At 38.3% G+C, this 139313-nt stretch overlaps 16 protein-coding genes and 4 non-coding genes across 28 annotated transcripts in view; 8 read left to right on the forward strand and 12 right to left on the reverse strand.

Annotated features, from left to right (window-relative positions):
- csnk2b (casein kinase 2, beta polypeptide) overlaps positions 1-6387 on the forward strand; it is a 9163-nt gene extending 2776 nt beyond the window's left edge. For both annotated transcript variants that reach the window (XM_029442822.1, XM_029442821.1), the window contains exons 5-7: positions 1005-1080; positions 1738-1927; positions 3696-6387. In XM_029442822.1, coding sequence (XP_029298682.1) covers positions 1005-1080; positions 1738-1927; positions 3696-3786 — 357 coding nt within the window. In that variant the 3' untranslated portion in view covers positions 3787-6387. The remainder of the gene's footprint in view (positions 1-1004; positions 1081-1737; positions 1928-3695) is intronic.
- A 5466-nt stretch (positions 6388-11853) lies between these two features.
- Positions 11854-20642, forward strand: LOC115015481 (sperm acrosome membrane-associated protein 4-like). Its single transcript, XM_029442829.1, has 3 exons — positions 11854-12011; positions 17974-18084; positions 19391-20642. The coding sequence occupies exons 1-3, from the start codon at positions 11960-11962 to the stop codon at positions 19615-19617; spliced, it is 390 nt and encodes a 129-aa protein (XP_029298689.1). The 5' UTR covers positions 11854-11959; the 3' UTR covers positions 19618-20642.
- Positions 20643-21461: 819 nt separating this feature from the next.
- Positions 21462-23606, forward strand: LOC115015480 (sperm acrosome membrane-associated protein 4-like). Its single transcript, XM_029442828.1, has 3 exons — positions 21462-21588; positions 22479-22589; positions 23018-23606. Exons 1-3 carry the CDS (start codon positions 21537-21539, stop codon positions 23251-23253), a joined length of 399 nt encoding a protein of 132 aa, XP_029298688.1. The 5' UTR covers positions 21462-21536; the 3' UTR covers positions 23254-23606.
- Positions 23607-24686: 1080 nt separating this feature from the next.
- LOC115015485 (urokinase plasminogen activator surface receptor-like) lies at positions 24687-27257 on the forward strand. The gene is made up of 3 exons (XM_029442831.1): positions 24687-24803; positions 25727-25837; positions 26781-27257. Exons 1-3 carry the CDS (start codon positions 24752-24754, stop codon positions 26993-26995), a joined length of 378 nt encoding a protein of 125 aa, XP_029298691.1. The 5' UTR covers positions 24687-24751; the 3' UTR covers positions 26996-27257.
- Positions 27258-31824: 4567 nt separating this feature from the next.
- On the forward strand, positions 31825-34383 carry LOC115015484 (sperm acrosome membrane-associated protein 4-like). Its single transcript, XM_029442830.1, has 3 exons — positions 31825-31925; positions 32838-32948; positions 34143-34383. Exons 1-3 carry the CDS (start codon positions 31874-31876, stop codon positions 34364-34366), a joined length of 387 nt encoding a protein of 128 aa, XP_029298690.1. The 5' UTR covers positions 31825-31873; the 3' UTR covers positions 34367-34383.
- A 4733-nt stretch (positions 34384-39116) lies between these two features.
- Positions 39117-48134, forward strand: clic1 (chloride intracellular channel 1). 2 transcript variants are annotated; one of them, XM_029442817.1, is made up of 7 exons: positions 39117-39639; positions 39884-39949; positions 41494-41603; positions 41942-42067; positions 42966-43072; positions 44430-44611; positions 44753-48134. In XM_029442817.1, the coding sequence occupies exons 2-7, from the start codon at positions 39908-39910 to the stop codon at positions 44912-44914; spliced, it is 729 nt and encodes a 242-aa protein (XP_029298677.1). In that variant the 5' UTR covers positions 39117-39639; positions 39884-39907; the 3' UTR covers positions 44915-48134. The 2 variants fall into 2 exon arrangements, with proteins under 2 accessions (XP_029298677.1, XP_029298678.1); XM_029442818.1 differs by having other exon boundaries at positions 39572-39643.
- Positions 47823-57782, reverse strand: LOC115016041 (prostate stem cell antigen-like). The gene is made up of 4 exons (XM_029443708.1): positions 57750-57782; positions 55567-55588; positions 51292-51411; positions 47823-49540 (listed from the first exon to the last, which is right to left on the reverse strand). The coding sequence occupies exons 1-4, from the start codon at positions 57780-57782 to the stop codon at positions 49329-49331; spliced, it is 387 nt and encodes a 128-aa protein (XP_029299568.1). The 3' UTR covers positions 47823-49328.
- Positions 57020-64902, forward strand: ddah2 (DDAH family member 2, ADMA-independent). Its single transcript, XM_029442815.1, has 6 exons — positions 57020-57150; positions 58078-58654; positions 59415-59603; positions 61667-61786; positions 62870-63013; positions 64150-64902. Exons 2-6 carry the CDS (start codon positions 58355-58357, stop codon positions 64267-64269), a joined length of 873 nt encoding a protein of 290 aa, XP_029298675.1. The 5' UTR covers positions 57020-57150; positions 58078-58354; the 3' UTR covers positions 64270-64902.
- On the reverse strand, positions 62823-78734 carry ppt2b (palmitoyl-protein thioesterase 2b). 2 transcript variants are annotated; one of them, XR_003832994.1, is made up of 9 exons: positions 78253-78734; positions 75752-75905; positions 74811-74906; positions 74111-74218; positions 73888-73971; positions 73149-73233; positions 72465-72519; positions 71503-71719; positions 62823-62859 (listed from the first exon to the last, which is right to left on the reverse strand). XR_003832994.1 is itself a non-coding variant. In XM_029442807.1 (8 exons), the coding sequence occupies exons 1-8, from the start codon at positions 78439-78441 to the stop codon at positions 71576-71578; spliced, it is 915 nt and encodes a 304-aa protein (XP_029298667.1). In that variant the 5' UTR covers positions 78442-78734; the 3' UTR covers positions 69716-71575. The 2 variants fall into 2 exon arrangements, 1 of the variants encoding a protein (XP_029298667.1); XM_029442807.1 differs by lacking the exon at positions 62823-62859 and having other exon boundaries at positions 69716-71719.
- On the reverse strand, positions 64987-69141 carry rps5 (ribosomal protein S5). Its single transcript, XM_029442824.1, has 6 exons — positions 69020-69141; positions 67934-68037; positions 67410-67619; positions 66040-66168; positions 65291-65389; positions 64987-65091 (listed from the first exon to the last, which is right to left on the reverse strand). Coding segments are annotated over exons 1-6 (612 nt in total). The 5' UTR covers positions 69021-69141; the 3' UTR covers positions 64987-65022.
- On the reverse strand, positions 65462-65593 carry LOC115016292 (small nucleolar RNA SNORA3/SNORA45 family). The gene has a single exon (XR_003833117.1). It is a non-coding gene; the product is annotated as a small nucleolar RNA SNORA3/SNORA45 family (small nucleolar RNA).
- On the reverse strand, positions 66366-66497 carry LOC115016293 (small nucleolar RNA SNORA3/SNORA45 family). The gene has a single exon (XR_003833118.1). It is a non-coding gene; the product is annotated as a small nucleolar RNA SNORA3/SNORA45 family (small nucleolar RNA).
- Positions 67705-67836, reverse strand: LOC115016294 (small nucleolar RNA SNORA3/SNORA45 family). The gene has a single exon (XR_003833120.1). It is a non-coding gene; the product is annotated as a small nucleolar RNA SNORA3/SNORA45 family (small nucleolar RNA).
- A 143-nt stretch (positions 78735-78877) lies between the features above and the next one.
- Positions 78878-92387, reverse strand: cratb (carnitine O-acetyltransferase b). The gene is made up of 15 exons (XM_029442789.1): positions 91967-92387; positions 90679-90900; positions 89865-89983; positions 89341-89394; positions 87088-87253; positions 85510-85684; positions 84974-85064; positions 84040-84127; positions 83840-83940; positions 83094-83213; positions 82581-82703; positions 81738-81873; positions 81550-81612; positions 81332-81469; positions 78878-80094 (listed from the first exon to the last, which is right to left on the reverse strand). The coding sequence occupies exons 1-15, from the start codon at positions 92015-92017 to the stop codon at positions 79891-79893; spliced, it is 1851 nt and encodes a 616-aa protein (XP_029298649.1). The 5' UTR covers positions 92018-92387; the 3' UTR covers positions 78878-79890.
- A 12978-nt stretch (positions 92388-105365) lies between these two features.
- On the reverse strand, positions 105366-109839 carry nrm (nurim). Its single transcript, XM_029442816.1, has 4 exons — positions 109674-109839; positions 107777-107970; positions 107449-107625; positions 105366-106616 (listed from the first exon to the last, which is right to left on the reverse strand). Exons 1-4 carry the CDS (start codon positions 109822-109824, stop codon positions 106314-106316), a joined length of 825 nt encoding a protein of 274 aa, XP_029298676.1. The 5' UTR covers positions 109825-109839; the 3' UTR covers positions 105366-106313.
- trnak-cuu (transfer RNA lysine (anticodon CUU)) lies at positions 109352-109424 on the reverse strand. The gene has a single exon. It is a non-coding gene; the product is annotated as a tRNA-Lys (tRNA).
- Positions 109840-114900: 5061 nt separating the features above from the next.
- On the reverse strand, positions 114901-117082 carry limd1b (LIM domains containing 1b). Its single transcript, XM_029443709.1, has 6 exons — positions 116957-117082; positions 116146-116247; positions 115824-115891; positions 115638-115700; positions 115158-115288; positions 114901-114997 (listed from the first exon to the last, which is right to left on the reverse strand). The coding sequence occupies exons 1-6, from the start codon at positions 116988-116990 to the stop codon at positions 114901-114903; spliced, it is 495 nt and encodes a 164-aa protein (XP_029299569.1). The 5' UTR covers positions 116991-117082.
- Positions 117083-119609: 2527 nt separating this feature from the next.
- cdcp1b (CUB domain containing protein 1b) lies at positions 119610-134199 on the forward strand. 2 transcript variants are annotated; one of them, XM_029442783.1, is made up of 14 exons: positions 119610-119769; positions 119907-119994; positions 122174-122392; positions 123366-123704; positions 124803-125018; positions 125480-125821; positions 126497-126712; positions 127265-127621; positions 128410-128769; positions 129180-129377; positions 130281-130637; positions 131527-131883; positions 131992-132073; positions 132983-134199. In XM_029442783.1, exons 2-14 carry the CDS (start codon positions 119931-119933, stop codon positions 133488-133490), a joined length of 3615 nt encoding a protein of 1204 aa, XP_029298643.1. In that variant the 5' UTR covers positions 119610-119769; positions 119907-119930; the 3' UTR covers positions 133491-134199. The 2 variants fall into 2 exon arrangements, with proteins under 2 accessions (XP_029298643.1, XP_029298644.1); XM_029442784.1 differs by lacking the exon at positions 119610-119769 and having other exon boundaries at positions 119779-119994.
- A 499-nt stretch (positions 134200-134698) lies between these two features.
- On the reverse strand, positions 134699-137525 carry LOC115015478 (tetranectin-like). Its single transcript, XM_029442826.1, has 3 exons — positions 137429-137525; positions 137116-137214; positions 134699-135739 (listed from the first exon to the last, which is right to left on the reverse strand). The coding sequence occupies exons 1-3, from the start codon at positions 137523-137525 to the stop codon at positions 135333-135335; spliced, it is 603 nt and encodes a 200-aa protein (XP_029298686.1). The 3' UTR covers positions 134699-135332.
- Positions 137526-138602: 1077 nt separating this feature from the next.
- The window catches only part of exosc7 (exosome component 7), a 4735-nt gene continuing 4024 nt past the window's right edge, over positions 138603-139313 (reverse strand). For all 5 annotated transcript variants that reach the window (XM_029442811.1, XM_029442812.1, XM_029442814.1 and 2 more), the window contains exons 6-8: positions 139133-139256; positions 138886-139041; positions 138603-138774 (exon numbers count right to left, since the gene is read on the reverse strand). In XM_029442811.1, coding sequence (XP_029298671.1) covers positions 138670-138774; positions 138886-139041; positions 139133-139256 — 385 coding nt within the window. In that variant the 3' untranslated portion in view covers positions 138603-138669. The remainder of the gene's footprint in view (positions 138775-138885; positions 139042-139132; positions 139257-139313) is intronic.

Below are 139313 nucleotides of genomic sequence, written 5' to 3' on the forward strand. Positions count from 1 at the left end.
AGCTTCATTCATAATGTTGACATTCAAAATCTAAGTCAACATTGACAACATTGCTGTGCAGTTTTTTTTTTTTTTGCATGTGTATTCATTCTGTTTAAACCCCATATTTCTGTTGGCTACACTAATATTGTTAGTATTATACTATTTGTCATAACATTCCAGTGGTGGCTGCGTAGGATTGTTTCAACTTGTTTGATCCAAACAAGATGGATGTAATCATCTCCAAAAAGCACAACAGGTTTTTATTGACCTAAATATTCGGCTTTAATCCATATTTGTTGGCGTTTAGCCTTTCAAAAACAACGTTTTCAATTCGGTCCAAAAACAGTTTTGACGGGGCGGTCTAACAACAATGCACCTAAATTACATTTATATAACATAACATTTTGAGGGTGATAAGATCATAAAATACGGATATACGACAGACATTAAAAGTTCAATTTGAAAACCTCAACAGAAGCTTTAATGTAAAAGAAAAGAAAAAGAAAGACATTCAGTACAGCCCAGGCCTTGTAATGCTTTAATTATTTTCCCAAAAGTATTTGTGTTCGCATTCTTTAATTCACTTTTAGAGCGACAATAGACAGGTTTGTTTATTCTCAATACTGAATAGACAAATCCGCTTGAAAAGTAAATCAAACAATTTACAGCTAAATACAATTCTGTGTCTTCAAACTGGATGTGGACAAACTAACAGGACTAACTAGTGCAGTCAAAACGACACTTACAAAAACCTCTGGAGCAGGAGGCCATCTTTACTGTAGTCTCGTTAAACTTTCCCCTGGTGCATTTTTCCAGGTTTATTTATTTATTTTATTATATTTCTAAATAAAGTGCAGAAGATGGACAGAGTTTTGCCAAATAGATAAAGAGATGTAAATATTGACCCCCTAAATTGCAGCCTTTTGTAAGCTCCCTTTTTAAAAGAGTGACAGTAAATGACACATTTTTGCTGCCTTTTATTATTTGCAGTATATTATAATATCCTGTTTTATACCTTGCAGCTGGAGAAGTATCAACAGGGAGATTTTGGCTATTGCCCTCGGGTCTATTGTGAGAATCAGCCTATGCTTCCTATTGGTGAGTAAAATTATCAGTTCTTAAATACGATACATCTATGTATGGCTGATGACTATGAAAATGTTGGGGTTTATATGATGGTGTCATGCTTTGAATAAGGTCTTTAATCACCACTGTCGCCTTCTTCCTCTTTACTCACAATTATACGTTTGTGTGTTTGTGTGTTTGTTTTTGCATTTTATTCATGATGCCCTTTAACCACTTAGTCAGTAATTATTTTTTCAGTCAATTTTCAATATTGTCCTGTATTTTGTTACTTTTATCAGCAGATAAGGACGAGACACTGCAGGATATAACATTGTGTTTTCATGCACTAGTCAATTTTGTTTTGACTACTTGTATTCACATGTACTTGGTGGAAAGTAACATCGAAAACGCACTTAGGTGTTTATTTTATTGACTTTGTCTATTTGCGTTTGTAGACTTCTCCTAAATTCACCAAAACTATTAGATAATGCCTTATTTGCATATTTAAATATAATATTCAGAAAACTTGAATCCAAATCTTAATTTACATGGATGTGATGATAAAATGGATGAAAATACCAGGAAGGAACTAGGAAGTATCTGTACTATACTAGCAGCGTCCCAGTGCCGTCTCTATCTTGGATATAGTAGATATGTACTCTATTCCCTCCCTTTGACCTTCCTCCACAGGTCTGTCAGACATCCCAGGAGAGGCCATGGTGAAGCTGTACTGTCCTAAATGTATGGACGTATACACGCCAAAGTCCTCCAGGCACCACCACACAGATGGAGCATATTTTGGCACTGGCTTCCCCCACATGCTCTTCATGGTTCACCCTGAGTACAGGCCCAAGAGGCCCGCCAACCAGTTTGTCCCGAGGTTAGTACGGCAGGTCGCTGTGTTGCACTGTTGCAGTAATTTATCTGCACTCTGACCAATCAGTGCATGTTTTGGAGCACGCTGTGTAACGGTTCTCACCATTTGAGATATACTCTTAGTACTAGGGCTGTAGCGAATACTTCAGAGCTTCATTCATAGCGTTGACATTTGAAAAACATTAATTTTTTTACTTAGTCGGCACGGGGATTCAACTCAGCGGTTCAGAGACGGCTGCTCAGTGTGGGAGGATCCTCTCCCCGGTTCTTGCTGGCCCTCGCCAGATTACTTTTCAGCACTTTTTTATTACTGAATAATGTCCTAAAACCCGGTATTTCTGCGTTGTTGCCGATAAAGATTAAGGCTACACTATTCTTTTTAGTATTATACTCTTTGTAGAAATAGATTCCAGTGGTAGCTGCATAGAATTGTTTCCGACTCGTGTGACCCAAACGCTTCTAATAACTCCAGGAAATGTCAATGGCATTTACTACCTGATAGCCAACAGGGATTTGGAAAATTATTATAATTTATTAAAGTACAAAACATACTATTAATATGCTCTCTTCAAAGCCACCAGACTCCATTGACAGAAATGGTTATTTTGCCTTGCTGATCATTGTAGAATACAGAAACAAAATAACATTCAGCGAGCGAGATGTTAAAATATGCCGGTTCTACGCGCTTGTCCCGCGCTGCCTATCTCCCATTGCTGTTTGTTTGTGCTACTGGGTTAGCTTGCTGAAAGAGTCTGTCGGTGAGCACTGAATACAATGTTTCAACATGGAAAAACAAATGAGAATCAAATTTCTATTTATATTTCACTTGTCAAAAAAAACACAGTTTACTTCTACCGGCCAAGCAGTAGTGTCGACCTCTAGATTCTCTATGAATTGATTCAATATTTAGTCTAGAAAGTATCAGAAAATAGTGAAAAATACCCATCAAAAAATGCCAAAGGGCTTGATATCAAATTAATCAACTAATTGTTTAAGCTCTAAAGAGTTTGCTATACGTGATGCCACAAAGTAATTTGAGCAAATGTGGTATAAAATTCAGCAGATTTCTGATCACTTTAGGACACTTGAGTCTATTTATTCCAACATTTTCTATTTCATTCTGTGACGTCTGTCTCACATGAACAGTCCGGGTGGTGTGATGGAAAAACATTGAGAGCTAATATGTAACTGCGCTCTCCCTATAAAGCAAATAGTAAACTGATCACAATGTACACAGCCCCATTCATTTCAGTGCCCTTATTTGTTTTGTAATCTATAGATCATATTATTTGAAGTTAATATTTGTAGCTTTTGTGCCACACCTGGACCCTATTTTCCTTCCAATGTGTTTGTCTAAATGACTAAAGGGATAATCATTTTGGAAAATGGTATTAAGTGAGAGTGTTGCAGCCGCTCTTATCCAATGTACGTCCACTGCAATGGCTTGTTCTTGCCACTGTGTCTGACAACATTAAGGATAGGATCCCACAAAGAAATACAATTATATTTTTTATCTTTCGCTTGATCGGGCCTTTTTAAATATTCAGCGATGCCATTGAAAATCTTTTAGATAACACTAAGCTACGATTTCTGTACAAATACGCAAACAACTCTGACAACACCAGCACTCCTCTCGTACTGTCACTCATGTTTAAACTGTGTCTTCTGGCAACAAGTCATATGACACATAACACAATACTGAATTTACCCTTTAACTAACCTAAACACCGGCCAGAAGAAATGCTCACATGTTTACTTTCTTCTTTCTCCAGGCTGTACGGGTTCAAGATCCACCCCATGGCCTACCAGCTGCAGCTGCAAGCCGCCTCCAGCTTCAAGAGCCCCGTCAAGGCCATCCGCTAGAGCGTCCTGGACAAAGGAGGAGGAGGAAGATTCGTAGAGAGAGAAGACAGGAAAGAATTATCAGAAGAGGAGGGGTCACCTGCATTTAACAAAGCTTTTCAGGTGCCCCCTCCCCACCCTGAAGACTGTATTATTTTGGTTTAGATTAGGGCAAAAAGTGTAAAGATCTGAGTGTGAGCGAGAAATAAAAACGCACAGCCATGATCATAATTACAAACAAACACATGCACTCATACATGCATAAATACATAAACGCATCCACACACTTGGGATTCCATGCACGTACCTTACCAAACTCATCAGTGCCAAAAACAGGAGGGTGAGGTATGAGGAAGCTGAACGATACAGGGGCTTATATAATCAGTGGGTGGCATTACTGGGAAGTTTTCCCCGTAGAAAGGTTTTTACGTCCAGGGCTGTTACGGAAAGCTGAAGAAAAGTGCAACGGCTGAGTCAGCGTTCGCCTCTGGCTCTGCATTTGTTCTGTATTTGGCACAGTTTGGTAAAGGGTGGTGGTAAACCCTCCCTATTAGCCCCCGACTGCATGTACATTCAGGCTGGCACTCGCAGAGACAGTTTGGACAGTGGGTGTTTTTCTGTATCACTCGTTCGTAAGAATTTGGTTTGTCTGATGTTTTGTGATGTTGCACAAAACTTTCTGTTAAATTTGCCTTAAGATTCAGAAAAAACACCCAGATTGTTTGTTGTTTGTTTTTCTTCAAGAGGCACGAGCAACAATTAATTTTCTTCTTTCTGCTGTTAGAGAAGGTAAAGTAGAAATAGATTAAATTAACAAGAATTTCCGAATCGTTCAGACAATTGTAATCAGCCTGTGTCATTTCTCCAGCTGTCTGTGCGCGTGTCAAACAACTGTCTGTATTGGTACCGAAGTGAAAATATAACCTGTGCTACATTTTTCTGAGACATGCCCCCTCCTGCAGCAGCTGCGTTTGTATTGTCACCCCTCTTCCCTCATAGCTTCTTCTCCCTTAAAAAAAAGTTTAACAGTTTGGGAAATATCCGCATTTGCTTTCTGGCGGAGAGTAGATTAGACTGTTAACGTTAATGTGAAGGGGAGCCTATCTATCATAGAAATAGTATGATTCATTCCATTTCTGTGGTATCTATGTTCCCCAGGTCAATGACCTCTTAATAAGACACGAGACAGTTTTATGTTCTCGGCAATGGTTTTCGGTTGGTCAAATAGTCACTGTATATTTTCCTGGGTGTTGAAATCACCCACCTACAGCTTGTAGCCTACTGATGTTATTCTCCTTAATATGCCCTGAAAGTTGTGGGCAGGACAGTTTTCTTGATTTTATACGTTGATATCTACAAAGTGGCTGAACAGATTTTTAACCTTTAGAGGCCAGTTAGCTTAGCATAAAGATCGGTAATGGGGGAAATGGCTAGCTCTGTCCGAAAGTAACAAAATCCTCCTACCAGCACATCTAAAGCTCACTAGCGAGTTAGATATTGTTTGTTCATTTGTATAAAAACAAAGTTTAAAAAAAACATTTTGCATTTTTACAGGCCGGGAGCTATGCAGCAATTGGCAGTTGCTTGGCAACCAGTATTTCAGCACAAAACCACCAGTAATACTACGAGTTGTTTTTACAGTTGAATGAAATGTGTTTTAATAGCTGCTGGTAGTAGCTAAAGATGCACCAATTAACCCATAATATCGGGTTTGTTAATCGGTACAAAAACTAATGTTAAAACGACCATTCGCGTTTATGAGCCGACTGGTAGTTGCTAGGCAACCAGTGTTAATGCTCCCTGCCAAGAAATAGTCTGACCCGTGACAGATGCTAATTATTTGTAACCTTTTTTTTTTATGTATTTAACAAACGAGATATATAATGTATGGTTTATTAAAGCCAATGTGAATATCTGATCAAGTATCTCCTAAATAGAAAAAGAAACATTTCGAGAGTTAGTCATGACTTTTTTTCATCACAAGACTAAGATGTATCTTATTTTTTTGTCTTTTACTGGCGGAAAGAGGATTCCATAACAATGTTTTATTAGTGAGCTTTAGAGATGTCGACAGGTGGATTTTATTAACGTTGGGCAGGGCTAGCTTCTCCAGTGTTTGTGCTAAGGTAAAGTAACCGGCTGCTGGTGGAAGCTTTGTATTTAATTTAATGTCCGCCTTCTCATCTAACTCTCTACCTGAAAGTGAATATTTCCCAAAATGTCAAACTATCCCTGTGAAGATCGAGTAGGAGACCCGGAGAAAGAGGAATTTAGACAATCTGAATCCTTCAACTCACTCCACCACTGCACTGATCCCACTGGTGTCTCTCCACAGCACAGTCTCATTATTTATGTTCAGGTTTAGAGACAGACCGACCACCAGCCGCTTTTTTTTGTTTTGTTTCTGAAGCAGTGGGGCAGATACTCAGCTGCCCTTTCTTCACTCCCTGCCCTCTTTACGTTTGTGTGACTGGAATAGATTGTTTTTGGATTTCATGATACAAGAGAAACGGGATTTATGTGTCCAGATTTTAACTAATGTTTGTCCGTGTTGTCTTTCTGCTACTGTGGAAGGGTGAGCAGGATTCAGAATTCTCAATAAACTTCTATTTTCTTTTCATACTCTTTTGTACTTCATTTTCTTTGCACTCCTGCCTCGTAGTATCAATGCAGTAGCTTTATTTTCCTACACTTAAATATTTAGTATAACGCAGGGACCATAAAACACAACTGTACCTGCATTCTTGGTGTTTGTGTGTAAGCTTGTAGGAAGAATTCCCGTGGTGGTACAAGGAATGATGGTTGTCTGGATTCTGGGTGTGGTTGTTGCGGTGACATTTCACATGACTGAGTAACAGCATTAGTGGGAAAACATGGATACACAAATAACAAACGCCATCTAACTGCATTAACTATATCATAGGATATCAGGCTTTTAAAATTATTTTTTAATTAACTTTTGCATGTAATTTATCCTTTTGGTATATGAAAAAAGTCAATGTAAAATACAAAAAAAGAAAATACATCTTTAAAATACCCTGCCCCTATATTCAGTTCAAGCCACATGGCCATGGCTACATATGACTCATAAAAACAGTTTTCCCCCTGTGCAAGGCAACTGTCTTTGGCAGGGTGAGTTGTCTTCATGTGGCCGTGCCCTGTCAGTTTTTCCAGAGGGAAAAGAGTAGGAGGTTCCTTCATGACTCAGGATAACCTCAAACCACCACTCAGGACCTGCCCTTCTCTTCCCTTTTCTTTGGGCAACTAACTTTGTGATGAGGAATCCCCCATTTTTGTAGCTGGTGAGTGTCTCCAGACTTTATATGAGAGCAGACCATCTTCCTCTAATAGTCTCCTGCATGATGAAAGCCGTCTGTGTGTTAGGCTGGAAACAAAACCCCAAATGTGGCAGGAAAACAGCTCTGAGAGTGTTTGCAGACTAATAATCTTATCAGTTCAGATGCTCTCACTGCAGTCATCTGAATTGTTCAGCCTCTACTTTGCCACACCCAGAGGCCATATTGCTCCATTTACCTCACGCATATTTCCCCTTTTTTTTTTGGGATGCCTCTTTACAGCAGATACGGAAACATGTAAGCCACACCTGCAAAAATATACTCTAACAAACACATATTGTTGCGAGGAAATATGTTTTTTTGTGCTTTTACTGTCCACATGTGACACATTAGTCTGTGCTGAGCAAGCTGGCAAGAATGTTACAAATTCTGGTGGAGATTCATTGAAGCTCCAACTTGACAGGACAAGTTGAAGTTGATATATAGCAGCCATTTTGGAATATTTGCCTCATACTATGCCAATAAAAAGTAAATTGGAAGTTTGAAGCAAAGAGCGGCTTTTGTTTTGACACTGATCAAAGGAAAAGACAATTTAATGTCAATAGTTAAAACACACATTGATCTAAATGAATGAAAAGTGTGAAATACTTGTTGTAAAAGTATACACCTCCTCCAGGTCAGTATTTAGGAGATGCATCTTTGGCAACAGTTCCAGGATTAGTTTTGCAAATCTGGATGCTGCAATTTCCCCACATTAGTCTTTGCAAAACTGGTGCAGCTCTGTTGGTTGCAAGTTAAATAGGAATCATGAGTGAACAGCGTCTTGTACCGTCTATTCTGTATTTGGTGTTTAGTTTAATGTATTCATTGCAGATTAGTTTAGATTATAAATGCTGTGTTGTGTGGTTTAGGTTTATACTAAATACTTGTTCCCATACATTAAACAAGTAATTACATTAAATTAATTCTTGACTGGGTTGATATTTGGACTCGGCCACTCCAGGACATTAATATTGTTTTTTTAAGGCTGTTCCTGGGTAGCTTTGAGTTTGTGCTCCGGCTCAATGTCTTTCTGGAAAACAAAACTTCTCCCAATTGGCACGTTTCTTGCAAACTGCCTCATGTTTTTCTCCAGGCCGTCTCTGTATTTACCCTCACAACAAACTTTCCACAGCCTGTGGTAGAGAATCATCCTCACTGCATGATGCTGGATGATGTGCAGTGTTTGCTCAAAAAGCTTCTTCCAGCTGATGTCAGAGTCTCCCAAGTGCCTTCTGGCAAACTGTAGAACATACGTCACGTGACTTTTAGCCATAGCAGCGTGACGGTTTTTCGGTTAGTTGTTCCACCACTGAAATATCTCAACAACCATTAAATGCATTGCAATGAAATTTGGTACAGACATTCAGGATCCCCAGAGGATGAATCCTACAGACTTTGGTGACCTCCTGACTTTGCCTCTAGTGCCACCAAGATGTTTACATGTGGTTTTGATAGAAATATCTCTACAACTGGTGAATGGATTGTCATGAAAGTTAGTACATAGTAAATGTATCCAATATTTGATGACCAAATACCTGCTAAACTAATGACATTCCCATCAGCCTTTGTGCTTATTAGCAAATAGTCTCTTGCCTACAACTCTTGACTTGTCTCTTTATCTAGATCACTTTGTACAGATCTCCACTTTGACATAGGCACTACACTAATATTTAAATGTTCTTGCTTTTGTTCCTCGTCGTCTTCTTCCCCACAGTTTGGATTTTCATGTTGACTTCAGCTGTCATTGCTGTTAGTGATGTAATCGGGCTTAGTTGGGCCGGCTCTTCCCACACGCCCTCTTTCCATGTGACAAGAGTTGAGAAACTCTGAGGATCTGTGGGCAAAACAATAGAGGCATTTCACCGGGCCCAAACAGCCTCCCTCTCAGCAAAGTATTTCAAAATGATGACTCTAAAGATCTTATTTCAGAACCGTTTCCCCCGCCAGCAGTAAACCACATCATTCCCCTTTTTAAAGTCACATGCAGAGATAATCATTAAACAACAACAAACATGGCCACCATCCACAAACACCAGTCCTTTTGTGACCGGTGTGGACAAACTGAAAATGTCAATAATTTCTTCACCCGTGACTCAACTCGTCAGTCATTTATTAAATACTTTTGTGTTCTCTCCCCAAAGATGTTTGCAAACACTCAGAGACAAACAGAGACAGAAAAATGCTTGGGGACAAACTCTGGGCGAGACCATACTTGCTTATGTGAGTAAATCAACTCTTCCAACATCCTCCTTGGAAGGCAGTGAGGTGCATCTCCTTTATACAGCTCAGCATGAGAGGAACGACCTGCAGAAACCTTCCTTCCTCAGTTTGGTCTTCATAAAAAAAAAACTAACTTGGACGATTGTTACAAACATTAAGAGTTGTTTTACCAAGCCATTTAAACACATTATTGGTTCTCCCGTAGACATACAGTATTCAAATACCTGTTATTTCCACAGGCTATGTACACGGCAAACACGTCTGTTTACTCCTTTCTAACTATTAGCTACCTAACTTGAGTCCTGGCCCCAATTCTCAGTTACAAAGCAAATTTACATATGACATATAAACACAAAACATTAACACAATTACAGAATTCTCCCACACTGTAACTTCCCTTACACATACATTTTGACTCCTCTTCTATAACCGAAAGCAGAACAAAAATCCATACTGAAATGTGTGTGTGCAACTTCAATGTCACACACACGAACAGCCTCATTTCAGAGAGAACATTTTCAATATTTCCCCTGACAAAATCAACGTTTTTCTACAAGATGTTTGTTGTGGCTTTGTTTCATTGAGGTTGGTTTCCCTTAAAGATATCATAGTAGTGTCTGCAGTATTGTTCAGAATTGACATTTCTTTTTTGCAAGATGATTCATTTATGTTACATTTCAAGATCTTGCTTTTACATAGAGCTTTTATGTTTTTCATGATCACATTAGTTATACAGTGTGGGAACTTTGACTTTCACACAGTTTTCTGCTTTGAATTTGTAGTTAGATGTTCCCAAAAGCATTTGTGCACACTTTGAAATGTTTTTCATGTAACAAGATACATTTAAGTCTATACTGTATGATATGGCCATTTGAGCGTCCATCCTGCTGCTGTGGAGTAGATCGATAGATACTTTATTCATCCCGAGGGAAATTTAGGCATCCAGTAGCTTAAAAGACATTATACATTTATTAACATTACACCCCCGCCCCCCTTCCCTCCATTAAACAGTAATTTTTACAAATTTACAAAAAACAGACCGTTATAAATAATTACAAATGTTGGAATCCCCCGGCCATCACTGAGAGGAGTTGTATAGTCTTATGGCCAGGGGGACAAGAGAGTTATTGAGGGCTACAACTAAAGATTATTTTCATTATTGATTAACCTGTCGTTAAGACAACCCTGTCATGCCCTGTCATGTCCTGTCAAGTGTCTACTGTGTCATAATAAACTTCATTTCTTAACAAATCTTCTCTTTAAGACTGACCAGTTTAAATTTAAACGTCACTGACCTGACACACACACACACATACACACACACACACACACACACACACACACACACACACTTTATTTTTCATTGTTTAACCTTTTGATTTATCAGGATTTTAGAGGGCACGATAGATTAAGATACTGTTTGTGGTTTGTTCACTGAGTTACTTTGAGCAAGAGGTGCGGTGGATAACTACAAAGTAGCTGCCGCTTTTATCTGAGAACCAGGCTTTTGATTAAGATTAGTTTATAGAATTCAAACTCCAATTTACGTAAAAGTACAGAGGTAGGCCTTTTTTAAATTTGCGGTCTAAGGCCAAAAAGTTTGGAAACCACTGGGTTGGAAATGTATTATTTGTTTTGTAAGTAAAATCTTAAATATTAACTAGCTGTCAATAGGAAGTAGTGGCATAAAAAGTGCAATATTTGTTTCTGAAATGAAGTAGATGAATAAAGTATAGAACTTGAATAAATGTAGTGGCTTAAAAGGTCATAAAACAACATGTAAATCACTTTTCAGCACCACCAAAACCCTTTCAATCCATTATAGTAATGACACATGAGGGGTTAAATATTTCTCGTCAGCAATGTATGACAAGCAGACTCTCTGGCTGCTACTTTAATGTTTGACTCACACACCGATGGCTCAATTTGATCATAACGCGATTGCTTTCATATCAGATGATAGATGATCAGATCAGATGATGAGGTGGAGCTGCCTCAAGACATGGAGAGTGAGGCAGAGAGAACATAACATACCTGCTGCACATAAGTTGCAGCAGGTATGTTATGTGCAGTAGTCAGGTGATTTTGATTAGTTGACAATGAGAAGAAGACTTCTACGTGATAAGAAGTGAATACAGTTTGAATAAAATAAAACGTTGAATTAAAGAATTATAAATAAAGTAGGCTACACTAATAATGATACAACTAACGTGATTTAGATATGACTCCAGCTTATCAGCATTGATAATGTCATGTGATAAGTCTATGGTGATTTTTTATCACCATAGACCCTAAATGTTTGTAGAAATGCAGGAAATGGGAGTCAGATCGAGAAAAGATTTCTGTTTTGTGTCTCCCCCCACACACACACACACACACTTCTCAACCCAAAGTTACACCCTTACCCCTACCTGTGAGTCACACAGGTGGAAGAGCTTGAAAAAAAACACTGGGTTGATTTCCCAGACGACCTCCTCTGATTGGATAACGGTGACGTTGGGATGGGAGGTGGAAGATTATAAATAGCTGGAAAAAAGTTAGTCGCTTGATCAAAAACTTATAACGGTCTGACTCCTCACAGACAGGCAAGTCTCTCCTGAGAAACGAGTTCGCAACTTTACCCTCCTTTTTACAAGATGAACACAATTATTCTCCAGCTTTTTGCAGTCGGATTCTGCTTTGCCGTCGGTAAGTAAAAATACCCTAAATAAATGATGATTTCGCCCTTTCATTTAAAATGCAATGTTTTCTATCATTTTGAAACTGAAAACTTTCCTCTAAAGCAGAACCGAACAGACTTGTGTTTCAGAGAGACATTTAAATATTCCCCCGGACAAAAGCAACGTTATTGTACATAACGTTTGGTGTGGCTGTTTTTATTGAGGTTTGTTTCCCTGAGAACTATTAGTTTTCTGCGCGGTATTGTTGCGTTAAGAAGTGACTCATTTTTCCAAGTTGTAGATGATAAGCGTATGTTACATTTACATATTTTACTTCTACATTGACCTTTTTATGTTTTGACGCAGTAGTTATGACTGGGTGTGTTCACCCTACAAGTTCACCTCACTTTAGAGGCCGGGCCCAACACAAGATGTGTGCACCTTTGCGACAAATGGCCATATGCTACTGTGATCTGACACTAAATGTGTTTTGGTCATTGTCATATCATGATGTAGCCTACTATCTTTTCCTGGTTTGGTATGGTGTGTTTTAGTTGAATGGAGAACTGTTATAAAATATGAGAACCGTTTTTAAATAGTTTGCTTAAAGTAACGGACAAACTGTTGATCCTGTTTGCTTAAAGTAACGGACAACTATGGACAGACAGAATAAGTTACAGATTCTCGCACAAAGTAGCTACAGAGGTTTCCTGTTTTTACCCTCAGTGCACATCCCAGGCTTTAGTTTAATGGTGTTGCAGATTAGGGTGAGGCATCCTGTTTGTGGTAGGAAGATGTTCTTTTTTGTTTTTTTTCCAGAAGTTATAAAAAGACTGAATCATGCCCCAACCTGCCAGCCATTGTATGATAAATTCCTCACCTTGTAAGAGTTGAGGCTTTGCCCAAGTCTCAAATTCCACTTCAACAGAGCGTCTATAGACTGGGTGCACTATAATGGCCATTTGTTCTTCTACTATTGTGTTTTGAGGCTATTTAAGTCTATTTTTCATCTTCTGGATCCCTGAAGCTTTGTTGTTTCAGTCTCCTATTTCAAACCACACCCTTTCTAGGGAACTATATTCACATTTTGGTAGCTTGGTTATACTACAGGGAAGGGTGTAACTTTGGTTTGAGAAGTGGGGGGGGGGACACACCGCCAGAATAATGTTTTCAACGTGAATCCCATTTACTGCATTTCTCCAAATATTTAGGAACTATGGTAATACATTCTGCCAGAAAGAATGGTACTAAAATGGGTATGAGAAAAAGTTCTTACTTTCTGAATTGTTTAATATAGGGACCGATTGCAAGACTGGAGAGAATCATTTTTACAAAGTCAAACATGTTCACAATTAATGTTTTGTGTGTGACTCAAATAAAAATGAGATTTAATTTCCACTTTGTTTTTTTGTTTGTTTTATTTATGGTCTTATAACTATTGATACAAAATACACAGCTGATAAGCTGGAGCCCTATCTAAATCACGTTGGTTGTATCATTATTAGTGTTGCCTATGTTATTTATAATTCTTTAATTTTACTTGTCACGTAGAAGTCTTCCTCTCATTGTCAAAAAATCACCTGACTACTGCACATAATATACCTGCTGGAACTTATGTGCAGCAGGTATGTTATGTTCTCTCTGCCTCACTCTCCATGTCTTGAGGCAGCTCCACCTCATCTGATCTGATCATCTATCATCTGATATGAAAGCAATGGCTTTATGATCATATTGAGCCATTGGTGTGCGAGTCAAACATTGCTGACGAGAAATATTTAACCCCTCTTGTCATTACTAGGAAGCACTTCAGAAATTTGGTGAGTAACTGCCATGTCCTCCCTGTCCCTGTGGAAATTACGCACATGCTTCCAGGTGATAGCTTTGACCTTTTTTAGCTTCCGAATCTTTTACTTAAATAGATGTTTATGACAGAAGAGTGATTCACTAATGCAGATAATTGCATACTGAGATGACCAGGAGGGATGCATATATGGGTGCGTTTGTACCCTGGGGAGAAGCCGATGATAACAGATAGCAGTCTTGTTGATTTTTGAAGCAAACGTGTTACAGGCTACTGAGTTTCCCCAAGCACCAGCTGACCAGGAAAACAGACAAACATACTTGGCTACTTTTGAATCCAGAGGTCAGTACATTTGTCAAGTTGGGAGGAAAAGTCTAGAGACTGTTGACCAACTTTTGTATAACCTTTTTTTTTAATTAGGGTTTACATAAGAAATCATTTTTGGATGTCTGCATTGTGATCTTTAAGTATATTTACACAAGACCCACCCATGTGTTTTTAGCTTTACCTATTTGTGAGGTTGACGATTGTCCCAATACCAGCAGACGCTTTGAAGGCAGTCTGTATAATTATCCTCACATTACTTTGAATAAACTTGTTTGCATATCACCTTAGGACATTCTGTCTTTTAACTTTGTGTGCACAGTGAGATGGTGTTGTAACATGACTCGCATTGTGAGTTTAATTTCAGTCTTATTGCTGTTCAGTTTTTACTTCCCAGTTGTTCTCTGCCATAGACTCTTTGTTCCCCACAGTGAGTTGAGACAGAATAATGCAAAGCTTTTTAAAACAATTATTTTATTGGACCTAAAAATTGTGATGTTTCTGCTGTTGGAAGGATTGAGTCTTGTTGTGGAGTTAATGATTACATGCGGATGCTACAAAAAACACTCAACTAGAAACAAACTAAGATATTTTCCAACAAGGATGCCCTCAGGTGGAAATATTGGGTACTGACTCCTCCCAAAGCACTGATCACTGTACGAGGAAGAGGCCACGCCTAAGACTCGAGCAACCACACCAGACCTGTAATCACTTATTTTCTTGTTCCTTTTTAGTATTAGATTTTACAGGACTTTACTGTTTTAAACACAGCCACTGTTAGTTGATTTGTTGTTTGTCCTCTCGGTCACTCTGTGTTTTGGGTTCCTCCTGCTGTAGAATCTGAAGGGCTGACGCTCCATGGTGTGTGGTTTTAGTGACACAACAGTAGAGGGCAGTATACGGCTGACACTGCACATTGACGATGATAAATGATGTGCCACACCTCAGTTCAAACTGGCTAGTTGTTAACAAATTGGATTACAAAGGTATAGTTTCTCAATACCTGGAGATTTTTCAAAGGTAGAGTGCAGTATCTGAATTGTCAGGTATTATGTGTCGTTTTTTTTAAAGTAAAATCAGCTGGAAAACTTCAAACTTATTTTTTTCAATGAACTACTGAAACTTCCTTTTGTATGAACTTACTTAAATATTGATGTTATTATATTTGTTTTTGCAGAAGGTGGTTTGTATGAGGTACTTATCCAGTAAGTGTATTACCTACAGTACATGGCGGTCAGCACGCCCAGAGAACAGACAGGAGTACAGACTCTGAAGCTAAGCAATGTACTGCTGTGGACGAAGGCAACATAAAAAATGATTTTAGCCACCTAAAGGAAAAGCCCAGCTAAAAAACACCCATCAGTTTAAGTGTACACTATATTTAGAATATTTTCACAGCTTCACCTTGCAAACCAGTCACACAATAATAGACAAATAATTGAGGCAGTGGTAGACCAGCCACATGACTGTTTATAAGGTGTGTCCTTTCCTGTCCACCTGTAACAAGGGTGTGGTGGTGGGAGGGAAGTGTTGTAACTGTGCTCCACATGAGTTTCCCGGAACCTTAAGAAATACGTTCTTTGATTAACTCAGGCAGCAGGGACAAGTAATATTCCTCTTGACTAATAAATCCTGCAAATAAGTAGTGATTTTTCTCACCTGCCAAATCTCCTCTGCCCATCGTTTCTTGTTTTTAATAGGTGCATGCTTTCCTTGAGCTTTGTCCCAGAACCTGCGCTTTGAGTAAACATGCTGTCGTGTAGAGAATCTGTTGCAATCAAGGGGCGTGAAGGTGCAGCCAATTATATGTTGAGAAACTTCTGCTGCAGTGAACAGTCTGCTGTAATTGAACATCACTAAGCTTTGATGTTATGCAACTTAACCTCCAGAATGACTCACTGTCATCGCCGCAATGAAGATATTTGTGAATAAATGTGTGTTGTGTTTATGGATCAGATGACTCAATAAGTCGCAGGATCAGGTCAGACTGGATTTCAGGCGACAACATGTTTGTCAGCATTGCCGAGCGATGAAGTATTGCGAGGTGTGACAATTTAATTTTCAGTGACAACAAAAAAAAAGTAGAATTATTCCTGACATTTTACTATATTGCTGTTTAGTAAAGCTGTAAACAAGGCAGTCAGATTTTTGTATTGCATATTTCTGAAGGTTTTGTGTCTCCCAGATGAAGAAAGCAGTTTTATCTCACAACAGAATATCATTTTAATTGTATCTGCGAGATCATGTATTAGTGAGAGCAATAGGGGATGATGTCAGGATTGTATTTTAAAAGTTTCTAAAATATCAGCGCTACTCGGGTGTAACCAAAACCAGCTGGATAAGGCTGTTTGTGTAAAGAAGGCATGGCCTAATCTTATCAGATTATGGTTGAAGTCACACAGGATTATATGGGATTAATTTTGTCACACGAATACATCGCTGACATATTCTATTTGTTTAAAACATGTTTTAAGTAAAACCCTAATGTTTGTGGTTGAGTCTTGGTTTCTAACTTTCCAGGCTTGCTGTGTACTTTCAGGATGATTCAAGTCATGGGATACTGACTTTAAAACTGGAGCAACAGGTTCCAAACAATAGATTTAACTGGAGCTCACTCGAGTATATTCCCCTCCCGGCAGTGCGTCACAGTTTCAGCCTTACAATGGTAAGGCCATTTAGGCCGCTCATCAAAGCTTTGTGCGTCACAAAAGACCGCATTGAGTTAGTTGCCTTAAATCTATACAATGAATAAAGACCAAACTTATAATAAAAGAAATCTAAGTAGCAGAGGCCATAGATACTGACTTGATAGAGATACTTTACCTAATATGGGTCAAAAACACAAAACCCTGGATATTTTATTGCCCATAATGCATCTAAATGTCTTTGTTTGTCCCGGCATTCCTGGTAAAAGCCTTCAGTATTTATATTTTTTTATTAGCTTTTTTTGGAACATAAAGAATAGCCACACTGCCATATAATTAAATAATGAAGAGGTGCGGTCATATTAACAAACAGGCAGTTGCGCATGGCTTGTTTCAAATCTGTGCCTCACATTCGTCACTACATGTCGCTCTGTAAACCCCCACTTCTTTCAAGTGAGCTCATCTCTGGGAGCTGGATTGGAACATTTGAGTTTACAACAATGACCTTTTTAGAACATTATCTGTAAAACAGGTTTTTGTTCTGCAAACTAATGATTTGCGTTCACAGGGTGCTATTGTCTGTAGTCTGCTGTCATTTTCTGTCTGGAAACTAACCACAGCTGTTAAACTGATTTTGTCTGAGGGTTTTTAATTAATTTGTTTTAGAGATTCAAGAAACTCAATACTAAGACCCTCAAAAAAGCACTACAAAAATAATATTTGTTGAAAAACTGACTACTAATAAAGCATTTCCCTCCCACTGTTGGGTTTGGAATAATTAGTTGACTAATCAAATAATGGGTCGACAGATAAATAGAATACAGTAGTAGTACATGACTATGTAAGTAAATATTAAGTTAAACAGTTTCCGGTAAAGTTTTTTGAGTTGAGACTGAATCAGGTGCTCCCAGGATCTTGTATGACCTTGGCCACAAAAACCTAAAACTACAGGTCAAAGGTCACACTTTTGTCTTGTCAATGATCACTGACTATCATTATCTCATAATAAAGACCCTTATTTTAAATGCCAAACTGCACAATCTGAGTGGATGGTAAACGGTCTCAGCAAAGGCCTTCATTTCAGACAAACGGATGTTTTTTTAATGATCCATTTTCTTCACATCCTAATTTTAGCCTGTTGCCTTTTGTGTAACCAATTTACTCTAATGCTACTGTTCTTCTACCTCCTTTCTCATCTCCGTCTTTCTTCCAACTCTCAGTTCAAGCCCTGCAGTGCTACAAATGCAGCATCGGCGTAGGGGATCTGTGCATAACTTCTAAAACCACATGTGACGCCGGAGAACAATGCTACAGTGGTGTGGGACAAGCAGGTAAGGAGCTCCGAAGTAAATCTCACCAGACGCCATTCTCCTAAAGGACGGTCGTCATCACTCGCATGATGCCACGTCAGTTGCATTCTCTGCAAATGTGAAACTATTTTCATCCAACGTTTGGGGCTTTTTGAGGATTTTTGTTTTGCCAGAACGATTGCAAGATTATTCAATTGGTGGATCAACAGAATATTTTGGTGCCTCAGGGAGTACTTGTACAGTTGACAGGAAGTACAAGGAAAGATTGAGAAATAGCTGAACTTATCAAATCAGGAATATACAATAGCCAGTAATCTGCCAATCAATCTGTTATAACACCTTCATAATAATAATAAATTGTATTTGTAAAGCGCCTTTCAAAGCTAAAAGCAATCTCAAGGTGCTAACACCTTCAACATCAGTTCCAATTTGTATTCACCCAAAATTAATTGTTTTCATGTGACAAACTGGAATTATGTGCCCAGAAAATCTTCTCTACTGTCCTTTAGTAGAAGGGTTCAAAGTACAAATTATTACAGAAACTTTTAACCCAGATTAATTAAAATAATCTGTTTCAGCTCTAGACAAACTGCTTTTGTGCCTTTATGGTCGGTATATCAGGTGTTACAGATCTGCCTCTTGGCATTACAAAGACACTTGAATAAATATCTGATTATGACTATTTATGTTCTTACAATAGATAGAATAAAGTATACAAAGGATGTTTCAATCTCTCTTAACTTATCTTGACTATTGACAAAATGTATCTTAAGTTTCAAGAGGCCAATGCAGAGTAAGTACTGTATATCGAGCTGTGGCGTGAAAACATTGCATATCCAAAATGTCAATTTTAAAATAACTTTTGAAAACCATTGTTTCAAGATTCATACTTTGCATATTTTTCGTGTACCAACCACATTCTTTATATCAAAGCTAACCATTTTGTAAACTATGCTGTAGACTTTGTTTTCTGTCCCAGACAGCCGTCTGGTTCCTTTAATTTCTATACTGTTAGCTTGAGTTGTGAAATTCATTGTAGTGAACATAAATTCTTCATTAATGTTATGTCAATGATAATGTAACTTTATATACCTAACACAGTTCAGCTGCTAACTGATTTTACAACTTTTCCTAATAGAAACCAATAGTAGTGAAAATAAATATAAAAAAACAAGTCAGTCAGATAGAGCCAATGAGACGATATAAAAGAAAAATATACTCCAAACAATGTTGAGAATTTGGTGTTAAATAGTTTTTCATTTTTGACCCATTTGGATTTATGGCCTAGTTTGACCTATGACCTATAAAGTTTGATGTCCCTCCACAGCCGGCTTCATTGATGTCAAGAAGAAGGGCTGTCTAGCTGTGGCGCTGTGCAACCGCACCGGAGAAGTGAACTTCCCCGAAACCACCAACACCACCATCTACACCATGACCAAGACGTGCTGCAACACTGACCTGTGCAATGCAGCGCCCGGTCTGCCCGGGACCTCCGGGCTGAGCCTGGCCCTCGCCACCATCACTGCTCTGTTTGTTGCAAACATCATGGTTTGACTGAAAACACAGCGGCTGACACAAAGTACACACACACGCATGAAACGTAAACTACATATTGTACACACCAGCACTACAAGTTTTTGATTATATTCTTAGACGTAAGATTTTTCTCCACATGGGTCATGTGTTTACTATTCTTATGGTATATTGTACATCACGCAAACGTTGATATCGGTTTGAATGAGATTCCCTCTTTTGTGCTTATATTCTTAGATTAATCGGTAAATGTCCTCGTCCTCATTTCAATAAAAGAGATATTAAAAAGTTAGTTTATAGAAAATGTAAAGTGTAACACAAAACAACGTGCAATTAACTTGAGTGAGTCACGTAAAGTTTAGACAAATCACAGGTTAAGCATTTAAATGTGACTACATTATTTTTCTAGGTTAAATAGTGCCATTAAAGGAATAGTCCAACAGTCTTAAAGAATATGAATAATCACGTTTCACAAATTGTTGGACTATAACTTTATTTTACTTTTGACCAATTCATTGTCATGTCTCAAATGTATAGATTTAAAAGCTTCTATGAACATTTCTATTCACTTCATTGATTGCCATTTGTTGGCTTTATTAATGTGTAGCTAACATAATGTAAATCATCTCTTGGCTTATGGCTGGGTATGTCTGTGAAAATATTTCTTTTTGTTTAGCCGGTTCTTTTATTTTGACACACGGCTTAATCAATTCTGTGTTAAAAAGTTGTGTCAAATCCACAATGCACATTACTCATCAACTAAAAGATTATGTTTATCTTGCTAGTTTTAAGTGTGTGTGTGTGTGTGTGTGTGTGTGTGTGTGTATATATGGGGAGAATGTGATTTTAAATCTAATAATTAGCAGATATTAACATTTATTCGAGATTGTTGGCCGGTATTTAGAAATCCTCTATTTAACAGAAATCATTAAAGTTGAATTTCTGAAACAACACTTTTAGTGTATGTTTGGAATGTTTTTTGCGAAATTGGTTATGTACAAAAATTGAAGATTTGCAATAAATATCCGAACTGGGGGAAAAAACAATTCATGCGTGTCTGGTGTGATTTTGGTTTCTTCTTTCTAAATGGCACCCTGGTTCATTCCCACATCCCAGAAGAAGCAGTAACCCTGCAGGACTGACTGCTTCTTCATGTTTCAATGCCTACAATGGAGACAGCTGCTCCTGGTATGAAGATCTTTATCTGACCGGATTTCAGATATTTTTGGTATGGAGAAATGTAAAGTTAAAAACCAAGCAAAGTTACTAACAAACTAAGTGCTTTTAATCCTAAATTGTTAGTAAATAACCCAAGTACGATGTTTTTAAAAAGAAATGGCCTCTCGTGAAGCATTTATTGAGTCAGTGCAGTCTGGCCTTTGGGATTCCGAGGCTTTAATAGTATAAAGGTTTGAAGATACTCACGAGAAAACAAACTAAAAACCAACACCTTCAGTTTTATATCACAAACTTTAATGTTTACTCCCCATATTTTGTCTTCAGTAGACAGATTCAATAAAGTAAACAACAATATGCTTTTGAGCTGAAACAATTGCTCAGAAATTTCAGTCGTTGAAGCTAAAACGCCAACTATTCTCTGGTTTCAGCTTCTCAAAGGAGACTGTTTGATGCTTTTAAATTTGAAACTTGTAGTTTATCTGCTGAAAGATTCTGTCACTTGAATGACCGGCTCGGGCAGTTTGTAGAGCTCAAGGTAGTCCATACCTTTTCTATGCAATCAGCTGTCACATTCCTTCAGTGACTCTTCCCTTAAGTTGACTGACCTGAAAAACCTTCTTGTCCCCTCCCCGACCAAACTGTATAAATATCTGGCCTCACCAAACGGGCTCATCAGTTTTGCTACACACCATAGCATCCAAACACCCGAGTGGAAGGATTTTCTTTTTGTCTTCGAGCGGGAACCAAACAAACTCATCAAGATGGCAAGGCTCGTACTTGGAATCATTGCAGTTGTTGCATCTTTCATGCTGGGTAAGTTTGAACAATTATTTATTATCACAAAGTTATTACTGGAAAGAAAGATGTCAAACAAAGAATAGTAAAACAAATCTTAAACATTCTGGCTTGTGTTGGTAGACGACAAAGGCAAGAAGAGAAAAAAAAGAAGCTTTTAGCCTTATATAATTTTAACAAATGTTCTTACTATTGTTTTATCACTAAAAGGAGACATCGCATATGAAATCAGCTTTTTCTACACAAATCGCAATAATTTACCCAAAGCAATGCGTGTATGGTAATTTGTTTTGGTAAACAAATGTATATTTAAACTTAAACTAATGTCACTTGATGTATTTTTTAAAAGGAACACATTTCAACATTCTCTGAAAGTACTTTTTAAAGTGGACGGTTCATCCAAATTATATATATAGCCTAAAATAAAATCTTACTCAGCCCTGGTGGTATCAGGCCATGCAGATCATTTCAGTTTTTGAATTGAATTTTGTATGTGCACAAACAATTAATTGCACAGCTGATCACCTGATATTTAACATGACTATGAAGATTCAAATCATTGTTGAAATTGGCGTGATGCTTTCCTGATATGGGATATGTCATTGCACCACAGCACAGGGTGTGGTCATCACACATGACCCCAAAACAATGTTAGCTGAACTGGAAAAATACATCAATGACGCTAATATCTGTAGTCAAAAGGTATTAATAAAAGTAAAAACAAAAATAATTATTTGAAAACAAGTATAATATGGGTACATTTAGGTCTTAGAAAGGTCTTCACATATTTCCGTCTAAAACATTCATCTGTTTTGAGCTCATTTTTGATGACTGCTGTGGAAATCCTACATACTCAACAGTTTTTTGTTTTGTTTTTTATAACTTCTGTGCTTTCATTTGTGTTTCAGCGGATTCCCTGATCTGTAACAAATGCTCCTATGGTCTGGTGGGCTTCTGCCTTAGCAACTCTGAAATTAACTGTACGACCAACACCAGCAGATGCTTTACTGGAAAAGTTTGTAAGTCAATGATCTAAACCTCACACCCTTTCCCTTCAAACATTACGTAACACAGGCATGATTAAACTAAAATCACTCCCTAATAGATCAACAAGCACACCCAGTGTTCCCAGCTGCCAAACCAGTCTGACCGGATATTCATGTTTATTTTCATACTGATTCAATGTAGTAATTCCTTCATTTATTTCTTAGTGAATATAGTGTATTAAATCATGTATGTAAAGACTAGAAATGTAACTTACATACTTATTTACAATACCTGCATGCTAGTTTAAAAGTAGCGCCATGCAGTGCAGTAAAAAGTAATGTAATGAAATATAAACACTCAAATAAGTATCAGTACCTCAAAACTGTATTTGATCAAATGTACAAAGTTAATTTCCACCTCTTTAACTCTTATTAATCCAACACATCCCCTTTCTCCTCAGCCTTCACATCACTGAGCAGTATAGGCTTCAACACCCAGGGGTGCATCGAGTCCACTGGCTGCACCGACACCACCAACTCCACCCTGATAGGACTCTCATACCAGTCCACAATCACCTGTTGCTCAACAGACAAGTGCAACCCCACCACGGTCAGCGGCGCCCCATCCAATAAGATGACCTTCACCGCCGCCATTGGTGTCGCCGTCCTGGCCTCCATGTTGGGAAGCATCTTGTAGTATGATGCAAAGCCAGAAAAACAGCTGCAGCCAGCTACTCGTGAAATCCATATGTATTACGATAAATCACACCAAGCGGGGTTTTTACATGACCCAAATCTTTCTCTAAAATAAACTCTTTGGATAAGACTGTGACAGTCTGTATGCTCATATTCTGTGATATAAAACCCAAAAACTAAGGCATCCACATCATGGAAGTTTATCAATGGGATGTTTCAAGGAAACATTGAGCTCGTAAATCTTTAAAGATGTTGTTATGTTTTCTTTATTAGTTTTATTTAATCATCTTTTTAACTACTTTGTGTCTTACTGGACATTGATATGAAAATAAAGAAAATGATCTGTTTGCTCTATCACTTGCTCTTATTTTAACTTCATCCATCCATTTATATCAGATCGCTGACACCCGGCCATTCACGTTCATCTTCACACCTGTTTTAACATCATACAGTACACAATACTAGTTTAGTAACTCTTTCAATATTCTACTCCATTGATTCCCAAAAAGTACCCCCTTAATGGTTGAAATGGGTAAAATAATAGTTGAGCGTAGTCAGCTTCAAATAATTAACAGTAAAAGTAATGAATAGACAGATTTCCCTAAAGCTAAAGCTTCCCTAAATTGAAAGCTTAATTATAGACAGGGTGTAAAATGAATTGTACTGTAGTAGATCATAAAATATGGGGTATGCAATTAATCTGCATATGCACCAGTTCAAAATACGATTCTTTGAGCCCCACATGCGCCCGAACACATGATCCCCAGACATACGCCTGGTGGAGATAACAAATATCCTTTTTATAATTCAGGTGTTGAATGTCCAGTTAAAAATCCATTCGAGAGGGATGAGGAGCTGTGAACCACTTCTCTACTCTGAAGGACTTTACCAGTTTCAAATCTTTATTTATTTTTTTGACTGGTGACATCAGCCATCTTCTTTGACGTGGTCTGCAGCAGCATCTTGCCTGCTGACAGGAAGAGACTGAACAGACTGGTAACGAAGGCCGACTTTGTCCTGGGATGCCCCCTCGGTCCACTGGAGGTGTTGGGACAAAAGAGGGTGAACACTCACAATTCAGTCGTTCATTCGTTCATGTGCGATGTCACACCCTGTGTGTCATCATATGTCATATGTGCAATAATTTGAATTCAAGTTTCCGTCTTTCCACTTCCACTATAGTTTCTGTTTTTTAACTGTTCACTTATTTATTATACTTTTGTACTTCCTCTTGTTGTTGCACTGTCCCTTTTGCTGCTGTAACACTGCACATGTCCCCATTGTGGGACTAATAAAGGATTCTGTTATCTTCATTCCTGTTCCTGGAATGTGTCACCCCTTACAAACTTTCTTATCACTACTGTTGATGCGTATTACTGATAACTCCCCCATGTATAAAGACCGTGACTCTTTGTTCCTCAAAACTAAATCCCACAGCTTCTGAACAAGTAAGATCTTAAGAACTTAGAGGCGGACATCTCACATCAAAGAACATCACGATGAACAGATATCTGTGGAGCTGTGCAGCATTATTGACTCTGTTTGTTACAGGTAGGAGGTTTTGTTGATGGAAAGCAAAAATCTTTAACTTTGTGTTTGGGCTCAGACGAGGATCAATAAGGCTTTGAGCTTGTGAAATCCTGTTCAGAAATCATTTCAAAGCTGGGACAAAAAAGATATTCTCAGAACTGAAAATGTTTTGCATACATTCACAAACTAGAATTTCTTATGCAGACTTATTCATTTTTTTAATTAACTTTGTTTATTGATTTTTTATACACAAATTGACAGCAGTGATAAAGCAGTTGTGGGTGACAGCGCCATGTTATAGGAGTATGATAGTGATTTGGGCAGATTTGTGTTGTCAGAGCAGGATGAGCTGTAATTGAGTTAAATGAATTTAAAATGAGTGATGTTATTTATTGTGTTTGTAACACAGTGCAGGATATATGACGTTGAAGCAAGGTGTATGAAATGCTTCACCAAAATTGTTAAATGTTCTCACATACTTCTAGTAAAGTAGCAAATCGACCCTTATTTCCACTTACCAGAAACTGACACGGCATTTCTATTATTACAGGATTTGAAAAAACACACTGTAAAGCATTTTATCTGGAAATACAAGCTGCTGTAAAATGTACATTGTCAACATTTTGATCACCACAAACAAAAAATCCATTCACCTCTAATGTATCCAGGTAGAAGCCGAAATCTCAGATATCTCTAAATGTACGTCAAAGTCATACACATGTATCCTGGATTGAATTGAGATAACACAAGTGTTCACCTTGAGAGGTTATGAAACCAACTCTTGATGTGTAATCTGTGATAACAGCAGGTGCTTGTTTGATAAAGGTGGGACTGAATGGAGTCAGATATTTGTGGAGGATTAATTTAATAGATTTCCTTCAGTGTACAACAAAAGACAAAAACATTCCTCTTTACAGTTTCCTGTTCACTTGTTGTCTCCACAGTTGAGTCCCTTTCCTGCTACACCTGTGATGAGGGGATCCTCGGCTACTGCCTCGTCCAGGAGGCTGTAAATTGCACCAAAACTCAGGACAAATGCTACGTTGCAGTTGCCAGTAAGATGAATAGCTGAATGACTCATTAATCTTTTTGCACAAAACACCCAGTAACTCACTGATGACTCAACACCCGCTGATACCACAGAGGTCATGACCACAGCTACATAACAACAGGGAACAAAAATGTAGTGAATTCTTTATTTTTAAATGTTTTATTTTTTCTCTGCTGGGATTTATAAATGAATAAACATGTGTTATCTGTGACACTGCCAAAAGCTGCTGAGCCTCAAGGAATTTGAAGATTTTTGGTTTTCAGTTGAGAGTTTTAACTTCCCAACGTGCTTTGAATACTCAGTCGGATTTTGACTCCATGGCAGGGCTGTAAACTGGATTTTTGGAGTCACAAAACCAAATTCACATCCCTAAAGTTAACTTTTTAATCATTAATCTGATGGTTCCATTATATTTTCTGTTAATTTAATCTCCCAGTTTCAAAGCCTTCTCCGCCCTGCCAGGGTTGTAATTGTGGTGGAAGAAATATTTAATATACATTTAGCCAAATGGTTTCCAAACATTTCACAAGGATGAATCTACATGATGTAGGCACGTACCATTTTTAGATATTTTGCATGTGAAAACAAAATTGAAATAACTTACATAATGAATGAATTCACATTGACACGTATGTTTTTTGTGTTCCTTTTTTTAAATTTAAGAAATACAGTTAGGCTACGGTAATAACAATTATAAAATTAAACAATATGAATGAATAAATAAATAAATGGGGTAACCGTTAAGAAAATGAATTGATTAAATGGATGAGAGATAAATGTATTGATACTTATGTATATATGTAATAAAAAACAAAGAAATGTAACAATATTAAATGTTAAAACCCCCATGTAAACTCCTCTTCAGGTCGTTAAAACACTTAAATTCCAATAAGTTATTAATCAGCTTAAAGAATCACATCAAAGTTTCTCTTGTTTCCTTCCTCCAGAGTTTTCTTCGGACCTGCTCGATATCCATGAACGAGGCTGCACAAACAGCTCCGGCTGTGATAACAGTCGTGGGAGCATTCTGAATGTGAACTACACCATCAGCAGGACCTGCTGCAACAGCACCCTCTGTAACACAGCGGCCGGTCCAGAGCTGCCGCTCACTGCAGCTCTGGCTGCTTCTCTGCTGGCAGTTTGGAGCCAGTGGGGCCTTTAAAGACGACTATAGCCGGAAGAAAAAGCGTTGCTGCACATTTTAATTGAAAAATTCCATCTTTTTTGTTCTGTAATTTCTGTGTCCACAGGATATATCATGGAGGGATACTGGCTGCATAACTCTTCACAGCATCCTGTGAGGATACAGTTGTTACTGTAATATACATTAGTATCTCTTCACTGTATCAGGACTTAATTTCTATCTATGTATTTCTCATTTTTAACACCTCATTAATGTCATTTTAAAACCTTTACCTGCATGATACCCCTGTACTGGCTAGACTTTGTTTAATTTATTATATGCTAAAGGCAACTCAATCCCAATACTGATTATTGCAACAATAAATCCTTTCCATTTATGTTTTCTGTGTTTATTTGGAACAAAACCTATTAAATGATTCGTATGATGCAAAAACACAGCGGTATAATGGTGGCAGCCTGGTATTGAACTCCCGACCTTCTAGTATTTTGTTTTGGAAGGCGTACCACTAGACCACTAGGTCATCACCACCTCTATTCTATTCTACACTTCTAAGTGTACCTATGAAGTTAGATTCATATTTTGTGAATATGATCATATGCCATCCTTCTTTAGTTCTATGAAGGGAGTCTCCTCATTGCTTTAACAAAGAATCCCAATATTTGTTGAAGAATTATTGGCTGAAGCTTTGTTCTCTAATGAGATCTAAATTCACAAAGATTAAAACAGAAACAAATACACATGTGCAGATAAATGTGTACACACAGACACACACAGACACAGACACACACACACACACACACACACACACACACACACACACATACACACACACACACACACACACACACACACACACACACACACACACACACAAAGGCAACAATGAGCCATGGTCATCTCTTCTCTTTTTGTTTCCCACGTGAATAGAATTCCCTCTTGTCAAACAAACAAGCTTTTTAGACAATATATTAGCGATTGACGAATGAAAATCAATGTCAACATTATTCTATTTTCTATATCCAGAGACCGATCAAAGCCCCTGATAGCAAACCTTTGATATAAAAGCAGATGAGCAGACCTGCTGTTGGATCATTTAGCGTCTCTTTTGCATTGAGATCTTCTCCGTGCTGATAACTTCTCAATAAAACTCAACTTTGTGTTAAAGGCAAGATGAAAAAGTTCATCTGGATCTGTGCAGCATTGATGGCTGTGTTTGTTACAGGTAAGAGCACCAAACAGGCACTCTTGTATTTTTTGTGTTGACAAAGATTATCTCTAGTATCTCTGTTATCTCTATTCTTTAACACGATCATTTAAACATTCATTTAAGATATGAATGGGATATACCGGGTTAAATAAATGTTTAAAAAACAAAAAATAAATGAATAACATCAGAGTTGACCACTTTGAATGATTATTGTTAAAAACTAATGGTATTACACATTTATATGTCACTGAAAATGACTTACAGTTTAAAGATTTCATCTCAAATTGTTGCACGTTCAGATCTTAATGATGCCATTTCAATTTGTTGATACTTTCCTTACTGCAACCATGTCTCCTCAATTTATATATTTCATATGTTTTACTTTTTTTTCTCTATTTAAATCCAGTTTCTGATGTAATCACAAACACTTTTTGGACACTTTTCTGTCCTCCCAAGAAGAACAACAGCAACAGCAGATCATTGTCATATGTCGTACTAAAGAGTATGGACAAACTATGTATTTTGCCATTTCATTTGGAGGACTTGTTTTTTAAATACTCAAAAGATTGTACAGAGTTTGGTTGGTGACTGGTCATAAAATGTCTTTGTGTCGGTGGTTTTCTGCTGTCGCATGACCTAAAATCCAAACTACGACCTGAGGCTTAAAACCCATAAATAACTGGAAACTCCTATGATGCTCATACAGCCAGTGACGGAAATCTTTCTTTCACCCTTTTCTATTTATTCCTTTGAGGTTGTTGTTAAAGTTTATTGTCATTAATGTATTATTATCAAAATGACAATATCAAATTATTCATACAGTTATCTGTGGCCATGTACGTCATGCACAAGCAAACAATGACTCCTAATCCACTCACAGCTAATCTAATCACTTCCTTACTCTGACATGGAAACACATTCTATTCCCTAAATGTGTACTTTTATCAAGCTTGAGAAAATTAGACTACTGCTAAAGGCTCTATAAAAACGTTTGACAAAATTAGGAAACCTCTAATTGTTTTATGTCCAGGAGCTTGGTTCGGGTGGGTGGGCAGTGGAGGTCGGGGGAGATGGAGTCAAACTGCTACATTTGCAGTTGAAAGAATAATATGTTATTGCAATATGTTTAAAATTGCAACATCGTATTGTGATTCAAATATTGTAATAATTTGGTATCGTGGGGCCTCTGGTGAGGTGGGCTGTACGCTTCTTCTAAGTGTTAGAAAATGAATGAAATAATGAAAATATATAAAAAGTGTTGCTAGACTTCTGACTGTTTGAATAAAATATTTGCAGTCATTTTCATTTTACTTTGGATTCTGATTAAATTACCTGTGACTATCACGCAAATAAAACATATCCAAACAAAGCCATAACAGAAAGTATAAAACATTGACTAAGTTACTAAAAGCACGTTGATTTTGTACCACTAAAGACCGTTGAATTGATATTTCTGATTATGATGACGACTGAGTGAAAAAAAAAGATTTATATGATGATCACAAAAAATAAAGTTAGTACCATCTCCGTCCCTTTATCTCTTTCTCTGCGGACCACAGGTGAGTCTCTGATCTGTAACACCTGCAGAGCGGGCTTCGCAGGTAAATGTCTGTTCAGCTCCACCGAGAACTGCAATGACTCTCTGGCCAACTGCTACTCAGGAAAACTTGGTGAGTAACACTTCAGTGCTCATCTGATGTCCTCTTGACTCTCTTGGGCTGGTGAGCTAATGTGAAGTTGAAAGGCCCTGACAGCCACTTATCACATTTTTGAGTCAAGTAGCTGAATCATAGTCAGCTGGTTTTGTGTGTGACTCATGAATACGGTTTAGAAACGAAGACTTGAATTGGATTATACAAGCACTTGAATGTTCCAACCACAAAGAGTATCTTTGACAAGTAAAATAAAGTAAAAGTGAAATATATCTTTTACAAGTTTACTCGGAGAAAACAAAAATGTAATTTAGTGTCACTTACTTATTTACAGGAATAGCTCCACATTCAGCAAATTATGCTTGTTCACTTTTTCTTGACGAGAGTTAGAAGAGAAGATAGAAACCATTATAATATTTAGGATCATCTTACTCTTAGAAAGATAGTAACAGTATAGTTCCCAAAATGTCGGACTATACCTTTATAAATTGACATCATGCTTTGTAAAATAGTCCTCACTACATGTCACATGTATTGTATTTGTATTAAAATGGGCTGAAACATGTTGAGCAGAAGTACAATTCACTACTGAGCACTTAATGGCAAGTGAAAAATGTAATATAGTGTTACTTCTTTAACTTTGAGTGTTTATGTTTAATGTCTGCTGCTCCTTTAACACTCTGTACTTTCAGCCACTGTTGATGTTTCTATGGCACGACTCAGCACAAAACATGCCAAACCCAAAGCAAACAGGATTAAGCCTCTAATGTCACACGCAGACATGGAACGTTAATATCAGGGCAATTTAGTTAGACTAGTACGCATAGATATACACATGAGATCTTAGTAACTAAGTACGTTTTTGAGGTACTTAATCTTTACTTTAGTATTTTCATTTTCTGCTACTTTTTACTTTTACTCTACCACATGAGCTTTTTAGTCCACTATGTTTACTTGGCAGCTTTATTTACCACTACTCTGCAGATTACAATTTTATTTACAAAACACGGGATCAATGTACAACAAAAAGCTATGTTATAAATAAAACTACCCAGAATAAAAAGTAGGTCAAATGAGCTCCACCTCTTTTGAAGACAATATCAAAATGCTACTTACATATTGATGCAACACTAATAACAATCTACTAGATGATTTACTAATCTACTCTGAAAGTGGCCAGATTGTTGGTTTCTACTTTTGATACCATAAGTAGAGTCACATGAGTGATAGTGTACCAATACTTTTTTAATTTCAATGTACAAATGTTCAACAACACCCTCTGATGGTCTTGTCTTCCTTCAGCCTTCAACATCAGTCGGTTTATGACCCTGCAGACTCGAGGCTGCATAACCTCGTCTCTCTGCAACCAAACTGAATCCGGGTCCCTCCTGACTGCCGGATACACGGTCACCAGGACCTGCTGCAGCACAGACCGCTGTAATGGAGCCACATCCATCCAGATCCCTCTCCAAGCTGCGTTGGGCGTCGCCCTGATGGCCGTTTGGAGCACCTGGAGCCTTTAAAAGAAACACAAGACACCTTATTAATGACTGGGTGTTGTCTTTAGAGTAGCTGTAATTGACAAACTAGATTGACTTTGGACACACTCCTTTATTGTGATACTCCCATTGTTATAGCCTCTATGCTTGTACTGTAATAACATATTGTGCAATCCATGTCACAGTCTCTTCAACATTTAAAGAAACATCTTCTACCACCACAAAGGAATCTTTTACCTGCATGAGACCCATTACTTCATGTTTATAATGAAAGTAAAAAATAAAAGTTGTTCATGCTTAAATGTATCGATTGAGTTTTTCCTCCAGACTGTGAAAGTTTGAGTTCCTCCAGAAGTGAACAAACACTTCCTCTTCACGCAGCAGGAACAAAGAACCTGATTAACCTCATTCTTGCACTTTTTCCTCTTCAGTGAGTCTTGATCTGATCTTGTCGTTACCTTCCCACAAGCTTAAAAGACTAAAGTAGGTATTCAGCCCGCTAAGTGCATTTTTAAACAAATCCGTTGACCCAAGAAGGATGAATAACATTTGGAAAGCAGCGGTTGTCCTGAGTGCCTTCATCGCAGCAGGTAAGTTTAGAATAAGTGGAAGATTTATGAGAAAAAACTGCCTTTATTCACTATCATTTGGGTAATAATAATGTATTTTATGTCATCTTTTAATCTGACCTCTGTACCAACCATCATCTAACATTAGAATTGGATGACAACTGTAGTCAAAAGAAATGGTTTTCACTGTGGCTCATTACTCGGGACAAACAAAGATAAAAAGGAGTGAAATTATTTGCCGTTCATGATCAGGTCTCTAGATTACACTGCACTGCAGCTTAATGACATTCAGTATATATATATTATATATATATGTATATATATATAATATATATATATTATATATGTATATATATACGTATATATATATGTATATATACATATATATGTATAATATATATGTATAATATATATATATATATATATATATATATATATATATATATATATATATATATATATATATATATATATATATATATATATATATATATATATAGTATAATATATATAATATAAGTCAAAATAAAGAGAGAGATTCCTGAATTTGAATGAGTACCTGTTCAAGATGTTATGGCAGTAAAGAAAGAGAAATAAAGGCATATTAGTTTATTTATCGGCCTAAAATACAACAATTCATACACTCTCTAGAAATGAAAAGATGTGAAACAATAATTGGACGAGTATTGAGCCGTGGAGAACTCCCTAGGTCAAATCTTGCCAAAGCATTTTAAAACTGACACCAGAATCATCACCATAAAAGATCAACAAAGCTCAGATCTGAAAGAACAAGGAAGAATAAACCCAAAACTAGCAAACATTTCCTCATACTGTTGGAGTCTGAATAGATAAGAAAACATCCAAACTATGTTATTGAGTGAGTTACTGTACTGTGAATCTGAGTATCACATGTTTTCTTCTTTCCTTGAACAGCACAATGCCTGACCTGTCGTCGGTGCCCTGTTGGTATATTTGGGACGTGTCTGTTCGGAAGCGACATCCAATGCAACAATTCTACTGAGAGCTGCTTCCGTGGAGAAGCACGTAAGGAAAACACTTTACAACACTCTGAATATACAATGAAAACACAGCAAGGGTTGCAATCTAAATATAATAATAAAACAAAACATAATTAGATTACCAACTCAGGTAAATTAGCATCAAAATCACGACTAATACATGACTAATAGGTTAATGGAACTGTAGATGTTAACAAAAACAGAGGTTTAACTTAAATCACATGAACATCTACAGTTTTAATGGCAATTGAGCAAACTCAGTCTGCTTATGAGGACCATGAGATACAATCAACAAAAAATTACCTTGACGTGAGATTGGAAAAATTATCCCATGACATCATGAATAATTGTTCATCTGAAAACATTTTCCAAAAGTCTAGAGCATGAACAAATATTAAAAAGTCAAACCCCTCTGTAGTGAGGTTTTATTCTACCCATGATGCTTATTCTGGCTGTAATGGTAACCTTTTATCTTGTCTTATTCTTCATATGCTCATCTAAGATTTGCCCTACTTACAGCGATTGAGACCAGAGTACACTCTAGTCATGTCACCTTGAAATTCTTGTATCTCTTGTATCAGCTAGATGTGCGTAGTTGCACAGCTGATTGTCTGTAAACATTGAGACCCTGTTGGTGACTATATAGTCTAATTGTATTCTCTGTTCGTTGAGCTTCATGGTAGACCGTTTGAACGTCACAATAGACCGCTTGACACTCTGTTTTGTTGTTCCATTCCTGCAGGGATAAAGAGCTCACTTCTTTAATCAAGTGTCTTTATTTCAGTATAATAGATTCACTTCTCACAACCCTTGGTTTAGTTTGTAAGTTTGTTAGCACCCAGTAGACCTCCACCATGGCCGTTTCCATCAGTGAAAATAATGCATGTTATAATAATTCGGATTAGCTTGAAGATTTAATGAGACTTTTGGAGCTAATGCTAGCTACTAAAAGTGTTGGACACGCTGCATTTTATTTTCCACGGATTTGTGCTGTAAATCGAGCCTTAATGTTTTCTCAGGAGATGGCAACCCCGAGGCAGATAGACCTTAGTGAAAGTGAGGTTTACAGGGAGCCAATCTGATGGTGTTATTATAACATTGTGCAATCACCATTTACTTCATAATGATAAATTAGAGCAAATAATGTGTCTATTGCCACTTAAATTAGTAGATTTCTCATTTACATTTGCTGACATCCTTTTCTTTCCCCTTCTCCCAGAGTTCAATGCGACAGGGTCGTTGACCCTGCACATCCGCGGCTGCCTGGACTCAGACCTGTGTGAGAAGACGCTGACTGGCAACATACTGAGTGCTGGTTACACCAGCAGTTTCCAGTGCTGTACAACAAGTCTGTGTAACGGTGCCACGTCTGTGCAGCTCTCTCTGACTGCGGCTCTCTCTGCTGCCATACTGGCCTCTCTGTGGGGCTTATGGGAGTTGTAGTTTGTAGCCCCGTTCTCTTTATACATCCATGGATCTGCCTCTGTTGGAGTGGATGTGTTCACTGTTTGCATTAATTATGTTATGATATGATCATTATAAATCAGAATACTTTACTATTTACTATAACTTTTTACAATGTACTAAAGAGATAATTTAAAACCCCATGAAGCATCAATAAAAATAATCATAAAAATGTTTTTCTGACTTGTGTCATCATCATAAAATACAGATTTAGTGTCATAGCTCGCATTGAAGACAATCGATTGAGGCCATTTTTGGACTTTCCTTTTATTATAGTACAGCCAAAGAAAGTAAAAAAGAGTGTTATGGTCTGGTATGTCAGGTTTTAACCACCAAATGTGATGCATTTAATTGCTGCAGTTAGCAATATTTGGAAAATATATTTTTTAGCTCTTCCATCAATGCTCTCGAATATTTATCTGTGTGTTGGGTTTATTCTAACCATTATTTCTAGTGTCTGAAAAAAACATCTTGTAGTTACCTTCCATTTGAATTCCCTCCATGTTACCCTGTATTTTTTAATTGTCTTTTGTGGGTTTTGGTTGTAGAAAGTCTTTTTAACAAAAATATGTTATTTTGAATGAAAGGTAATGTCAGGGAGAACAAAACTCTCGTACCATTGAAAGGGAAATAAAAGAAATATCCAGTCATTGGTAAAATAAACTAGAAGCTTAGCCTCAAACTGTGTGCAGATTTAAATACTGTATGTATAGGTTCCTGTTTAAGTATCAAGTGCACAATAACAATTTGGAGTAACCAGGTGATCTGGTCTTCTTCAAACTTCACAATAGAAATAAAAGGTTAGTCTCGTGTTAGCACTGTTGGAATTCAGCTGAACATACTATTGACTGAACAATCACAGTTTAAATCTCTTCAATCTGACCGCTGATAGACCAACATATTTAGAGCCCATTTGCACTGTTACAGGTCACTTGTGCTTTTCTGGTCTGGAAAACAAATTCAAAACCTTATGCCAAGCAGTGGGGACTAAGTGGAAGTTTTAGTCAGTTAAGTCTTCTTCTTTGAGGGCTTAAACTATTTTAAAAAGAATACATTTGGTGTCTGAATTATACAGTTTGTATCCCTGCTAAAGTAGCCATTGTTGACGGAAAGAAGAAACATATAAACATATGATAACAGCTGATTCCAAACTTTTAAAAGGTATATATTCTTTGGGGGGCAGTTTGGTGATTTTAGTAACCTTGAGGGATTTCACAAAGCTGCAGATTCCAGTAAGTTAGACTTTTATATATACATTTATATAAATGCAATTACTTTAAGTCCAATAATAATAATAATAATAAATGTGTAAATAATTCCGTATTTCTCCACCAGAATCAAATTCCTGGCAGCGTGAAGAGAGCTTTGGAAAAACTTTACTACAAAAAATATGACTAGTGGGCACGATGAGCGGTTTTTGTTCACAGACATCAAAACAGGTTTGTGTGCACTTGTAAGGAGTTTCGGTGTTGTGACATGTTGTCAACACTTTCCAGCTACAGTCTACCGGTACAATGCACTATTGTTTTCACCGCCTCTTATTTAATTAATCCTGTTTGACTGCCCTACCTGCAAGTAGTTTCAACCAAGGATGCCCTCAAGTGCCCTGAACCAGGCAGAATACAAAGACACAAACACACCATGACTTGATTATCTACAGCTTCTGCAGTAAGCTTGACATAATATATTCAATGTTTTTGAAATGAGAGGGAAAAAAGTCAGAATCAGTATTATCAGTCAGTGCTTTGGTCCATTTTGTAAAAAGAAAAAAAAGGTTTAATGAAATCTTAATTAAAGGAGGTAAAAAGAATGACATGTTGTACTACCTTAACATTTGCAAGTGTCTTCATCAATTCAAGTGTTAATTGTAAAAATAAATGTAGAAAATAAATAATCAATCAACATATCAGTATTATATCATTATAAATAATATGTACTATTAAAATAAGCGTGTCAGTCGCACAGTTTAGATATCAATTATCTCAAAGTTTAAAATCTGTTTAACTGGCTTGCTTAGATTCTTTGCCATAATATATTTGCACCAATGTATTGTTTGTCCTCTGAGAGCAGCAAGCAAAGTAAAGCTCCATATCTCCCTCTGTTGGCTCTTTACTATACTGCAGTATACGCTGTACAGAAGTGTGTTGAATTTTAAACTAAATATTTATGTATATCTTGTTTACATAATGGCTCCCGTCAGTATCCAACAAAGTCAAGTTGATTGTTTGAGACATATTATACATTTTGAGGAGAAAGACCTCCAGATAGATAGAAGGAAATAATAATATCTATCTATCTATCATCCCCATTACCTTCAAAACTGCAGCTGTCACCCCAATCCTCAAAAAACCTGGTCTGGATCCCTCAATAACTACCGCTCAATCTCCAACCTCCCTTTCCTATCAAAATCACCTCTTTGACCCTCCAGTCTGGTTTTCGTCCCCACCACAGCGCAGAAACTGCTCTCCTAAAAGTACTCAACGACCTCCTCACCTCTGTTGACACCGGTTCTCTCAACATCCTCATCCTCCTTTACCTGAGTGCAGCCTTTGATACCGTGAGCCACAACATTCTGCTCACCCAACTCAAGGACATCGGTATCGAAGGTCAGCACTCAGGTGGCTCCAGTCATATCTTTCAAACAGATCCCACTTCATCTCCCTCCACAACCACTCCTCTGCCACAGCCTCAGTCACCCAAGGCGTTCCCCAAAGATCAGTGCTTGGCCCCCTCCTCTTCATCATCTACATCCTCCCCCTTGGTCAGATACACCACCATTTCAACCTGGACTTTCACTGCTATGCTAATGATACCCAGAAATATCTCAGCACCAAATCCCCCTCCCAGATCGACTCCTGCCTGTCCACAATAAAAATCTGGATGCAAGAAAACTTTCTTAAATTCTTAAACAGCAATAAAACCAAACTCCTCCTCATTAGCTCCAAATCCACCCTCAGCAAAATCACCAACCTGTCATGGCACCACTGTTTCCCCCTCCACTCAGGTAGACAACCTTGGCGTGATCCTTGACCCCATCCTCTCCCTTGAGCCTCACATCTGCCAAATCGTGTGGCAGCCCCCAGGCTCTGGAACTCCCTCCTCATAGATCTCCGCAAAACAGAGTCCTTTACACTGTTCCAGTCCCGCCTTAAAACCCATCTCTTCTCCTCGGTCTACTCATAGCATCCCCCCGAACAATCCATGTCTGTTGATCGTCTTTGTTTGTCCCACTCCCCCACCTTATATTATTGTAAAGCGACTTTGAGTTCTAGAAAAGCGCTGTGGAAATTCGATTTATTATTATTATATTATTATTAAAAATGTCTGTAATCATTTGTAGTCATTCATTTTAGTACCTTTTGTGAGCTGTTTTGCCATTACAGAATTAAAAAAAGATACAACCGTCTCATCTTCACCTCCAGATGAACATTATATTTTAGTATTTAAGATATTGATTGACTCATGTACGTTTGTTATAGAGGACTGATGGAAGTGCCTGAATGGGGTGTTGTGAAGATATACTGTATATCATTGTTGAGGTTGTATAGATGTCAGATGTTTAGTACACATTGCAGATATGGAACAGAAAACCAGTCAGTATCTGGAGCGACCACATCAGAGTGCAACACATCTCCTTCGCATAGAGTCGATCAGGTTGATGTTTGTGGAATGTTGGTCCACTCCTCTTCAATGGCTGTGTGAAGTTGCTGGATATTGGCAGGAACTGGAACACGCTGTCGTATACGCCGATCCAAAGCATCCCAAACATGCTCAATGGGTGACATGTCTGGTGAGCATGCAGTCCATGCAAGAACTGGGATGTTTTCAGCTTCCAGGACTTGTGTACAGATGAAACATGGGGCCGTGCATCATCATGCTGCAACATGAGGTGATGGTGGTGGATGAATGACACAACAATGGGCCTCAGGATCTCGTCACAGTATCTCTGTGCATTCAAAATGCCATCAATAAAATGCACCTGTGGTCGTTCTCCATAACATATGCCTGCCCATACCATAACCCCACCACCACCATGGGCCACTCGATTCACAACGTTGACATCAGCAAACCCGCTCATCCACATGACGCCATACAGGCTGTCTGCCATCTGCTCTGTACAGTGAAAACCGGGATTCATCCGTGAAGAGAACACCTCTCCAAAGTGCCAGACGCCATCAAGGGTGAGCATTTGAGTCGGTTACAACGACAAACTGCAGTCACGTCAAGACCCCGGTGAGGATGACGAGCATGCAGATGAGCTTCCCTGAGACGGTTTCTGACAGTTTGTGCAGAAACTCTTTGGTTATGCAAACCGATTGTTGCATCAGCTGTCCGGGTGGCTGGTCTCAGATGATCTTGCAGGTGAAGATGCCGGATGTGGAGGTCCTCAGCTGGTGTGGTTACACGTTGTCTGCAGTTGTGGGGCCCGTTGGATGTCAAATTCTCAGAAACGCCTTTGGAGACGGCTTATGGTAGAGAAATTAACATTGAATTCATGGGCAACAGCTCCGGTGGACATTCCTGCAGTCAGCATGCCAATTGCACACTCCCTCAAAACTTCTGACATCTAGGCATCGTGCTGTGTGATAAAACTGCACATTTTTTAGAGTGGCCTTTAATTGTGACCAGCCTAAGGCACACCTGTGCAATAATCATGCTGTCTAATTAGCATCTTGATATGCCACACCTGTGAGGTGGATGGATTATCTTGCAAAAGGAGAAGTGCTCACTAACACAGATTTAACCAAATTTATGAACAATATTTGAGAGAAATAGGCATTTTGCGTTCATAGAAAATGTCTTAGATCTTTGATTTCAGCTCATGAAAAATGGGAGCAAAAACGAAAGTGTTGCGTTTATATTTTTGGTCAGTGTAATTCTCTCTATCACCCTGCAAAGCAGCCCTCTTCTTTTTCTTCGTGTCGGACTTCATAGCCACTCGGCGCTTTTTGTACTGCCGGTCTTGAACGCCTCTTTATTTGCAGAAAGCTCAGCCCGTCATGCAGCAGCAGGAAATGGAGGAGCTGAGATGATGACGAGTGCGTCGCTGCAGCAGAGAGAGAGAGAGAGAGAGAGAGAGAGAGAGAGAGAGAGAGAGAGAGAGAGAGAGAGAGAGAGAGAGAGAGAGAGAGAGAGAGAGAGAGAGAGAGAGAGAGAGAGAGAGAGAGAGAGAGAGAGAGAGAGGCAGCAGAACTGGGAGGGGAAACCACCAGCAGGCAGCGACAGGCGACAGCGACAACTTTAAACACTTTGTAGGTAACCCCTGCAGACTTAAAATGAGCTACAATTTGATATTTTCAACTCTAAACTAGCTCAAGTTAGTTTGTGTGGCGTTCACGGTGTTTGTGTAGCTGCTACAACGTTTTAGTTTGTTATTGACTGACTGGGGTTTGTGGCGGAAGATGGGCTTGGCTGCCCAAGTTTTTGTTTCTCGTTTAGGAAATGTAACTTACTGCTTTATTTTTAACCACTTGTGTCTGTTTCTGTTTTATAAAGGGTCTCGTGCATCAACAGCTGAAGATGAGCGACGCGAATCAGCCCAAAGTTGAACTTTTTGTGAAGGTAAGTGATTGACTGAAGCCCCCCAAAGAAAACGGAAAGTGTAGACACGGTGACAATATGTGACATTGATTTATTTAACGGGTTTAAAGCTGCAGATACGGTATGCTTAAGTTATCTTATCATTTCATCAGCATTCTCAGTACTTGTTATTACAAGGTGATAGCATATCTCACACTGCCCGTATCTGTAGACATAAAGTCACCTTGCACGTTTTAAATCACATTACAGTATGTGTGTTATAATATTCATGTACATTAGACACCTGTTGACTCACCGGGATAATCTAATTAAATGCACTTTAACCCATTGGGCAGGCGACTTTCATCTATATTTAGGTAGTATGTCAGGCAGGCTAATCTCATTTTCTTTGAGCCAAAAACTCTGAATACACCAAATATGGCTTCCCCTCATGTTCTCACACAAATTCAAATAATGATTCCTCTGTGTGAACGTGTGCACCACCCTCTACTTGTTTCCTTTATGGGTAAGAGATGCGGTTGTAACTTCTCTAAATCTGGTTTCTAGTCAGCTTCTTCAATGACCATGATACCCTGAATAACAGAAAGTAACGTTTACTGTTTTACAATAAATGTAGCTTTATACTGTTCAGGCCACATTACAAACCCTTAATCGGATATAGATTGACTGAACATAAAATATGTCTTCCTGCAGCTACACAGGAAGCTGTATGATCATTTCCTGTGCAGCTTACAAGCTCGATGTGAATACAGGAATGAGTTATGTTGCTTCTAAGGGAGCAACAATTATTATTTTCATCATCAATTATTTTCGATTTTAATATTTAGTCCCTGAAATGGTCTGAAAATGCTCAGTGTGTTGTCTTTTTTAAATTGCTTTTTTTGTCCAAAGCAAAAATCTAAAACCAAAGAATCAGTTTACAATGTTATAAAACAAAGAAAAGCAGTAACGCTTGTCATGTTTGCGTGAAAAATGATAAATCAATTATTCAAATAGTTCCAGACTAATTTGTCTGTCAACTAAATGTTTCAGTTATCATTTAGTCTACATGATGTAAGATATTTAATCTTGCTGTTATATAGAGCTGAAGAGATAAGTTGAAGAGTCGATAGACTGAAAATTAATTTAACAATTTTTTACAATCAATTGATTTTAAGTCTAACAAACATTACTTTGTTCCAGCTTATCAATCATGAGGATTTTGTGCTTTTCTTTATCCTATGTGATAATAAACTTTATTACATTACAGACTGTTTAATGGGAAAAACAAGACAAGCGCTATACAAGTATAATTTATTATTATTATTATTATTATTATTATTATTATTAAAAACTTCAAGTTAGGCTTTAGGTAATAGTGATTTCTAATGTTTACAGACCAAATAATGAATCAATAAACATAGAAAATATTTGGAGGATTATTTGTTAATGGCTAATTGTTAGTTGCAGCTCTACTATCATATCAGACAGAAGAAAGCAGCAAATAATGTCATAAGACTTGTAAGCACGTATGAAAAGATGTATAATATAAAATGGTGAACATTTTCTCTGTTTTTGTGTCCCAGGCTGGGAGCGATGGTCAGAGCATCGGCAACTGTCCCTTCTCCCAGCGTCTCTTCATGGTGCTGTGGCTGAAAGGAGTCACCTTCGATGTTACCACAGTGGATATGAAGAGGTGAACACACTGTGTGCGTGTGCGTGCGTGTGTGTGCGTTGCGGGTTTCTATTGGCACAACAGTGGAATGTCCTTCTACTGTTTTTAATGTAAAGCAACAAGCGAGCGTTTCATTCAGATATTGAGTGTTAAAAGACATAAGGCTCTGGCTTTGATTCTCGTGACATCTGGAGAAGTCTTGAGGTTCAAACATCAGTCATTTTCTGTGGTTTCATGTTTTCCTTTCCTTTTCCCCCAATCTCTCTCCTTTTTTAGCTTAACCCTCCATGTCTTCTGCTGGATGTCTGTCTCTTTTGTTTTTGACAGTTTTTTATTTTTATTTCTGTCCACCTTTGCAGGAAGCCAGACATCTTGAAGGATCTGGCTCCAGGTGCCCAGCCTCCCTTCCTGTTGTACGGCAGCGATGTGAAAACGGACACCAACAAGATCGAGGAGTTCCTGGAGGAAAATCTCTGCCCTCCAAAGTAATCACTCCATACATCTGATTTACAAATGTTTTATTTTGCTCTTTTGAGAGCTGAAACAGTGAGTCGCTTCTCCATTGTGAGGAACGGCTGCTTTTCTTTGAATTATGTGATTGTAAATTGAATATCTTTGGATTTTGTCAGATAAAATAAATATTTTAAGTAGAGCTGCAACGATTAGTTACGGACATTTTTTCTTGGGTAATTACAGTTTTTAAAAAATAACAACTATCTGGAGGTCTTTCTCCTCAAAATAAATAATACATCTCAAACAGTCAACTTGACTTTGTTGGATACTGCTGGGAGCCATTATGTAATCAAGATATACATAAATATTTAGTTTAAAATTCAACACTTCTGTAAAGAACCAACTCTGTCAAATGCTGTTTTCAGCCTCTCAAACATGGAGATTTCCTGCTTTTGAATATCTTTTAGGTTTTGGACCGACAAAACAAGACGTCTAAAGACATCACCTTGGACTTGGATAAAATCGGATGAACATTTTTCACAATTTTCTGACATTTTATAGAACAAACGATTAATCTAGAAAATAATTTGTATTAAAAAATAAGATAAGGATAAAGAAAATAATCGTCAATTGCAGTCCTAATTTTAAGATATCAACTTGGGCTTTAAAAAATGTTTAAAGAAATGTTTCACTATTTTGACATTTGAAAATATTTTTTTTTTAGACCAAACAATAAATGAATTGAAAATAATCGTTCGTTGCAGCACTAGTTGTTTTGCTTGCCTCCTACTTTGACTTCTTTTACATTTGTGTGTCATCCTGTACAACCCTTCTTTGTCTCAACATTTAATGCACATGTATTTCATGTGAGTCAATGTTTATAATGTGGTGATCGTGCGTGAATCATCATCGATCTCTCTGTCTGTTTAGGTATCCCCGTCTGGCTGCTCGTAACCCAGAGTCCAACACAGCAGGCATGGATGTTTTCTCCAAATTCTCGGCTTACGTCAAGAACTCAAACCCTCAGGCCAACGAAAGTAAGTAGATCTGATACATCATACTTCTGATGTTTAAGTGAGTCTTTGCATCAGAATAAAACTTCATTCAGAATTTTACATTTCTAATGGACCCGGTTTTATTTTCAGTGGTATTTTCTGCTGAGCTCCAAAACCAGCAGGGAGCGTCCGAGTTAATAACATTACTGTCTGAGCGTTTCTGTCTCAGTGCAAACACGCTCACTGAATGATAATGAGCAGGTACCGGGTTGTGGCACACAACAAAAATTAAACACCAACAGCAGATTACTCTAATGGCTTGGGTGAAAAGAAAGAAAGGAGATGTGAGTTGGTTGACTCAGTAAATTTAACTCAGGATAATCATACTTTCTGTCTACACACCTGTTGATCTTCAGCTAATGCCGGATTTGCTAGCTTGATGCTACCGGCAGTTACTCACCAAGTTGCTGAAGTGCCTCCTAATGTTTCTCGTCAGCAATGTATGACAAGCAGACTCTCTGGCTGCTACTTTAATGTTTGACTCACACACCGATGGCTCAATTTGATCATAAAGCCACTGCTTTCATATCAGATGATAGATGATCAGATCAGATGATGAGGTGGAGCTGCCTCAAGACATGGAGAGTGAGGCAGAGAGAACATAACATACCTGCTGCACATAAGTTCCAGCAGGTATATTATGTGCAGTAGTCAGGTGATTTTGATTTGTTGACAATGAGAGGAAGACTTCTACGTGATAAGAAGTGAATACAGTTTGAATAAAAAACTAAGTAGAGTTATAAATAAAGTAGGCTACACTAATAATGATACAGCCAACATGATTTAGATATGGCTCCAGCTTATCAGCATTGTTTTGCCTGTGTATTTTGTGTCAATAGTTACAGGACTATAAATAAAAGAAGAAAAAAAACAAAGTGGAAATTAAATCTCATATTTTTATTTGAATTACACACAAAACATTAATTGTGAACATGTTTGACTTTATAAAATGATTCTCTCCAGTCTTGCTATCGGCCCCTATATTAAACAATTCAGAAAGTAAGAACTTTTTCTTATACATATTTCTTTCTGGCAGAACTTATCATTAAGGCCAACTTAATTATTTATTGGATTTCTTTTATCACCATAGTCTCTAAATGTTTGTATAAATGCAGGAAATGGGAGTCAGATCGAGAACACTTTTCTGTCAGGTGATCTCACTGTCGTTGGGTGAAACTGTGTGTTTATTGTATGTACCCGCTTCTTTCTTTAACTTGAAATGTACTCTCTTATTTCAGTCATTTAAACAAAAGAAATTAATTCATGCATTTCATTGTTTCTAAACGCCCCCTTCGGCTTTGATTTAACGATGTATTTGAATATTTTCTGCGTGTGTCAGCTCTAGAGAAAGGCCTGCTGAAGGCTCTGAAGAAGCTGGACGACTATCTCGGCTCCCCACTTCCTGACGAGATCGACGAGAATAGCACCGAAGAGCTCACTTCCTCGTCCCGCCCCTTCCTGGACGGCCAAGAGCTTACTCTGGCTGACTGCAACTTGCTGCCTAAGCTCCACATCGTGAAGGTAATCTTCTGCTTAAAGCTGTGCAGCTTGGGGCCTGGGAGGACTAGATTATCATTTTAAATCCAAGTTTTTGGTCTGGCTTGTGACCAGCGTGTTTTGCTGATTGCTTCTCTCTAAGTCTCTTTCTAAATCTCTCACCAGGTGGTGTGTTTAAAATACCGAAACTTCAGCGTCCCTCAGTCCTTGACAAACCTCTGGAGGTACCTGAACGCAGCGTACGCCAGAGAAGAGTTTGCCTCCACCTGCCCGATCGACGAGGAGATCCACATCGCCTACTCCTCTGTAGTTAAAGCTCTCAAGTAGGAGCCCAACAGGATGCACAAGTCATGAATACACCAGCACAAAAACGCACATTTACTCACCTGCACACACTCACCTGCACACACTCACCTGCACACACACTCTGCAAGCAACTTGGTCGATCTTTTTCTCTAGAAGCGTTCATTGCATCCATATAGTCATTTTAAAAGCTTTAAAAGTTGATGCATTACCACGCGTCCTTTTTCTTAAACTATTGAAAGTTTTGTGAATTAAGGGAAAGAATTTCTAGACATTGGTCATCGGATCCATATATTTTGTGCAAAAATAGAAAAAGACTTTTGATATTTATTTTACTAAAAGTTAGTAAATATGCTACGTTACGCTGTCTGCATGTGTGTCCGCAGTTGAGTAACTGTTTCACGCGCCACTTGCCTCGAGACCGCGCGAAGGTCGTATGCGTGCGTATACATTGTCAGTTTTGTAATCGACCTTGATTTGTGTCTCGAACTATGTTGTTTGGTCCTTGAATTTTAGGGAGTTTGGCCTGGAAAGTATTTGAATTTGATGTTTAAGAAGGTGTGGGAACCTTGTTGATACCATCTTGTTATAACGGTAATCAATTATCTGGTTTACTATTGTCAAACTATACTCTTAGGTTTGCTTCAGGGGTGTTTATTCGTTTAGTTTCCCTGATTTTTGTTTGCCACGCGGATCAGTTTACATCCGGAGGGAAACGAGGAAGCACAGGAGGCAGATAAGTTGACGTAAAAACAAACTTAAAAATATTTACCTCCTTTATGAAATTAATGAATGAACGAACGATCGATCGTGTTGCTTGCAGGCTCGCTCTCTCTCGTACACACACACTTAGAACTACAGCCTTGCTTGTGTACAGTTCCACCATCAGTAGAGACACGCTGTTAAGTTGTTTCTTCTCTTCTTGGCGACGTTTTCGACAGTATATCTTTGTATTTTGTGGCGGGGAGAATTCAACAGACACAAAGCTGCCTACCAGATCAAAGTTTCACTAGTACCTTGTAAGCCTCACACAAGCTGATTCAACTCTTTATTTTCAGTCTTGGTATTAAGGAAGTGTTTTTTATTTTGAAGGTTACAACCATGCTTACCAGCGTCAGCTCACCTGCCAAAGTGTCTTGCGGTTTGTCTGTAATCACAGATTCTTCACATTGACTTTATTACAAATTCAAATCGACAGTTTCTTATTCTTCACCTCGGAGAGGAAGTGGGGTGCTTTTCCTCGGCGGCCGGCAGACCAGTTCTCGCTTTAGGGAAGCAGAGCTGAAAACAGTTAGAGACAGGATGCAATTTCAATAGACTCGGGCTTCCCCTTTCTGCGCTCCCACAGCAGGCGTGATGGATTATTCCAGATTACCGAGCTTGTTTGTGATCCGCTGTCGGGGCCCTTTGCCAACAGTTTATTTTGTCATACGCGAGGGAGATCAGGTTGTGAGTGTATCGAAGAGGCTGTGTATGAAGAAGTTAACTGCTAACTGCTAAAAGGCTACATTAACAGCACTTGTACTGCCTCCTCGGGTCGCTCACTGTTCTGCCACATGTTTCTCATTAGTGGGGAAAAAGAAGTTAGATGTACACATGCACAATGTTTAAAATTAAAATCACACTTGCAGTTCTAGATTGCCGTCCATTATTAATTTAAGGATAAGGTTGGCAGTATTCTACGTCTCTTATTGTCAACAAATCCCGTATGAATATATGAATTATCCGACCCTGTGTGTGGAACTCAAGCACATTCATTCAAAATGTGTCACAAACGTATACATTTCCTTCATGCAAAGTAGTTTCCTAACGCTGCAGGGCTCTGTAGTTTTTAGCAAACGTCACTCAAACAGTAGTAAATGGTGTATTTGTTAGAGTATTTTTACCTGTGGATTAATGCACATTGTGTTTTAATGGGTATTTAAAAGAGAAGAAATCTCTTTCAACAGATATCTGCACATGAATGCGGACAAGATTTTGGTATTGAAAGCGTTCTGGTTTCTGTTTGTAGTCCGAGAACTGTTGAACAATCACGTTTGGCTCCACCGGAACCCCAGAAATATTAGTAATAAAATAACATGTCACCCAGTGCAACGATGAGGATCATTCGTTTCTAGCTCTAGGGATGGATTTTGTCGGTTCATGTGATTTGTTGACAAATTAGAAACGTTTAAATATCACCTATCCTTAAATTAAAAACCTTGTATACTTTGTGATTGCAGGCTGTCACTTAACCGCCATGTGTCGCCAGTAGGATTAATCCACTCTTAAATTTGCTAGTCTGAAATAACTAGTAAAAGTGACTTGAAATTGAAGCGCTGGGAAGAACTGGAAACCATAACGACACGCCTTGTCCGACTGTCGCGGCAGCTTGTGTAGACTATTTAATTAATGGCAAATATACAAATGAACAATTACAGAGGCTATTTGCAATTAAAACTTCATTTATACAGTAGGTTTGTTCTGAGCTCAAGATGGCCTAATTATGCGTCATGTCTCTCGGAAAAGGGTGAAACTCTTAAAAAATTTAAAATGGACCCAAGTGCAATTCAAGCCGATTTGAAAAGACTATCCTGTACACAGACGGTGATTATCTTAAACGTCCAGTGAGCAGAGTTGGTTACTTTTCTACATGGTTTTAAATGCATCTTACCTTGAGGTGTAATGCAAGACAAGTGTTGATCAAAGAGATTAAGCTGTATATTTTATATTGACTGAACTGTTGTGAAATTTATACAAAAACTGGGACAACGTTTTAAAGGGATTCTGTCTGAATATTTTCAGCGCCGATGTATTTTAGTGTGGAAGAGTTTTTAACTTCTTACTGTCGGACTTGATTCACTTTCAGGGACCATTTAACTTGATGTATTCATTAAAATGTCACTTTCTTTAGTTTGTTTTCACTTCACTGTTTTTAACTTCTTTTTTTATCTTCATGACATGTGTTCTTTTTGTTTTGAGACTCGTATTGTGCTTTTTACTTTGTTTCCCACCCCTATGCCTTCCCCTACAAATATTTTAACCTTTTTATTTTGTACTTTTTCATGTCAGGTAGTCAAAAGCAGTTGCACTTAAAAGTCCACAGGATCCAAACAGTGGTGTGGACACTAAACCAGTAGATTCAAATAATCGATGAAGACAATCAAACTAGTAACACATCTGAAATGTATTTTGTACTTCGAAGCCCTTTACAAAGACACGTTTATTAATATCCCAATAAAGAAATATCTTGATAATAAATCAAGCAGTGACGGATGTGTGTTTTTTTTTACTTTTTAGCCATTCTGTAGGGGAACGACATGAAGACATACAACCTCACTAGTCCGTACAAGCGGTACGCGCAAAGCTTGATTGTAAACATGCTGTCAGTGCGGTAATTAAAGAATGTATACATACACAGAAAATACATATCAAATGGAGCACAAATAAGAAGGAATCTCTTCATTAGTTATTTAAAGTTTTACTAGTTTCAGTATTGGGTCAGACAAAACTAAGAATATCGTCTAAAATTGAAACGGTATGTACGTATTTTGAGTTTCAAACTTTAACATCCATTTAGGCAGTTTGTCTCGTTTGACATGGAAATGTGGACGTTCAAATTTCCACTTTTTTTTTTTTTCTTTTTAAGACTTCTGGTCCATCTTGTTGTGAAAGTTCAAAGCAGTCTCATTTCAATTTAGAAATGAAATGAGACTAAACGAATAGTTGAACTTTAATCTGAAAGTCTGGAACATCTATTTGTTGAAGATCGTGTAATATAAGATCAAAATAACCAGAACAGCCGTTTGATGAGGTGAGAATGTTTAGTCAGCTGCTGTTTCCAAAGTCAAGTATGAACTATTAACCAACTGTTTGAATAGACAAGAAGTCTTCAAAGTGCCCAGAAAGCTTTTTAAATGTGATCATCTGAACTGAGCAAATTCTTATCTCCTGATGAAGACCATGTGATATATGAAAGTTCCAGAACCACAACTAAATAGACTTCGCCTTGAGATTGTCTTAACAGTTTATATTTTAAGTTATGTTTTTTATTTTTTGACAATATATTGTGATATTGCATATTTGTAATTGTTTTTGTAAGCTACTTCACATTGTCATATTTTGTATTTTAAAAAATGTAGTCTTTATTTTGAGCCTTTTTAAAAAGATAAATGGATACTATGGGTAGGAAAATGTCAGATAATATGAGTGCACCATACGACATGTTCCCTGGTAAAGTTGGAGCTCATTAAATTACTATATACTGCTGGGTAGTGACTTATAATAATGCAACTTAATGTATTAGTTTATATTTTAAGTTGGCGTCCAAAATGTAGTGGAGTTAATGTATAAAGAAAAATGGATATACTCAAGTAAAGTACAAGTACCTCAAAACTTTGAGTAAATGTGCTTAGTTACATTCCACCACTGAGTGTCGTCATGTCCAGGTCACTGACGTTCAGGCCAGCAGCAGAGAGAGCGCAGGCAGCAGGCAGAGAGCTGCTCCTCCCCAGCTGAGGGCAGCAAAGGACGCTGCCCCGTTACACAGGTCTGTGTCGCAGCAGACGTTGGTGTAGTTGAAGTAGAGGCCAGACGCGTATTTCTGTCCACTCACTCCACACTGGGCCAGGACTGCACAGCTTTTCTCGTACATCGTCACTTGTAGAGAGCCTGCAAGAGAAAAGAGGAGGAGTTTGTGCGTGTTGGTGCATGCAGTGATGATGGGGGGGGGGGGGTCATACAAATCTATGGAGGCAAAGAAAATGTCACAACAATTTTAAATAGAGGGGAATACCTTTCTGGAAATGGCAAAACAAAGTTAAGGTTGTATAATATCACTAAACATGTTTCTAGCAAGTGTCTTCAAGTCTGTTTATAGTGCGTCTATTGTAGTTATTCAACTTTAAAAGTTTGTATTATTTAGTCAAGTTAAACCAAGTTTTTCATTCATGTTTGGAAGTAGATAAATTCTGTATTTTCTGCAGAAAGAACCGCCAAGAAAAATTAATTTTTGTGACTTGAAAAAAATAGTTTTAGATCATAAAATAAGCACTGGAATATATTTATTTGAATATTGGAAATAAAAAAAAAATATATATACATATGTATAACTAAATTACACATTAAATGACGCTTTAAATGACCTATTGAGAAACAAACAGGGGGATTCAAAAGTCAAATCAGAGGGATGGTTTGCAAAGTTAAGTATTTTGATGCCTTTTAAGTGATTACATTTGAATAAGGTATTTACAGTGGTTGATTTTACGATTAAAATGGTCTGGTTATACTGTTAAAAAAATACATTATTGTCTCAATTTGTCACAACATTGATGCTGATCAAAAAATAATGATAAGAGAGTGTGAGTGTTTTATTCTGTATTTCTTATCTCAGTCATTTACACCCCAAAAGCTTCGGTAGCATTAAATTATTTCTGGGTCAGGCTTTGGAGGAATGAGGAGGCAACAAATGGGAAGTGCACACTATTGAAACTAATGTCCCACAGAGCACTCGCAATGAAATCTGCCAGAGCAAGTAACAAATAATGGGGGGATTTATCCTCTGATGAGACACAGTGAATGTTTCGCCGCACCCACGGAGCACAGAGAGCTATTTTTAAAGATAATTTGATGGCATCACAGGCATAGTGAGCTTACAACCGGCTGGATGAGAAACGGTGCCGAGATCTGATCCATTGAGTCACTGCTTTGTCTCGTTTTGTTTTTACACTTGTCGAGTCGCGACAGGATCAGGTCTGAGAGAAGGCCCCGAAAACCAATCACAATTTATATTTTAGTATCCATAGCAGCAATACAGATGGTGAATATTTGGCTCCATATTTTATTTTGGCCCTGAAAGAGGATAGTTTACTAAGTTTTCAGGATAATTAACTTAAGTTTTTGTTTGTTCAGTCTTTGTTGTAGATTTGAGAGTTTTCATGGTTTTGCTCAGCAGAGTTATCCAGATAACTGTAAACCTGCCTCTCAGAACTGGCCACACAGGATTTCAAATAAAACCGAGAATATGAGATTTAAATGCAACTTTAAGAGCATTTGGTTTATACTGTGAGAGCAGTACGGATACAGTTTCTAGACAGTTCTTTGGGTGTTGGTGAACGCTCTTAAATTAAAGATGATAGTCAGCACTTACAGCCACGGTTTCTCTTCAAATCCAAAACTGTCCTAATATACTGTATATATACAGACTGCACTGTGCAGTTCCAGACAATGCTTGTGACCATCCTGTCCTAGATTCTCTGAAAATAATCTCTCACACACACACAGAGAGAGAGAGAGAGAGAGAGAGAGAGAGAGAGAGAGAGAGAGAGAGAGAGAGAGAGAGAGAGAGAGAGAGAGAGAGAGAGAGAGAGAGAGAGAGAGAGAGAGAGAGAGAGAGAGAGAAGAGAGAGAGATCTGGATCTCACCCCGTCTTCCTGTAGCAGTACTGGACAGGCAGCGCTGCCCAGTTGGACACTCCTGAGGAAACTTAAAGCAGTCCAGAGGAGAGATGGCCGGGAATACACAGGTGTAACAGCTCAAACAGGCTGAAGCAAACATAAAAACATATTTAAAAACTTACTTTGAGCCTGTGGAAATAGTGACATCGATTGTTTCTTTATACACAGACACCAATTTATCATTGATAAACTAATATTGACGAATATATCCGCTGGACGATTTATCAGTAGGGCAACAGATTCTGCGAAATGGGAAAAATGCCACAGTGGGATCTTTGAGTGATCCTAAAATGATTTCAGTTTCATTTAGTTACATTTCAGCAGGAGTAAATCCTTATAAATGATAAAATATATTTTTCAAAAGTTTTTGGATAAGACAAACAACCTTTGTTATCATTTGTGATAAAAATGATTTTGTCTTAAGTTTTAGGCTGGCATATTAGCGCCATTGTAGGTAAAGAAATATCTACATATATATTATGGAGCTGGGAGTTAGGGTGTAATATTCTGAGAAAAAAGATTCCAAGATTAAATTTGTAAATTTACAAACGAGATTAAAGTCACAGTTTTCTTAGAAAATGTTTTTTTCAAGGAAACATCGCTTCACTTTGCAAGTTTGAATCAACTTCATCACACCCCAGACGCTGCCTTTTAAAAATATATATATATTTAAAAGGATCCCCATTAGATAGTGTTCTGAATCTGATCCTTGCCGTGTATTATGCCTGTAGTGGATGAACTAATTAAATTATCCTTTGTAATCTGATTTAGCAATAAGGAAATACTTGTGATTCTGGCCCAGAATCATCGTATTATCATAAGCATCTGGACTCTGAAGACACATTGCTGTGAATAAACTAAATACTGATTTGCATGATGTGATAGCTTTGTGCATCAGGAACTAAAACTTGCAAAGTGAAGCGTTGTGGTTCCTGGAAGAAAACAACACTGTTGTTTTTTTTATAAGACTTTTAATCTCAGAAAGAGATTAAGAAGGTTTTGCTCTTAAATGAACCACTTCTATCTCACAGAATATCAGCATTTTTTACTTGTTTATGAATTTAATCTTTGAATTTTTTTGTTTTTTCCCTGAATATTACCCCTCTTCCCTGGCTCCCTAAGTGTTTCATAATCTTAGCACATTTGCACATTGAATGATGTTTACCTCAAGAAAAAATTAAAATGACATATTTCAGTAGTATGTCACTTAAAACACACTTTTCAATAAATCAAACAGTGTAATAATCTTATAACAGTTTAACTTGTAACTACATACCTGCCAAAGGTAGACAACAAAGAAGTATAATCCCAAATTGTGAACACGACATGATGCTTCCAGTGAGAAGTCCTCAAATTGTTTTCAGTTGACTTTTCAAGCACGTCCAAAAATCCCTTCCTGGGACGTCACAGCCCTCTTATCAAACTAACTGCTGATCCGATACGTCCCACAACGCATTCCTAAATTTAATTTCTCTTTGATTTTGGAGCCCAAACTCACAACATCTGTTTTTTTCTTCCGTTTTTCTCCCGATATATTTTATATTAAGCTGGTTGAGAGTTATTTCTCTTTATGTCACTCTTGTTCTTATCCTCTCTCTTCTGTCTTGCCCATGTTACTCGGGCAGTCAGTGTCTCCTCCCTAAAACTTCTAATTTCATTTGGAGTAGTAATTTTGATAAACTGACCTCTGACCTCGAACAAAAGGAGGTTAAGCAAAAATGACACTAAAGTCGAGTCCACAGTAATATTTTAGGGAATTTGGGGTTTTTAATAACACAAAGTGTTAATATGCTATGATGACACACCTAAGGCTGATTCTGATATTTGACTAAATAACTCCCTCGTTGGAAAGTAAAGATGTTCTATCCATGAAAAAAAAGAAGTACTGAATAAGCAGTTTTATTTACACTTGAAAGAACTGAGAATTATATTGATTTACAGGCATAAACTTTCAATGAAAAAGGCCCAAAGCATGTTGATATAAAATCACATTACATGTAAAAAGACTGTATTATAGTTTTATTTCTTATGTTTTTCTGCTGCATTTGTGTTTAGAAATAGCGAAACAATATCTCTTCAATCCTTGAACTGTTTTATGATGTATGCTTTCGGGTTGTCCATTCATCCCATTCTGGTTAACGCAATATCTCAGGAATGCCTCAAATCGAGCACAAACGTCCACTTGGAATCCAGAATGAACTGATTAGAATTTGGGGGTCAAAGGTCAAGGTCACCATGACCTCACAAAACACATTTTTTGCCACAACTCAATAATTAACACGCTAACTATGACTATTACTCACAGAAATGAAATAGGATAAAATAACAAAGTGATGACATTTTTGACAGACATAGATTTAAACTGTAACTTGACTGGCCGGTGAAGGCATACAGCCGTGAGGCGGTGCTTGTAATTCAACTCAATTTTCTTGTATTTCTGATAGCTTTATACTTCTAATTGAAAAATTGATGAATGAGACTTTTAGCTTGGTTAAGGACCGTTTTAAAAGGTGCTAAACAAAGACAAAAATGAACACAGAAATTCAGCAAGAATGATTTATTATTAAAAATGAACCTAAACTTCATGGGTTAAAACACTGTTTAGAACATAATATAGAGAGATACATTTTATTTATTTATTTAACTGTTCAATAAAGGGATTGTTTGAAACATGTATAGAGTTTGGTTGGTGCTGGTGTGGAATTTTCTCATGATCTGAGATTTTCTCTGATTGGCTACAGCCTTGTTCTCATTGATCTTGGAAGAAATACCATCTTTATTTCAGTTAGGGTTAATAAGAAATAAGAAATAAGAAAATAAGACATTAGGGGTTTATGTGTTGTGTGTGAGAATGCAGCTAGAAAGCTGCTAAAACGTAAGAAGAGACAGACAACACTGAAGTCAGCACAGTGAAGAAAGGGTCAGCATCTTAGAAAGAGAAAGAAACACATAGAGAGAGAAAGTCAGCGTGACGGAGTCAGTGAGTTGAAGAGCGAGGCAGTTTAACTGAATTATCCTTTAGGGCGTAATAGGAGACATGAGGGCAGCATGCAGGACGGTCTGCTGACAGCAGTCTTGTGATGGAGTGAGCCAACCAGGCTCAGACTGAATAAGCTGTTTACCAGTTGATTAATTACACAGCAGACTCCTGCTAGGTTCAGGGAAACAGAATTTACAAAACATTTTCATTTATTTCTCTTGTAGTTCAGGTTAGTTTTTAAAAATCTATATGTTGTATGCCGAAATGATCAGCGGGCCACGACAAGTCATGAATGTACTTTAAGCATTTATGACTTGCCATGCTCTTTAGAGTGTGTGTGTGTGTGTGTGTGTGTGTGTGTGTGTGTGTGTGTGTGTGTGTGTGTGTGTGTGTTTGATTATAAAGCAATTGATTTTTAAATAAAGTTTGGTTTGCACATCTGTCCATTTATTCTCATAATGTGCCGTTGACTTTGGACTGACTTTCTAAAGGACTCCTAAAAAATGAAACCTTAAATCAGTTCACGACTGTTAGATAAGAGTGTTTTACCTCCATACTCAGTACTACCTGTTTGTAGGTGGGGATGCAACTAACAATTATTTCATTGTTGATTAATCTGTTGATTATTTTTTGATTAATTGATTAGTCTATAAAACTCCAATAACGTCTATCATTGTTTCCCAAAGCTCAAGTGGATGTCCTCAAATGAATTGTTTTCTCCACAACTGTTTTAGCTCTATTTGTAGGTTTACATCAATGCATTTAAAACTAAGTGTTATTAAAATAAAGCTGTAGTTGCAAGGTCCTAACTGCACAATAAGTGAAAAAAATACAATAACTTAAACTGCAGATTAAGGATCAATTTCCTCACTGAGTTTATATTTGAGTGGAAAACTGGGTCTCAACTGGTGTGACTTCATATCCTTCAGCACACACAAGTGTTAGTTATTGCCTCTATGACCTTATCCTAAACAAATGATGTCCATTTAGATGCTGTATTAGAATACATGGGGTGCTGAGGACAAACGTTTTACACATTTTAAATTGTAGGTGCATGGAGGAGACTGTTTACAGACAGTGTGGTAAACCTGCTGGTGCTATTTTTGACTGATGTTTTGTGTGGTGGCTGAAGGATCTCAGTGGACAGATGGTGTTCTTTAATCCTGTCTGCGCCCTCTACCTCCCATCCATTCCCCATCCGCGATTACATCAACCTCACATTTCCTGTCTCTTTTTCTTCCTCCGTGTACAGAAATACTCACAGATAATTTGTCTTACTTTCTTCTTTCATCACCGAGTTGCCTCGATATCCCTGATGAACAACCCCTGGCTGTAGTAACTCGATCTAGTCAAGAGAAGGGAATATTGTGCAGCTTTAAGAGTCAAAAATGTGTTTATGCATGTTTACATCACTGCTGTACAAACCTCGAAATATCATTTTATATATATATATCATAATATCATACCAAATTTCAACAAAGAAAAGTTTGATTACTGGAGTATTAAATGTAAACATGATTCACAAGACTGCTGTTAAAATACAAAGCTTTCTTTTGTGTCTGATGAGGTTGACTTGTTTATCCAAAAATCTCAACTGTGTCCAACATAATTTGACCCACATTTCATGAAAAAACAGATTATTTTTTTGTCTTGTCACAGACAAAAAACAGACAACAACAATAACTCATAAGTCATATACGTATTTAATCTATGATGATTTTGATCAGAAGGAGATCAGAAAATAAATCAACTGTGAACTTCAGAAATTTAATATAGCCATTTATAAATAATAAATAAAAATAAAACAGTGGGAGAGGTGGGAAGAATAATTTGATTCAGCAGACAAGTCAATTTGCATTAAAAAATGCAGGCAGTATCTGCTGATACGGTAGACTATCTGACTTTACATAAACAATTCGCCAGGATTAAGGGGAGAATATTAAATAGGAGTCCTTAATCCTAGAAAATCTCATTGAAATATTCAAATCTGTCATTAATTCAGTGTCTCAATACAGGAAAGGGTGTCAGAGTTGGTTTATATATGTGGCCAAAATAGGGATTTCATCAGTGGAGCTAATGTTGATGTTAAATGTATTTTATAATATTTTTGTCACGATAAAATCACAGTGTAGTAGTATTAACCTCAGAATTAAAGTTTAATTCTGATTGTCTTAACGAAGATGTTAATGATCTTGGAGATAGCCTACTATGGAGTAGCCTATCTACTTTAAACTTTAACACTTATGATAAAGTTTACTAACCCACGCTATCGTTTTTGTACTCACCGTTATTGATTACTGTAACGTGTAGCTACATTCAACATTATTGACAGCCAATATTCAACAGCTGCTGTGGAGTCTCAAATCAACGCTGATTGAATCCGGACCCGGACAGGACGTGTGGGGGATGGGGGGTGCTGGATGGAAGGGAGGGAGAGATGCTGCGTCAAGCGCAACTTAAACACGTAAAGAAGACCGGAAGTCGAGTGATTTGGCTTTTGAGAAATAAGAGCATAACGGTCCCTAAGAAGACTTCGCAATTAACTGCTTTGTTTTTTGGGTTGACCAGCATTGTGTTTGAGCTGTATTGCATTAGCGACGTCTATTTATAGTATTTTGTTATGATGATGATATTATTAACTAGATATTCAATATTACAACCTTGTAGGCGTCTTATTTTGAAATTTGTTACCGGAACTGTGCATATTCACAGTTGTCTCTTGACATGACATGTAGTTAGTCTGCAGAGAAAGACAACGGGAGAATAACGGGAACTGGGTCGGTTTGGAAATTAAATCAAACAGAGCGAAACGCGCCCGAGCGTGGAAGCTGCGACACTCAACAGAGGTAAGATACAAGTCTACATCTGTATTTGTTATTTGCGAACTTCTGGGAGTGTTAGTGATAGTTTACTCGTTAGAAAGATGTGTAACATCATCAGAAGTATTTGTGAAGGAGCAGTGAACTGCTGGGCGGTGCACTCCTGCAGCCAAACACTCAAGATGTTTTGTTCTGGGCTGAGGTTCATGTTCATTTTTACAGCTGGATAACCCAGGACTGCGCAGTCAATAAGATTGATTTTGTTACATTGTCAAAACAAAAAAAGAGTGTACTAAATATGGCAAATTATATCAAGAAGAATACTGTTGTTACACAAGGTATCACGTCTCATTAGTAGGTAACACAGGTTCCAAAACACTTCATTTAAGCACTCTTAACTGTAATTTGATAGCCTAAATTTACAAGTAAGTATTCATAAACTGCTCTATGTGCTGCCCTTTTTAATGAAAAATTCAAATTAATATCAAAGTCCAGCACTTGTTGCATAAGTTATGCAGCAGATTTAGGAAACATCCTGTGTGGAAGTCCCTTTCTGCAGCCTCACAGTGGGCGACTGCTGTGAGTTACAGGGAAGATGATGAAAGGGCAATTGTCCCAAATCTAACCCACTGCCCAAACTTTGAAAGGCTTTGCGGCATATTGCAGGCATAGTGAAAAATCTTTCCTTGTAATCTAACCTTGGACAATGCTCCTTGTGTCTATGTTCAACTTTGCTATCTCTGCATGTTATTTCAGCTGCCCTTGAATGTTTTACCGGTGATGATGACTCCTACAAATTAACTATTACAAATACAAAGTGAATTTTAATCTCCAGAATAGCTTTGTAGATATTTACTTTTGTGGCCCTGAAATGTTTGTTTCTCTAACAAGATGGGACACAAACATTTGTTTCATTGTATCTGGCCTTAATGTGTTCCTCTTCCTCTGTGTTAGGCTGAGATCTTCTGCTTCCACTTCCTGGCATCTACAGATGGACGAGTAGCCGGTGGAGTATTGGAATCAGACGAGGCAGAGAGAGAGGGATGAAGATGCTCTCCATGTTCCTCCTGGACCATTGCATTAGCTCACTTTAAAGTGTACCTGGTTTTCTTTTCAAGACCAGACTGAGGAATAGTTGCTAACACTTTTTATTACCTCTTGCTTGACTTTGAGCAGAGCAAACTTATTGGCATCTTTGTAATTACTTGTGGTTATTAAGTTTATTTAAATCATGGCAAACATGTGCCCATATGGCCGCTTCACCCACGCCGTGGTGCGGGGCATCCCAGAGACCTTTGGGAAGGCGGTGGGAGACGGTCATGAGAACGGGGAGACCTCGGTGGACTTGGCCAAAGCTCAGCGTCAATTCGGCTGCCTGACGGGAGCCCTGAGGCAGAAGGTGGGCCTGCAGCTGATCGAGATCCCACCCGACCTTGAGCTGCCAGAAAGCTGGAGGATAGAGGATGTGGCTGTCATCCAGGGAGACACAGTGCTCATCACCAGGCCCTTCAAACAGCAGAGGCGCAGCGAGGTAAAACACAGTGGAGAACAAAATTGGCTTTTCTGCCCCCTAATCCTCTGATTATGCACGTAATCTCTCTTTGTGAGATAAAGGGCAGTAGCCATCATTTCAGTTCATATCAGTATGGTATGAGAAAGAACTTGCAGAAGATGTTTCACTTGTTTTAAGATGGCATTTAGTTGTATTTTAAGTTTCATTATTGTCACATGGTCAAATAACAAGAATCTTTCTTCAAATTAATTTGGCATCTTAATTGACTTATATTTTAGATGTCAGAGATTCACTTTAACACTTTGTTTTAGGGCTCTGAGATTTCCAATTATTTCTGTATTTCTGTTATTTCTATTTTTGTAATAATTGTACATGTCCAATAATACTTTATTTTACATGTCTGTAATATTTTAACACAATTCACTGGATTTTTTTGTTGTTCTAATTGTAGACAAAATAAGAATTTACTTGAAAGAACGACTCCATGAAAACATTAATTCATTGTTTATTTGTTTACTTGTTTGCTGTTGGCAAAATTCAAATTTTTCAATTTGCAGCTCACCTCCTTTGCCAAGACTAAAAACATTATGTGCATGCTTTGGAACTTGTTAGGCAGGAATGTTAAGTATGTTGGATAGTACACACTGTAATAAAAGTACATGGAAGACTATGTTCTTCCAGAGAAACATGCATACACAGTCAAACTCTCATGCAGAATTAAGTTTAGCCTGAATGTGTTGTTTTCTTTCTTTAATTCCTTCTCTTTTCTTACTCGCAGGTGGAGGCAGTGAGGAAGGTGGTGTCAGAGCTGAACCTGACCGTAGTGGAGATGGGGGCCGAGGAGGGGGACTCTGGAGGAGCCACGCTGGAGGGCAGCGACGTCCTCTTCACCGGGAGGGAGTTCTTTGTCGGCATCTCCTCCCACACCAACCACAGAGGGGCGGAGGTGCTGGCAGACACGTTCAGGGTAAGAGGCATGGACAGAAGATGTAGCGGTGACTGACTCTCTAGGTGAAGCAATAAAGAGTACTTTTTCAAACAGTTTTTTGCTTGGTGCCTTTAGTCATGAATGCAAGAGTCTGAGGGTGTTAAAATGGGATCATTTATTTCAGAGAAACTTTTCGAAAACCTCAGCCAATAAATAAAATAAAAGATTTTCAGCCAGTGCAACAAAGATGCTCTTCGTGCCAAGATGCTTGTTAGAAAACCATCACATCTGCCAAAGTGAGCAGGTGGCCGTTTGCTGTGTGGCATTTGGGGAATTAGAGTCTATAAACGGTGATGAATGAGGTCGTTCCTTTGGCCAAATAATGGAGACCACACAGTGGAGCCCCTTAGGCTCGACACGACCCACCCATTAATATTGATCCTCAACTTCTCCTAAGTGCATTTTTACGCACTTCTGCTTCTCCTAAAACACACACACTTTGCCTCTACTCATGTTAATTGTGTGTGTTGCGTAGTGTGTGTGTGATTGTGTCTGGTATGAATTACTTTAGGTGGGAGATGCATGTGGTCACAATGGAGGATGAAAGAGGAATACCAGCAGAGCATTCATATCCACTGTATCGTGTTTATAAAACTGTTAGAGTAGCATTTTGCATGCTTCGCAATTGTCTTTCATAAAATTCAATATCTTACAAGTTTACAAGCTTTTTACATATTTTTAGCCACGTATATGTTATTGTAATAATAGCACTACGTGATACAGTGGGGACAGTACAGCCTCAGCTTGATTCAATCTTTGTATTTTGAGCCTTTGATGGCAATGCTGGTCGGTCAGTCCACCACTTTGTTCCAAAAGCTATTAACTATTTGATGGATTGCCATGAAATTTGATAGACATTCATGGCGCCCAGAGGAGGAATCCCACTGACTTTAGTGATCATGTGACTCTCTAGCGCTACCATGAGGTTGACGTTCGTGTTTTTTAGTGAAATGTTTTAACCAAGTGGCCACCCCCTGGCCTGAAAAGTGACGCCAATTTTTTCTAATATCCAGCAGGGGGCGACTCCACTGGTTGCAAAACGAAGTCCGATTGTATAGATAGAAGTCTATGAGAAAATGACCCTACTTCTAACTGGATTTATTAACTGAGTAAACATTTTCCTGAGGAGTTTATGGTCTCAATCGCTAGTTTCAAGTGTTTTTCAATACAGCATGATGTTATATGATGTAATGATAAATGATGGTCCCATTTAGAGTACAATAGACAATAAAGCAGCTTTTGCATAAATCAATACCTACTATACTTTGACCTTTTTATGACAGTTTTAATGTCAAACTATACTATGACTTTTTTTTAACACATACTATACTATCACATTCTTTATGGCATTTATGTGTGACCTACTGATGTTTGAGCGACACACAGAAGCAGCTTAATGACACAGAAACATTATTTTGTGCCAATTAGGATTACAGACTGTCTGGTAATGTTGTACAGCAGCTGCTGCCTGCTTGTGGTAATAACAATCACCATATACTGTGGAAGCTCAAATATGTTGAAATAAATATGACAATTTTCATATCAAAATCATCCCTACTATTTAATGGGTTCTGTGTTTCCATCAAATATTATTCTTGAAAAAATGGAAACATCAGCAAAAACTTTAGACCATCGGACAAAACACTGTTACAGATCGGTCTGGCAGCTACTTAAAACAGGGTGTGGTCGTTACACAGCAGGCTTTACAGAGTATGTTTCTCTTGTCTTTATCATGAATTACTGTAAGTGCATTAAGCCCTACGAGAGGACTATTCAGACCAAGAGGTGGCCACTGCATCACTGCCTCTGATCCGGCACAGGAAACTCCAGAATCACACAGCGGGCTGCTTTTGTGTAAAGCTACAAGTTGTAAAGTTTGACATTTGAATAGAGGTTATTAGCTTTTCCTGCTATAATAGAGAGCCTGCTGTGAAAAAGGTCTCTTACCACAAGAGCTAGATGAGGGAACTTGTCTCTTCTGTTGTCATAAAGACTTGGAGGGACAGTGTGTGAATTAAACCTTTCAACCTCCATCTGTTCAGGACTTCGCTGTGTCCACCGTCCCCGTCTGTGGTGGAGCCCGACTGAGAAATATCTGCTCCATGGGAGGTCCAGACACAATCATCATTAGCAACAGTGAGGGGGCCAAGAAGACACTCCGGGTAAGTGTTTGTATATGTGTGTTTAAGTACTGTTAATAAAACTATACATTATCTTTAAAGAAATATTTTGACATTTCATTTTGGGGAATACATTTATTTTTACATTTTTACTGAGACTAGACTGACCAATTAGTTTTATTGACAATTAAATGATGCTCAATTTACAGTGCATTTGCAAAATGTTAGGCACATAAACATATCCATTTGTGCGTGAAATATGCATTTAAAAGAAAGAAAAATACACATAAGCATACAGAAGCTCGCAAATGTATTTGTTGAAAAAGAAGGTAATTATAAACATAATAATGATACCGACTTAAATATTCAAGTAAAATAGTGATAATGACATATATGACACTTTAACGATCATTAACATAACCTATAGTAAAAGGAAACATGAAATAAAATCACAAAGTAAATAAACACACATAGAAAGTTTTTTATTAAACCCAATAAAATGAAAAAGAAATGTGCACACTTAAGTCAGATACACATGTGTATTAATATGCACATAAGAGTGAACAGGTGGAAATACAACATCTAAACCAGTCATGATTTAAGGTGAACCAAAGTGGTGAACTATTCCTTTAACCTTAAACTCATTTGGTCAGTCTCTATGCAGAATCACCAACACTTCACCAGCTAATATGTCACTTTAAAATGTAAAACAAAAACAGAATATATAAAGATTTGAGGGTGATTTTAATAATATAATATATTCCTTTAATGATACTGATACTGACTCATTATTCAAAATGATATGCAGTTAATAAGATATTATAAAATCTAGTTCTAGCTAGGACCTAAGATCTCTTTCCAGTCAGCCTTATTATCTATCATACATAGTGTGTGTTTCCCTTCTCTCTGTCCTAATGTAACCTGCACACATCATTATTTCCTAACGGCTGAGGTCATATTAATAACATCACTAATGCTGCATCTGAGTCTGTGCAATGCTGGGAGTGATCTGCTGCAATATGTCTGTGTGTGTGTGTGTGTGTGTGTGTGTGTGTGTGTGTGTGTGTGTGTGTGTGTGTGTGTGTGTGTGTGTGTGTGTGTGTGTGTGTGTGTGTTTGTCTCCAGATGATGGAACAGCTGACTGATCACCACTATGAAGTGCTCACTGTTCCAGAGGACTCGGCAGCAAACTGCATCTACATCAAAGGGCCGTCTAAACTGGACTTCCTGCTCCACCGGCCTGCAGAGGAATGTCCTGACAGTGTCTCTGTGAGTACAGCTGAGGATTTAGTTTTTTATTGCAGGCCTCAGGTCCAAAAAGAGCCTCATCTTTGTTCAATTTAAAGCTGGGCGAGGCAGTATATTTTTGGCGTCATTGTGCAGAAACTCTAACCTTTCAGCATATTGTAATTCAAGTGAGAGAAAACTTCTGCACATCCTCTTGGCTCTGTTTCCAGGCTTTAAAATATTTAGTCACGATGACATACTTTGGCCAACCACTACTACTATTGACTGTTCTACAAAAGCAGACGCCCGTGCACGCCCCTTCAGATGGTTAAAGCCTGATGCAACGGAAGAATATCCTTCAAGAAAAGTTACTGCTTACGCAAAGTAACCCCAAAAAGGAAGAGGGACTCATCAAAAAGAGAGTCTGACAATAAAGTGTCAGAGATTGAGAGAAAATGTTAATAGCCGAGACTTCTGCTCACGGCTGCGATTAGTATGTTTTAGCTTTTTCACAAAAACTGCCTGGGGTGTCATTTTTGCCCAATGTCAAAAAATAAACTGCCTCCCCAAGCTTTAAGGCAGCATTATTTAATTTAGTCTTTGGCAATTTAATGTTGTACTACCCTAAAGCTTATATAATATTAAAATTATTAAGCACATGACAAACATTACAAAAAGGCAATAAATCATATTTCAGAAGCGACCTTTGGCATTTTCACCTGAAAAATTACTGAGTGTCAAATTTTATACTCTTGATTTGTGACGAATAATAATCTGTAAAGTAACTAAAGATGTCATAATTGTAGCCTAGTACAAAGTACTATGAAAAGAAACCACTCAAGCTAAGTACCTCAAATTTGTGCTTGATTAGTTATTGAGTAAACGTACGTATTCCACCACTGTAAACTCAGTAATTTACTTACAGGACAGGTGGGAATCTCTAGTGGATTAATATTAAATAAATACTTTGCTTCAGGCAAATGTGTGTAAAGGGAGGCTCAAACCTGGAGGCGAGATGATTATGTTCCTGGTGCTTTAGTTTTTTCTTGCAGTTTGCATGATTAGTTTCTCAAATTAACTTATTTAATGACATATTACACAAAGAACATATCCAGTCTACATTCGGTCGCTAGTCACTTTCATTAGCAATTAAGTTGTTCCCTCCCTCCTCTCTGCAGGCCTTCCAGAAGCTGCAGGACTACACCCTCCTGCCAACAGCCTGCAGTGAGGCCTCCAAACTGGGAGCGTCTCTGTCCTCGCTCTGCCTCCTCATCAACAGAAAACACACTTACTTCTGAAAACACATCAGTATTACCAGTACACATGTTCACGGTGGGGTGAAGGGTCCACGTCAAACACTTTCCACAGATTAAGATTCTTGTCTATTTCTAGGGGAAAACACTGACTCACAGCATCTGTATGAGAATGTGATCCAACTAACATCTGCTAACGGCCTTACTGTAAACTGAATCTCGGCACCACTGCCCCCCCTGCTGTTCAGTGCGCTGTTTCCTCACAACTATCCATGAAACCACTCAATTAAACTAATTTCACCAGTTTTAACTTGGTACCACTGAGCTGTCCAGATCATGTGAAAAGAAAGACGATGTTGGTACAAAGTTTAAAACGTTCATACCAGCCCAACTATGAAGGAAAATCAGTTTCCCAGTGGCCTGGATAAGCAGCATAAAATTGACACTTATCCAACACGGCTTTTGACACGCAAAATATTTTCTTGTCAACTCAACTTTACACATTCAGTGCTTTTTAATATTGCAGGTACCAGTTATGTCTACAGATTTGACAATATATCTATTTCAATACTGCTCCAGTATTTGTAGCTGCTAATAGAATTTTTTTTTTTTTTTAAATGGTTTTAGCTTTCTTGTGTGAATTTGTAGTGATTCCAATAAAATTCATCTGACTGACCACTTCTATTGTAAATGTTGTTCACTTTCCAAGAACTGAAATGTGTATAGACGTGCATAAAAAGAAAAAATGACTCAACATCAACAGAAATTTCTTCGAATTTATTGGTAGAAAGAACATGTTTAACGGTTGGACTTGGCAACTCTCTCCAACTCGTCCTTCTTCTTGATGGCGTAGGAGTTAGATGAACCCTGAAATTAGGCGAAATTGACAGTTTAATTATAAAACAGGACCAGAATTCGACTGTTAAGGTAATGTTTCAACACCACAAAAAGCCAATACATAAGCATCAGCAGGGTACAATAGTAATTATACTGTGTTATCTGTATCAGTTATTCTACATTGCACTTTGAATCAGAATGATCTCGCTACAAGTGGATAACCCGTTACCTTAGCGGCATTGATCAGCTCATCAGCCAGACACTCTGCGATGGTCTTGATGTTCCTGAAGGCGGCTTCTCTTGCTCCTGTGCACAGCAGCCAGATGGCCTGCAGGACGAGAGAGCAGGACATTAGCGGCTGACAAATCAACTTTGGTGGAATAAACACTGGCCGGCAGTGTAATGTATCTGAGTTGGTGATTGACTGGGCCACAACAGACTACAGCCAATGAATAAGCAAAGACATTTCCTCTGCGAGCACTCTAGCACACCAGGACAATGGGATGTATCCAGGCGTGACTCTAGCCTCGCTTGATGCACAAAATACAAATTACGGCAAATGAGAATAAAGTAGTAAGAAAAGACGGTCTACAAACGCTTTAACTGCACTTCTTGGTAGATTTAAGACCGTATTTGACATCAGAGTACAAATAGTTTGTCGTTTATAATGTAAATAAAGTTTTAAAACCCAACAGTTAACATGTATGTTACATTCTGACTGTATGCTATTATGTTGCCAAATAATTGTAGCTAGGTGCCAAAGAGTATAGACGCAAAGAGATTACAATGTCATTTTTGGACAGCTGTCGGTAGATGACGGTAGCAAAGAAACAACCACCTAGCTTCCCCTTATTAACAATGGAAATCATTTTCCCTCGGTGGTGATATTTTTGAAGACTGAAAAATTATGAATTCATATTTAAAGCAAAGATTAGCCTTTAAGTAAAACAATGTTTTTTAATATAAATGAGCGTTTACTTGGTTGACTCTGCGGAGGGGCGACACGTCCACAGCCTGCCTCCTGACGGTGCCAGCACGACCGATACGGGTGGAGTCCTCACGGGGTCCGCTGTTGATGATGGCGTTCACCAAGACCTGGAGGGGATTCTGGGGACAAAATTTCGAAGTAGTTTTAGGACATTTTAATTACTGAATACAAATTGAAACCAGACCGGTGCAGATAATCTTCTCGATGCTGTGTTATGCCAACAGCAATATTTCTAAATAATGGCCTGCAGGACGAGAGCGCAGGACATTAGCGGCTGACAATTTAACTTTGGTGTAATAGACACTGACCGGCAGTGTAATGTATCTGAGTTGGTGATTGACTGGGCCACAACAGACTACAGCCAATGAATAAGCAAAGACATTTCCTCTGCGAGCACTCTAGCACACCAGGACAATGGGATGTATCCAGGCGTGACTCTAGCCTCGCTTGATGCACAAAATACAAATTACAGCAAATGAGAATAAAGTAGTTTACAGTAAGAAAAAAAGCATGAAAAGGAATATTTAATGGTGAAAAACTCATTTCTAGACAAAGACTGTCTACAAACGCTTTAACTGAACTTTTTAGTAGATTTCAGACCATATTTGATATTAGAGTACAAATAGTTTGTCGTTTATAATGTAAATAAAGTTTTAAAACCCAACGGTTAACATGTATGTTACATTCTGACCATATGCTATTATGTCGCCAAATAATTGTAGCTAGGTAACAAAGAGATTACAATGTGCTCCGGGCTGTAATACATTTTGCGTCTCACTTCAGACAGTGGCCTGTGTTTGTTACGTGCACTATAACTACGATTAAAATTTTTTGTTTTGGGAATTCAAACATGTCTAATATACAATATATAAAAACTGGTGAAAAAGATAACACCGGTCCCAGTACAATAACTGGTATTCGCGGTATTCTACAGACTTGTTTGGTACAGCTAGTCGTCATATAAAGAGTCACACAATGATCAAACTAATATATTTTCAATGAAAATCATGCAGCATGATTATTCCCTCCCATTTTTAGAATTGCAATGAGTCAAAAATAAATCACAATTACATATTTTTCAAAATTGTTTAGCCCACTGTAAATGGGTAACAAAGTGGCTTCAGACCGAGCGACACAACACTATTCCAGCCAGGACATGGGAAAGGCCATGCATATACAAAGAGAAAGGATAAGGAAATCTGGTACATGCTGACCTTCAATTGCAATGAAAACATGTCCCTTAGTATCAGTCAGAGATGTTAATCCTGTTTAGTTCACCGTTTGCTGTACATCTTATAATTGATTGCTGCCTTCCAAAGATCACCTTGACCTGCCTCATCGTGCCGCACACACTACATACCTCTCCAGTCAGCAGGTGGATGATCTCGAAGGCGTGCTTAACAATGCGCACGGTCATCAGCTTCTTGCCGTTGTTGCGGCCGTGCATCATCATGGAGTTGGTCAGACGCTCTACAATGGGGCACTGGGCCTTACGGAAACGCTTGGCGGCATAACGTCCTCCTGAGTGCGGCAGGTACTTGGCGTACTTCTCTTTCACAGCAATGTAATCCTGTAGTGTACATGGATGATTTAAGCATCATGGTTTATGCTAAAAGATTTTTAATGCAAAATTATTTACATACAGCCTGTATGAAGAATGTGCCTGAGTTGGTGATTGACTGGGCCACAACAGACTACAGACAATGAATAAGCAAAGACATTTCCTCTACGAGCACTCTAGCACACCAGGACAATGGGATATATCCAGGCGTGACTCTAGCCTCGTTTAATGCAAACAATCATCTAATAAAGATAAAGCTGCTTTTTGTAACAAATGAAGATCGAAGCAATATGTTGTGGTAAAATGTGCCACTTGCCGCTTACCTGCAGGGAGATGTCATTGATCTGGACATCGTCAGTGCTCCACTTGCCAAAGAGTTTGATCTCTGGAGACTCAGCCACAGCTGGGGCAGTCTCCCACTCAGTCACTGAGGATAAATAAAAAAGATTGACAATTCATGCCACGGAAACAACACATCAAAATTCAGACAGAATTTTCCACCCAAACATTTAAACATAGGACTGGGAAATTAAACGTTCACATCAGGTTGACATGCATCTCTTTATATAAACTAACATTGTAAGATTGATGAGGTCCATCTTCATAATTATAAATTGATAAAGAACAATGTGAGAAGGTAGTTTTGAGTACAGTTCAGGAAATTATCCGTTCAACGTTTTATGTCAAGAAAACGGTTTTCCTCACAAATTTGAAGGTGTATCGAGGAGTACACCATCAGTAGGCTATTAGCTGTGGGTGGGTGACTCCAACATGTTGATCAAGGGAAACAGTGAACATTTGACTTAGGGAAACGTTGTCCCTTTAGACTCATAACTAACATTACGTTGCAAAACTCTTATCCTTTTCATGCCAACATACCCGGGGTTACATGCATCCCATTAAACGAATACCTAAATATTTCGTCTTAGCACAGATCACTTGAAATAAATGGTAATATGTAATATAGGTAAAAACACAGCAACACTTTCACAGCAGGGCCCGAATTGAAGCCTGCTTCTCCAAAGTTAACGTAACGTTTGCTCACAAGCTTGCGAATATTTAAAATATGGCGACATTTTAAAGTAATACACAGAGGTGGTATTTACGGCGGCATATACTGTGCAAGTATAGGATCGCAACATTTAGAAATAAAGTGTTGATTGTGAGATCTATCGAGGTGGCTGATAATCATGCCGCATCCACATGTGCTAATAAGCTAGCCACAAGCTAACGCTCTGCGCCGTTGTGCTCGTAGGGAAACTATTATTGCAAATAAAGCAACATAACAGCAAAATGTAGATGTTTTGTTCATATTTCTCGGACAACGGGAGTAAGTACCGCTCCTAGATATTAGATAATAATGTTTTAAAAGACATATGAAGAGAGCAAAAGGAGAATTTTTCACTCACTTGTGTCAGCCGTTCTGTACCACACTTCTCTGAGACGGAAAAGGGCCTTTTCGAGGCGCCGCGTGCAGATATCCGGTGAGCTGGTGGGTTTCTTCCGGTCCGCAAAGCATGCAGGGAATTGTATTCTTCTTTTGTTTCAAAGAATGCAACGAGCAATAAAGCTATGAATACTTCTCAAATAATCGAAAAAATACAAAATAAGTTGTAAAATATGTTTACATTTCCCTCGCACAGTTCAAAGTCTACTGTACTTCTTTTTGTTTTACATTTTAAAATAAAGAAATGTTTGATATTATTGTTTCAAGTGTAAATATAAGGTGTTAACAGGATCATTTCTTTAATAGCCTATATTTCTCTATACCATGTATTGTAATTTTTGTGTTTTAGTTTTACAAAGTGAAGGTGATGGATGGCACTGATGAAGATGGAAACTGAAAACAAATCTTTTATTTTTTGCTTTAGTTAGTTTGTTTTCATGTTCTTAAAACGTTCTATCCTACAGGTCTTATAGCAGACAATCTTATCCAGAGCGACTTACAGTGAACTAACTATAGGGACAGTCTCCCTGGAGCAACTCAGGTGCCTTGTAGCCCTAGTATTAAACTCATGACCTTCTGGTATTCTTTTTGAAAGCCATACCACTATACCACTGACTAGACAAGGACCTTCCGTTGTAATAAATAAAGACAAAAAATAAATGTTTAAAATGGTCTTTTATTGAGGAATTGACAACATTTTACACATTTTCATTTGCGGCCCAAATACTGTAGAAATTGTAAGACAGAGTCAAAATAGCAGTTTCAGTTTGAGTTTTTAAAAGACTGTCCATAACCACATTTACAGTTTTTATAGCAAGAAAACTGAACTCAGAGAAGACCTCCCTTAAATCCATAGTTTATGCAGTTAGGTTAATTAACTTGTACAAGCATACACAAGACAAAAGATGCAACAATATTAAAATAATACAGTAAATCTAAAAACTTTATAACTGTTCATAATTTCCCTTCTTTTTATCTGGTTAAACATTGTGCAATGCAGACTTTATTCAATACTTCCTGTTTTTTCACACAATAGACATTTATTTCCATTCTGTTTCTTATTTTCAGAAACATTTATAAAGTACATAAACATCCAATAAAATGCAACAGTTAGGAGAAATCCCTTTTCCAACAAACAGACAAACATGAAGTTTAAACGCCTGAGATATCTAAACGTGATGGGAGGTAAAGAGCGCCATGTACAATAGTTTAGTGGACAAGTAAACACTAATATAGCACTGCCCCTCTCCGGCCACTCTTCATCCACCCCTCATTACTTTGAGCACCATCACTAAAGGCAGTGTGTTGTAGCACTTTGGTATGGGACATAAAACACTGAGGCATGACAGGAAAATGTAAGGCTTAATCTATAAAATCTCTAAAGCACTGCATGATAATGATAAGTAACATGATATTCACGGTCAGATCTAAACACTAAAATAATGGAGGAATAAAAATATATAAATTACTGCATCACAAGATGAGCAGTGAGTCTGTACATGTAGACAAGATGACAGAACGTCGCTCAGGCACTGTTGTGTTGTGTGTTGTGTGTTGTTTTGAGGTATGTGTACCAAACACACACAGACATACACATAGATATATATACTGTATGTATGTGGGCTCGCTTTTATAAAAATTAAAAGGGGCACTCCACCAATTTTGTGCACATGAAGAGCAGTCTTGAAGGGCTACTTAGCCTGTGAAGACAGTAACAATTTCCCTCAACCATTGCTACATTGATTTTTGACCTTTCTCTTTTTAATCCGTCTTCTACAAGTGTCTTTAATTTGCTGGAATGCAATTCTAAAATCCTTTAATGTCTGTTTTGATTTACTGTTGCAGACTGTAATAACATAACTGTTAGTTAAACTGTTACCGAGTTTATGGGAGCCTTTATATTGGTTGCTTCTGACAGTTTGTGCCTTGTTATCTTTTGATAAAATACCTTCAGCACACAGAGATTTGCTGGATTTGTTTGACAGCAGCAGCACCTTTTAAAACTAATGATTAGAAGGAGCAGTTTGACATCTTGAGACATACACTTATTAGATTTCTTGGCAAGAGTTAAATAAGAAGATCAATATCACTCTTATGTCTGTGCAATACATATTAACATACAGTCAGCAGGTATCTTAGCTTAAAGAATGGAAACAGATAGCATGGCTCCGTCCAAAGGTAGCCTACCATCATCGCTAAAGCTCACTAATTTAGATTCCAGGTTTGTTTAATCTGTTAGCCGTTTTCCTCGGTTTCCAGGCTTTATGCTAAAATATGCTAACGCGCTGCTGGCTGTAAATTCATATAGATCGTCAGGATTCCCACGCCTTTTTAAACGTCAGGTTCAAGGACTTTTCAGGCCCAATTCCCTCAAATTCAAGGACCCAACAGGGCATAGTTTGATTTACAGATTTAAAAAACTTTAAAAGTTTATAAAACTGCATGGTGTGTGTGTGTGTGTGTGTGTGTGTGTGTGTGTGTGTGTGTGTGTGTGTGTGTGCTGTAAAAATGTTTTGTTCTACACCAACCACTTCTCAATGCACGTGTGGAACACCGTCTCATTCGAGTGCCAAAACACGTGTTCGACGCCGGGAACAGAACAGATGATCAGATCTCCACGAGCCGCCAGCGTCTTCAGACCGAAAACATCCCTTAAATACACCTGAAATAGGAAAAAAGGTTTCTTAAAGTTTCACCCTTTTTTACACTTTCAAACTGGGTATATTATCCAAGGCAATACACAACTGAAGAGTGAATGAATGCTTTGGGATGGAAACATCCAGTTATCAGACATGAATGTGAGATGTTTCAGCTCACGACAAAGAGCTTCATTAGTGAGGTAAAACCTTTATTTTGTATGGTTCATTTATTATGTTCATTTAGGGAAAAGTATTCCTGATGTATAAGGAAAGATGGTTGATTGGTACAAGCCTAAATTCTAAAAATAGAATTGAACAGTCACATATATATTAGCTATATAAACATGCACTGCTCATGCTGAAGGGAAAAAGTTCAGATTGTTATGTGATTTCGGTGAGATTGAAGCTACAGTCCATTTCATGTTTTATTGCTCTTGATGTGATGATTTAAGGGCAAGTCTTTTTAATAAAATGAAACGATCATTTCGGATGGCTTCGTCTGGTTGGACGATTATAACAAACGTTTGGACAGAAGATTTTTGTTTGTAATGGAACATTATATGTATGTATCTGTGCTGGTCTGATAAATATTGTTTCACCACTGCAATGCTATTTTAGATGTCTGAAAAGTATACGTGTGCTTGTGTATGACACAATAAATAATGGAAACAATCTAAAATACCATAAAAGTATAATTACCTCAAAGGGCATAAGAATAAACTGAAAAGTGTGTTATTTATGTGTGTCAGTTGTATAACCTTTACTCACATCTTGGTGCTGCATCTCAACAACCGTCTCGTTGTCGTCAAAGAATCCAAACTGACTGAAAACCATGAGAAAAACAGAAAGATAATAATGTGTGAGCATCACATGAGAGTCATCTGATCAGCCACAGTCACAAAAGCTAATCCTTCAAAGCAGTGTAATATGTGAACTGAGAATAGAAAGTATCACATGACACCGGAAATAAATTACAATATTAAAAAGGTGAAAACACAGTGTGTCTGAATCCAAGTGAACTGGAAAAAAAGAATCCCACAATTTTAGCAGAGGAAAGTAATCTTAAATGTTTTGTCTTTTATCAGGGGTTCAGAAGTGCATGAATAATACTCGACTAAATGAATCAACTCTGGTGTTTCAGAGGCATTTTAGCCTGAGGGTCAGTTTCATGTAACTGTCTGCCTCAAGTGTATAAGGTAGAAAAATGTTAAAGCATTTAAATAAACACCCCAACTTTACAATCAAAATGCAAAATGTCCAAAAACGTACTCTGTATTGATTCTTTCCAACAAAGTCTCATCTCTCATGTGTTCACATGTGCAATGTGTCAAATATTACTGTAAAATTGTTTTGTCTAGAAAATGGATTTTTACATAAAATCCAATAGCAGATGAAAAAAATCACAAACATGATGATATTTGAGATAAAATGTACACGAGAGGTAGAACTCACCTCGACTGCCAGGGAGTGATGACTCCATCGTCTGGTCCTCCGATCAACACCAGCTTCTTTATTTTGAGAAAGTTCTTCTTCCACTCTAAGATTGAGAGATAAAAATAATTACACTTGATTAGGTATAACTGTACAATCTATAGCGATCCAGTAACATAGCCCTGCCATCAAACTGTGAGTTAATGTATGTCCTGGATATATAGCTTTTCTTTTAGGTCCCCTCCTTAAGTTTTTTCTTTTTCATTAAAAAAGTTTTTTAATCTGTTGATCAACCTCATACGTTATCATACATTTTTTATAACCAAATGTAATAAAAGGGTTACAATGTTAAAACTTATATCTCCAAAGTTTTTACAATTTATAGACATACACGACTTTATTACTGCCTGCTGTTTACATAAGTCAGAACCTTTTGTAATTAATAATGATGAGCTGTGTGTGTATTCTTAGTATCTTTCATTATACTGTGATGAGTTTGCCTGATATATCGTGTTTACTGTAAATAGTCTCGATGCATTTGTGCACCTTTATTTGTACCATACATGACTAAATAAAAACAAAATGCTTATTTTAGGAAATATTTTTCCAACACAAGCAGAAGAACCTTCTCCAACTTATTGATATTTCTTTATAGGCATAAGGTCAAAGTCACTGTTGCATCAGAGAGATAACAAATACTCACTGATAGTTACATTCATTAAACTAATGGATTAGTTTTACCCACAAGGAATATGCTGACCTGTTGAATTTGGATTGGATCGCTCGCTGTTGAGCAGAGCCAAATAATCACTGCTGTTTACGTACAAGTCTCTGTGGTGGGGGTCTGGAGGAGGACAAACAAGCAATATTAATGAAGCGTTCTTATATTCAATCACATGTCTTTGAATGTGATATGATCTCAAGGAAAACAGAACACTTAATATCTCATTTTTGACAAGATAAGGAATATAAATTATTCTCACCATTCCAGTAGTTGCAGATGGAGATCCTCTGACCTACTGACGTGTAGCAGAGGTGGAAGAGATTGGACTTCATAAACTGTGGGAAGAGGTACCTCAAGTAGTCCGTGTCTGAAGAGACAAAGAGCAATAACTGATTTTTTGGCTACTTAAGGACAGCGGAAACAAGTTGAGAGCACGACATTGACATATCATCACCTTTTAAGTTGATATAGATTAGCAAACAGTTTCTGATTTACACATCCAGCAGTTAGGGAGCAACTTCTTAAAAATGAATTTAGGTCTAATATTCTCTCTTTTAGTTTTGTTTTTGGTCTCCACCAGCTCCTGAGGGAAATATTTGACCCTTTAGCTGCTAAATGCTCCACAATGTTCACCAGCTAGTTTCTAACTGCGTCTGTCTGCTGAGCAGATAATGTAAATACGTTTTTAGAGCTTTTTCGCTAAAAACAGCTGCTTGATGCAGCCGAAAACAAGTGTTGACAGTGAACCAAAACAGAAAAGTTATGGGCTGGACATCTGAAGCATGAGCTGAACTCCCTATGAAGCTCTGTTAAGCCGAGAGATCTGCAGACTCAAGTGATAATTCTCCGTAGGTTCTTCACTACGAGCGACCCTTTTTATGTTATCACTTTTTTAAAAACATATCGATTATAGATGCTTTAAACATAATCATGTGTTCAGCCTTTGAAGTTGAACCCACCTCCATATTGCCCGGCCTGAGGCGAGGACAGAGAGATGAAAGATTGGACATTGTGGTCAGAGAGAGTGGAAAGGATTCCTCTGCAAACCAGCCCGCCTGTGAAAATATCAACAAAAACAATATTTTTCAGTCTTTAGTCCATCTTGGGGAAGTGTGTGGTTCACAGCTTCACCACATATTATAATTTCTCCTTTATCAGAGGTGTATCAATGGACTAACACAGAAAGATGATCCCTTGCTGTCTGCGTGTGTTGCTGTTGGAAAAATGCAACTTATTGATGCTTTAAGTAGAACATTTGAGGATAACTAATTTCTTAACCCACACCGATGCATGCAGTAATTACATTCAGGGCTGCAACTAATGATCATTTTCATTATAGATTAATCTGCTTATTTTCTCGATTCAATTTTAATTGTGTGGTCAATAAAATGTCAGGAAGCAGTCAAAAGTGCAGGTACAGGTAACATCTTCATATGTAAAAAATATATACATTTCTTTTATCTAAATAAATGTTTTAAATCCGATGATTAACAAATATAAAACTGAGATATATGTGTGTATATGATTTTGGTATATATAATAATATATTTATTAAATATATATTTTATAGAATATATATATTTTATAGAATATATATATATATATATATATATATATATATATATATATATATATTTTATAGAATATATATATATATAGTATAAATTCGCTCTGGTTTGTCACTAATTCAAAAGTAATTACTTGTTATTGCTTATTTATTACTTTTTACATGTGTATTTGAGTATTTGTGTAAATAAAACAGAGAGTCCTGTAAAGCCCCATCTTTGAAATAAAAGGGTGACAGTTACAACTGAGATCACCAAGACTATTTTATAATCTTAAGCAAATACCATATTTAATTATCTTTTTCACGTGCACACTCACTCTCACACTCACAGACCTTGAGAGTAGCAAATAAAATGGACCCCGTCTTCTGCATTTTGCATTATTGGGTAAATAGCTGACTTGAATCCCTCCACCTGCTTCCACATGGGCTGCAGGCTGGCACTTCTGTCAAACAAGTCGATGACGGTAACATTTGTTCCAGGATGAGACTGTAGAAGAGAGAATTAGAAAGTTACACTACATTAACAGGGTGTTTGTAGGAAGGGTCCGAGATTAAGTAATTCATCATAATTTAGCGTGAAGCGGAAACTGAAGCAGACAGAATAAGGTATGAATTTCCTCTTCCTCCAAAAATATGTGTTGTTTGGTTTCAGTCGTAAGCTTTCTAATATAGCAAAAGAGAAAAAGAGGAACTTATTCTTGGTTTAAAAATTCACCACATCCACAACTCGACCACAATCTTAAACTGTGTGTGTTTCAAAAGGGTGTGTGTGAAGGGTTTGGAGGATTCAGAAAGAAAAGCAGGACAGGGCACATTTCACTGTGCAATCATTATTATTTTTTACTTCTTTACCAATGTCAACTTTGCTGAATAAAATGTCCTGAACACAGCATGATTCCAGCAATGTTTATGAACCAAAAACGAAAGTTTGGTAATATCAATACACAATTTATGTATAATATTACAGTGCAAACTACAGGTTATAATAAACCAACATAACACATAGACAGCTCTGAAAAAAATACATTTAAGTGAATTAACCTATTGAAAATTTAAACAACACCTTGTCATCTACCCTGGATACTGTTGCTCATTTTAAATATTATAAACACGTCTCTTCTAACGGGCATCTTCCCAGACGTCTTCAAAACAGCCGTTGTAAAGCCCTTGCTAAAGAAACCTAACCTAGACAGTAATACGCTGACCAACTATAGGCCAATATCTAACCTTCCATCAGCAAAATACTAGAAAAAATTGTCAATTAAACTCCTTTCTTAAAGAAAACAACATCCTGGAGGAATTTCAATCAGGCTTCAGCGCATGCCACAGCACCGAAACTGCTCTGACTAAAATAATTAGTGACCTCAGACTAAACTCTGATGCAAACAAGGTCTCAATTCTTATCCTGCTAGACCTGAGCGCAGAATTTGACACGATCGACCATGACATCCTACTTAATCGTCTAGAAAAACTGGTTAGTCTTTCTGACTGTGTATTAAACTGGTTCAGAACATATATCAAAGGGAGAAAGTATTTTGTCAGGCTTGGAGATCATGTGTCAGAGAAGCATGATGCCCACTTTGGAGTTCCACAAGGGAGCTGCCTCGGTCCATTACTGTTCTCCCTATACATGCTACCACTGGGGGACATCATCAGAGAACACAATATGTGCTTCCATAGCTACGCGGATGACACGCAACTGTACATCTCTGCTGAACCAAATGATGCTACAGCTATTAACTCCATCACCACCTGTCTGTCAGCAATAAATCAATGGATGAGCAATAATTTCTTAAAATTAAATGAGAACAAAACTGAAATCCTACTAGTAGGTCTTGTAACAAAAAGAGAGATGATGCTGAATAACATGGGGAAACTTACTTCTTTGATTAAACCGGAAGTTACAAGTCTTGGTGTTATCATAGACTCAGATTTAAGCTTTAAATCCCACATAAACAAGGTGACATTCTTCCACCTTAGAAATATAGCTAAAATCAGACAATTTATAAATCAAAAGGATGCTGAAAAACTAATCCATGCTTTCATCTCAAGCAGACTCGATTACTGTAATGCACTCTTTACCGGCCTCCCAAAAACAACAACAAAGAGACTTCAGCTCATCCAAAACGCTGCAGCGAGGCTCCTGACTAGAACCAAGAGGAGAGACCACATCAGTCCAGTGTTAGCCGCTCTTCACTGGCTTCCAGTAACTTTTAGAATTGATTTTAAGGTCCTCCTTCTTGTATACAAAGCCCTAAACGGATGATGAATGTGATTTCCCGGCAGTAGGGTCGTTAAGTACGGCACAGATAGGCATGATTTCCAATGTTATTTTATACTATTTTTATTCTGCTATTTTTTATAAGGGTACTTCAGACTCATTTACATCAACACTGTGATTATTGTACTGTAAATGCTCTTATTCTGTCTAATCTTGTACTAATTGTTATGTTTTTGCTGTGAAGCACTTTGGGCTGCAATTCTTGTATGAAAGGTGCTATACAAATAAAGCTTATTATTATTATCATTATTATAGTACAGATCACTCACTTTCCTGTGTTATTGCTAAAGAAATAATGCAGACAAATGGTTAAATATATATTTCAAATAACTCTTCTGACTCTTCCATTATGATAAAAGCTGGATAATGTGGCACAGTAGGCCTACATGTTACATGATGCATGCCCACGTTGTGCTGATAACGTGGTGATATAAGCTGTAAGGCAACCCCTGAAAAAACAAAATGTACCAGTAACGTTATATACTTTAAAAATACTATTATTATCTACAAAAGAACCAAATTAAACCAGTCTCTCTTTAATGCAATCACTCACCTCGTTAATGAACAGCTGTAAGTGTTTAAAATCCCCTGAGCTGTCGAACAAACCGTGCACTATGATCACCGGCTTGTACCCGACCACCGTAGCCCAGAGACACGCACCGAGCAACGGATACAGCAGCTCGGCCGCCCCGCTGCTGCTCCTCACCCTCCGGCTTGACAAAGCAGAACGGGAGCCCTTCATTATAACTCCAGACTATTTTTAAATAACGCTAAAAGAAAGGGTTACTAAATAAAAGATAACTTTAAAATATAAATAAAAACATACAATATTGATGTTTAGCTAATGTTATGCTATCATCTTCATCGATATTTCTCTGTCCAAGCTGCAGCAAAAAAAGAGCTAAAATTCCGCTCATCAGTCCCTTAAATAGTCCTGTACTACACAAACTGTGTCTTTATCACTTAATAACAACTGAAACAGCTGCTGAGCTTTGCTTTGGTTCCTTTTGTTTGTTCCGGTTTTAAATTAAACGTGATGCGGCCGCTGAGGGTGTCATTTCCGGTTTCAGCTCGTCCAATCAGCAGCGTGGAGTGGACATAACAACTCTTCTGTTATTATATAGTTATAACAGTCGGTATAAATTTTAGACACATTGTGTAATAATAACGCAATTACATAGAATCATACATTTTATTATCCAGATGTGATAATATAATAACAATAATAATCATGTCTACTTATTCCCCTGCATGGCAGAAGTACAGAGGGGGGCGAGTTCAGGTCCTGCCATTTACTGTTAAATGAAAATCTCACCACACCCAGGTTCACCTTTGCACATATTAACTTCATGTAGGCCTACTGGATTTCGTTTTTGTTTTCTTACTTTGACAATAAAGTCCACAGTCTCTCTCTCTCTCACTCTTCTCACTCTCTACACACACACACACACACACACACACACACACACACACACACACACACACACACAAAAATCATGAGATAGCAGGCTTTAATAACCAATCCTGCAGGTTGAGAGCAAAACAATATGCCCCAGCTCGGAGGCAGGCCGAAGCCTCTTGACATTCATTTCAGCGTACAGTAAATACATCCTGAAGATCAGGTTGCTCCACTCTAAAAGAGACAAAAGCACCTGATACTTCTTTGCACTGTCACCATTAATAACCAGCTTTCTATTTTTTTACTCCGAGGGCAGTGCAACACATGAAACATACTTATTCTCAATAGAGGGTACTAGAAAGGCTACTGGTCCGCACATGACTCACAAAAAGGAGTGCAGTCAGTTTAAACACACATGTTTTAGCCTGTTCTGATTAATGACTGAGTGTCAGGATGACTTTGTTTTGGTTTCACCCAGACATATTGTAGCATTAAATTCCCTTTAAGTGCATCCACAGTAGAACATATAATGCAGCTTGCTTGATCAGCTCTTGCTAGAAAAAGAAAGTGATTTATTGCTTCATCAAAAGTGTTAGAAAAGCATCAAAAGCACCTCAGAGACAGTGTTCAGTCTTCAAAACTCGCTCAGACTTAACCGCTCTAGTGAAGCGTTACATGCACCAGAAAATATCCAAAACAATAAAGACTTCTACCAATTTTTGTTTCACGATATTAAAGTGTATTTCTTCCAGGTGTAGAAGAGTGGGTTCATCCTGTTGGACAGGAGCAGCTCTACACGGTAGGCTGCAGTAGCTCCTGTAGCTGACACAGAGTGTCCTTCAGGGTGAGAGCTAATGTTTCTGCATGCGTCTCCTCGCAGCAGTTGAAGGCGGTGATGGAGAAGTGGACGTGGTCAGCCTGGGGGTTGTAGCAAATGGCGTAACCGTCAGGAACGAGGGGCCCGAAACACATCACGCTGTCTGTGTTAGCAGGCACCTGAAGGAGCAAGAAAGTGCATTCACATGAGATGACGTAAGAGAGAAAGTTAGACTTAGACAAATATAATGTAGTGGATGAAAACAATATCACAACAATGTTTTCCTAACATTTACAACACAATGTGGTGTATGTATGCAAAATGCTTTATGATATAATAAAATGTTATGTTCAAAGCAATAAACTGTGTTTCATTGTTGAGCATTACATTAAAAAAAACATTTAAAATGTGTAAAAGAAAACCTCAATATTAGTTTGTTTGACTTGGATAATTTAGACGCATATATTTAGTAAAAGATTATAAGAAATTAAACAATTAGTCAATTTAATAGATGGACAGGAAATAAATCGGCATCAATTTTAATAATTGATTAACCATTTCATTTATCTTTTAAGGAAATTACCAAATATATGCTAGTGTTAACCCCACCAGTGTGAAGAATTCCTGCTTCTCTGTATACTTTTGAGTTTAGAACTGTTGTTTGGACAAAACAAGCTTTTGAAGACACTTTGGTAACCGATTTATTGATAAAATATTCAGCACATTAAATCGGTAATTATAGTACTCGTTTCTTGCAGCCCTAAAAGATAACAACATTGATAACAACTCAGTGTTTCCTAAAATTGTGGGAAAATTTGAGGGCAATCTGTTGGTCTCCAGAAAATAAGAAACAATGACTTCTATTTCAGTACCTAGTTAGGATGTTTGCTCATAGATTTTACTTCCCCCGTAGTTGTCATGCCAATAAATACCACTTACCTTTCATAATATAAGGAAAGAAACCTCTCAAATTGGGCCAAAATCCTTTTAAATTAAAACTAATCAAAGCAGACCTATCTGGGCTTCATTCATATCAAAACATCTGACAGCTCTTGGCATTATTTTTAACTGATTAATTGATCTAGTGTTGACTCATTGCTCATTCTTCTGTATGTAAATTGCACGTATAGAGACTGAATAGAAAGTGTAAAAAGGTGAAGTAACGGCAAAGCGTTGACTGTTTAATAAATCACCAGAACAAGAAAACTAAAAACTCACTAGATAAAGCAGCTAGCTATATTGTAAACGGGTAATACTACATAATTAAAAAATAGGGCCATAAAAATCACATGATATGTAAAAGAAATGAAAGTGAAATCAGCCGAGGAGCAAATAACCTACAATTCTGAATGTCATATATAAAAAAGACAGGAAAAACAGAAGATTAGCAGAGACACACTTTAACACACAACACACCTGCCCTGTCCGGAGTTTCCAGTGTGTTGCGAGGCCGTAAGCTGTATCCATGAAGACTTTGGGGATGCTCAGTCCTTCCTCGATGGCCTGCAGTTTGAGCCCCAGCAGGTGGTTGTCAATTGCGTGTCCTTTAAGTACCTGAACAGAGCAGATAAAGACATTTTAGAGTGTTTATCAGTTAACAACAGATTACAAAGCAAGGTTGACTTGTCATTCACCTGATGAGTCACAGCTGTATAGGCATCAACAGCTTCTCTGAACAGTTGTAGCTTTGCTTCCCGCTGCAACACAAGATATACAACACACTATAATTACATTTCTCTTCGCTATAAAATCACCTGAAAGCATATAAACTGTACTGAATTCTGTGAAAGCCACAGCAGAAACATTTCCCGGTGTTCCTCACCGATACAGCTGGATCATCGAAGGCAAGAATGAATTTGAGCGTCTGATTTGTGGGCGAGCGGATATATTCTGTCCTTCCCGCTTGAAACATCCTCTGAGAGGCGATATCACAGGCAGGACAGACCTCATTGTGGACTCTAAAAACAATAACAGAAAGAACAAACAGGGGTGAAATCTAAAAACACAATCACTGATTAGTTAAATATGTATTCTTATTTGTTCATTACCAAGGACAAACCACAATGAAATCAGGAACAAACTTAAATGTGGGTAATGTTAAAAAGGTCTTACTTCTGTTTGGGGGATCTCTAAGTTTTGGGACTACAGTTCCCATAATGCTTTGGTGGATGTAAACAGGAAGTATACTTTTTTATTTTTTGTCAAATTGGCACGGTTAAGAATGCTGAATGAGCTACGAGCAGTTTCTGTTTGCAACACACCCATGGATGAACCATCTTATGATTTCCAAGCAGATTTACGGAGGTTTATTCCCCATGGACATAAATGGAGAAGTACTGAATTATCTGAATACTGAATACATACTGAATCTAAACATATGTATACCGTGTCTGTGTGTTCAGATTTGTTCAGATTTTTGACACAATTCACCTCACCAGTATTTCTGTCTCATTAAAAATATCATCATGCTAGTAGATGTTAAGTACTTATAAGTTGTAGTAACTATTGTGATGTGAAACGGGGCAGGCAGGATGAGGACAACCCAAAATAGAAGACAATGCCAGTGTGAGAGTTTCTGAAGGTGGATCTTTCTTCTGATGCAAACTTAAAAAATAAACCTTCATGCTTTGAATCTGTAAAAGTTAGTGATGTCACAGTGACTGACCTGTAGTAGGCGAGCTGCAGGGCGACCTGGATGAAGGAGTTTGGACTCAGGTTGTGCTGCTTGGGAAGGTCCTTACCAAACCTCTTGAAGTTAAACACGTTCACATCGAGGTCGTTGATCAGTCTGCAGGAAATTAAAAAGTTATTATTACAAAAAATGTAATACTCAAGGTTCATTTACTAGCTTTTGTCCATATCTCATGGCTTTCTTCTGCGAATAGATGGTAATCTGATATTATACAGCAGGGAAAGGCCTGGATCACGCAAACTACTTCTAAAAAGTCAGTCAAGTCAATGACAGCTTTCTGTTTGTCAAGGTTACATTCACACAGATGATAAACGTGTTTACACTTCTGTGGCTTTCCTTCAGGCCAAGTTCATTTCAGCTTTGAGACAAAAGCAAACATGTAGCTTATGCTGTGCAGGTACCCCATTCTTCTCTTATCATGATGAGTATCCTGCAGAAACCCTACATTTACACTGAAACACTGTTCACAAGAAGGGAGAAACTTACATATCGAGGTTCTGCTTGGCGTGCTCTATGTCCCTCTTAATCTCTCGATCTATGTGAAAGTAAAGCTTCTTGGGCATCGGTAGAGGGACCAGCGGCGCTCTCTTTGGGTCTGGTTTCTCACTGCAGTCAACAAAAACACATGGTAGGCATTTGTTAGATTTCCCAGCTCATAGTCTATTATAATAAACCATTTTGATTTAATGTGTGTACTTTTCTTCACTACAGAGGTAATCACTGTGTATTTTGGTTCCCTGTGTTTACAACCGCTCTGTAATGAGACATTTAGCTGCAGCTTTAGCATCTCCTTGGTAACTCTTTGCGAGCGCCCTGTTGACATTTTTTTCACTTTGGACAAAAGCATCAAATGAGTGTTGAAATGTGTCAGGTCGTTGATAACCGGACAAATATATTTATGTCTCGTGCCAGTATAAATGATCTGTGTGCGGATTGTGAGAGTAATAATAAATTGGATCCTTATAAGATAAAAATGATCACACAAATACATTTACATGCTAGGCAGTATAGCACCAGTAACATGTCTTTGTTATATCCTGTATATACAGTACAGTCCATTTTTAATTGTATCATTTAAAATTCCTTTTTAAAAATAAGGTGGTAAACGCATAATAAAACTGAAAAAATATTATTTTTGTATAAAACGGTTTTGTTTTGTGTAACCCTAGTAGTGAAACACTAAAATGCGTTAGGATATGATCATGTCTCCCCTTATTAATATTTGATCTCACCAGTAGTCGAGGACATGATGCAGCAGTGTTGCTATGGGCGGACCCTCAGCTGTGGCTGCTTCATACAGAAGACCCCACGAGCCGTCCTCGCCCACCACAAACTATTCAGACAAACACACAGACACAGTGAGCCTGCTGTATCAGCTACTCTTACTGTATGTCACCTCATCTTGTCCTACGTGAATCTTGCTGCTGCTCACCTGCAGCGTTTTATCAAACCAGCGGTTGCCACTGTTGGAGAACGTCCCGCCTCCGTGCAGAATCTGCGCCGCCTTGCGACTGGCATACCTGTCAATCAACGTTGAAAAAAACAGAATAAATACACTAAGAAACAAAATTGTGACCAGTGGTGAGTACATTTAAGTACTTTAATTCAGCGCAATTTAGACATACTTGTACTATTTCCATTTTTTGTCATACCTTTACTTTATTTCAGAAGTAAATATTGAACTACATTTATTTGTCACGTGTACTTACTAGTTACTTTTTACATAAAATAATATACGATATGATGCAGTACTTTACTACTAATCTACCCAGATTTATGCATTTGATGAAATACAACATTAAAAAGCTTGTACATGTATTTGTTAGTGATTAAAACAGAATAATATTATATGATATAACAATTTGAAATGAGCCATTCTGCATAACGATGCTTTTACTTTTGATACTTTAGGTACATTTTTCACTCTGCACTTGTAACAGTGTTTTTAGATGATGTTATTTTCTTTTGCTTAAGTAAATTTGCTGTTTGTTTTAAGTCTGTTGCCTGTTCCTATTATGTCAATTTATTTGTGCCGTTTATAATATAAAAAGTCCCTTGTAAAAGAGATTCTTGATCTCAATGGGAATATTCCTGGTAAAATTAAGGTAAAATTAGTATTGATCCCACCACTGCAAGTAACTCCAAAAATGGAAAAATGACATTTTAATGTCGAGACAGACAATCTGAGCCAACAAGCAGCAACTGCGACAACCTTTCAAATGGAGGAAGTGAACATGTCAACAGACAGGACTGCACAACACATTCAGCTAAAAAAGAAATACCTGAGTGTGATTATGAGACAAAGGATGTATAGAGAAGTAGGGTGGGGTGTGTGTGTGTGTGTGTGTGTGTGTGTGTGTGTGTACTTTTCATCTGATATCCTCATGACCGGAGAATCCAGACACAAGGAGAAAAGTCCCGTCTCTATCAGCCGCACTGATTCCTTGTTTAGTTTATCTGAGTCACAAAAAGAAGAAAGAAAAAGACAGAAATAACATATAGATACAAAATGAGTGTTTAAAAACGTCAAGATCAAATGTTGTACAAGCAGTTGCATAAATGTATCAAAACATACAAACTTTGACTACATTTATTGTAAATGTTTTGGTCCCATCTTGGCCTTATAAAGCCTAATAAATAAGAATATGCCAATGGCTAAAGTCTCAAAGAAAAAGCAAGACTTGAGTGATCAATAAGTGAAAAATGTACGCAACCTTTCTTACTTATTTTGAACACATTTGATTATAATAGTGCAATGAAATTAAATGGAACACACACTGGAAAGGGATGATTGGTAAAAACAACTTACAACAGTATATACATAGTATCGTAGTGTATTTGGACACACAGTAAATGCCTCATACACCCTTTGGAGTGGAGTGTATGCAGCTCTGTGATTTACCTCTCAGCAGCCGGTTGTAGGCCTGTCCCCAGGTGTGACGGTGCTCGCTGGTCAGGATGCCCATCGGCTCTTTGTCCGTCTTCCAGGACTGAGACCTGATCCTCAGCAGCTGGCCGTGAATCTGACTCTCCGTCATTCGAGAGCCATCGCTGTTGTAAACCTCCAGCTGGAAGAACTAGTAGAGAAACAGGAGTTACCTCTGTCCTCTATAGATGCCTTGATGAGAGACGTTGGAGGGGTGAAGCTTTTCCTACACAATGTTGTGTTAAGTGCTTATGTGCTTTTCTCAAGATGCAGACCGTCTCAGGGTGCGTTGTGTTCACAGTTAGCACATTTGTAGTGATTCATTTAACATCGGGGGCTTTTTAGACTTAGCGCTCCAACAATTAGTCTATTCATCGATTCACCAATCAACAGAAAATTAACCCGTAACTATTTTCATAATCAATTAAGATACAACAATCGTTAAATGCAGCCCTGCTCGGGTTTAGAGCGGCAATGATTAGTAGGGCTGTCACAATTTCAGATATTTACTACACATTTATAATGGCCAAAAGAATTCAATGATATTATTGAGTATTGATATTACTCCATCTATATCAATTGTGATTGGTCAATTACGACATTCTACATTCAGTTATTTCTTTATAGCAGACCACTGCTATGAATAACAGACTGTTGCTATGGACGCAGTTTGATCTCTGAACACAGCAAGCGCACAATTTGTGTTAGCGGTAATAATAAAATCATTTTGTAATCAATATTTTGTGTCAAATACCTGAATTTTTTAGTAAGCAGCCATCTAATAAGCAGGATAATGTACAGCGAGCCGGCCATTGTTGCGAAATGAACCCAGACAGGGTAAGCAGGACGCCTCTCTTTTTTGGCAAATTAATTACACTCAAAATAAGAGAGTAGGGAGGTGGAGAGAGAGTCTGTAACCATCACTGTACAAATGTATTTACAATATTATCATATGTGTATTATTAACACAATATCAATATTTAATAGTTTTTATATTAATGTTATCCTAAATACCGGTGTTTCACGACACCCCGCAAGTCAATTAATCGATTAGTTAATTAGCAGAAAATCTATTTTATAATATTTTAATAATCATTTGTGATTTAAGCTTTTCAAATGTGAATATTTGCTGTTTTATGAAAATGTTTTTAGACTATCGACCAAATGATTAATCAGTTATTATAATAACATTATTGTCATTTGTATCTGATATGAAGACAAGAGAAGGTGAAATAAAAGCAAAGAGCATGAGGCTTTAAAAGGACTGGGAGCAGATTTGTTTTGATTCTTCTCTCATACTTGCTGCCAAAACTCTTCTAGTGTGTCATGTGACTCCCATTTACAAGGCTCTGTGCATTTGTAATTGGGTTAGGCCTTAAGAAACCTAATAAAACAGGAAGCAAAAGTAAAAACAAAAACAGCACAAGACTCAACATGCCTGTCGTATAACTTATGATCCCAGGAAAGGGTAATAAACGAGTCAAAAACAAGGAAGAACAAAAGAGAAAATAATATATAAATCCAACAGCGTCATCTGTTGTCAGCACATCCCACCTGGTAGTTCCTGACGACCGTTATGTGTGTCGGCGAGCGTCGGGAGCGTCCGTAGTGGGCGATGTGGTCGTGTTTGGGACCGGGGATCCTGCAGGAGGAGAAGAGGAGCGGGTAGAGATCCATGCACAGAGGATTCCCTCGCATGTACTCCACCGGCAGATGGCCGCTGAAAGAAAGAAGCACACGTGTATAATGAGTAAAAAGCAATGCATTTCCCTCTGTACTAGAGTAAAAGTATAAAGCAGCAGAAAATGGAAATACTTGAAATATTTAATTTCTTTATGGATATCGATGACAAAGGCATCCAATGGATAACATGTGAATTGTAAACACTTATTTACAACATGGTCCCTGATGTTATACAAACAGTACAGACAATCACACAGAACATAAAACTATAAACAATATAACAAAAGGACATGCTTCAAATGGAAAACAAAAGAAATTAACTCCAAAACCCTGTCCTAGAATCTTCCTTTTCTTCACAATCAATGTTTCCTAAAAGCATTAACAATAGCATTACAAGTACTAACAGCGTGCACAATCTTAGAAAGGGCATAATAACAAAATACAAGAAGATTTTTAAAAAGCACAATAAAACGACTCTTCAGAGGTCTGGCTGTAAAAATAAAAAAAAGTGGACCAAGACACAAAAAAGAGCTCCAGGGAAAAAAAATGCTTTAGTGTCCAGACGGGTGGACACTATAAATCATACCGTTTTATATTTCCAGATACCAAAACAGTCATAAATATCTTGAAACCATTTCTCTAAACAGACTTTTACAACGTTTATTTCACCCAGGACTGAGGAGAAGAGTACACGCTGCAGAGACGTTTCAGTGGTGAGCTGTGAGCTCTGCACAGAAACTGTTACACACACACTGTTGGAAAATATGGATACTGAGACGCAGATTTAAAGGCCTGCAAGGGTGAATAAAAAGGATAAAGCCCTAAAATAGAAGATTATGGAAAGCGACACAACACAACAGACACAAAAGTTAGTGCGGCATTTGAACGAAGGTTGACAACAGTTAATATTATTTCCCTTTAATGACTGCAGCAGATAATTATTAGCAGCTGGTTTAATTTGCTTGTAATGGAATTACATCCTGAATACTAATTTTCACTGTATTCATCCCTACAGAGCAATAACACTGACAAAATACAGGTGCGCTCTGTACACCATTAATATCAATACAATTAAATAAATAATTAAACATTCTACATTTTAGAGTGAAATATTGTATCTTTTACTCCACTGTTTTTTATCTGACATTTGTAGTTACTTGTTATTTTCCAGATTATTTCTCATATCAAAAACATTATGAGCCCGTAAAAATTATGCATTGTTCAGTCCTGCTGGACACCGGGAAGCCTTTTTGACATTTTCCTGGATTCATCCAAACTTTCTCTTTTTCAACACAACATTTCTGTCAAATGTTGTGTTTGTACTATGTTGTTTATCCTGTACACACGACATCTATTGCACGTCTGTCCGTCCTGGGAGAGGGATCCCTCCTCAGTTGCTCTCCCTGAGGTTTCTTCCATGTTTCCCCCTTTAATTATGGGGTTTCTTTTAGGAAGTTTTTCCTTGTGCGATGCGAGGGTCTAAGGACAGAGGGTGTCGTAACCTGTACAGTCTGTAAAGCACACTGAGACAAATGTATCATTTGTGATATTGGGCTATACAAATAAATTTGATTTGATTTATAAAATCTCTCCCTTATCAAGTGATTTTACTCTGAATGGAGTCCTTGTTTGTCTTTTTAAAAGTGAAGTATATTAGGGATATTTCAAGTAGATTTAAATTAAAAACACATTGAAATATTCTTACTAATCTGGAAAATAAGTCTTTTAGAACTCAGACAGAGAATAATATAGACAGACAATTATTTAACACATTGAGATTTTTGTAGCCCAACACTTAATAAAGTAGATAAAAAGAAGGCTCAACCAAGACCAACTGCAACAACAATCTTGCATACACATTCATACAAACAAAGTGATAATAATCCTATAAAATATATATTCATATAAAATACACTAATAAATACTTCAAGTACATGTTGCTGATCATTCTTCTGCACTTTCACTTAAGTAGAATTGTGAATGCAGGAATTTTACTTGTGGTACAACTACCACTTTAACTGAAGTAAATCAGCTGAATACTTCTCCCACCACATGTCGTATACCATTTAATCTTTAAAACATGAAAAAGATTAACTACTTAGTTAATGTATCAGTCCGACTTACGTGTTGATTTTGGCCTTGAAGTCCAAAACTGCTGCTATGAGTTTGGATGCAAACCTAAGTGAAGACAAACAGGTTGTTTTATTACATAACACGGTTGATTATCTGCTCTCTTTTGAATAACGTGCACAGAGGGAAATTAACGACTGTACAACACAAACAGTTCATATTCAGTAACATCTGCTAGAGGTGTCAGATGACCCTTCAGAGATGACTAATGCACACAGTGTTTAAGGGCAACAACATGGCAGAGTGTGTTCACTGGAAACAATGTCACAGCGCTAAAATAAACACATGGATTTAGTCTGCTTGGACTCAACTGCCATGTGCATCTCTGCTTAACTAAAGTCATGTATTGTATTAACTAATCAATCTATAGGTAAACAGCTTTAGTACAATCAAAGAATAAAGTATCAGCCGTTTTAATCATTTTCGGACATTTACATTGGCATCAGCATTAAATGAGCTACTAGTGTCCCCTCTGCTGCGTCAAGTGTTGCTGAAGTGTGTGGATGTTGTTGACTCACACTAGCTGGCTCCTCCAGCCGTTATAATCTCTCCTGGGCAGAGAGATGGCCGGGTTCGAATGCACAGGAAGCGGCTGTCTGCTCTCCAAGTACGCCCACTGCACCCACCAGGGTGAGATCTACAGGGGAGAGAGCACACACACACAGGATTGACATCACATATACGGTATATCTTTCGATATATATGTGATATATGATCTATGATGTTAAAAATATATTGTATTTAGGTCCATGCAGCCTGGGCAGAATTACATGCATGATGTAATAATATTATTTTTTATCACTTCATTGTATTCCTATGTTTATTAAAGATGATGTGTCGTCAGCCTCATTTATTTGTTTAATAGTTGGCAAAGTCTCTCTTTTAAAAAGGTTTCTGCTGAATCTGGGAACAGATTAAAAATAATAATTTATTAAAGTTGAAAGACATTTAATTTTGAATTACATTCTTTGTGCCAAAAAGATAAAGTTATTGTGCATCCTTTTTGAAGCGTGCATGTAGAATTTGTTAAGATAGTGATTTTATTTCAAAGCCTTTTTTATTTGTTAAATATATAATCAGTGAAATAAATTAAAACATACAGTTAATGATAGTTTTCAGCAATTTGGGGTCAGAGTTTACCTTTCTACAAGAGGAGGTGGTGTTTTTCAGCAATACTGCTTTGGCCTGATATATTCATATACAACATTATTGATATATCCACCTATGAGTGCTTTAAACACACCACGGCATCTCAATCTGTGCTTTAATAAAACACACCCATCCATATGTAACGTCTGTCACATTTCCCACAGTGATACAGTGAACACAGACCCAGTTCTTGGTGAGTCTGGCTCTCTTCTCCAGCCCCTCCTGCAGTCGTGCACCGAGGCCGCCCGGCCTGCCGAACTCCTGCACCATCCTGCGGGTGTGGCTGAGCTCCTCGGGGGGCAGCAGGGGCTCCAGGGTCTTGAGGTAAGACTGCAGGGTCTGTACCAGAGGGGGTACTGGCTGCGGGGGCACGGAGGAGAAACACAGCTCCTGCCTCAAATAAACCTGGAAGTAGAGGGAGAAGTTTAAAGTTATCCTCCACTCAAAAATATGTTCTTCTTCGCGTTCCTTCATTTGAATGTCTGAGCGGCACTGTACAGAATGAAGAATGTGCAACATTTGACACTAGAAGGATGTTTTCACATGCAGCTGCTGATGGAGGAAAGTTTCTTCATGCTTGAAAAGCACGATTTGTGAAATCACAAATAGTTTGGAAGCCAATTGTGTGAACCTTCAAAAGTGTGATGTTGAAATGTGAAGCCTCCAGCCCACAAACACTGATCAATTACTTTACAGTTTAGTAGGCCTGCAACTAACGCTTATTGTCATTATCGATTAAACTGCAGATTATTTTCTCGATGTAACCTGTTTCTCAGTAACATGTCCAAGTCCAAGGGGACTTCTTTTTCCAGTCAATCGACTAAATCGATTATTCGACTAATTGTTGCAGCTCTACAGTGAAGTAGTAAACACGTGTTGTCCAGCAGTTCAACTTACATATACATATATATATATATATATATATATATATATATATATATATATATATATAATATACATATATATATATACTATATATATATATATATATATATATATATATATATATATATATATATATAATATACATATATATATATATATATATAAATATACATATATAAATATAATCTTTTGGGAAAAGAACATATAAGATACACAATATTATTCAAAGTAGAGCAATTTACATGCATGTTAAACACGTCTGGAGGGCCACTTTAAGTAAGGGAGTGAAATGTATGTACAAACTCCCGGAATGTAAACGTTTTAAGTGTAACCACAGTTCTGGTGCAGTAACTCTGCATGTTAGCACAGAGCAATGTCTTCCATGAAAGTTTGACTAAATGGCAAGAAAAAAAAAGGGCACGACTAGGGCGTATCAAAATAGGAAGTGCGGAAGATATGAGTGAAGAAATAGGATCAGCGGCCTCTTATTTGTTCAACATCCGCGTAGCTATAATAGCAACACTGTATGAAAGGATATAAACAGACATGTAAACATTATGACACTTTAAGTTAACCAACTACTCACCCGAGACAGCCATGCTCTGCAGGTTGTTGGTTGAATTTTCATCGAAATCATGTTTCCTTAAATAAGAAATCCACTCTGTGTTGCATCTGTGTTACAATAAGCAGCTTTGGATTTGTATTCTGAACAACTTTTTGCACAATCGCCACACAATCAGATCGTCAAAGTGAAGAAAAAGAGATCCCTCCTACTACTTCTTCTTCATGGTGGACGTACACGAGAGTCGTCGCTCAATGGATCCTAGTTTGAAAACATCAGCGCAAGTATGTACGTAGTATAAGGAAAAATGTAGTTCCTTCAAGATGCGAGCGTGCAAAGATTCACGTACTAAGCTAAACTGACCCTGCAAGCCCGCACACGTGTAGACGTGAAAATGTTTCTGTAAACAGCTACGTCACCGAGCCTCGAAACGTCACGTGCAGTACCGCATCTCTCCGCGGGGTGTTACACCTCATCATGAGGACAGTTTAGTTTACAAACCTTTTGGTTTGGGCCTGTTAGTGACTTCTTTTTTCGACAACAAACCAGCAGTTTGCGATCCTTTACTTTAGTAAAAGTACATATTACTAAGGAGATTAAAAACATATCTTTTTAATCTGGATTGTGTTGTAATGGTATAGCCTTAGTTTTTAAGATTGAATCGTTGTTTTCTTTTTATACATTGTTTTTTGTATCCCTAGTATTTCTTTCTTTTGTTATTCTATTGACTTGAATTTATTAATTTGAACGATTTATTGTCGTAATAAAGTCAAGTTGTGTTAATACTAAACTGTAAAAATACTGTCAAAGTCAAAATTATGCATTTAAAAAGCTATTGAATCTGAAATTTGCTCATTTTAAACAATATTTACAATACTATATTTCTAAGTGTTGAGAAAAAAATAATTTTCAATGACAACTCCATCAGTTGATGAAGATCATGTGATACAATTAAAACCTCCAGAACATCTACTTTGTAGTGAGATGTATCCGTCAAATGCTGTTTCTAGGTGTGTGTTTTCATCTCAGTATATTTCATATATTTACAATATACAATACATCATAATCATAGTATTTATTTATAATGAATAACTGTGGAAAACTTCACTTTCTGCATATAGTACCATTTACCATTAAAGAGACAAAACTGTTTTCAGAGATGTTTTTTTTCCTCTTGAAGCTAGCTTCTTCAACAATCATAGAACAAAGTAGTTTTCACAGAATTTCCATCTAAAAAACATTTTAAATATTAATTTAATAAACAAGTAACACTCTGTATATATTTTATTATAAACGTAGTTCAGCCTAAAGTCAGATTAAAGCTGTAATATGATGAAGTTAATGTGATAATTGTTCATGATCTCAACTCAACACAACTTCCTCCTCACTCACACAGCTCTTTATACTCCCACAAGACAATAACATAACAAAATAACACCTTTATTTATATCCATACACATTAACTGAACTGTTACCAGAGTTGTCATTGGGAACAGTAAGGCTCAATTAAACCCCACAAAAGACACAGACCGCTAACTTTTCTGCACACATTGCACCGACCCTGATCCTGCAACGTTCAACACCCACTGAGAGGAGTTTTTTCCAAAAAGGCTTCAGACAAGAACAAATAAAACATCTATATAAACTGATCTTCATATCATCTGTTTGGGCAAATCCAGCAGGCACATGAAACCAGATGATATAAACATCACTCTTCTGTGCTGAGGCAGACTGAAATATAGAAAGTAATTAAGATAAAAGAAACTATCAAATATATTAACTAAAACATAGAATATTATTATATTGCATAGACAAGTGATCCTTCAACGCCCATCAGTGCACACCTGAGGGTCTTTAATAATATGTACCATACTTATACATTCACATTTGTCCCTCAATGATGAGTTAAACTGTAATGTACATTTCTTCCACAACAGTCATTCATTCTGGTGCTAGATAAAAAACAAAACACCACAAGGATTACAAACACTCTCTTCAACAATTCAGATTAAACAAAACATAATAAAAATCAGGTAATATCGTTTAACAAAATGTTGGTGATCTCGTCACGTGGGCAATTATGGCGAAGGTGACTGGCTTCTATCGAGGGCAAAACTCATCTGGAAGACAGAGGGACGGAGATTGAAGGTAAATAAGGTGTATCTTGGATTTATAGTCTACTTTATTTTCCTATTCACCAACAGTGACATTTATGGCTTTTTTTGAGGACCATGAATGCAACCATACCGTTCCAATCCCTCTCTAATAACATACATTTTTTACCAAATCTACTATTTCCATTTCTGCATTCAAAATAAATGTTGTGTTGGGATTATTATTCTTTATTTATTCCTTTTGCTGAGTTTGCCCACACTGCTAACATGCTACCATATGCAAAACAAAAACTCTGAAAATTGGTCAGTTTGTTTATTGAAGGCTGGCGTTGATCCAGATGTTTCTTATTGACCACAAATCCCATGTAAAGACGACCACACACCATAGTTTAAAATTACAACATTTCACAGCAAAATCAATTTACTCAAATGTCACAATCGATGGATCTGCGCTAATCTTTTGTATCAAATTTGGTGACCTTTTATACCTGATTTAAAGAGACGGCACAATAGCTTTTAAGGGCTTCAGAGTCTAAAATGGAGGAAAATATTGTAGCTTATTAGCTGTGTTGCACCATCAACTTTATTACTTTAGAGTATAAACTGCTCCACAAAAGAAAAATAGTTAGCAGACAGCTGATGATCGCTAGCTCAGAGAGGTTTATTTCATTCAGTAAAGAGTTATTGAAGACAGGACAGTGTAGAGAAAACAAAAATAAGTTTGGAGCTTTAAGTAAGTAAGCTAGCACTTTAAGTAAGTCTCTCAATTGTTTCTTATTTCCGTACCCAATCTGTGGCACTCAGCTCCGAGCCAATTCATTACCTCTGATCAATTCAATCTTTAAAAATGGAAAACAAATATATGGTTTAATCTCTAAAAAGATCTCCGTAATTTTAATAAAACACCTGTAGCACTGTAGTTTCTAGCTAACGTTACTCAAACTGGAAGTAAATAGTGCATTAGCTGGGGACTATTTTTAGCTGCAGATTAATACACATTTGTTGTGGTCGTAAGTATTTATGACATGTTGGATTTACTAATTCCCTCCATAATGAACCAACACGTCACGGATTTGTTGCCAATAAGAAAATGATACAGAAAATATTGCCAGACATATAATTTAAGGAAAGTTCAACACAGTGAAAATAAACAGAAAATAAACGCCATTTTAGCCTGAGTAAAGTCCAAACCTGTGGAGAGTTTCACAGTGAGACATCATGAATGGCAAAACAATCTGAACCCATAATCCCACACACTACACGTTGTGTTTTTTGAGAAGTGGGTGACACTGACCCACTCTCACACCCCCTCCTGTTGCAATCCCCACGTTTCTTGTGCTCTTGGACACGATCGCTCCTCCCTCCAACTCAGCCTCCTCCTCCTGCACCTCCTCTCCCTGCACCTTCTCGACCCTCCAGGGGTCTTGAGGGTAGGGGGTGCAGGCCAGCATGGAGGTCTCTGATGGGTACTCACACACCTTCTCCAGCTGGTGCTCGTCAAAACACACATTTCCCTGTAGACATAAGTAAAGACAGGATTATTTATTTTTACTATATTCTCAGCAGAACATCTGACATCCACTCACAAGAGGCATAAATATTTCTATTCAAATCATTACATGGACCATTTGGACATAAAGTTTTTGTGTATATATTCGGGTCTGTAGTTAGAGAGAGCTTGTAGGGGCTCTACTGTCATCTACTGATTGAAGGCAAAATGGCATAAAAAATGTAGAAAGAGTAAAAGAACAACTTGAGTTCAAGCAAGCCTTTGATTTATCAGTGACTGAGAAATATCCTGTGACAAAAGAAACAACACAAAAAGTTGACTTATTATCGATTGCACACTCATATTTTAGAAATAAGATCAAATAATTAAGACACAAGTCTAAAGAACAGAATGCCTGTTTTACTCAATAGTTACTACGGAATTTTTGGGGAAATTATGGCAAGTTATAATTTATAACTGTATATAGCTGTTTTAAATACTTAGAAACGGCAAAGAAAATTTTAAAATATCAAAATTTGATAACATGAGATAAAAGTGATGCGAAGATGGGTACAGAGATGTGCAGTCATGGCCCCGAGGCTCTGCAAAGATCTGCCCGAGGAAATCAGGTCGCTTTCTTAAAACATACTTTTATCGGCGCCTTTTCTGATTTTACTTGAGTTTCAAATCTCCTTTGAACTGTTTTTATTTCTTTTAAAATGGGTTTATTTTCCTATTCTTACTTTTATTTTTTAACACTATATTGGTTTTCTTTTAAACATGATAATTTATGATTTGTCTGTTTGTATTTTGCTGTCTTTGTGAAGCAACTTGGACTTTTGCTCTATAAATAAAGATTATTATTATCATATTATTATGTGCTTACAAGGTTAAATGTAAACACAGCTTTGAAGGGGAGTCTTAGTCTGTCTCTGTGAGATGTTTGTACTCTGTCAGTATAATGTTACCTGACAGCATGCGGCTTAGCACAGCAGAAATACTCCCTCAGTAGAGTTTACTGACTTACTGACTGAACACTTCATGCACTAACTTATTGATTACTCAGGGTCACAGATACACATCCCATAAGCAGAAGCACAGACTGACTTACAACAAGTGTTGGAAAAGGAGAATGAGTGTTTAGCTTTGCCTGGACTAACAGATATTTGCGTGGAGCTTGTTTACTCAAAGGTCAGCGTGGCGTAAAAAGACCCAACAGGAAACGGACCGATGGGTCAGCACAGCACATCCACGTGTGTCTTATAATAACAGGCTCAATGTGTACAGGCGTAAACACACCCAGAGGTGGAGACATGATCTGGATGAAGCCTACAGACGCCACACTGCACACATTATACAAGTTACCGGTGCTTCACCCTGTCTGCAGAGGAGTGCAGATAATAGCTCTGCATTAGAGAGGCTGGGTGAACCACGCTAAGGCACAGCAGGCTAATCCTCCCTCCCTGAACCCGATTAACTAGGGCTAACACAGCAGGACAGCAGAGGCACCGGGTGAGAGACAGAAACTGAAACAGTAGAGAATAAGAGGGAAGTTTCCATTTGCAGGAAGTTGATAATTATATTAATATTTGATCACAATTCCTCCCAGGTTCAATACAGCTTGTTTAGTAACACTGAAAGTTGAACTTTCTATCTGCGTTCAGAGCAATTTTTAATTAAGACTGACCCCCATGTATGCTATTATAGTTCGAAAAGTTATTATACAATCCTCTGAAGAGCATGCATGGGAATGCTTAGAATATAGTAAATGCAGACAAAAAAATAGATAATATAAATAGATAAATATAGCCTAAGATAAGATTGTGACACAAATAACAGTTTCTTGAATTTCAAACCACAAAAAAAGCCAGAATTTTGTTTCAAGAATCTGAATCAAGCCAGTAAAGGGAAATTGGATGTAAGAAAAAAGTCCATTATAAAAAAAGCATACATATGAAGAGGAAAATAAAGGAGGAGGACAAGAAGCAGGCAGGTCACCCCCCTCTGTGACATGATGGCACAGGTTCAGATGGGGGAGGGAAGGAGACCTGATGTCAAACAGTGTGAAGGGCATCAACGAGAGCGACAGGTGGTCAGAGCCTCACTGCCGTAAAGTGGTCACTCTGCAGCTAAGAGGTGCTTATAGATAAATTATTGTTTATTTAAGTAGAGGTCACAATAACTATTACAAATGAATATGCAGAGAACAGCATCAAACAATAGTTTGTTTTTCACTCTTGTGTCGATTACTACAGTCGAGTCTTTCAAAACAGATGGCAAAGTGTCCGAGTCGCATTTTGCGTTTTAAAAGTAGACACCGAATCACTTCCTCGTGTCAATCAGAGTCTCTTGTTTGGAGGAAGTGAAAAAGTTTGAAAGAGGAAGTGAGCAAAAACATGCAGTGAGTTTCTGTTAGACCCAATAAGAAGCCTTTAATCGCCTTTAATCCTCTCAGTATGACTGTCAAACTGTCATTTTATTTGGACCACCATCGGGTTATTTTCACAGCTTTCTGTAACGCTTCTTTCTCTTTCCATTTCACCCATGTCAAACTAAGAGTTGGTCGGCCTGCTGTCAGTAACACTCTGGAGGGTCAATGTGATCAAAAAACACTTTGCCAAAACTCCAGTCTAACAAACCAAACCCCCGCTAGGAAACAGCCAAGAAGATACAAAGAGAGATTTGTCTGAGAGGAAGGGAGGGCTGACTCAACAAAAACGACAGAATTGGTGTGAGGGAACAAGGAAACCTTCTGCAACACACTCAGACTGATGGGGAATTACCAGCAGTTTATATTTATTAAAAACACACTATAATCCTTTAGGTGCAGTGAAACACATGAATACAGTCAGATTCATTACCACAAGGTGGTGTAAGAAAAGACAGGAAAAGATTTTGCTCTGCTCCCTTTATTACATAAGAGCTCCTCTCCCACTCTTTCAAACAAGGACTGTATTCAGGAAAAGTAAAAAAAAAAGAAAAAGAGGAGGAAACAGAAGGTCCTAATATGATCTGTGACTCCAGTGAGATCCGTTTGTAGTTCGATTTGACGCAGCTCAGACTGAATTACTGTAAAACCCGCGTCGTCTTTGCATGCATCCACACAGATAAGCATGTGATGTTAAGACAAAATGCAAAAAAAAAAAAGAAAGAAGGGAGGAAGGAGCTGGCTGCTTGTCATTGTGGTTTCTTCTCAACTTTTTTTGTCTCCACTGGAGCTGCAACATTTCTGCAGAAGCTTAAACAAATTAAGGGGCGCTGCATCAAACACTTTTATTTAAGTTGAACTTATTATTACCCTCAATTTAACAAACAAAGCAACCAGTAGTTTGCTTTCACTTTCTGTCTGTGGTTCTGTGCCCCAATAATAATCCATAAACGTCCACACATATGTCATTCTTACCGCTGCCCGTACATGTTTGGCTAAAATATGTATGGTGAGATGATTATTATAGGGTAAAAGTAAAAAGTCTGCAAAGAACCAGACCTCAGAAGCAAATAGCAAAGCAGATCACTCCAGGATTGTATGGCTAAGAATCAAGATGCCGTGCTTGATAAGGCTTTAACTGGCTTAGGTCGGTGTCTGTGATTGTACTTCTCAATCAAAAGGGATGTTCTCCCAGAGAGTCAGAGGATTCTGCTTGACGATGAGGTGATGCCCTCTGTACCACCTCTGATGAATTTTAGAATTGTTTGTATAGTTATTTTGCTTACATTTATCTGAGTAAAATGCAACCACAAAACAAATAAGCTTCCACTCACCCTTTTTGGAGTCCCTCTGTACTTGACTAGACAGGACTTCTCCAGGTTCTGATATCCCCCAATCACCTCAATCTCCTCCACTGTTGGAAACTTTTTCTTCACTGGCTCGGCCACAGCGGAGGTCGTCTGGGCCTGCTGTGTTGAGGTCTTTGAGGGTTTTGATCCATCTGTCGTTGTGGGCTCTTTCACTTCTCCTCTTCCGGCAGGCTTTTTCGGGGTGATTGTGATGGTGGCACCTCTCTTCACTTGGCCTCCAGAGGCACTCCTGATGGAGAAGAGTGTAGGCGATGGGGTTGGAGATGGAGAAACACTAGGAGACTGAGCAGGCGATGCGGATCTCGGGGAGGAGGCCGGGGTCGGGGCGTTATCCGAGGGTTTCAGAGCATTGTCCGGGGATTGGCTCTTTAGAAGTGAGGTGGTAGTTTGGTTAGATAGTTTGAGCTGATATGTTGGAGAACAAACACGGCGAGGAGACCCTTTGGGGCTCAATTCTGGCGTTTCTTGCTCTTTCTCCGGGGTCTTGGCATTGTCATTTACTGCGTGCTTTAACACTCCTCTGAGGCTTTGCTGCCCCTGTGTCTCTCTGTCCTTAAGAGGAGTGTTTGTTGAAGTATAAGACTTCAGCGTTTCCTGCTCTTTTAGCTGAAACTGCTCTATCTGTCGTTGTATTGTCTGAACCCCGCAGTTGTCCTCACCTGAGAATGCTTTGCCGTCCACCTGCTGTGCATTTGACCTGAGGGGCTTCACTTTAACGAGGTGCACTGATGGGATGTCTACAGTCCTCTCCTTCAGACACAAGCCCGACCTCGAGCCAACTGTTTCCAAGTTGTAGATCCTACTCATGGCTGTGAGGGAGTTGGGATGAGTCGACAAAGGAGAGATAGATTGCCCCGGATCGAGAGGCGATGTATGTTCTTCTACCTCCTCCTCTGACAGCTGCTTTTCCTCCTCCTCCCTTTCTTCCTCTCTGTTCTCGTGTTGGGCCCTGTGTCGCCTCAGCTCTTCTTCCACATGTTTTAGGGGGTCGTTTTCATCCTCAGATATCTGAAAGCTGTCAGAAATAACTTCGGAGGCAGCAGTTGTGTACCCACCTGGTACTTCCTCAGCTCTGATGACTCGTGTGTGTGGGACAGAAACAGGAAGTTGAGGGCAGGTTTTCAACACGCTGACTTCCTGTGTGACGTCAAATGCAGTCGTGGTTGTCTGCGCTGCTGCGTCTTCCTGTCCCCTCTCGGCTTCGTTCAGCCTCTTCCGCATATGAAGTGCAGCTTCCCACTCTTTCTCTATTTCAGTTCCCCTCTCGTCATGCCTGTCCCCGGCTGTATGAGTTTTGTTTATATCTGCAGTTTCACTCCCGCCTTCATTTTGTGCCTCTCTTTGTCTCACCCTCTCCAGCTCTTTTTGTCTGATTTTCTCTCGCAGGGACTCAATGCGGCTCAGGGGTTTTCCAATCCTCCAGCTATCCCTCCTCTCAACTCCTTTACCTCCTTCCCAGTCGTCGCTGTGAACCATGGCCTTTTTTCTCTCTAACATTTCTTCGGCAACGTAAAACACACTTCTGGGGATTTGAATCTCGAGGGTGCCTGGAGGGATCCCCATGGGTGCAATCCTTTTCGGAGATCTGGGGGTTACATCATGAATGACGTTCTCCGATCCAATATCCTGATCTGATCCTTTGGTCATTTCATAAGCCCTTTCTCCTTTTTCGTTGCTATAAACAGTTGTGTCTCCTATTTTTTCTATTTTACTTATAAGTTCCTCTGTGTGTTGAGACAAAACAGAGTGTGATAGGTACAGTCCTTGTGACTCTGTACAACTCCTCTCTGGCCCTCTATGGGGGTCTCTAGCTCTATCTGTGACAGCGTAGAGTAGACTGGAGCACTCTGTGAAAGCCGATGCGACGTGACTCTTCTGCAAAGGTTCAGATGGGATCGTGCTTTCAAATCTCTCCTCTCTCCGAAAATCAGACACTTTTTTGTCGCAAACCTGCGCCTCAGTCTGCCCCCCCGCCTCTAAATCTTTTTCTACACTCATCTCCCTTTCTAAACTTTTCTCACATGTGTGTCGCTTCACCTCTCTCTCAGCTCTTGCTTTCCCGTCCTGCCTGATCGCAACTCTTCTAGCAAATGAGATTCCCTCTGTGTTTTTGACCGATGCCACTGTAAACCCCTCGTCTCCATCTGCATTACATGCCCATTTCGCAGCCCTCGTGTCAACAGGCTCCACGTTCTTAACTTCGCTCCTGTGTTGAATGGCGACACACATTTCTGCTTCCTTTCTCATTTGCATTGCCCCCCCCTTATCATCCTCATTTTGTAAAGGTCCATCTTTATGCTTTCCAAACCGGTCTTTATCTGAAAGCCATGTGCACCCCAGTTTGATTTTTGGTGTGGTTTCCTTCTCTAAGCCTGCAACGTCGACCCACGCCGCTACGCTGTTATCTAAATGTATTCTCTGACGTGTTTTCCTTTCATAATACCCATCGTCATCTAAACCATTCTCTTTGGCGCAGATGACTCGATCGGAGAAGCTTAATGAGCGTTTCGGCACACTTTTCCACATCATATTCCTCCCGTCGGCCTCAGATTGCTGGTCATCTTCATCTCCTGAGTATTCTCTCCTCCTGGGCCGCAAGAAATTATCAGAGCTTTTAGATCGAGATGGAGGCTTGGGGTGCTGTCCGAATTTACTCAACAGCTGACTAACCCTCCCTCCCCTTTCAACAAACACGTTATCGTCTAAGCTGACCTTCCTGTACTCTTTAATAACTGTCGCCGGGCCCCATGGTCTCTCTCTCTCTTTTTCTCTAAGCCAGGACATGTCCGTTCTGAGCTCCCTGCCCAAACTCTCCCTCCTTCCATCCATGCTGCACTCCTCTCTACCCGAACCTCTCCGTCTCCCTCCTCCTTCTGGACTCCTCTCTTCAGGGCTTGCCGAGGGCTTTATGATCAGAACCTCAGAGGCTCGGATCTCGGTGATGCTCCCTCCTCCAGCCAGGATCTCCCTCAGGTCCATCTTCATCCCTCTCTGCCCTTGTTGGTCCTCCTCGGGCCTCTCCCCCTCCACCTCCCTCCATCTACCCCTCCTCTCATCGCTGCCTATCCTGTCCTGCTCGATTATGATGATGTTGTCGGCTCTGAAAGTCCGAAGACATGGGACGTGGGGAGAAAACAAACTAGATGGCAGATCTGTTTCTTTTTCTTCCTCGTCTTTTCTTTCTTTGAGGAATTCCCGCTCCCTGGCTGCATCTTTAACTGACTCTTTCCATTGGTTGCAATTCTCTCTTTCTCTTCCTTGACTTCTGTCCCTGCTCCTCTCTTTTTCCTGCCCCTCACTCACATCTCTGACTCTCTCTATCTTCAGCTCTAGATCTCTTCCTCTTCCGGACTCCCCATCTTGACCCCTGGGGCTCGATTTGTCTTTTTCCCTCTCCCTAACTTCCGGCTCGTTCCCTCCTTCTGCATCCCTGCCCTTCCTCCATGCACTCTGCGTGCGAATAAATGGGTTTTCGTGAACTGGAACTATAGTTTCTACGGACACCTGACTCTCTGCTTTCAATTCTCCGTCATGCCATAGCAATTGATCTGGGCTAAACGACAGTTCGCTTCCCAAATTGACCGTCCCAAAGCTGTCTGTGTCACTCAGACCATCAGAAGCAGATCTGACATCCACGTGCAGCAGACAGACGTCTCTCTCCTTTTCTCTGTCACCCAAACTGTCTTGTCTCGCCTTCCTCCTCTGGATGATGCCTCGCTTCCAGGCGGGCATGCTGGCAAACTTATACTCCTCCTCTTTCTCTCTCCTCTCTCGCTCCTCCTCCTCTCTCCTCTTTCTCTCCAGCAGGAGTTGCTTCCATTCTGGCAGAGAGGAGACAGACATGACAGAAAAGGTTTTGGACAAGATGGTTGCCGTTCTTCTTCAGGACCTCTGGGAATTGTCTGCAAATAAGGAAATTATGAATTAAATACAATTCTCTCTCACAAAAATATGAAATATGAAACTTTTAGGACATAACACAGTATACAACTTCAAACTACACAAGTGTAATGTCAAGTTGATATGTCTTTTCAATGCTTAATAGAGTTTAGAAAGATGCAAATCAATACAGAATCACATTGTGGGACAACATTTATCAACACAAGCCTGCAGTCCCTGCAGTTAACCAGTTCTTTAACGGAGTATAACTTTAATCTTTTACACAAAATAATAATCAAAACATTCATCCAATTAACTTGCAGCACATTATGCACATGTAACAAAAACACCACTCTTTGTTATAGTGTGATATTTATGATGAAATTGTCAAATCAAACTCACCAAAAACCCAAAGATATCATTACGTCCGCTTCGACTTTACGGCTGTCATCTTGTCTCCAGTGTGCGTCTTGGCTGTGCGTAATGAGCAACACTCCTCGACGGATAATCTACTTCGCAATAACTAACAGATTAATATGTGCTCTCAAAACATTTGGTTTTAAAACGACGTTAAATCACCCCACGACCTGACTGAGCATCAGAGCATGAAAACACCTCCGTCGGTGGTATAGTAGTAAATATTTCCAGCCTCAGAGCGGCAGCACTGTAATCCGTTAATTACATTAAATTCCGTCAGGAGAGTTTAGTGGCACACACCATATTGTCAGACCTAAGAAAAGGCGTTTAAATGACCGTCTGCCCGGGCTACAACCCCCACCCTCGTCTCATCCCATCGTCCCGCGAGGCTAATTGGAAGAGAGGTGGAGGTGGAGGGGTGTGTGAAACAGAGCTGCAGGCATGATCAGCCTCCCTCATAAGGCATGTTTTTGAGAACTACTTTATTAGTTTCAGTCATGATTATTTACATTTTCCATGCAACTATCCTTCATATAATGCTTGTTCCAGGAATGAGGCTGGAGACCTTGTTGTAACAAGACATGTGAATATGAAACACAACCTAATCCACTTGAAAATGGTATAATCATTTTTTTAAAGCCAAAATATAAATAATATAATAATTTTAACATAACACATATAAAAATATGCATTTTATTGGAAAATAAAGTTCCCTGCAGGTATCCTATCAATAGTGTTGCTCATCTAAACTGTTTATATGTGTTATAGTATTTTATAGTATCTTTTTCCTTTTTTCTATTCTATATTTATGTTCTTTCAGTATTTCAGTAGTTTTCCTGTATTTATATGTCCTCTTAATATGTTTATTGTATGCACCAATACACCAAGACTAAGCTCTTGTAAGTAAAAACCTACTCGGCAATAAACCTCCTTCTGATTCAGAGGTTAGCTGTTATTTTTTCAATTCTCTGTCTTCTACTGATCTTTATTTATTCAGTTTATTTCTCAGGGACAGTGCATATCATTAAACATTACTGTAAATGTGCCAGAATTATCCAGAAGGCTAGTAGTCCCTGACCAGGTGTGAAGTTAGCAGCCTTAGAACAAAGTTTATGCGACTTTAATCACATTATCTCGCTAAGTTGTTTAATAGCTCAGTGCGTTCCAGAGGCTTGCCTTAGTTCTTCCTTATATTCTTTCTTTATATTCTGCCAATATTCTGCCAGCTATATATGACTCCCCACTAATCAATATCTTCTCCAACATCTATTTAATTTGATGCAAGCTTTCCATGTTGTTTTAGAGGTTTTGAAATTGTTCGATGTATTGCAGGACTGTTATATTTGACTGCATTAGCTTTATGTAGGTGTACCTAATGAACTGGCAACTAAATGTAGGTCCATCAAATTCTTATCTTGAATTAACTAATTGAGTTCAAGACGGCAACATTTCTTGTTTTGTTAGTATTCTCCTGTGAAATGTCAGTTGTTATTAAGGTTACAGATCAAGTGGCCTTTTGCTAGAGATCAAACAATCATGTTACCTTGACAGCTCACATATAAAAAGAACCCGCCAGAAACTAATGACAATGAAAAGTTAGTGTAAAAAAGTGCAAATAAACCAAATGAAGCTTCTCTAACTGCTATTTGGCCCTTAAAAATAACAACACACCTGAGAAGAAGACATGAATAGAGATAAAACATAAACACGCCACACACCTACAGTATACAGCTTATTACATTTATTCAACATTTTCTTGAAAATACTGGAAGTTATTATTGTCATTACAGCGAGGCCACAGTGCAGTTAAACTAATACTAGTATACAATACCTGTTGAATCAAAGATTACAGTCATTTGAAGTTGGAGAATGAATGACATAGGCATTAATACCAACTGTGTTCACTTTGTTCATTAATGTTGATGTGTCTCCAACACAATTTAAAGACACCTGAAGAAATACATTCATAATCTCAGAAATGCCAGTTTTCATTATAGCTGCAAAATGTGAAAAATAAGCTGCATTTTTGTGCTTTTACCAGTGTGACATCTTAGAGTGACATTATTTTTCAACGACAATTAAACTTGCAATTAGTGTGCAGAGAAATACAGTGTTGGCACACTGAATGTAACAACCTATAAAAATAGACTATATGATAAACAAAATAAAGTCAGTGTAGTAAAAACAAAAAATGAATATTTAGAAGGTGTTATTGCAACATTTTACATATAATATCAATTTTAGACACAAAATAAAAATATTGCAATAATACCCTCTATATTCTGATTAAATTTAGGAATCTTTCTTTCCTAGATGTAATCAGAATATAGAAATATCCTCAAAAAAAGGGCACTTGGAGTAACCTGTGACTCGGATCCGCTTCAAAATGAAAATCGTGCCAGTAGTTTTTCAATAATCCTGCTAACAGACAGACAGACAAACAAACAAACAAACCAACAACAAATCCTTGGCGGAGGTCCTAATCTCTTTGTAGCAATTGTATTTTCAAATAGTGGAATAAATCCTTTTGTAATAAAACTCTCTCTTTCTGAAACCACATATACAGTGAAAAGAAAACTTAGTGTCAAATTGAGTGTGGTAGAAATGGCCAGAACAATATTTATGTTTCATATGAAAACAGCAGTCACATCACAGCAGTGAGAAGACCTTCCCTTCACTTCTCCTTGTGGTCACTGGTGTCGGCGCTGCCCTGGTGCGGCTCGGCAAAGAGCTGCAGCTTGCTGTTAAGATGGACGCAGAGGTAGGCTAAATCCTGTTTGTCCAGAGAGTGTGCCAGAGCCAGGTAGGTCGACAGAGTCCCCGCCAGCAGGAGCCTGTCCAGGGACAAGGCCGGCAGCAGCCACAGCACGACACCCAGCTCCAGGCACACCGGGTGGCGGAGGTGAGACAAGAGGCGCTGGGCTCCAGGTGACTTGTGAGACAGAGGGTCTCCTAAACCGAGACACTCGTTATACACCTGAGAGCATAGGGGAGGTTGAGAGAGACAAATTAGGTTACGCAGTAGCACCGAACATTTTAGAGGTTTTTATAATCCCAGATTTCACACTCCCTGCCTGCTACACTCATTTTGATCCGAGTATAATATCATGTTGCTGTTTTGGCATCAAATCAAAATGAGCATTTTAATCCTGGATGAAGATGTAAATGAATTAGCTATTTCTATTAACTGAAATGTTGATCCTCTTGATGTTTTTATTTGAGCCCGCTGAGGTTTGTCTGCTAAGAAATATTTGGGGTTAGAAATTGAGGTTGAGAGGACAAAATAGCTGCTGATCAGGTAGAGTCCCTTGAAGTAATTAAGAAAAGAATAAAAGGTCAAAATAAACATTTTGAATGCTTGTTCTGCTAATTTCCACCTGTTGTTCACTTTACCAATTAAAGTTATGGGACGTCTGGGGGCCTAGAGGTTGAGATGCATAGTATTTACTGTAATCACAACATCCAGTGTCGAGTCAACCTGCGGTCCATCTTTATTATATTCCCCTTCTCTCTTTGTTTCCTGTCACCTTTCAATCAGAACCAGAATCATAATCCGGTTTATTGCCAAGTAGGTTTTCACGTAGAAGAAATTTGCTTTGGTGTATTGGTGCACAACTGAACATAGTAAGAGAACATTCAACTAAAAATAAAAGCAGGTAAATATATATAAAAAAAAACTATAAAACATATGAAGAATACTGTAAAAAGATGAACAACCTGTACACAATCTGAATTAACATGAAAGCTGCACAACTGTTTGCTGCCATATAAAGGCAAAAATATGAATTAAAATGTAATACTGATGTTACCTGCTTGATGCCCAACAGTTCAGGGTAATCAAAGATCATGAGAATGCTGCACATGATTGCCCAGCAGAGGAAGTGCAGACTGAAGCAGAGCAGAGGGAACCAGATACTCCAGGGTGCATGACGCACTGACCACAGACAGGGAGCGCCAGTCACAGGCTGCCAGTAACGCATCAAGATCTGACACAGGAGGAAAGAGGATGATGATGCAGAGTGGTTTAGGGAAAAAAACCTGTATTATAAAGCCAAACCTGTCCAACTTTAACTGCTGTTTGAAGATGCTATCTTTTAAAATGCAGTAGAGTATTACATTGGAATCGTGTTGCAGTACCTGGAGTGCCAGTGCGGTGCTGAAGCAGTATGCTGTCCTGTTCAGGGCCCCCAGCACTGACTTGAGGGCCTGTTTGACAGGAGACCAGGCGAGCAGACTGTGTTGTGTGATGAAGAGAGCCAGCAGCCCCAGATCCACAACAAGAGACCCGAGGACAGAGCTGTCCTGCAGGGCCACCGACCACGGTATGGAGTCTTAGATGTGGGCAAATGATGTGAAGAGAAAGGTCATTTTAAATTCATATCACCGGTTATCAATTATGTTTACATTGAGCATTAAAATATAGTCATTAGAAATTGATTTGTCATTATGAGTACAACCTCACAAAGCAACTTGATTGATTGGTCTTTATTTCAGTCTTTGAATTCAAATAAAACTGTAGCTTATTCAGAAGATACAATAATAATAATACTTATATAATACTACTATATATACTATCGTATAATAGTATGAATAATATAATACTATAATAATACAGTCCAGACAATATTTGAAGTTAGTTACATGCGTATATAGGCCTATATACACAATTACAGTACATATAAACACACAGTACATACTGTTACCCAGTATGCCTCTAAATAAAATGTATTATTATTATTATTTGGAGCAGGCAACAGGGTTAATTAAGTCCTTCACTGAAGTTTATTTAAATCTTTTTGCTCACTGTTACTAACCAGTCATGGCCTAATAATAACACACTGGTGTCCATGAATGGCATTAAGAACACACAAGTACTGTTTGCAATCGCTCAAGCATTAAATATGCCACAGAAATATATACATAACCCATAATTACATTGCACCAACGACCTATTTTACTGCCATACAATCTCCAATATCATCGTCCAATCACGCCGCTCACTGTCCATTGTGAGAATGGACCTGAGCCAATCACGCCGCTCACTGTCCATTGTGAGAATGGACCTGAGCCAATCACGCCGCTCACTGTCCATTGTGAGATTGCACCTGAGCCAATCACGCCGCGGGATCACATTGGACCTAAACAAATCACAGCTCGGCTTCTCTCCGCGCACGTCCTTCCTCACGCTGTTCGCTGCTGGATGACATTGGAAGTGTCGCGAAGCGTAAAACAGTTCCTCAAAGTAAGTAATAACATTAAATGTTTTTATTTTCTTCTTCCTTATATTTCGATTCTTTACTCAAAGTCTTTTTTTCACTTGGTCGGCAACTGTCTACGTCACGTTATACGGCAAATTCAGTCGGCATAACGTTAGCATTATGCAATCGCTAATGTTTCTACATGCAATAACGTTAACTGTAATATTCATGAGTGGAAACAGCCACGTGTCCAAGTATTCACAGTAATTCAAGTATGTAGTTATAAAAACGTATCAATTACCTTATCCTACAGCTACTGTAACGTAGATATTATGATTGCCATTTTGTGATGCAAGGTTTCACAATAAACAACGTTAATATTACCTACTGTAATGTATGATTGCTATTGCAACAACACACCATGTTAATGCTCATACGTATATGAAGATATTGTAAACGTTATTATTGAAAGACTGGTAAAATTCGGCCAGCACAAAATAATTAAAAAGATTGTCGCCCAACGTGGGGCTCGAACCCACGACCCTGAGATTAAGAGTCTCATGCTCTACCGACTGAGCTAGCCGGGCACTGAACCCTTGTGGTGCATAATCAGAATTTCAACTTATACTCAATAATGATTTATAATAGAGATTTACGCTTTTGGTACAGTACTTAAGCAAGATTAATAATGATTTTTTTTATCACTATAAACCATACTTTCTTTTGTGTTATAAAACACCCTGTATAATGTGGCAATTACGTATAATAGCACTGACTCAAGCCCTGACAGCCATGTCATGTTAGTTACCAGCAGCAGTCTACCCAGAGCGGCTTACCTTGACACAGTGTCGTCTCCCCCGTGATGTTGTGGTAAATGGCTCGAAACGATATAAACCGAATAAAGTCTGCACCGGATATGAAAACAAACGCAAAGTTAATCAGAGAAACGGTGCCGAGAGCCCAGCCACGTACCGTGACTGACGCCATTTCAATCAGCGTTTATTTTCATTTAGCAACTTCCAGAATAGTTTCTTCCGGGAGGACAGTTTGTGTAAATACCGATTATTGACACACGGTGTCGCTGCTGAACCAGTAGGAGAGGGCATACTGTAAGTTTCTCTGTTGTCTCAGTGGGTTTTTTCAGGGGGTATTTGATGCATTTGGTTCATCCTACAAGTCAAGGCCACGTTATAGTACATATTGATGATATATATAGTTTAGTTTTGTTGAGAGAAGGGACAGTGCAAATTAATACATATGTTAAATAAAGAGAAGCCAGAATTAGCCAAAAGGCTATAGTCCCTTACCATGGTGTTACAAAAGGCTTCATAAAATACACCAAAACAAAGACAAAAATAGGCTAAATTGTAATTGGTTGCTGAATGATCTAGATCAAAATAATTGGATATAGATATACAACATTATTGTCCACCAAAAAATATAAAAACAACAGAACAAAATGCGACTTATAGAACAAACATGGCAAGAAACACAGCAAACTAGTAGAAATACAGATAAAATACTATATTGTAAAGCATATACCATAGAGCAGGGGTGGGCAATTAATTTTTACAAGGGGCCACATGAGAAACCCGAGCTGTGTTGGAGGGCCAAATCAACAATACATTGAACTTAATTCTGCTCAATATTCATTTTCTCCCATTGTAAAAAGCAGTACATTATATATTTTGATTAGCTGCTACTGGTAATCAAAAGAATAAGGATATTCTCTTCCAATAAATATATGAAATTGTGGAGTGGGTCAAATAGGAAAATACTCCTAGAGAAGTAATAAACAGTAAAAACAATCATTACATCAGTATTCTTCACAAACCAATACTGAATCGGTGTTTTACAGTATGTAAAGATAAGCAAGTAATCAACTTTATACAAAAAGCAATAAGTGCTTTTGATGTTTTTCAGTTCACTTTACTTGTTCAGTGAGAAACATCCAGTCTGTCTTGGGCTTGAACAAGTGCACTGAAATGTGGTTGAATGTCTGAGGTGGATATGCGCAGGACAGCTGACAGGTGATCATCAGTGATAGATGATCTGTATCTGGATTTGTTGAACTTCATCACTGAGAATGTCTGTTCACATATGTAGGTAGATCCAAAGAGGACCAGAATCTTCTGAGCATGTCTCCTCATGTGTGGAAAGAGTAAAACTCAGGCAGTGAGACGGACCTAAAGTGCTACTGACAGAAGTGTGTCAGACTGCAGGTCAATGAGTTCAAGCTGAACATCACTGGGTGCATCATCCACATTGCATGTAAATGGGGAAAAATCATGTGCATTTCATTCTCCACTGTTTTAAAGTCTTGAAATCGCCTCCAAAACTCACCATGCAGTGCTTCTAACATGGATGAGTACCTGTGGAGGTGATCAGCTGATGGTGTGGCTTCCTTCAGTGTTGGCAAGTGGGTGAGAATGTTGTCCTCCATTTGGCTTGAGAGAAGCTGCAACTTTCTCATGAAAGCCTTCACTGCGCTGTACATTTCATGCACAAAAAGGCCCTTGCATTGCAGTTTGACATTTAGTTCATTCATTAGTGCTGTCACATCTACAGCAAAACCAAGGTCTGCCATCCAGTCTGCATCTGAAAGCTGTGGGACGTCTTTCCTTTCTTCACACAGAAGTCTTGACTCTTCTTTCAGGTCCCACACTCTTTGTCCAGGCTGAGCCACCTGACAGCGGCGTGGTAGCCTATGTCACGATGTTCAGTCTCATTTTCCTCCAAAAGTGCAACAAACTGTCTGTCACAGTGCTTAGCCACATGTGTAAAAGAGGGTTGTTAAAAAGTGAATGAAATTGAAATGAAGTTTTCACAAGCATTCCCATCTTGCACTAGCCAGTAAGAAGATGTTTGAATAACTGATCACTTCTATAATGTAGTTTTCTCTGTGCTGCACATTATTCTTGTGTGTAATGTTAGGTTTCTTTATCTCAACCCTAGTCATGCAGCAGTTTGGAGGAGCATCTCCGCAACCAGCAGGGTCGGCAGCCATACCTCCTCGCTGTTGGGCGTCAGAAGAGCAAGATTGACAGCTTCTACATCACCACGGATAAGCATTTCATCCCACGCCAGGCAAACCGCTCCCTACCTTGGGGCTTTCAACGAACTTTCCAAAACCCATTTTGTGTTTAATTTGTCGTACGATGCTGCGTTAATGAATTTTTACACATTCTTGCAGACAACAGTGTATAACATTGATGTGGGGAAAATGAAGGAGTCACCCAGAGTCAGAGACTTGAGAGCCAGACTGCTTGACCTGCTAGTACCGGTCTCACTCTCTGAGTAAGAGGCTAAAACAATACTGACCGGTTTCATGTGTCAGAATTTGTATCCCAGCAGCCAGAAGTTGATGGTGTTATACTGGAACCGTTGATAAATGATATAAAATTACTGAAAACCCAAGGCCTTAGTCTTAGTAGTGTTTGATTAAGAGGAATGATTCTCAAACAGTATACAGTGAGGAAGATCCCAAAATGATCCTTCGTGGAAAAAATATGTTTTATATGCATTACAAATGTCTCCAAGACAACTTGAACTCTGTATGGTTTGAAAAAGACTTCTACACTTAACTCATTGAAGTATTTCCATGTTTGAAATAATTACTCATTTGATATAATGCATGACCTTCTTGAGGGTGTGACTCAGTGTGAGATCAAATTGCTTTTTGAATATCTCACAAAAGACTTAATATCACAACAGAACTCGCTTTTCAGGATTTATGGTTTTGACTACGGATTTTTAGAACGAAAGAAACGTCCCACAAAGTTAATTTTGGACAGTGCTGGCATTGGTTTGAATTCTATTCAGACATTGTGCCTTGTGAAAAACATCCCACTGTTTGGTGACATCATTCCTGCAGGAAACGAAAACGGGAATGTGTTACTGTTGTTACTTAAAATAATGAACATGGTTGTGTCACTTTTTCTCACTCTAGGTACGACAATATATTTAAAGCATTTGATTGTTGACCACCACAAACTATTTAAGCACTTGTATTCACATAGAAACTTGCTACCTAAGCATAATTCTATGACCCACTGTATATGTGGTCTATGAGGTATGAAGCCAAAGACAAGATGTTTAAAGATTATTTCAAAAACATAACAAAATCACTTGCTAAAAAGCATCAGCTGGCTATTGCTTATCACTGGGAAACCTTCACCCTCAAATAAAAAGAGTATGGACCAATTAAGACTTATTCCCTCAGAGATGTGAATGTGGTCAACAATGAAATGCTTGAAATTATTTTGTCAAAAGATGTTTTCTCACCTAATTGGGTTAAAGTTGATGGTGTAGAATACACATGTGGACTTGTTTGTCTTTTGTCAAATATGTGATGTACTTTTGGTTGAAGGTAACACATTTAGTTTATTAACAAACTATTCACCGAGAATTCTTTTGATGACCATCATCGTGCATTTCAAGTGTTACAAAGTGAGGAAAGGTTCATAATAAAAATGTCTGAGCTTAAATTCCATAAGCCATTTGATATTCAAAGCTCATACAATGTTTCAGATGAAAGTTTGTACATTATACCATGAAAATGGCTTTGTTTATTGGAATCAATTAATATGTTATTTAATAAGCTCATTTACTGATGCAGACCTAAACACATGCATATTATCATACAATTGTCTTCCCTTTGTCAAAAATACAAAAGTTCCCCTAATGATGGTACTAAATACAATATTACAATTGCACTTTCGCAGTGTGGTCATCATACCTGTCAACATTGGAATTTCAAAATAAGGGACATTTTCTGACTCCGCCCATACCGCATAGAGCAAGGTTTGTGGCCCAGATCTTTTATTTTGTTTGTCAGGATGCTCACAGCTTCATCACTTGTCCTTACGGGGTTTAATAATTATTTTGTTGGCCATGTAAACTTTTATAACCTGTTCATTTCATACAGACCATGAATATAATAAAAAACAGACCCCACAACTATACTCAAGACATTGGATCTATTCGGAGTGACTTTATTGCAGACAGGAAATGGTTCAAAATTCTACAGTTTCATTATCTTAAAACGTGTATTTTGTTTTTAATGTTATACAAAACAAGACCAGCAGAAAAAACACAAACAGATGTATGTCAACCAGCTCCAGTCTTCAAATGAGGTTAACCTCTCCACTGTAGCACTCTACATGGTAATTTCTGTCAAATGATACAACTCGAATAGACTCTGTAGACCCCTGAAAGAAAGTAAATAATAAAAGAAAATAAAGTATCAATTACTGCTATTTGCCAATAAGGCGAGACACTTCAGCCACTTTTGAGAGTTTGGGCTATTTGTCTTCTTCAGACTAGTCGAAAGAAAACATCCAAAATACATATTTCGGTTTTAATTTTACTCACTTTGTTTATTTTCGTTATTAGATTTCTTCTAAATTCTTCCAAAAAGTTAGCATTAGATAATGCCTCATTTGCATATTTTAACATCACATTTCAGAAAACTTGTAATACAAAAAATAATCGTCTTAATGTAAGTAATCAACTGGGGAAGACTGATGGTGATATCTATTAGTTCATACTTTTTACCCTATTTCCCTGTAAAGTCTGGCTAATGTATGGAATTTAACAATACATATATTTTAAAACCTGTTTTCTCAAAATTAGTTGTTCTCAGACTCTCCACTTCAGTAGCACTGAATACACCAAACTTTCCAATTTAATTGAATTCCTATCTATATTCTGAAGGTTTTTACAGAGGGCTTTGTTTGTACATTGTACATTGTATTTGTTATGGTTGTTGACACACTATTTCCTGATTTATGGAGTGAAACAAATTGATATCCAAAATTCCCTCTCTAAAAATCTTTGACTTTAAAATGTCAAACTAATGAAACAAGAATTTTGAACCTGGCTTTATCCAATGTTAAGATCTCTCTATGCAAATGATCACATATCTAATAAGATGATGCATTATATGAATATTTAAACATAACGTTTCAGAAAACTTGTAATACAAAAAGTAATTGCCTTAGTATAAGTAATCAACTGTTGAGGTTTCATGGTGATATTTATTAGGTAAATATTTGACCCTATTCACCTGTAGTGTCTCCCCTTATTCAAACGATCCATGCAGCTCACCTCAGTTGGCAGTATCGGCACTCTGCACGCAGCACACAGAGGAGCCTGGACCCTGAAACCATGAAGAAGTCTCAGTAAAAGGTCACAGAAACTCATAAGTGAAATCAGTCTGGGTGTGACTTATCTCACGTCTGTCTGACAGGGTTTGGTTTCGTCTTTTGTCTGAATTAAAGGGCTTGGCCCATTGTTGTTGTCCTGCATAAGAATCTCACTTGTGGTAGTCGCTGACACAGTAAACTCTGCTGTCTGCGTCGACAGTGAAGGGCCGATCTTCCAGGCTCTGTCTGCAGACCACACAGCGAAAGCAGGACGGGTGGTACGACTTCCCACGAGCCTGCAAGATCTGACGATGCAAAATGAGCTCTTCTTTACACAATGTGAGAGCAGGTGGAAAGTAACTGAGTACAATTCATCAAGTACTTATGATGTATTAGACTGGATAAAGATAAAAAAAAATGGATCCCATGGTGAAACTCACAAGCTACCCACACATTAATGCATTAATATTTCTAATTCAATGTTTGAATATACATTACCCTGAAATGGTAAGTAACATTTTCAATGCAGGACTTGTAACAGAGTGTTTTTACACTGGTATCAGCACTTTTATTTAAGTAAAAGATCCGAGTACTTCTCCACCGCTGGTGAGATCATGCACCAAACGCTCACACAGTAAATGAATACATACTCACCATGTCCGTGATTAAATCCCCACAGCTGTTACACACTTCTGAGGCTGGATGAGCTCCTGAGCACTACATTAAACAACAAAACAATTCCCTCATTAAATGTCTGGTTAATTGCTGACATTTTTTCTCGAACTATATATAAATCATATGTTTGTGTAAAATTGAGCTGTAAAAATAAGATATTCTTACCAAGAAATCCTCCTCACAGTAGATTCTTCCTGAAACTATATAAAATGGCTTGCCAGTGAGCTTTCTACCTAAACATGACCCAAAGGAACAAAGTGAATATTTTCCATAATGCGACATTTGATAACATACTGTTGTTTAATTAATGTTCAGCAATAAAATAATTTTTAAACAATACACAGAAACATTTTTTGTTTTGATTGTTACTTCATTATTCATGAATATTTAATGTTATAAAGAAATACAAAATATTTTAAATCAGGTTTTGAGGGGCTTTAAGATATTTTGGAAGCAAAACATCCGCCCTCACATCTAGAGGACTCACTGCAAACGCTGCAGGTGAAACAAGTGTCATGGAATAAGTGTCCCATCGCCCGACAGGCTCTCCCTTCACCACACACCGCTTTACTGCAGCTTGTACAGCTTCCTGAATACACAACAAAGAAGAAACACAAAGACCTGGTTACTGTGAAACCTACGGAAGAGTATCAGGGCCAGACGTAAGGAAATGAGAGGAGGAAGACTTTTTGTTTTGTTTTGCATTTCAAGAATAAAGTCGAAATGGGGGGAATATAGTCAACATTTCAAGAACAAGGTTGAACCTTCAGTAATAGTGCCAGGCATAAGAAAAAAATGAATCAGATGAATAATCTTTTCATTTGCATTTTAAGAATAAAGTTGACATTTTGAGAATAAAGTTGAAATACCATTTTGAGTATAGGGTCGAAATACTTAGAATAAAGTCAAAATATCGAGAGTAAAGTAGTAATATCAAGAATAAAGTCAAAATGTTGAGAATAAGTCAAACTAGTGGCATTAGCACATACGGTTTACTGAAAGTAGGACTTCATTCTCGAAATGCAAAATAAAATACAAATCTTCCTTCTCTCATTTTCCCCCCTCATGCCTGGCCTTCATACTCTTCCATAGAAACCTGATTGTCTCTTCATTGACTGTAAACATACTGTACAGACTAAAAACACACACACACACACACACACACACACACACACACACACACACACACACACACACACACACACACACTGTAATAATCATCTGTTTTACAGAGTGCTGGAATAAATAACCACTAAAAAACTATAGAAAGGTAAATATTCAGTGTATTCCGTCCTTACCAAAGTACAGACTGGAACTATAACTCGGGTCCATCTTCTACAGTATTTCCCCCAGTTGTCTCTGGCTGCTGGAGGCTACATTACGACTGTCTGGGGGTCTAATTTTATGTGTGGTGCAGACAGCTGTAAGGGGAGCTGCTATCTGGGTTCATGGGTGTTGCATTCAATGCTTTTGGTCTCAAAGAGGCTTCGACTCTTCAGACCCCCTGACTCCTCCGAGGCTGCTGAGTGGGTGGCAACAGGCGGGCCAACTGGTATCCTTTAGCACAAGTAAGAGCACCACAAAGGATTCACACTCTTTATGCAGAATGGCCCATTTCAGAGTAATACATATTATATCATTAGATTATAATTATCGATGCATTATTGTGTATGTCACTTACTGGTAAATGTGGAGGTCATTTTAATGAATGTACATTCTGCTGGGTACTTTCCCCCTTCAGGCATTTGATCTTAATCTATAATATTACATCATAATCTATTTGTTGATAATGTGTTGTATTATTAATCTGAATGTGCAAAGTAACGTAGGTTAACATATAAATGTAGCGGAGTAAATAGTACAATATTTACCTCTGACATGTTAAAGTATAAAGTAGAAGAAAATAGAAAAGTAAGGTACAAGTACCTCAAAATTAAAAAGTAAATGTACTTAGTTACTTTCCTTTCACAAGAGGACGTATTCAGATCCTTTAATTACGTAAAATGACCAATACAAGAGTGCCAAAGTAAGAACTGCGTTCAAAAACGTACTAAATTAAAAGTACTTATTTTTCCTGTGGGTGTTATATTATGATACATTGCATTATGTCATTATTATTGACTCATTCAAATGAAAGCAGCTTTGTGCTGTTGTAGCTGATCGAGGTGAAGCTTTTTTAAAATGACTTTATACACAGGTAGTTTAGTGCTGTGGTTTCCAACCTAAAGGGGTCGGGTTCGGTCTGAAGGGTCACAAGGCCCTGAGATGATTAAAGCATCAGGAAAGGCAAAGCAAGGTCAATTTATTTGTGTAGCACCTTTAAAGTAAAAATAACCAATATGAAAAACACATCTGCCTTCAAAAACAATCTTACACTTCATTCATAAATGAATCAAAGTAAATAAACATACGAACCATCATAAACAAGCACACCTTCTTATCAACCCAGTGTGTCCAAAATGCACTGAGGTCTCCATTATATAATGAGCACTATGCACTGGCAAAGAGTCCTAATGTATTAAATATACTTATGTACTGCAATCAACATTATCTGTGCATGAACACAATATTGAACAGGAGCTCTGAAACCTATTCAATCTTTAGTCATAAAAACGTACATACATTATAACGTGATGCTGCTCATATGTCTTGTGTTACTGCCCTCATGTGGACTGTTTTATAACTCCAGGAATCAGACCCGCCCAAATAACAAATGCTGGTATTTGTGCCAAGTGAGCAGAACAAATCATAAATTAAAAAATATGGTTGTCTGCATTTTGTTTTCAGTATTGTTTTATGGACACTTAAGATTTGACATGTTCTTTTTAATAAAACAAGACGGCAGACATGACTATCGTCTATCTATCGTCAACAATAAACAAATGTATCATCATAACTTATAATGTCTCCATATACAGTGCATCAATAGCTCAGTGTAAATGATCTCAATGAACTCCCACAAATAAACTTTATCCATGAAACTCTCCACAACACATGTTTGGGGCTCCTGGATCCAGTACAGTAACATTGGAGGGGAAGTGTGTGACAGCTGCTGACTCTTCACTGAGGTCTCTTGTTAAGACCCAGTAAAGCTGTTTGAATTCACCACACCGCCCACTCTGCATGCTGTCCGACTGGTTCAACAAAAAGACTTGTGTTTTAGTGTAAACGTGTGTGTGTGTGTGTGTGTGTGTGTGTGTGTGTGTGTGTGTGTGTCAACACAAAGACAGAAAGACAGAAAGATTAGGACATATGTGATATTTTTCTCTTTCTTTTCTTTTGATTTCTTTTGTTGAGTGTTGTTGTGATTAGTTTGGGGTTCATTCGAGAAAATGACATGGTTGAAATCATGATCCTGAGGGTTCATTTAAAGCATTTTGCATTCAAATTGGAATACATTACTTTGGTGATAAACAATTAAAGCTTTCAAAAATGTAACACAAATGTGCGTCTGCGAGTGGTCTTGCCCTCAGGTAGCTATGTTTGTTTCTGTGCAGGAATGTCTGCGTCATGATGAGGCATGTGGAGGCAGGAGGAGAGCCTCTGCAACATGGGAGTGTTATCCACAGTATACACATACTATCAGACACCAAGCATACACACAGTTAAACACATGCTCGTTATCATTTCATTTTGGGAACAAATGCAGCTGACAAGGCACAACATTTTGAATGTAAACATATTGCTCATTTTAACTGTCACCAAAAATAGGACATTTATTCTTAATTCCTGCTGTTAATCTCCACAATATTATCAGAGTTTGATAGTAGCATATAATACAATTAATTCTGGTTATTCAAACATAAACTCTACTTTGAGCTCTGTTTCCACACCCTTCCTCTGCAATCTCATTTTGGGGATACACCGCACGATGCCAACTATCCTTGGCATGTTTGGCTCTTTATAAATAGGGCATCCGTTGTGCCACACGGTGAAGGCAGTCACATAAGGACTCGCCTCTTATCAGAAGTCTTAACTGTGTGTATCCGCTCTGTAGTGTCTCGACTCAAGGGTACAACGGCTGGGCCCGATCCTCCTCCTCACCCGTCAAGTTTGGGCAGGTAACAGTAACCTGCCCGAGGTCCACGCCCTCCTGCGCCGCTGCGCACAGGTAATGCTGAGCAGGAAGTGGCTGTCAACGCTGTCGCTGTCGCTGTAACGTGAATGAAAATGCAACCGTGTATTTGAGAGAGAAACTGCACCTAATACATTATCTTTTTTAAACTTTTGTAATCATTTTAACAACAGGAAACTCCTCATTTATTTGTGAACATGCGGCTGTGTGCGACCTGCGCGCTGCTGGGACTTTTGTTTTTGACGGTCTTCGACATATCAGGTGGGATAATAATCTCTTCTAGTTGTTAAGTGAAGCTTTGTTCACCTGTTTACCTCTTACGTGCTTTTAGTAGGCAACACCTGTTTTTTTGTAAGTGCTTAAACAAACATTGTAGCTTCAGTTCAAGTTTGTGCCAATTGGGTCAAACATAAAATTGCCATGAATGCTGTCTTTTGGGTTTAAACGTGCTCATGCGAAACCTAAAGCAAAGAGGCAGTTCTGTAAAGCACTCTGAATAAAGTGAGCTAGGTCTAACGCTCTGGGTCAATACAGTAAAAGATAATAGAGGCCATTAAGTCAACCTTATGATTGTCTTGAGAGTGGAGATGAGAGGCTGCAGCATATATTCTCTTTGTGACTTCTAGATCTCCATTTCAAAAGGTTTATGAGGCATTTATGGAACTTCCTGGAGGCCTGAATTCATCATGGCTTCATTAATGATTGACCTGCAATCTGCTGCTGAGCTATCAATCTGTCGGGCGTTTTATCATATTTTGTTGTTAGATTTAAACTTGGTGCTTTCTTCTCTACTGACTTAATTCATATCTTGAGGAAAAGGTAATCCGCATCATGGGGAATTTATTCTCTTTTATAGTGTTTGTGGAAATGATCATATAAACTAATATTTGCCACAAAATATGAACATTTTAACCCTTTGACGTCCACTTTTTACTGTCACAAGAAACCCTCTAGCTAACTGTGCTGCAGCGTTGCTCTGTGGTGCTTTCAAGTCCTTGCAAGTTCAAATTATGAATTTCTGGTTTCTTTTCATATGCTCTTTTGCATCACTCCACACTGCCACCAGAGTTCATCTACATTTCAATAACACTATGACGGGAGCTTTCGGTGAAACTTAAGCAGTGATGTAGCTTTACAGCTGCTGGTGTATTAAGTTACAGAGGAAACTAACAGTATCATCTGAATTTGTAAAAGGCAATTTCCCTTCAGCGACCAGTTTGCAATTGCCACATAAGACTCAAATGTCACAAAAACAGCAGTCACTTTTTAAAACTGGTTTACCTTGAGTTCCTCTCTTTACCCAACGCTCGGATGACTCACGACAATGTGAAGTCAATTAATTTGTTTTGGTCTGGCACTACACAACATGGGGATGGGTGTGCCTGATACCACTCTGTTTGCTGTCTGACCATTTGTGGGTGCAAGTTCTGTTCCTTTTGTAGCCTAAATGTTGCCACGGTGTTGAAGTGATACCTTAAATTGTTACAGGAAATCTGACAGTATTCTGCTCAGTGTGAACAAACTGATGTGACACTCATCTGATTCCTGATTGTTTGAATAGGGCTGCACGTTACCAGCTATTTTTGTTTTTGTTTTCTCTGCAAAATGTCTAGTTGAGTCTGGCCAACAGTCCGAATATATCCGGTTTATAATAATATTAGACAATAAAAAGCAGCAAATACTCATATTCAAAAACCTAAAACCAAAGAATGTTTGGTCTTTTTGCTTTAACAAACATGCTCACGAAGACGATGCTAACCTGCTGATGCTAAACAGATATAATGTTCATGTTTTAGTTTTGACATGTTAACATTCGATAATTATCACTGAGCACAAAGTACAGCAGAGGCCGACGGATACTTCCTCATTAGTCTTTGATTTTGACTTGCGGATTGCGCTGGAGGAGAAGTCAGCGGATCATCAAAGTCAGTAGGATTCATCTTCTGCGAACAATGAATGTCTGTACTAAATTTCATGGCAATCCATATAATATCTAATAGTTGTTATTATTGATACGTCAGTTCAGTTCCAAAGTGGTCGACTAACCGACCGTCACTGCCTCCTTTGAGCCGTGCAGCTAATAATGACTTTAAAATGATTCATTGGTTATCATAATAGTTGCAGATCCACTCATCAATTAGTCAGCTTGTTGTTTCTGCTCTAGTTTCGAAGATCATACTGCTAATCCATGTTTTGATGAGACTGAATGTTGTCGCTTGTATGTGCCATATCCAAAGATTCAAGTCCAAATATGGGAATGTGTCCGAGCCGGCTTTCAATCAGCTGATATGCAGTTGAAACAGGACAGGACTCCTTTTGCATCATTTCCCCATTTGAACTTTTTCCCAAACCTAATCAAAACTCACATCTTGAGATTATCGATCACAGTATGAAACATCTTCAGGGTATTTGCATAACTCCCTCTGCTCTGTTTCCTCAGAATGCCTACAGACGACGGTCCGACCACACAAAGGCTCGACAGTGACGGTGTCCACTGAGCTGCCGTTGGATCAATGTGCTGTGTGTACAGTCAGCGGGGTGAATGACACGTCCTGCCACTCCTCTCTGTCTCTGGTACCTGAAGAGGAGGTCAAACTGCTGTTCAACTGCTCCCAGCCCATTGAACAGGCTTACACTGTGACCATCTCTCGGACTATTGGTGAGTTTACTGGCCTCATTTGAAGTTTTAGACAAATTATGTTTTGTTTAGGGAAACAACGAGGACCAAATATAGTTTTACTCTGAAAATGGATGGATTTTTCATGATAAACCACTTATGAAGAGTTGTGTAGTCATGTCTGTTAGAAGGTGTTTAATTCACTTTAAAGGAGTCAACCCTTTCGGAAGCAACCGTGAGACAAGAACCCAAAAACCTGCATCATTCCCGTCCAGCCTCAGTCCATTGTGACTTTTGACAGCGTATGTTGTTCGGGATCCTACAATTTATTGAATTCCCAATGACTTAATTTAATTCACATCAAAACATAGTTAATAGTTCTAGTTCTAGTTAATGAAGGTGCACAAGAGCTGATATTTCTAAAGCTTGGCTAGGCTTTTTGTTTTAGAAGCATTTGTTGAAATTGTCTTTACATCCCGACAGCAATCAATAAATCAAATGCTCTGACAAAATAAATAATTCAGTCTCTGTGGCTGTTGCAGGCCTCTAAAAATAATGTGACGGACTTCTTGCAATTGAATCAAATGGCTATTTCATTGTTAAATAAAAATAAATAGAAAATGCTTGTAAGAAGGCTGTTTATGCTGCTATGCGTTTCTTTACCAGAAGCGTGCGTTGGAACTTTCTTCTTTTTTGATCTTGCATGTTATCTTGACAGCTGTAGCAACAGCCATGTCTGTTGTTTATGTTCATTATGTTAATGTTAGCTGTTTTCTTCCATGTGAATGAGACATGAGGTAGTTGACACGGGTAGCGGTGACGGCACTCTCTCGTGGACCCGTCCAGCAGTAAACGGGCAGTGTGCTTTGGAGGGAGGCCTGAAAGGAGGCGCTGGGATTTTTTTGTTTGGATATTAAAAAATATACCTTACTCTTGCTGGTTTCTCCAAAGTTGCAGAACCTTAGCTTTAAACCAATCTGTGCATCTTTTCTTGCCTTTTTCAATTTGAATCCAGAGTGCACTAAGGACGCCTGCAGCCCTGTAACAGTAGAAACTCAACCCTCCATCCTCACAGAGTTCAGCAGAACCTTGTCCTGGGAGGTGAAGGCGCCTGAGAAGACAGTTGTGGGTCTGGACATCATTGGAGACGGGCTGATAAAGACGACACAACCATGCACTAATGGAATTCAGTATTCGATGACCACATCCAAAACAAACGCTGAGGTCTCTCAGTATTGTCGAGGTGGTTCTATGACTCGCTTCGACCTGACCAATCAAGCTGTTGTGTCTCTGCAAGTTAAACCAAATTCTCAGGTCGACTCCGTGGTGTTCCAGGCCTCCGCTGGACCACTAAGTAAGAACAAATGATTAAATACAAAGTCTGTCAGCTGTCCTTAGGTTCAAACTTGGCCTAGTTATAATGTACATATTTTCTTTGTGGATATTTATGACTAAAGTAACATTCTATAGTTCTTGCATAGAGATGAGATGTTGCTAAATATTTACACCCAACAACTGCAAACTGTAGCCGAACTGTTAAAGCTGACTGAACCAACTGACAAAGCTAACGTTAGCTTGCTAACATATTACCCATTTAGAACAGTAAAATAAGTTATTGACTGTCTGACGTATCTGATCTGAAAACTTGAAATACAGTTTAATAATGATGTAAGCGTCTAACACATGACACACATTACACAACATCATGCTGCTAAATGACTAAATAATGACAGTTGAGTGAGCATAATTTAATGATTCCCTCTCATTCTAAACTGTGTAAATATTAATTAAACTGTCACGCATATTTCTCCATGTATAAAGCAAGAAAGGTCATACGTACATTTACAAATGATTTGCAATTAAGTTTGTCATCTGAAACTGTTATTTTTGGCAGGTGTGCTACAGCTTGTGATGCTACAGTACTGCACTACAGATATTGAATGGAAACCAATTTACTCATTACTAGAGTAATGTCAAATTTAAGGAAGCGTTTGAGGTTTTGGGAAATACCCTGCGCTTATTTTCTTTAGATGAAAAGATTAATGCCTGTCTCCATTTGTCCTAAGGTAACAAAACATGTTGCAACAAGTTATACTTGTTTGTTCAGTACAAAATAAATAAATGGGATTAAACAAACGATTTAGTTAAAGTGATGAGCCGGGCTAGCTGTTTCCCCCGGTTTCCAGTCTTTGTGTTTAAGCTAATTTAGCTGCAGAACCTTCATTCTTTTTTTATGATAGTGGTATAAATCTTCTCATCTTAGTCTCAGTTTATTTCCCTAAATGTTGACCTTTTCCATTAAATGTTCATGCTGCAACATGAATTCACTAGTTTGAAATGAGCTGGTTGCTACTAAGAACTGAGGAAGCACTTATTGATGGATTTACAAATAGCAGGTGTAACCCAATCTTGACACCTTTCTCACGCTCTCCTTTTTACCCCTTTTCTTTAGAGGGCCGAACAATGGTTATAACCGTTGATTCAAGCACAACTGTGGTCATCAGCCGGGATCCTAAGGAAGCAGAATGTGATGTGTGCTCAGTCGATGGCTCGACTCCCGACTGTAGACCCACAGAGAAGACAATGACGAACGTTGAAAGACTCTCGCTGGAGTTCAGCTGTCAGAAACCTCAGGAAGTGTACAGCGTGAAGATGAAGAAGAAAATAGGTGAGAACTGTTGAGGCTGCATGTCAACGTTTACTTCAGTTACCAGCATAATTTGGGATTGGTCATTTTAAACTATGCATTTGATTCTCATGTATGGAAGACAAGAAAGGGACTTATTCATCACCTAAAGAAAGATAAATATTAAATGCATATAGAGAAGCTGTAATGAAGACATAAATCAATAGTTAATTGCAAAATTGAATGAACATATGTTGCCAATTATTTTAGAAATGAGTACATTTCTTTAATTATTTTCTACAGTTCAACAATAGACTATGTAAATATGAATGTATTATTTTTCTACTACTACTTGTATATGTATTTATTTATTTATAGCTATATAAGTGTAATTTGCCACTCAAAGTCTAGACTTTTTCTCTTTGTAGTATTTAAAAAGAAAAGAATAAACAGTATTTTAAACCTTTTTTTTAATATTTTTTTTAATCATTTCTATTACCCAGAATGCACCCCGAGCTCCTGTACTCCAGCTGCAGGAGAAGTTGATCCCGATCTCTTCAAGGACTTTAAAAGATCCATAACATGGGACATTAGTGTACCAGAGAGGACTGTTTTAACTCTGGACTTCCCTGGTGGATTAAAGGAAAATACTGGAGCAGAAAATTGCGATGATGGCCTCCAGTACTCGGTGAGCACAACTAAAAGTGACGGAAAGACAAAAAGTAACAGCTACTGTAAGAGTGGGACAGTGTCTCAGCTGGATCTGCTCGGAGCGACGACTGTGACTGTAGAAGTGCCCAAAGGAGTTGAACTGGACGCATTCACTGTCAAAGCAGCACCAAGAGGCAAGTGTCTGTTCCCTCAGTTTGTTCACACGAAAAAGAGAAACAAGTAGCTGTTTATTTACAGAACAATACATACTATATATATCAAACATATTCCTAAATAGAAGCTACGTCCTTTTAAAAGGACACACAGATGTTTCATAATAGTTCATAAAAGCTTAAATGTAATGACTTAGTTTAGCGTTTAGTTTTAATTGACAGGAGAGATTGATCAACAGAACATAATTACTGTAAATGAGCTGGAGATAGCAGAGGTATCTTATTTTTTTATATTGGGGAAAATACACGCAGAGCACAATTGTTCTGTATTTAACATTTTTTAACTGTACTGACTAAAACAAAATACGCACAACAAAATAGGAGGAAAAAAAAGCAATAATGCACAAGACAAAAATATGCAATGCACATTCCTTTTACAATAAAAATAAAAGCACAAAAAGACAAGGAAATTATTCCTTGAAAAGTATCAGTTTGATGTTAGGATGTAAAATAAAATTAAGTCCATATGAAAGTAAAACAGCAATTCAGTATCAGCCATCACATTTGAGTCGATGTAAGGGATCTATAAAGGCTCTCCTAATCTTCCTAAACTTCGTAGGTCTGTGAACCACATTTCATGGGAGACTTTCTGTGATCTTTAGTCTGATGAATATCTTATTTTTCTTTCTTCTTTAGGTGGTAGAATGCTGATCGTTACGCCCGATCCTGACACCATCATTACCATCAGCCGGGTGACCAGCGAGCCAGACTGCAGTGTGTGTTTAAAAATGGATCCCAAACAGAAATGCGAACCGACATACATCACCCTGAAAGATCCTCGCAACACCACAGTAGAATTTACCTGCCCCCGACCTCAGGATGTTTTCATTGTGGAGATCAACAGAGAAATTGGTATGAAGGTCAAACATGTTTTTGTATTGACGGTATCTCATCAAGTAGATGAGGAGGAAAACTAAAAATAGGTTAATCAAGCAAACGTACAAGTCAAAACAACAGTAATAAGAGCCATCTTGCTGTCCAGTTCACTGTCAGTGTAGAAAGAGACATTACGTTTTGTTTTGTTAAAAATCTCTATTAGTTAGCGCAAAGTTTAATTTGTATTTAAAACATTTCACAACCCTAAATCCCGTTTAGTCTCTTCACGTTGTGACTTCAACAAAAATAACACCCAACTTGAGTCAGTTTGTTACTAATTTCACCAATATTCTTAACAAACCAGAACACATTTAATTGATTTGTCTTTTTAAACTGTATGATTTATTTTTCCAACACTCTCCCATTGACTGACTATATTCATTTAGGTTAGACTTCTTAAGATTCTTCATCACTAAATGATAACACTTAAGTTACTTGTTTTCATGCTTTAACGATGCAGTTTTTAAAATCCTTGTCGACACAAAACTAAATCACCATCACGTGTATGCTCTTCTCTACAAATGCCAGATTGCACAGAGACATCCTGTTCTGGAAACATTGGTCAGGCCGAGTCCTCGCTGTTCCCCGATTTCAACCGGACCTTTACCTGGGATCTGAAAGTTGTCGCTACTCGGGCCTTCCAACTGGACTTCCCCGAACCGGGAATGCGACAGATTCCCAATAAGGAGACCTGCCCAGATGATCACACATACTCTCTTGTTACCTATCTGCGCACAGGGCCAGCAACCATTGGTACCTTTTGCAAAGGAGGAACTGTGACCACCATCCTGGCTCGCTACAAGGGCCGCATGTCTCTGCAGGTGCCTGGTGACAGGAAGCTGGTTCCTATTGACTTCAAACTCAATGTTGGACCTGAGACCAGCAGTAAGTTAGGAGATCTCTTAGTTAGATGTTATTTCTGTGTCGTGCCAAACGTTTGGTCCGTCCCACTCCACATGGGATTAGAAGACACCACTACATATCAAACATCATGTAAAAAGAAATCCAGTGTTAATTGCGAGACGGTAAAATGTAGTTTAATTTTTTTTTAACTTTACCAAAATCGCTTTATTTTTGTTCACAAAAAAAAGGACTAAATGTTTTGTTTTTTCACATTGAGCACAGTCAGGAGGACTCTGAGTAATAACATTATTAATAATAATAATATTTTTGTCAAAAGAAAGTGACAAAGTGCTTCACATATAAATACAGTAATAACATAATACAAGTACTGAAAGAGCAACAAACAAATTGAAATAGTAAAACCCATAAAACTGAAGAAAAATTAGACTCAGGTAAAATCAGGGTAGGCAGTGCAATAAAATTAAGTTTTGAGCTTAGCTTTAAAAGAAGCCACAGACTCAACCTGCCGTATATCCTGTAACTTACTTCTCTAAATTTAAGTTAACAATGACAACAAGACTTGGGAGAAAGACTAGATTGACTGAAATATTCACATATTCTGATGACTGAAACTAAACTAAAATAGTATTGTTTTTGTTTTAGATTTCCTTTTTTTTTGTCAACTAAAACTAAAAAGAAGAGGATGAGGTTAACTAAATATGATCAAAACTAGGAAGGACACTTGACACGGGACTAAGACTAAATAAATAAGAATAGCTGACGCTAAAGACATCTTCTACTCACCATATTCTCTCCTTGTTTCTCTCCAGTGGTGGCCATAGTGAAGGTCAACTTACCACGAGGTGTGTCTGACACAGACTTCATCTCAGCCAACTATCCCAGTGATTTCCCTGATAACCAGCAGATGCAGTGGCACTTCACGGTGCCCGGCATGCACAACTACACAATGCGTTTTCGCAATCACACATCTCCAGAGTGCCTTAATAATGAAGTGGAGGTGGCGTACCAGAAGGAGGAAAAGAAGGCGATCAAACTGACTCTGACGGACTCTCAGCCGCAGCACCAGCAGGGCAACTTCAACATGGTGCTGAAGAACTGTGAAACCAACACGACGCTACAGGGACTCACCCTGAACTACAGAGTCTCTGTAATGAGGAGTGGGCATCCAGGTACAGTCGGCATTAAAACTTCTGAAGCTCTGGAATATGTGCGGTACATGCGCTCAAGTAACCAGGTTACTCAGAGAAACCAATTTGCTTGTGTTTTACAAAAGGAGCAAAGAAAGGACAGATGTAATTTTCTGGCGACCTAGATTGGGAAATACAGTCGCCGTTTGAGAAACGGGATAATGCAGCAGACACATTTATATTTAATGCAGATGATTAGAAAGGTCTTTGAGAGTTTAATCAACTTTCTGGCTAATTAAAGTATGTACATGTATATTTGGAATAAATCCAACTGTACTGTATTTAAGTACAATTTTGACATACTTGTACTTTATTTAAGTTACAATAAAAGCTGACTTGAAGACTTTTTGATCACTAAAATATTGTCTTTCTATGTTGTATTTCTGTCTTAGTTCTGTGTGCGGTGGATCTAACCAAGCGCAAAGGAGTGTCCCTGCAGATAGAGAAAGTGGGTTCTGATCCCTACTGTGAGATGAGCATTAACTCTAAGGTTGAAAAGAAGATACATGTGGAAGCAGGCACGAAGGCCGGCCTCGCCTTCCTCGACTGTCCACATGAAGATGTGCGCCTGACTGCCAGTAAAGTTATTGGTAAGATGATTTTATTTTTGCATGTTCATGAAATGCTTGTAGTTTTTTCAGTTTACTTGATACTGTAAAGCAGGGGTGAGGAACCTTTTTCCTATCAAGGGCCATTTTATTTTTTACAACATCCTTCGAGGGCCATACTAATTATTGAACTCATAACCTCTGCTAATTTAAAAAGACGCAGCCCATTCATTTCACCTTTCTTTCATGCTGTGCAAAAAAAGAAACATTTTTATCCATGTATCTTTCTGTTTTATCAGAAATCAGAAATCCTTTTAGTCCCACAACGGGGAAATGTATCTTGTCACAGCAAAAGAACATATAAAGTAAAAAGGCAGTACACAATAATTAAATAGAATAAAAAATAATATAAGTACCAAGTGAATATTGCACATGGCAGTGATAATTGCACAAATTATAAAAAGTGAGTAGCCTATTGTAAATGGCTGTGATACTTGCACAGCAGTGGTGGAATAGTCTGTTCTTGGTCTCTCTCTCTCTCTTTATTTTTCATCACTGAAAGCGTGTCCTCACAAACTAGGCACACTGGCCTTTTACTTCCAAAAAGAAACAATCGTTCGTCCGTTTCTCCTGGAAAGTGCGACATTCCGCATCCACCTTTCTCTGTTTTACACTCGCCATGCTGCGTTCACTGATGTCAACGACAGTCTCGTTTGACATGACCTCGTGTTGTGTTCAAGGACCCTGACCCTGACCAGGAAAAACAGTCAGTAAACCGTTTCATTCTATTGCTGGTCTTTTTTTTTTTTTTCTAGTGGATATTTTTGCGTGTGTTTATGAATTACCTCAAGGGCCGGAGGTTCCCCACCCCTGCTGTAAAGAGATTAAAGAGTCTTTGTCTATCACCGTTCCCTGGTTAAAAAAATATGTTGTGCCTTTTTACAGGGTGCCAAAATTTGACCTCCTGCTCTGCGACTCTCCTCACTGTGCCCAGACTGGACTCCTGTCTAGCGATGCCCCTCCACAGCTTCACCTGGCACCTCAACGTCCCTCAGGACAGCACCGTGGAACTGACGTCGCCGACAGGAAGTCTCCGACAATCCCTGCCCGGCCAGGAGTGTAATCAGTCTGTCTCCTTGCATGTGGCAGAGGGCGATGGGTTTTCTGTTGGAGAGTTCTGCTTTAAAGGAATGATCCAGAAAGTTCAGGTGCAAGGCAACGTCTCCGTCACAGCCACAGCCAAGGACTTCAGCAAGATCAAGGGGCATTTTCTCAATGTCAACTACAGTCGGGAGATCGCAGGTAAAACATGAATATACTGCGGGCTGCAGTTAATGATTATTTAAACTTTCGATTAATCCGCAGATCATTTTCTCAGCTAATAGATGAATAACTTTTAGGAATGCGCCGATTGTGAAATTCTGGGCTGAAAACAATTTGGCCGATAGTTGATGTCAATGCATATGTTTTTGTTGTTATTTATTCCCCCATGTGTGCCAGTGAAAAAGTTAATTATATATATTTTTAAACTTAACTGTTTTAATGTCATTCAGCCCTTCATTACACTATCTTTAATTAAGCACAAATTAAATCATTTATTAAAGAACCTTTGTTTGTTGTTGAATGTTTCAATACTTGCGAATATCGGCCGATACCGATGTTCTGCTGATAAATTGGTGCATTTCTAATATATTTATCAGAAAATGGTGGTGAATGGCCAATATACGTGTATACCTAAAGCCAAGGGTGGCATCTTCATATTAACAGTTTTATTTTTACTTACGATCCAAAACCCAGAGATATTCAAATGTCTAACATTTGTCCTTTGAAAAGCTTAACTCAGTAAATTGTTGGCATTTAACAGTTTCAACTCTATTATACTGTCCTTTCTTTATGGTTTTAATTATCATTACAACGTTCAGACAGGTTTTAACAGATTATAATCAATTTGAGCGGATTTTTGTATACCAAAAGATTCAATTCATAAATTCTGAAAATAATCATTAGTCGCAGCCCTCGTAAGAGGATCTGTATCCTCCTGTGCTGTGAATCTCCACTATAGTTATGGTGAAATACAGCACATTCATTTTACACACACATACACACAGGGGCACTATTGTACCATGAAAGCTGGATGATGCAGTACTGAGACTCAGCATTATTTCCATCTCTCCCTTTTTTTCTTTTTCAGAGAGCATTATTTACAGAGTCAGTCCAATGGAGTCATCTCCGACCCTGCTGGCCACCCCAAACTGGCCTCAGGGTATGAAGCCTTCGTCCACCGTAGCCTGGATCGTCACTGTACCGAGCCAGTACCAGGCGCATGTGCATTTTGTCAACATCAGCCAGCCCAAATGCAACGACAGGCACACCGCCATCAAGGTGAGGATGCTGGGGGACGATGAGGAGATGCTGAGCCGCAGGGAGGACGAGCAGGCGGAGGACAAGTTGACAGTGCCACGAAGTTTCTATCTCAACATGTCCAACTGTATTCCAGAGGAGAGAAACTTTGGTGCAGTGACTAAAATCGTTCTGCAGAAGAAGTCCAGTAAGCAAGCAAGCAGGACTAATTCAGGCCTTGTACACAAAAATAATGCCTTTTTAGATTACTGAAGTAGATTTACTTAATTCTACCATGTCGTCTTTTTTTATACAGATCTCTTGGCCATCTTACTCGGGATCGCAGGAGTTCTGCTGCTGTTGCTCATAGTGTTGGCTGTTGTGTGCTTCGTCACAAAGTGAGTACACCTGTAGAAGAAAGAGCGTTAACATCTGGGCCCGTATTTATCAAACGTTTAATCGTGAGATTTTTAATTTTAAGTGAAACATAAAAGTAACAATCCCACGCTTTGACTCTGACTCTTAAGTGCAAGAATACAAGCTATTTATCATCATTCTTGTCACATAGAAAGGCTCTTAAATGTAAAGGAGTACATGCAGTGCAGTGCAGAGACCACTTCTGAGGGAAAATGTTATCTGAAGTATGAATCATTTATTCAATAGACTTTAAAGAAAATAACAGAAATTGCAGAAAAACGCACCGCTGGGTGTGTAAATGTTGAGTAAATCCTTTTTTCTGATTGTCTATCCCTGTAAGTAAGTTGCTAGATAAATGTATTTTATTCTTTCAGGGAATAACTTTTTGACTCCTAAATTGGCTCTTACTGAAAGTGTATGTATGTGTGTATGTATATATATATATATATATATATATATATATATATATATATATATATATATATATATATATATATATATATATATATATATATATATATATATATATATATATATATATATATATATATATATATATATACATACATTTATCAAGCTTTTTGCTTTTTTTTTACTAACTGAAAGTATAAAGTTTTATATTTCTTTTTAAATTTTACAATATTATTTATTTAGTTGTATTTTTAAAATATTTAACTACGTTTATTCATTTTTAGGACTCAATTAAGTGTAATAATTAGAGGTTTGATGAGTTTTGGCCCTGGTTTCTGTGCGTGTTAGATAAAGGATCATGTTTTTAAAATGAACTGGATTAGTGATATTTATTTGTCTATATTCTGTATAGACTGTACCTGATGATGTTTGTTGACTCTTTCTTATCGTTTGTGGTCTGCCTTCATCTATTCAAACAGGAAAAAGAAAAAAGACAAAATGAACGAGGAGTCCGCCATCTACATGGGCAAAGGGAATATCTTCCGCCCGGGTGACAGTCACTTCACCAAAGCTCGGTCTGATAACGAATCCCACGTTTACGCCTCCATAGATGAGACGATGGTGTACGGCCACCTGCTGGGTGACTCCAGCTACGCCGACAGCATGCAGGACCACTTCAACGGGATTCAGGTGGACTCTTATAAGACATTTACCGGCCCCACTGAAGCAGAGCTGCCTGTGATCAAAGAGCCGGACCATGAGCCTGAGATGGATCAGTTCAAGACGTTCCTGGACCCGTCCGAGTCTTTCCTCCCGCCCCGTCCACGCACTCCCATCAACCGGCAGGACAGCCTCGTCTTCGAGGACCGCAGGATGGTGGACAATGAACTGTACACGTTCAAGAGCACAGGGGGCATAAACACAATCCGGCTCTCTGGTGTCGACATGGAACCACAGCCTTCTATTGTAACAGAGGACTCCTTGTAGTGCGTCAGGACCGTTACTTAATTCTCGTTAGAGCGCAGAGTATCTCTAGACTGTACTGATGTGAACTCTGTCCCTCGATCACACTCAGGGAATATGAGATCGATGTGCTTCTGAATGTGGTGAATATGTTGTCTTTGTCAGAGCTCCACCATTTCTAAAGTGTCAAGAGTTGAAGCTGTAATCCTGTTCTTTACAGGAAGTTTGGTATTTTGGAAGATACCTTTTGTCTTCCTTGCAGAGAGTTGGAGGAGAATATCAATTCTATTCTCAAGTCTGTCCAGTTAATATAACCTCTCCTAATAGCACCTCTAAAGCTCCATATAAGATAATCAGTGAGCTTTATAGTTGCTAGGTGGATTATGTTACTTTTAAACAGAGCCAGGCTAGCTGTTTCCAGCCTTTGTGCATCTTTCTGTACAAACATGAGCAATATCGGTCTTCTCATCCAACTCTCAGCAAGAAGGCAACAAAAACACAGACTATCGGACTATTCCTTTAATGTTTGTTTTGTTTACTAAATCTCTGCCCATGTGGCGTGGATTCAGGAGCAGGGACTATGAAAAATGTGCAAGGACCAGAGGTACTTGTGTTTTTAATAGTGTTTTTATATTGTTTACTTGACTTTTAAAGAGATTTGTGTTTTGTTTTTTTCTTTACCTGTAAATATGTGTTTTTATTATTGTTTTGCAATAAATTCTAGGAAAATGTTCTGGTGGGGAAGCTTCTTCTGTTTACTTCATGAGGTAATGACTGCCATCACACTTCATTTTCTTTCTTATGCTGAGACTGACTGATTGTATTCTGGATGGGGAAAACAATTTCAACCACAGGAACTCTGGCCATAAAAAAACAGTTAAGTGAAGGAGGGAGTGGAAGACTTCAGACTGCAGAGCAGCAGCCAATGTTTACCATGGAGAGCTGTGTTTTGACTGGAAACAACAAATGTGGAAGCCAGGATTACATAGTTGCCCCACATTTCTAGCAGCTGCAAATTTAAAATTTAACAAAGTTCGCATTGCTTATGTCTTTCTGTTTGTTGCTTTTCAACTTTCGGGAATAGTGTTTAACAGTGTAGGAAGCACAAACTTTCTTGCTGAGAGTTAGATGAGAAGATCATTCGATCATTCTTCTCATCTAACTCTCGGCAGGAAAGCGTATTTCCCCTAACCTTTCCTTAAAGAAATGACAATAGAGGGATTGATTTTCATAGTTTATTGATGGTAATTGATCAGGTTACATCAGGCTAGTCATTATAAGAGACTACAAGGCTGCAAACTCAAACAATCTCTTTGAATGAATGCAGTTGAAGATTGAGCTATGTAAATGCAATATCACTTATTATTCTGGTTCCATGTGAGTCTTGTTAACATACAGTAATGGTGAAGGGATGTCTGAGTTTAAAGCTTAAATTATTGCAAAAAATCATCTTTTTTTTTAAGAGATGTACAAATATCTATCAAATGTTTGAGTCCTTTGGAGGAGAGGGATGTCCCACAATCTCTGGTTTATTGTATTCTTTCTGGTTGTATTGTGACCCCAAGGAATGCTGTACTTTTGTGAAAAATAACGACCCCTATATCTCTCATGCAACTGACTGACTTCTAAACCAGTAGGGCTGTCCTCGAGTAAAGAAACTCGAATAACGCTCATAGTATTTTATTGACTAATCCATTAGTTGATTTAATCGACCGATCTAATCAAAGAATCGATTTTACTCGATAAAGCCAGGTGAGAACCACTGGTTTAAATCTCCTTTTAGAATAGCAGGCAGAGTGACATTGCAGCAAGAGTAGGTACACTGAAAGCAGCTATAACCATGCGCAGTCTGGTGAGAAACACGGATCAAACAATGTTGAACTGGCAGACGGAGGGCTTCTCCTCGCGACAGTTCTCGTCAAACCACTTCCCACGAGAGGCCTCGGACAGGAAGGCGCAGTTGTGGGACTGTCCGCCGTCCGGCTGAGGGGACCGGTTGTTGGACGTGTCCCAGTTTTTGTATATTATGCTGACGCCGGTCTGGTCCACCCATCTGCCCTCGGTCACCATGTCGTTGAAGCCCAGCCAGACCTGCTCGTCTGGGCCGATGCTCTGGCGGATGTAGTCTCTGAGCCGGTCGTTGTCATCGCTGGATGTGGGTGTACCGAGGACACCGCCCCGGGCGTTGCAGTCCTCACTGGCAGCGCGATAGCTTTTTCCCACAGTGTCAGCCAAGAAACACTTGTTGTTGATCTTTACGCCTTTCAAACACACTGAAGAGAAACATAAAGGAGGGGAAGAAGGTTAGATGGACCCAAACTGTGATTCAGACTGAAAACTTACCAGTTTCGACTGCACCTTGGCCAATAATAAACACATTAAAACTATATGTCTGTAGCACTTAAATCTAATCTAATGGTTGGGTCTTTATTCTATTATTATGTATGTTGCATCTACATTGGTTTGGCTTGATCTCACCAATTTGAATAATAGTAGCCTACTCCTGTGGTATTTTGGAGATTATAAGCACAATATCCTCAAATAAAGAACATGATGAATGGTGCTTTTATCTGTAGGCCTACTTCAGATTTTTGCTTTTGCAGGAACAACTGGATATAATTGTGTCCTGATACCGGTTTGCCATATACTCTCCAGATGCAAACTTGCCGTTCCAAAGACTACACATGTGTCCCATCTGAATTTATTTTTAGGAGAGGCATACCTCCAAATTTAGCAAATATTTGGTGCGCTGAAAAGTGTAGCTCATGTCATGCTATTAATACATTTACACAGCAACCCCTTAAAATGTTCACACTGTAATCTAATTACCAATGTGATACTAATGGCTGCTTGCCCACCTTCACATGTGATCATAAAGTCGGTTCAGCCACAGAGTTGCACGTCTAAAGCTGAGAGGAGTTCTTCTCGGGGAAGGTTTACTGGTGCAGGGACTTAAACCTTCTATATAATAATATAATATACCTTCCTATAATCTGCAAGTCTACCTTCGATTTCATGTGAACCATGATGTTCGGCCCATGTTACCTAGCCCCAGGCTTTGGCATGGTCATTTGATTCAAACAATAGAAATATGAATATGCACCAGAAGGGCACAATATAAAGTATCATGTCTCTCAGGGTGGCAATCTTCAGTACACAAAGCTAGATTTTGTTTTTCTGTCTGGGCCCCTCAGTAGTGGGATCAAACAATCAAACTCAGCATGATCTTTTAAATCTCTTCTTAAATTTCCATTATATTCTTATGGATTTCTCTTATTTTGTTATATTTATTTTTAATAATTCCATCATGTTTTTTTCTTTTATGCTTTAGATTTGATTTACTTTATATTCCTCGTCTGACTGTCATGCACTTTTACATTTATAATAAGTTATTATTATTATTATTATTATTAAAACTAGATTTTGAAAAAGGGCCCCTCTACAAAACAGCGCCGTAATATAACATAATAATGAGGACCTGCCTCGGTTGATTATTTGCTTTAGCATTGGTAATAAAGTCTTGGTCTGAAGCCAGACTCCATCAAATCTTATTGTTATGGGACTTTTGGGTAATAAAACCCTTCTTAAGGGAATTATTTCTATTCCTTTATTAATGTAAACAAGAACACACTTATGATCCAGCTTTTACCTGTCTGCAGGACTTGTTGTTCCTTCACTACGTTGAGCTCCTGGATGATGTCGTTGATCTGTTTTTGTAGATCCTTGATGTCAGCATCCTTCGCTGTGTCTGATGCCAGCAACAGCAAAGACACAAGGAAATCCAAATCAGGTGTTTGCATGTTAATTGTTTCTTGTTTCAAGGAGATTTGAGCACATGATTATAAAAATGACATGCTGTTAGAGAAATGAGAGGTATCAAACATCTCATAACACAAATATGATATTCAAATCATTTGTCATTCTTTCTACAGATTTTGATTCACCAGATCTTTTAAGTTTACCTTTTTTCACTGGCTTCTTTCTCGGTGGTCTCTGCTGAAACGAGCAGTTCACCAGTACTAGCACTCCCAGCAGCACACACACTCCTTTGAACTCCATGGTGAGACCTGTTGAATGAGGCTGCTCCAACATGGATGCTTGCAATTTATGCACCTCTCTCTCTCTCTCTCTCTCTTTCTCACACCCTCCCTCACATCTCTCCAAACAGGAAAAAATACTAAAGTCCAAAACTGCCATTTACAGGAATAACATTCTGAACTCAGGAGCCTTAAAGGATGCCGTGTGTGCGTCTCATCTGGCTCCAGATGCTTCACGTAGAGAGCCAGTACAAACCAGACGCAGGCCTGGAAAGCAGGTGGAGACTGGCAGACAGTGTGAAGCAGTTCACACATAACCCCGTGCAGCTTTCATCAAAGTATATGAAAACCAAAACAGTTGATTCTTTGGCTCAAAAGATTAGTTCAAACCAGAAATAAAAAAATAATGGAACAAGACTTTCTGGGCAAAAGGTGTTTTGGAAGTCTTTAGGTATGGCCTCATTTGGAAAAAATACTATTTCCAGGTGTTTTTGGCACGAGTGAGGCACTGAAAAACAAACTCATTAATCATAACCCTGTGACGTCTCTCATGCAGCTTTAAATGACCCGTTTAGATGCCTGCAATGTTTTTGATTATTTTTGTTTAACTTTATAAATCGTTCTCTGCATAGGTTTTCTCATTTCAAAATTGGCAGGGATATCTATCCATAAATAGGAGTTTGTTTTGGACCGGTCTGCTTTCAGCCAGCGCACACACCCTACAAGAGTCTGAGGGAAGAGGGGAAGTGATCCAGTCACATCTGGTCCTTCTGTAAGACTGACACGTGGCGAAAGGACACAGAGAGACTAGAGAGAGTGCACTTCCTGTGCACTTCTGAACAGTCATCCTTGTTTCTTTACCATAAAATAATGAACTGAAGCTTGGCAAGTGTGGAACAAAAGCACCAGGACATTTTAAAGTTTTACAACACAGCACAGAGTTAATTGTGTAAAATAGCAATATTATTTGATGGAGCTACATGAAACATAGTCCCTCTGTAATATCCTTAGCTTACTTATCATAAAATGCATCTCAAATGCATCAGTGCATCTTAACACCACATCAAAGTGTATCTAAATTTAAGCAGAAACACAAGAAGGCCGTACAAATTAAAAGTTTTATTAGAAAATTCTGTATACATGTACATAATATACTGCAGTTGAAGTTAACCAAGGAAGCCAACTTTCTGTCGCGTCTTTCCCAAACTCTCCTCCTGCTGCAGCAGCTTCATGAGTGGAGCATGAAGGGCCTTCCCGACCCGTTTACCTGCCTGGAGACAACAATATACTTAAGTACCTTTCTACCATACGGCCTTATTCATACGTAATCATATTCAAAACAGACAAGGGGCCAGATGGCCGAGGAGGGGGGCTGGACTCACCTTTGTCATTTCGAAGATACTCTCTGGATCCAGGCTGCCTCCGCCCACCTTCCTCGTGCAGGTGACCGTGCCCTTGTGTGTGACAGAGATGATCAGGCTGGCTACAGAGCAGGCCTTCTCCTGCAGAGTCGCGTCCACTACGTGCCTGTGGCCCACCTGCAGGAAAACAGCCAATGTCAAGGTCACGGTTTGTGTGATACTGGGCTTTCGAAATTCTTTACTTCAGAGTATCAGCAGGGGAGCTTACCTTGCACAACGTCACTATGCAAGGAACGTTTTCTACATTGAGTCTCATGCAATCATATGGGTCATCTGACAGCTCAATTTCCTTCCCTCCTTCCTCATCAGCCGATATGTGCACTCTGGGAATTCTGTCATTAAGGTAATAGGAAAGTTAAGTTTCATTTTACTGAATAAGAATGAGAGAT

The sequence above is a fragment of the Cottoperca gobio genome, chromosome 11 (genome assembly GCF_900634415.1).
Source record: "Cottoperca gobio chromosome 11, fCotGob3.1, whole genome shotgun sequence".
NCBI lineage: Eukaryota > Metazoa > Chordata > Actinopteri > Perciformes > Bovichtidae > Cottoperca > Cottoperca gobio.

What these genes read in the sequence shown, in the direction of transcription:
- ddah2 (XM_029442815.1), top strand. Translation starts at nt 58,355, where the DNA reads ATGGCAAACATGTGCCCATATGGCCGCTTCACCCACGCCGTGGTGCGG. An exon ending in AACAGCAGAGGCGCAGCGAG is followed by an intron (nt 58,655 to 59,414) that starts GTAAAACACAGT and finishes TCTTACTCGCAG; the next exon opens with GTGGAGGCAGTGAGGAAGGT. An exon ending in AATGTCCTGACAGTGTCTCT is followed by an intron (nt 63,014 to 64,149) that starts GTGAGTACAGCT and finishes TCCTCTCTGCAG; the next exon opens with GCCTTCCAGAAGCTGCAGGA.
- LOC115015484 (XM_029442830.1), top strand. Translation starts at nt 31,874, where the DNA reads ATGAATAACATTTGGAAAGCAGCGGTTGTCCTGAGTGCCTTCATCGCA. An exon ending in GAGTGCCTTCATCGCAGCAG is followed by an intron (nt 31,926 to 32,837) that starts GTAAGTTTAGAA and finishes TTCCTTGAACAG; the next exon opens with CACAATGCCTGACCTGTCGT. An exon ending in CTGCTTCCGTGGAGAAGCAC is followed by an intron (nt 32,949 to 34,142) that starts GTAAGGAAAACA and finishes CCCTTCTCCCAG; the next exon opens with AGTTCAATGCGACAGGGTCG.
- ppt2b (XM_029442807.1), bottom strand. Translation starts at nt 78,441, where the DNA reads ATGAAGGGCTCCCGTTCTGCTTTGTCAAGCCGGAGGGTGAGGAGCAGC. An exon ending in TTTTATTTGCTACTCTCAAG is followed by an intron (nt 74,907 to 75,751) that starts GTCTGTGAGTGT and finishes ATATTTTCACAG; the next exon opens with GCGGGCTGGTTTGCAGAGGA. An exon ending in TCAGGCCGGGCAATATGGAG is followed by an intron (nt 74,219 to 74,810) that starts GTGGGTTCAACT and finishes TTGTCTCTTCAG; the next exon opens with ACACGGACTACTTGAGGTAC.
- LOC115015478 (XM_029442826.1), bottom strand. Translation starts at nt 137,525, where the DNA reads ATGGAGTTCAAAGGAGTGTGTGTGCTGCTGGGAGTGCTAGTACTGGTG. An exon ending in AAAGAAGCCAGTGAAAAAAG is followed by an intron (nt 137,215 to 137,428) that starts GTAAACTTAAAA and finishes TGCTGGCATCAG; the next exon opens with ACACAGCGAAGGATGCTGAC. An exon ending in ACAACAAGTCCTGCAGACAG is followed by an intron (nt 135,740 to 137,115) that starts GTAAAAGCTGGA and finishes GTTTCTCTTCAG; the next exon opens with TGTGTTTGAAAGGCGTAAAG.
- clic1 (XM_029442817.1), top strand. Translation starts at nt 39,908, where the DNA reads ATGAGCGACGCGAATCAGCCCAAAGTTGAACTTTTTGTGAAG. An exon ending in AAGTTGAACTTTTTGTGAAG is followed by an intron (nt 39,950 to 41,493) that starts GTAAGTGATTGA and finishes TTTGTGTCCCAG; the next exon opens with GCTGGGAGCGATGGTCAGAG. An exon ending in GAAAATCTCTGCCCTCCAAA is followed by an intron (nt 42,068 to 42,965) that starts GTAATCACTCCA and finishes CTGTCTGTTTAG; the next exon opens with GTATCCCCGTCTGGCTGCTC.
- LOC115015481 (XM_029442829.1), top strand. Translation starts at nt 11,960, where the DNA reads ATGAACACAATTATTCTCCAGCTTTTTGCAGTCGGATTCTGCTTTGCC. An exon ending in CGGATTCTGCTTTGCCGTCG is followed by an intron (nt 12,012 to 17,973) that starts GTAAGTAAAAAT and finishes TCCAACTCTCAG; the next exon opens with TTCAAGCCCTGCAGTGCTAC. An exon ending in CAGTGGTGTGGGACAAGCAG is followed by an intron (nt 18,085 to 19,390) that starts GTAAGGAGCTCC and finishes GTCCCTCCACAG; the next exon opens with CCGGCTTCATTGATGTCAAG.
- cratb (XM_029442789.1), bottom strand. Translation starts at nt 92,017, where the DNA reads ATGATTTCGATGAAAATTCAACCAACAACCTGCAGAGCATGGCTGTCT. An exon ending in GCCAAGCAGAACCTCGATAT is followed by an intron (nt 82,704 to 83,093) that starts GTAAGTTTCTCC and finishes AATTTCCTGCAG; the next exon opens with ACTGATCAACGACCTCGATG. An exon ending in CTGCAGCTCGCCTACTACAG is followed by an intron (nt 81,874 to 82,580) that starts GTCAGTCACTGT and finishes TATTGTTTTTAG; the next exon opens with AGTCCACAATGAGGTCTGTC.
- limd1b (XM_029443709.1), bottom strand. Translation starts at nt 116,990, where the DNA reads ATGGACCCGAGTTATAGTTCCAGTCTGTACTTTG. An exon ending in TAGTTCCAGTCTGTACTTTG is followed by an intron (nt 116,248 to 116,956) that starts GTAAGGACGGAA and finishes TTGTGTATTCAG; the next exon opens with GAAGCTGTACAAGCTGCAGT. An exon ending in TTTCACCTGCAGCGTTTGCA is followed by an intron (nt 115,892 to 116,145) that starts GTGAGTCCTCTA and finishes GGTCATGTTTAG; the next exon opens with GTAGAAAGCTCACTGGCAAG.
- cdcp1b (XM_029442783.1), top strand. Translation starts at nt 119,931, where the DNA reads ATGCGGCTGTGTGCGACCTGCGCGCTGCTGGGACTTTTGTTTTTGACG. An exon ending in GAAGATGAAGAAGAAAATAG is followed by an intron (nt 125,019 to 125,479) that starts GTGAGAACTGTT and finishes TCTATTACCCAG; the next exon opens with AATGCACCCCGAGCTCCTGT. An exon ending in TGTTGGACCTGAGACCAGCA is followed by an intron (nt 127,622 to 128,409) that starts GTAAGTTAGGAG and finishes GTTTCTCTCCAG; the next exon opens with TGGTGGCCATAGTGAAGGTC.
- LOC115015485 (XM_029442831.1), top strand. Translation starts at nt 24,752, where the DNA reads ATGAACAGATATCTGTGGAGCTGTGCAGCATTATTGACTCTGTTTGTT. An exon ending in ATTGACTCTGTTTGTTACAG is followed by an intron (nt 24,804 to 25,726) that starts GTAGGAGGTTTT and finishes TTGTCTCCACAG; the next exon opens with TTGAGTCCCTTTCCTGCTAC. An exon ending in ATGCTACGTTGCAGTTGCCA is followed by an intron (nt 25,838 to 26,780) that starts GTAAGATGAATA and finishes TCCTTCCTCCAG; the next exon opens with AGTTTTCTTCGGACCTGCTC.
- nrm (XM_029442816.1), bottom strand. Translation starts at nt 109,824, where the DNA reads ATGGCGTCAGTCACGGTACGTGGCTGGGCTCTCGGCACCGTTTCTCTG. An exon ending in GGAGACGACACTGTGTCAAG is followed by an intron (nt 107,971 to 109,673) that starts GTAAGCCGCTCT and finishes CCCACATCTAAG; the next exon opens with ACTCCATACCGTGGTCGGTG. An exon ending in AACTGTTGGGCATCAAGCAG is followed by an intron (nt 106,617 to 107,448) that starts GTAACATCAGTA and finishes CTATGCTCTCAG; the next exon opens with GTGTATAACGAGTGTCTCGG.
- LOC115015480 (XM_029442828.1), top strand. Translation starts at nt 21,537, where the DNA reads ATGGCAAGGCTCGTACTTGGAATCATTGCAGTTGTTGCATCTTTCATG. An exon ending in TGTTGCATCTTTCATGCTGG is followed by an intron (nt 21,589 to 22,478) that starts GTAAGTTTGAAC and finishes TTTGTGTTTCAG; the next exon opens with CGGATTCCCTGATCTGTAAC. An exon ending in ATGCTTTACTGGAAAAGTTT is followed by an intron (nt 22,590 to 23,017) that starts GTAAGTCAATGA and finishes CTTTCTCCTCAG; the next exon opens with CCTTCACATCACTGAGCAGT.
- rps5 (XM_029442824.1), bottom strand. An exon ending in TCCACCTGCTGACTGGAGAG is followed by an intron (nt 66,169 to 67,409) that starts GTATGTAGTGTG and finishes TTTTGTCCCCAG; the next exon opens with AATCCCCTCCAGGTCTTGGT. An exon ending in AGCTGATCAATGCCGCTAAG is followed by an intron (nt 65,092 to 65,290) that starts GTAACGGGTTAT and finishes GCCTAATTTCAG; the next exon opens with GGTTCATCTAACTCCTACGC.
- LOC115016041 (XM_029443708.1), bottom strand. Translation starts at nt 57,782, where the DNA reads ATGCCGCAAAGCCTTTCAAAGTTTGGGCAGTGG. An exon ending in GAAAGTAAGACAAATTATCT is followed by an intron (nt 51,412 to 55,566) that starts GTGAGTATTTCT and finishes TGTTTGCTTCAG; the next exon opens with CCTGTTTGAGCTGTTACACC. An exon ending in TACTGCTACAGGAAGACGGG is followed by an intron (nt 49,541 to 51,291) that starts GTGAGATCCAGA and finishes TTTCTCTTGCAG; the next exon opens with GCTCTCTACAAGTGACGATG.